Source organism: Neovison vison, chromosome 1 (genome assembly GCF_020171115.1).
Source record: "Neovison vison isolate M4711 chromosome 1, ASM_NN_V1, whole genome shotgun sequence".
Taxonomy (NCBI): domain Eukaryota; kingdom Metazoa; phylum Chordata; class Mammalia; order Carnivora; family Mustelidae; genus Neogale; species Neogale vison.
Window position 1 is genome coordinate 268,475,871 of NC_058091.1, and position 144,179 is coordinate 268,620,049.

The 144,179-nt window shown below is 38.5% G+C and overlaps 3 protein-coding genes, 1 non-coding gene and 1 pseudogene across 6 annotated transcripts; 1 reads left to right on the plus strand and 4 right to left on the minus strand.

Moving 5' to 3' along the window:
• The first annotated feature begins 12,029 nt into the window (after positions 1-12,029).
• CLINT1 (clathrin interactor 1) lies at positions 12,030-71,927 on the plus strand. Of its 2 annotated transcripts, none has more exons than XM_044230478.1 (12): positions 12,030-12,233; positions 44,990-45,094; positions 45,608-45,704; positions 46,987-47,095; positions 48,063-48,227; positions 51,086-51,263; positions 54,678-54,924; positions 55,726-55,795; positions 63,283-63,357; positions 66,899-67,191; positions 69,001-69,205; positions 70,171-71,927. In XM_044230478.1, the coding sequence occupies exons 1-12, from the start codon at positions 12,193-12,195 to the stop codon at positions 70,515-70,517; spliced, it is 1,932 nt and encodes a 643-aa protein (XP_044086413.1). In that variant the 5' UTR covers positions 12,030-12,192; the 3' UTR covers positions 70,518-71,927. The 2 variants fall into 2 exon arrangements, with proteins under 2 accessions (XP_044086413.1, XP_044086421.1); XM_044230486.1 differs by having other exon boundaries at positions 69,055-69,205.
• Positions 28,708-30,740, minus strand: LOC122896605 (annotated as a pseudogene).
• LOC122898232 lies at positions 51,704-51,810 on the minus strand. Its single transcript, XR_006382921.1, has one exon. It is a non-coding gene; the product is annotated as a U6 spliceosomal RNA (small nuclear RNA).
• Positions 71,928-99,000: 27,073 nt separating the features above from the next.
• On the minus strand, positions 99,001-114,291 carry LSM11 (LSM11, U7 small nuclear RNA associated). The gene is made up of 4 exons (XM_044230499.1): positions 113,847-114,291; positions 107,189-107,328; positions 104,676-104,759; positions 99,001-104,221 (listed from the first exon to the last, which is right to left on the minus strand). The coding sequence occupies exons 1-4, from the start codon at positions 114,289-114,291 to the stop codon at positions 103,811-103,813; spliced, it is 1,080 nt and encodes a 359-aa protein (XP_044086434.1). The 3' UTR covers positions 99,001-103,810.
• Positions 114,292-116,351: 2,060 nt separating this feature from the next.
• Positions 116,352-123,366, minus strand: THG1L (tRNA-histidine guanylyltransferase 1 like). Of its 2 annotated transcripts, XM_044230511.1 has the most exons (6): positions 123,162-123,366; positions 122,183-122,359; positions 121,104-121,273; positions 120,229-120,317; positions 118,713-118,820; positions 116,352-117,694 (listed from the first exon to the last, which is right to left on the minus strand). In XM_044230511.1, exons 1-6 carry the CDS (start codon positions 123,350-123,352, stop codon positions 117,533-117,535), a joined length of 897 nt encoding a protein of 298 aa, XP_044086446.1. In that variant the 5' UTR covers positions 123,353-123,366; the 3' UTR covers positions 116,352-117,532. The 2 variants fall into 2 exon arrangements, with proteins under 2 accessions (XP_044086446.1, XP_044086453.1); XM_044230518.1 differs by lacking the exon at positions 123,162-123,366 and having other exon boundaries at positions 121,104-121,178; positions 122,183-122,249.
• Between the last annotated feature and the right edge of the window lie 20,813 nt (positions 123,367-144,179).

Below are 144,179 nucleotides of genomic sequence, written 5' to 3' on the forward strand. Positions count from 1 at the left end.
GTGAATTATATGTCAATTTTTTTTTTAAAGCATAGCTTGTGGCTGCTTATAGTCCTACATTAAAGAAAACAAATCACTTGATTTAGGGCACCTAAGTCCATCATCAGGGAGGCAAAGGAGGAAAGTACAATGCTCTGACAATCACCAGGGAGATCCGATTTGGTGCTATGACTCTTACCATATTCCAGCAGCACTCCATGTCAGACTCTTGGGAAGTGCATTCATATTTTATACCACGACGAGCCCCAGAGTGTAACTGTGGCCTTAGGATCAGGCTGGTTTCATCTGTCACTTAACCTCCATCTTGCCATGTTTTAGGTGTTTCTTCTGCAGTATCAGAAAGAAGGAAGGTCAAGTGTATGACTCCTCCTCAGGTAACTAACCTCAAGTCCATTCAAAACATTTTTTTGAGTATCTAGGAAGTGCCAGATACTTGTTAGCTCCAGGGAATCAGTTATGATCAGGATGGATGATCCCCTCCCTTGATGAAACTTAAATTCTAATGTCAGAAACAGATAATAAAAAAAAATACTTGTTCTTCGTCAATGCCCCAATCCATTCCCAGTCCATTCAGTGGCCTTTTATGAGCTGCTTTGCCTTCTAGAAAGGTGGGGCTGACTTCTGAATTACATTAATCAGGCTGCCTTGTACTGGCAGGAAATCAGAAAGCAGGAAGAAAGAGATCAGGGTAATTCAGCCCTTCTCCCCCTGCCTCAGCCCCACAGTTATGGCAGCAGATTTCAATTACTACATCTCCTGTAGGACAGACCTTCCTCCACAGAGCCAGATCTCATTGGAAACTATTCTTCCCTATCTTTTTGTACTGAAGCATCTGTAGTAGATTATCCTCAAAGATGGCTAATGGGGTGCCTGGGTGGCTCAGTTCTTAAGCATCTAATTCTTGATTTTGGCTCAGGTCATGATCTCAGGGTAGTGAGGGGTACTGCGCTTGGGATTTCTCTCTCTCCCACACTTTCCTTTGCCCCTCCCCCCAGTTGTACACACATGCTCTCCCTCTTTCTCTGTCAAGTAAATAAATAAATCTTTTTTTTTTTTAAGGTGGCTACTAAAGATTCCTCTCAACTCTATATGCACACGATGCTCCTCTGCTTAAAAGGTAATATCTATTTCACCTTCTCTTGAAGCTGGATTTGCCTTATGACTTGCTTTGACTACTGGAATGTGATAAATGGGAGGCTGGTCAATGCTGCAATAAGTCTTTAAAAGGCCCGGCAGCTTCCATTTTGACTTTCTTGGGATCTAGCCACCTATTAACAGCTCAGGCTAGCTTATTAAATGAGAGACCACATGGAAGGAGAGACAACCCCCCCAGTAGCACACCAGACATGTGAGTGAACCCATCCTGGATCCTCATCTAGCACCAGTTGAGCTGCTCTAGAGAACTCCACCAAGTGCAGAATGGGGATAAGCCATTTCCTCCAAGCCCTGCTCAAATTGAAGAATTCTGAGCAAACAAATGGTGGTGTTTTTTTTTTTTTTTCAAGACACTAAGTTGTGGAGCAGTTTTACACAGCAATAAATAATTGAAGCAATAAATGGCTCCTCACCAGAGCTACTTCCAAGTGCTTTGACATCCTTCTTAATACCCTTAACCCTGACCTTGCATCTATAAATAGTCTGTTTGCTTCATTCTCTTCAATCAAACCCTTTTGACTTGAGTTCTGTTTTCTGTTCTAAGTTCTGTGATCCTGTTTAATACAAGTGAGTAAATAAACAGACACAGATTCTTGTTGGTACCTGGATGAAAATATATAGCCTGCTCTGACAAGGGATGACAAAATAAGGAATTCTTCCTATTAGGCTGAAGATTTTTAGCCAAAAAACAAACCAACAAATAATGGGACTAGCTCCCTCTTGGACATGCCTGCCGTCTATCTCCCAATACACTTGAAAGTGCCACTTTGAGGGATGTGAGCCATACTGACCAAGAACAGGACTGAAAAACGGGAGAGATGTTAGAAGAGTCTCTTATACAAGGTATGAAAGCATAGGTTTACTTTAGTTAGAACTACTTTGAGATTAAGGCAACATATTTTTATCAATTCGATTGGCAAAAATTCAAAAGAGCAATAGCATCTAGAGCTAATGAGGACATGACAAAATAAGCTTTTCAATATGTTGCTTAGTGAGAGTGAGAACTGCTGTAATCTCTTTGGTGTACAATCTGCCAATATCCAATTAAATAAAAAACACTTATCCTTTCCTGTTCCCACTTTTGAGATCTAAACACCATATGTAAAGATAGATGTACAAAGATATATTTTACTGTAACATTGTTTACAGTGGTAAAAACAGAAATAGAAACATCCTAACTATTCATCACTAGCCGAATGGTTCAATAAATTATGGCACATTCATATTAAGGAATTATACCAATATTTAAAAGAATGAGTTATATCTATATTTATTGAGCTGGAGGGATATCCATGATGTATTATCAAGCAGGTATTTTATTGTATTTTTTAAAGATTTATTTATTTGAAAGGGAGAGAGAGAGCAGGGAGAGGGGCAGAGGGAGAGAATCTCAAGCAGACTCTCTACTGCTCCACTGAGTACAGAGCCCAGTGTGGGGCTCAAACCCATGACCCCAAGATCATGGCCTGAGCTGAAAGCAGGAGTTGGATGCCTAACCTACTGAGCCACACAGGTGCCCCTCAAACAGGTATTTTAAAAAGCAAGCACTGTGTATAGCATGACCCTAAAGCAAAACCTGCATATGTGCACATGTATTTTTGTTTGTATTTAAAAGCATGGGAAAGAGTGTGAAAAAGTACTATCAAGCTTTTAATAGGCTTAGCATAGTGGGGTGAAAATAAATAGGAAGGGATTTTACTTTCTTTATGCATTTTTGGAATTTTTCAATTGTTGAAATGAGTTTTTATAACTTTTATTTTTAATTCTCCTCTTCCCACCCCTTTCCACCTCAAGCAACAATAGCTCTCATTTATTTCCTTTGATGAACTTTGCCGGTTGTAGAATTTTATATAAATGGAGTCATAACTTTTTGTGTCTGGTTTCTTTCATTTATTATCATGTCTGTGAGATTTGTCCAGGTTGTTGTATATATTCACAGTTCATTCTCTTCTACTGCTAAATCATGTTCCATTCAAATGATGCATTACAACTTGTTTGTCCATATCCTACTGATGGGCACTTGGGTTGTTTCTAGAGTTTGTCTATTGTGAATAAAGCTGCTAAGAACATTCTACATGAGAATTTTAACATAATTTCCATTTCTCTTGGATAATTACCTAGCAGTTGAATTGCTAGGTCAAGGGATAGATACATAAGGATGTATGAACATGTTTTACTTTTGTAATTAAAAAAAAAACTAATAGTGCGCCTGGGTGGCTCAGTGGGTTAAGCCGCCGCCTTCGGCTCAGGTCATGATCTCAGGGTCCTGGGATCGAGTCCCGCATCGGGCTCTCTGCTCAGCAGGGAGCCTGCTTCCTCCTCTCTCTCTGCCTGCCTGTCTGCCTACTTGTGATCTCTCTCTGTCAAATAAATAAAATCTTTAAAAAAAAAAAACTAATCAAAAATTTTGCAGAAAAAAATTAAAAGAAAGAGAATAAATCTGTTTCTTTTTATTTGAAAGTTTATTTATTTATTTGGGAGAGAGAGAGTGAGCAAGAAAAGAGAGCATAAACCGGGGCAGTAACAGTGGGTGGGGGGGGTGCAAGTGAAGGAAGCAGAGGGAGAAGCCGACTCCCTGTTGAGCAGGCTTGATTCCAGGACCCTGAGATCATGACTTGAGCTGAAGGCAGATGCCTAACCAACTGAGTCACCCAGGTGCCCCAATGATTCTGTATCTTAAAACGATCATAATACTTGCTATCTTTTTTCCACTCCTTCCTCTCCCAGTAGGTGTTTGGGTCTGTCCAGATCTTAGACTTCCCAGGCCAGATCAGTGACCTGCCACTCTTCAGGGTGAATCACCAAAGATAGGGAAATTCTAATGTTATATATGCCCAACAGGAACTGTGTTTAGATAGCTCTCACCAGAAACCATAAAAACTGCTAATACACAGGAAATCAGCTTCCACAGTTGGAGACCCCTCATGAGGTTTCTTTTCTTTAACAAGGTGTCAGCAGAATAGGTATTTAGCATTAAAAAGAAGAAAAAAAAATATGTTCTGAAAATAGTCAAATCGACACATCAAGAATGAAAGTAGTAGGGGCGCCTGGGTGGCTCAGAGGGTTAAAGACTCTGCCTTCGGCTTAGGTCATGACCCCAGGATCCTGGGATCGAGCCTCTCATCCGACTCTCTGCTCAGCGGGGAGCCTGCTTCCCTTCCTCTCTCTCTCTCTCTGCCTGCTTCCTGCCTACTTGTGATCTCTGTCAAATAAATCAATAAAATCTTAAAAAAAAAAAAAGAATGAGAGTAGTAGAAGTAACCTTACCACGTGGAAGGGTTTATAAACAAATTATGAACCAGACTGTAGTAACTTCCAGATTTAACCCAAAAGTCCAAGATGTGATAATAATCCACTCCATATCACCAAGACCTATCCTTGGGAAGCTCTGGCTGGAAAATACGTATATTTTTAAATGTTTCAAAAAAAAAAAAAAAAAGTATTGCCATGCTGCCACTGAATGACTTGAGAGGTACTTCCTGAGCCCATGGCCATCACCACCCTTTTTTCTCGGAACTGTCCTTGAGTTGTAACGCACATGACTGTGACAGTATCAGTCTTCCTCCAGGATAACAGCGGTTTAGACCAGGGATGGGCCTCTGATAGGTTTAGAATCCAAATGCCATGAAAAACCATCAAAGAATTTTGTGCAAATAATAACATGGTCCAATTTATGATGTGAAAAGATCTTGGAGGAACAAATGAGGAACTAAATGAACATTTAGTTCATATGAAGATGATTGTGGTTGGCATTGCCAGTGGATAAGAGGAAAGAAGTAAGCTCTAGAGAGCCCCTCAACACCTACAAGCTGCGGAGAGCAACAAAAAATTTCTAATGAGCCTGAAATATAGGAAAGACAAGAAGACTGTGGGATCTTGAAAGCTGAGAGAGCAGGGAGTTTTGAGGAAGAAGAATTGGTGAATTGTGGCTTGAGAAGAAATGAAGAGAGCCTGTTTGGGAAGAAAACAGCCTTCCCGTTAAGAGGAGATGAGAAATGGGTTGTAACTGTAGCGGAACGATGTGACAAGAAAGTAACTACATCATGTTTGTAGCTTCTCACTGCACTTCAAATAAAAATATGAAAGACCAGGTCCTTAACTTGAAATACAGGTCTCCCAGGGACACCTAGAGTGGCCACAGAGGGACTAGGCTACTGCCAGAACCATGCTGCTGAAGCAGGAAGGAGAAGGAAAGAAATATCAGGACTGATCGCTTCAGCATTTTCTGATCCACCCTCACAACACTGGTGGAACCCAACCAGAAGCCAGAAGCCAGGAGATTGTAGGTAACAGAGGCCAAGGGGGTAGGTAGGTCAGGAGGCACACAACAAGGCAGAAGAGGATGGAGAATGGATTGAGCAGGCAAAGAAGCAACATGTCCTGGCTCACCTTCCCCCGCACATCTCTGATCATTCTTCCCATCTCTGTCCAGTCTCACTGGGCCTTCTTTCATGTTCTGGAACATACCAAGCTATATCCTACCTTGGGCCTTGGCACAGACTGTTCTTTCTATCTGGATTCCTCCTCCTCTCTCTACCTCATTAACTCAGAATTATCTTCCCACCTTCACCTTAAATGTTACTTTCCCAGGGAGGACTTTCTTGGGAATGAAAAATGAATGATATACCACTGTCACATTGTCTCATAGCACCCCATTCTTTTCCTCTTGTGGCTTTCATCATAGTTTGAAATGATAGATTTGGGGAAGGTTTATTTGCTCCTCTCTCAGACTGCAAAATTCACAAGAGTAGGAATTGTGTCTGTTTTTCACAGGACAATTCTTGGCAATGGGGCAAGTGTCCAAATACAAGTTTATTGAAAGATTTAATTAACCTGTTCTAACACCCTCTGCCACAACACCCATGATCTGTGGATATAAACAATTTTAAAAAGATAATAGATCTTATTCAATGGGTCCTTGGTACATGTTGAGTAATTTAGTATGTCATCTCATTCATTCCTCACAACAATGCTATGAGTCAGGGCTCTTATCAGTCTCATTTTCCCAATGAGGGAGCCAAAACCTGAGAGGTCAAGTAATTTAGCCAACGTCCCAGAGCTACGTGATATGAACCAAGACCCTGCTAATGCCACAGCCAGTGCTCTGACCTCTACCCACATTACACTGCCTCCTTAAATATCTTGCTGTGGTTTTTATTTGTTTATATGTTTATCTTCCCTATTAGACTAGCAGGTCTATGGGTAACAATAGGTTTTAGTCATCTGTTTAACCCCAATGCACACTGCAGGTGTCAAATAAAGGTTGAATGCTGACTCTTTCTCACCAAGAAAAGGTGCCTTGTTCTAACTGACCCTCCAAGTTTGTAGCCACATTCGTTTTGCTTATTAAAAAGCAGCGGTCAGGGCTCCTGGATGGCTTAATCAGTTGAGCATCTGACCCTTGTTTTCAGCTCAGGTCATGGTCTCAGGGCCCTGGGTTGAACCCCATGTAGGGCTTCACGCTCAGAGTGGAGTTTGCTTGTCCTTCTCCCTCCCATGCGGCCCCTGCCCCTCCCTCTCCTCCTGCTTGTGCTCATATCATGTGGGCTCTCTCTCCCTTACCCAAATAAATAAACAGATAAATAAATGAATGAATAAAATCTTTAAAAAAAAAAAAAAGAACAGTGGTGTGCCCATCAGACTCCTTTGATGTCTACTGCAGTGAGCTCGTTCTCTAGAGCACAATTCTTTTGATGAACTGATAAAGTTCAAGGACTAGCAGAGCCTCTGTGTGAATTCTGGACACCTGTGGGCTTTCCCAAGACACTTGACCTTATTGAGAAAGACCCTGCCTCAGAAACCTGCCAGCACAGTTTTCTGACATCTGCATCATTCACCCCTGAATGAGACTTGACAATGCAGGATCAGTTCCCACAGTCACAAGCGGCCTCATTGCTTCAATGACTGTACCTTGGCTTCCTGTGCATAGAGTTTTCAGAGAACTAGACACTAGGAGCAGAATATCCATTCTGGGTTCACCTCTGGTCAAGAGACAGAGAAGCCCAGGAGGGAGGGAAATGATTCCAGAAGGACTTCTACCTCCATCTCACCTCCTGCCAGTGCCTTCAAGTTCTCACAGAAGGACTGCAAATGTGCTAGCCCTTTGGAGCCCCTACCAGGCTTTCTGAGTAGGCCTACCTGAGCCCTGCTGACAGCCTTGAAAGGAGACAAAATTTCAGCCAAGAAGAGGCCAACTGTCAGCAGAACAAAGAGTTAGCAAGGGTGTGCCTTGCTACCAGCTTACCTGTTGCTGCACAATGCAGGAATCTGCTTAACCCCCTCTTTCTTCATTACTTCTTCCTCCTATTATTGCCCATGGTATTTTTTTTCTCTTTTGTAGTTTCCAAACTCAACTTTGTATAATTTAGACCTTAAAAAAAGAGAGAAAAAGGTGTCAGACAAAGGATGTGGTGTCATCTAACTTGGGGCATCCCAAACCCTGGAAAAATCATTTAAGAGATTAAAAAAAATACAGATTCCTCAGATCAATGGTTATAAATAACTGTTGCTTTTGTCTGCTAAGGCAAGGCTTTCTTGAGATTGTCGTCAGAGCACTCTTTCTTCCCCACTGCATGTGGTTCTCCTAGATCTACCAGTTCTATAATATACTCTCTCTAGAGGATTGGTCCCATAATAGGTATGTGATCCAAACTGGGCCAGAGTCCTTCCCTGTGTTATTAGACTCAGTGGATGAAAAACAAAAGTGTATCTTCCCCCTTGGTAGCCTAATTGAAAAAAAATGGAGCCCATTCTCCACAAAGTAGTAGCCCTATTTCCTGCCAACTAGGAGGAACCTATCCACAATAAAGGAAAATGAGCGTCAGATATAGAGTTCTGGCGGTACTTGCTAAGTTCCTGAGGCAGTTTATCTGAAACTCCCCAATTTCCTGTGTCCTTCTTAAGCTAGTTTGGATTTACTGTCCCTTGGGACCAGAAGTACAGAAAATAATACACCAGTGAATCAGGCACTCATAGGTCAGGATGAAAAAAACCCCAAAACTTTTAAAGATGTCTGAGAATTTCTGATGTTTGGCTAGGTTTAGGATACTCCGCTAGAATAACACTTCAGTTAATAGGGAAAAAAGTTGAGATCCACAGAAGATAAGTGATTTGAGAGCCATAATGAGGTAGAATTTAGTGAGCACTTTCTACATGTAGGATGCAGTGTGCAGCGAGTTATATACATTGTTTCATTTATTTCTCAGCATTTTGCTTTGCGCTTAACTACTTCTACTACATGTATTTGTTGTATACTCTGTTGGTTTTATTTACAACTGTGTATCCACCACCTAGCACAGTGCCTGGAACATAGCAGGATCTTGACCATCGAATACATTTTACTGATTAATACAATTCCTCGTAGGACTAGTAGTAATAATAGTAGTTACAGCAGCACTGCTAACATTTACTGAGTGTTTGTATATGGTACTGTTCTAGAATGTTTTTAAATGTTATCTTTTTTTAATTGTCTGAAAAGCCCATTATGGTAGGTTTCTATTATTCACAATTATGACGAGAAAACTGATTCACAAAGGTGGCAAATAATTTCCCCATGGTCGCACAGCTAGTGAGTAGCTAAAATAAGATTCAAACCCAGGCAATCTGGCTCGAGTCCAGTTCATAATCACTGTGTTATACAGGTGTAATTAACTTATCCAAAACGACCAACCCACTGAAGAGCAGATGGAAAGTTTGAGCCTAGGTTGGTCTGAATCCAGAATCTACTCTTTCTAACCACTACTGTATACTTCCTCTCTGTGGTTAATCATCTGGCATTCAGCGCAGTCCATAGAAACAGTGCCCCTAGGGTTGTGCAATATATAATCTGCATGGCTCTTGCAGCAACTCTTACAATATGATTAGAAACCGAGTATGTCAACTTCTAGAGAGGAACAGTCAGTGTGATCAGAAACAGGAGTCACTGGGCCAAATACTGAAACCAAGGTAGAACTGTTTGCCCGTCTTGTCAATTTAGTTACTGCAAGAAGCAGAACCAAGATGGAATTAAATGTATAAGAGATCAACTGGGGGAAACACCTACAAAGAATAAAGGGAAGAGGGAATAAAAGTAGGTGGGGACAGCCTCAGACTCCAAGGAAGTTCTGACACAGGTTAAGAGAGAGAGAGAGAGAATGAAGGAAGATTGAGTAGGAAGACCCCGATTGCAAGAAAACTCAGAGGAATACTGCGGGAGGCTGATGGAGAGCCCAGGGCAATGCTTGCCCAGTACAGAAGTTTTGCACTGGGGAGAAATGGCCTGGCTCCAATGTGCTCACTCACCGACTGGGAGTAACCCAGTGGGAGCGCAGCCTGGATGTCAGTGTTGTGGTTGATCCCTGAGGAGTGGCTCCTGGAAGCTGTCAGCCATCCACATTCCTTGCAACTGGTTCTCTTAAAGAGAGATTTGGGCGGTGCCTTCCCATGGTTGCCGCACCTGTGTACCAAGAATTAAATCCTCAGAAGGAAACACCAGGGAGCCAACCATGCAAGACATGGAGGCAGCATCTACAACAGCGCCTCACACATCTGAGAACATCCACTTTCAAACCTTGCGTTGATTTGGCCTTACTCAAAGTGTCAGCTCATTTAGTGAAAAATGTGTTTTCCTGAAGAGGGGTGAGTGGGACATTTTCTCATTTATTTTTCTACAATGGACACATTTAAATTGCCACAAAGAAGTTACTATGGAAACTGCTCCCAAACTTGCAAGATAAAAGGTAAAAACAGAACACTTTGTTGACATGCAAATGGTTAGTCTTTGGAGACCACTTTTTAACAGACTCTCTTTGTCTGGTTCTTCTGAGTCCATTAGCGATTCCCTGGAATCAAAGGTAGACAGGCCGGTTTTTTGGCATTACATTCTAGAAGGCCCCAGCATGACAACTCAGGAATAAGTCTAGACACTTTCAAACTTGGTGCTGAAACAAGCAAAGTAGACAGGGACATTGTAATCTCTAGGTAATTCTGGTGATGCTGACTGTGAATTGCTATGAATCTGCAAACAGGCCCAGGGCAAGGAAGGTGGTTATTTTTACACCAGGCCCATTCTGCTGGTGTACCCTGGACCTGCTTGTTTGAAAGTTAACTTGCTGAGCTATTATTTATGCAAGGTAGTTACTCTTTCTTATCTCCTCTGGCCATATTCCATCCTTTGAATCTTGGGCTGGACAGTCCTTTCTACAGGAAACAAACTTCTCATTTGAAAGCCCCGTTTCTCTACCTATCTCTTCTCATCTTTCCCTGCCTCTCCCCACCCACCAATCAAATACATTTCATGTCTGCCCAGGCACTCCTATCTTGACAAAGCTTTGAGATAGCTTTGTCCCAATTTCTGCTTTTTTTTTTTTTTTTTTCCTGTCTGGCAATTCTTTCAACTTGCTTCTTTCAGGCCTCAATCCCAAAGCTGCATTGAAACCCTTTCAAAAATGCTTCCAATAATTATATGGATGCAAGGTGAAGAGGGGACTTGACTGAGCAACTAGGGGGTCAGAAGTTCCGGGTTCTTGATTTAGGATCATTGTTAACAGGCGTCACAACTGGCAACAATCAATCTCACTTCTCCCTTGTGAATCAGTCTTCCTCTGTTCCTTCCACCAGATACTCTTTTCTTGCAGATCTTTTTTATGGCTAGCTCCTTTTCATCATTCAAGTTTTAGCATAAATACAGTGTCCTCAAAGAGGCCCTAAACACTCCCTAACATTATTTTCCTCTAACATCATTCTCTGTAACATTATCTCCTGTTTTCTTCAACCACTATCTATCTGCAATTATCTTAAATGTCTCTTTAATTATTATATTTGCTCTAAAGACCTTTAAGATCCTAGAGAGCCGAGGTTGTATCAGTCTTGTTCCCAGCTGTATTCCTTACTTCTAGCACACTGAAAATTCTCAATAAATATTTATAGAATGAAAAGCACTGTAAAATTTAAGCAGTTTGGATCAAATGAATTTTAAGGTTTCTTGCAGCTTTAACATGAACATTGTTAAAAATGAATAAGTGAAAAACGAAGTGACAGCAGCCACTACAATAAAACACTGAATGCAGTGTGTATATACCTATGCTTAAGAATATAAACCCGCCAAGTTCTTGGTCATGTCCTAGTGATGTCTTTCTAGCTTCCTATAGAGTGTGAACTGAGTTTCTGAGCTTCAAGATGAAGTATCTAAAGAGGATATTAGATAGCTGCCTGAATATAAAACCACTGTATCATAGAATTAGAGGGAAGTAAGTTTTAGAATACAGTCTCTTCAATTTACAGGTGTGGAAATTCAGGCCCTAAGAAGGAGGTATCTTTGGAGCCAAATACAGTGATGCTTCTGTCATTGTGGGAAACATATACATATGGCAACAACATTTCTGTATAATCATTATTAATAACACAGCAATACTTTATATTTCTTAATTTTTTCTGGACTGTTCCCATGTTATTTATTCTGTACTTTCTCAGGTAATATTTTAACAAGACTTATTTCACAAGAAAATCCTTTCATTTTGAAGGCTCAAAATTATAGCACGCTGTGGACTGTTTCTGGGGAGAAGCAATGGTTTACGTTTGAAAAGTTTGTCTGAATGCAGCTAGATCCTATGCTAATGCTTCTGACACTTGAGCACGGAGGATTCGTTAAAACACAGATAACTGGGCCCCATCATCCAGAGTTTCTGGTTCCGGAGATCAGAGGCATGAGGAAGCGTGCGTAGGACTGGGAAAGTCTGACAAATATAGTACCAAACTTACCACACCAACAAGCTCAGCTTAACCGGTCCGCTATGTCCGCAGAGAACTACAAGTCCCGGCGTACCCCGCGAACAGCGGGCGGAAAGTCGGGCACTTCCGCTCCACGCAGCGCCTCTGCCCCCGCGTCTCGACGTGTCACCGGCGGCGCCGTGGCTGTGGCAAGGGAAGGACCTAACTGGGGGAGTTCGAGGCGGCGGGCGGTGGCAGCGACCCCGGCCTGGATCTGCCCCGGCGCGGAAGTGTCCCGGGGTCCGTGGGGAGTAGGGGAGGGAGGCGGCGGCTCGGCCCGCACGGGGCACAATGTTGAACATGTGGAAGGTGCGGGAGCTGGTGGACAAAGCGTGAGTATCGGGGGTCAGTTGTGGCCGAGGCCCACGCAGGGGAGGGGAGGAAGGGGGAAGGGGAGCTGGCCCCGCGCCCGGGGCCTCCCGCGTCACGCCCCCCGGCTCGGCCAGCCCCATCATGGCGGCGGCCGGCTCTTTCCCTGGCCCAGAACTCGTCCAGACCGGCGAGACTGAGAAGGGACCCTTCCTCGTTTCGGAACATCCCGTTAGCCCCTTCCTCTCCTGTGCAGGCTTCCTCATCTTGCCCCTACTTCCATCCCACTAGGCATAGACCATTTGGTCAGGGGAGGGGGCGGGGTTGTCTAGAGCTGGGTCACTGCCCTGAGCGAAGGACCGTCTTTGGCCCCAGGCTTTGGGCTTTGCCTCCAGGGTAGCAGCGAAGGTTTGGGGGTGAGGGACGCAATGCACTGACGCTCTGTGTTCCTTAGGGTGTGGTGCGGAGACCTCGGGCCCGGTCAGATTGTGTACTTTACCTTCTGGGTTTCTTTGAATTCTAACGAACCTGAAGTGTTGGAGTGGGTGATAGGTGTAACAAGTGGCGGTTGTGGTCAGACCGAAGTTACTCAAGAGGAGATTCATCCTTTGCTTTCCTAACGCTAGTGAAAGTAGATCACCATGTAACTTATTGTGATTCTTCTTTCCTCTGTTTCTTTTCCACTACACTTCATTTTTGGAGGGCCAGTTGTTCCATTTGGGGCAATTAACAAGTCATTAAGAAATTTCCCTTAAAGAAAGAAACAGCCCAGGTTTATATCCTGTTGATCTACTGTTAACGTCCCTCACAGGTAAAATGACTAATAATGTGTATGATTTCCTTTACACTTAAGTGATAACTTCAGTGTCTCACTACACTAAGAAAACCGTACTTAACGGACATTAACAATGGTTAAGTAAGTTCTTCTAGGCCAGCAGGAAATAAAGTTTAAGATTTTAACTGGGTCTCTTCCTTTTGGGTTCTAGTGCTTAGGCAATATGTGTGGTGATAAAAAACGTTTGTGGTACCAGCCCAACCTAAAATCAGGAAGTGTAAATGGCAAACTATTGAGTCTTTCTTGACACCGAAAACAACAAAACAAAAGCAAAAAACAAAAAACCACCATTCATAGTGGCGTGGATAATGCATCGGATAGAACTTAGGGTTTGACCACATTTTCAGATTTTCTGAGCTACCAAGGCAATAGAGCACCTAAAAAAACCCCATAGGTTTCAGAATCTGAAGAGCTTTGTAACCTTGGCAAGTTACTTAATCTTTAAGTGCCCTAGTTTTCTTAGGTGCAGTGTGTAAATAATAATAGATACCTACCTTACAGTGTTGTAAGGATTAAGGGCTAAAGGCTTTACATATAAAACCCCTAACACAATATGTTTAGATCGGTATACTTTTGATAACTGTAACAGATGTTCTGCATTGAGAGTGAGATAAACATTAGAAGAGAAGCACCATGTTTGAAGAGTGATTCGCTTTAATAATTTTCCTTTATCAGCTATTCATTTGATGGGTAAGCCCTCAGACATTTATATTGGGCTTATTTTGCTATTTATACAGCCTTTGCTTTCTAAAGATAAAATCATCGTTCTTTTCCAGATCCAGGTTCATTAGTTGTTCTTTAATTTTTTTCCCCTGTGGATGCCATGTATGCTCTACAGGATCATTGGTTGGTTTTTGTTTTGTTTTTTTGGGTTTTTTTTGTTGGTTGTTTTTTTTTTTTTTTGATATATGATACAAGGACTTAGATACCAGCTTAAATCGTTTTTAAAAGTCTAAAAGTCTCTACAAAACTATCTATTTCTAAGTCAGAGAACAGAAGAGGAAACCACTAAGAAACACCTTGTTATCTTGGAGAACTAAGTTTGTGGTACTCAGAAATTTGCAGAGACTATATACATTTTTCAGGGGAAAAAAATCAAGACAATGTTCCTGCTCTTGTACAGTTCATATTGTTTTGTCTTTATCACCTATGTTACTAATCTTCAAGTGTTCAGGTTAAATTTGCCACGGAAGTAGTTACCAAGTTGTAATGGAACAACTGTTCTTAAAAAAGAACTCTGTCTTCCTTTTTACTACCCACTTTAGAATGGAGACTTGAACCAAGTTATTCAAGAACATGTAAGAATGTGGCACCAAGGACTTTTTAAAGCTTTTGTGGGTTGTCTGACACATGATACTAAAATGTGAGGTTATTTTACTGATGAATACTCAGGATTTAATTTTCATCTTTCACTGGCAGAAGAGAAGAAAATCTTCCCTCAAAATATAAGAACCAGTACCTCTGTTACTGTGTTCAGTTAGACTCTTCACCTTAAAATGCCATGGTGGAGGAGAAATGGATCCATAGAATGGCTACTTTGATTATTAGGGGGATAAAGTATTGAGGGAACTTGACATAAAGAAACAACGGAGCGATTAAGGATTACTCAGTGAGTTTGGATTACAGGCACTAGTTGGAGACCTGGGTTCAGATTCTGATACTGCCTTTTAAGCTAGCCATATGTCTAATTTTAGAGAGAATCACATAGATCTCCAGATTATAGATTCCTTATTTGTAAAATGAGGGGACTAGGGTAGAGAAAGACTTTACAACTTCACTGGCTCTTTGGAGACATGAATTTCCATCAGTGGGAAAGAAATGAAAGTAGTATTTCATAATAGCAGATAAATTTTGGAAAGTCATTATCCTCCAGAGATATTTTGGGCTGAAAAGGGAATTTTTTTTAAGTGGTAATCAATATATGTTATATGTAAATGCTTTATGTAGTAAATAAGTGCAACCCGTGACTCAGGAGAACAAGGGCTTTCATTTAGCATATATCCCTAACCAGTGAGGTTTACTTCAGAAAGAAAAATGCACTTTTTCAGAATAAGTTCCCTGGAGCTACAGTTAGATCAAGTATGGTGGCAGTTCTGAAGCATAATGATATATTTCAAATACTGGCTTTTGAGAGCTTGAAGACCTGGAGGGTGAGGAGATACTCTCCACAATTCTTGCACCTCCTGGCAGTATTAAATGGCTTGTCTTGCAGAACACTGAAGAAAAGCAGATAAAGTCATAGGCCAGCCAGAGCTTGGAGGAAAAATTTCATCCCACTTGTACTCAAGTTGCATAAAAGGCAGCGTTGGCAGGAAAGGATAAGTGGCACCACTCTTACTGACTAGGGTTAGCTTGACCACTATTGTGTGACCTGCCTTGTAATGAAATTGGATAACTTTTATATTTCGTCATCTTACATGGTATAGATTGAAAGGTGCTGCAATTCTCTATTTTTTCTCCAAATTTTGGAAATACAGTGAACGTGACATGATAGTAGTAGATCACAACTGCTGCTTATTATTCAGACGCGGCTAATTCTTATCTTTCATCTCCGGGAGTAATATTAATGGTAAATCTATTTCATTAGTGGTCCTTGCTCTTTTTTTTCTTTTTTTAAATATTTTATTTACTTATTTGACAGAGACACAGTGAGAGAGGGATCACAAGCAGGGGAAGTGGGAGAGGGAGAAACAGTCTCTGATCCCAGGACCACGACACAAGCAGAAGGCAGACGCCCAATGACTGAGCCACCCAGGCACTCCAGTGGTTCTTTCTCTTTTTATGATAGTGATTTCCAGGTGTGGGCTAACTCCTATAGAAAGGCAGCTGCTATAGAATGTCCATTTTAAGTTATTTTCCTAAGCATCGCTTGCATTTTCCCCCAAAGGCTGATTTTTGTTGGTGTTACATGCATGTTTAGCTCATGTAATGGAGCGACAGAAACTGCTGTTCTAGTCGAGAACCCGGAGGGAGAACTTTTGGCTTTTATAGAAAATAGTTTCATTCGGTTATTTCAACAGATAATACATTTATTATTTTTTTGGAGTAGTACTGTACTTTCTGAACTTGAAAGGTATAATACCTGCCTTCAAGAAACTTGACATTGGGGCCCCTATGTGGCTCAGTCATTAAGCTTCTGCCTTCTGTTCATGTTCCTGGGAGCAGAGTCCCCCCAATCAGGTTCCTTGCTCAGTGGGAAGCCTGCTTCCTTCTCGCACTCACCCTGCTGTATTCCCCTTTTTGTCTGTGTGTGTCTCTCTCTCTGTCAAATAAATAAATAAAATCTTAAAAAGAAAAAAAAAAAGAAAAAAGAAACTTGACATTACATGATAGGCTACAACCTGAACTTAGTTTTGCCTTTTAGTCCGCACATGGTTTCCCCTTTATTTCCCTATCTTACCAGTAAATCTCTCTTCCGTGTGTGTCTTAGAATTTGAAAGCAAACATGACTGTCAGCTTTTTAGTCTTCCCATATCAAATTTTGGGGAACCAATTACAGATAATTGTTACTGCTGAAATAATTATCCTCCTTTTTCTCTAGTAAGTGCTTATAAGAAGGTATTAAGAATTTAATTCCAAAGAACGAAGGGTTTAATTTATCTTCTGCCAGCATTTCTTTAGTTTAAATTAGCCTATTTAGTACTAGTGTCAAAATGCTTTTAAAAATCACTTAGTTGCCTCTTGTGTTTTTCCTGTGCCATGTGTGTTAGTTTGCAAGTAGTTTTTCATCTGCTTACTGATATAGCCACTAAAAGTACTTGGCTTTTTTTTTTTTTTTTTTTTAATTTTAAATTACACTTACTAGTACTCCTAGTAAGTGAGTACTTACAGTATGACTCCACAGTTGAACCTTTTTTTCTATGCTCTTGTATTATTTTCTTATTTATTTCTAATGTTTACTTATATTTCTTTTAAGAAGAAAGAGTATAGGCAGTTTAACGTTTTAATCTTGAAGAAATTTTACTGTTGTATCTTTTTTTTTTTTTTTTAAAGATTTTATTTATTTATTTGACAGAGATCACAGTAGACAGAGAGGCAGGCAGAGAGAGAGAGAGGGAAGCAGGCTCCCTTCTGAGCAGAGAGCCCGATGCAGGGCTTGATCCCAGGACCCTGAGATCATGACCGGAGCCAAAGGCAGCGGCTTAATCCACTGAGCCACCCAGGCGCCCCTGTTGTATCTTTCATATTAGGATATATTTAGCTTTTAGAAAGTTCTTTTTTTTTTTTTTAGTATTTGTCATAGCTCTCAGATACAATGAGTTAACTCCTTTTAGCCTCAGCTGACATTACTTAACATTCTAGAACAACATATTTAAACATATTTAATTGTTTATTCCTTTATGCTTTTTTAAGGTGTCATTTCATAAGTTTTCCTTGTTCAGTTGACTTACGTGTGTTTGTCCATCCACCTGTTTTTATAGTAATTTGCTAGCAAGACACCTTATCCTACTACACCTCCAGGCAATATGGATCTGTGAAGCAGTTTGATTTAGAGATCAGAACTTGACTAAAATCTGGGTCCCCTACTAAGAAGCAGTGGTCTTGGGCATTGAAACAATATCTCTACATTTTTCTGTCTAGGAAGTGGAGATACTTTTTTTTACAGGGTTCTTGTGAGGATTAAATTCATGTGATACACTTAGGATATTATCTGACAAACTCTTGAAATGCCTATTGTTATTATGTAATACAAGAAGTAATTGTAACATACAAAAAATTCAAAAGAATAAGTGTTTAAAAAATAAAGAAGATATTGTTGTCAGACTACATTATTTACAAGTATGTAAGAACTGTGTTTTAATCCTGAATCATTATTTTCAGGGGCACTCTTTCATAAAGCTCTTCATCTGAATGGACAGCTTAACCTACATAAAGGAAAACTCACTAAGTATCTCTACTACCTGTGCTGTGTATTGTTTTCACCAACTTATAAATACTTTTACTTTAATATTGTAAAGCATATTACAGAAGTAGTTCTTTAAAAAGACATGTTGAGGAATAGAGTCTTTGGGAAGACATATTGCAGTTTCCATCTGCTAATTTTTGTTCAGTTTGTTTTGTATTTTTTTCAGGATTTCAAAGATAGGGCTAATGTAAACTTTCCTCCTAAGATGTAAAAAGATTTATTTTTTGAAGGCAAATTGAAGTTGATGGTTTATTCTTAAAGAAACTGAACAGTATCAAGAAAAAGAAACCTCTGGGGTGCCTAGGTGGCTCAGTGGGCAAAAGCCTCTGCCTTCGGCTCAGGTCATGATCCCAGGGGATCCTGGGAGGAGCCCCACATCGGGCTCTCTGCTTGGCCAGGAGCCTGCTTCCCCTCTCTACCTGGCTGCCTCTCTGCCTACTTGTGATCTCTGTCTGTCAAATAAATAAATCTTTTTAAAAAAAAATCTTAAGGGACGCCTGGGTGGCTCAGTTGGTTGGACAGCTGCCTTCGGCTCAGGTCATGATTCCGGAGTGCCGGGATCGAGTCCCGCATCAGGCTCCCAGCTCCATGGGGAGTCTGCTTCACTCTCTGACCTTCTCCTCGCTCATTCTCTCTCTCAAATAAATAAATAAAATCTTTAAAAAAAAAATCTTAAAAAGAAAAAGAAATCTCTAAGATATATCATATTTGTAACCTCTGACAATAGATGAACAATATATACAAGTAAAGTACATTGCAGAAGGGGCTTTCCAATTATTCAGTCCATTCTCCCAAGTTGGCAAGAAATTTTTTTTGGCTTACCAGAGCTCTTCAGCCTGAAAATTAAATACAGGTAAAAGAACATAATGTACTCCCGTGTTGGAAACAGTTTATAGCTGTTTGTGACTTGTGGATAGATTCAACTAATGAACTGTTAGATACGAATAATTTTGTTTATTTGCAACCATAGGCATGTTTTGTACTTAAGGAAAGTAGTTTGCCGATAAGAATGTCTTTTGACATGTGATTTTGTTAAGTTTCTAAATTCTTAGGGGAGTAGGTTCTATATAATTCAAATGTAAATAATTTTATCTTACACCTGCATTCACCACTACATGGCAGATGTGTATGCATGCTTTTGAAATGTTTCACTCAAAAATTCTCACCTAGGGGTGCTTGGGTGACTCAGTGGGGTTATGCATCTGCCTTCAGTTCAGGTCATGATCCCAGGGTCCTTGTATCAAGCCCTGCATTGGCCTCCCTGCTCAATGGGGCATCTTCTGCTCCCTCTCCCTCTGCCCCCCCGGCTTATGTGTTCTCTCTCTCTCTCTTTCTGTCAAATGGATAAAAATCTTTAAAAAAATTCTCATCTAGATCTAGCCTTAAATTTTTTAGAAAAGAAAAATCACCTGCTTTGAATATTCAATTTCTTGTTTCTTTTGCCATTTGTTTTCATGTATTTTTAGGAAATCATTAAAGAACAGTGCAAATAAATATGCTGAGGGTTTTTTCCTATTGATTTTTCTCATATTCATTCTTCAGCTTAAGGTTGTCTGATTAAAACTGTTTTTATTTGTAATTAACCCTTAATAGTTAAAGAATACCCTTGGTTTAATGTGTTTGGCTTGTATTATAAGTTTGGCATTAAATGGGTTTTTGAAGTGTCGCTTATTTCTCATGAAGCCAAATGAAAATTTTAATTCTATAACCTGCTTTTCACATAGCACTAGTGATTCTTTAAAAATACTGTATCGGATCTGCCTCAGAGCCCTTGTCACTCCTCACTGCCTCTAGCCTGTACTTGATTTGTCTCTCTACTGCCCCCTGTGACCTCATCTACCACTCTGATTCTCTGTTTACTCCCCATATAAAATAGCATGCATTTACCTGCATCACTCCTTTCCCCTCTACTGCCTTTATTTACACGTATTCGTCTGCTGCCTCAGGGATTAAACTCCTTAAAGGGAGGGACTTTGTTTTGTTTACTCCTGTATTACTGACTCTAAGAACAGCATATTACATATAGTAGGTACTCAATGAATATTTTTGAATATCTTAAATTTGATAAGCTGATTTATATTACTGAGGAAATCTTCCAAGTCCATATATTTTTAATAAAAGCTAGTAGTTATTTAACATTTGCCATATGCCAAGAACAATTGTGACAACATTATTATCATCTTCAATGTATTGATGAGGAAATGGGCTGCAGAGATGTCCAGGCACTTGCCCAGAGTAACACATCTAGAAAATAAGAGTCTAGATTTAAATCTAGATGACAGTTGTAAGGACATATATTTAATAGTTTTTGCTAACTTTTACAGGACATTAAACAAAGAATGCCTTATTTTACTATAATAAGGGTGAGTTACTAGTGTATACCTTACACTAATTAAAAATTACTTAGAAAGAAATTTATAATTCTTAAGTTCCTGAACCAAATTCAGTGAGTTTTTTTCCCCCTGTATGTACCTATTATAAAAGAAAAACTTTCTGGACTCTTGCAGAACTTTGAATAATGTCTGTAAGTTGGATGCCCTTTAACAGAAGGAAAGCAAACAGATGTCTGTGTATGTGCAAAAGAAAATCTTAGGTTTTGTAGTGAAGGTGCTCATTACTTAATCTTAGAAAGTATAACAGTTATGAGCTATAGTATGTGCTTCAGAATTAGTAGTCTTGTAGCCAGTTTCCACAACTTTAAACTTTCATATAATCCTTTGATCTTTAGATTGTGGTCTTTGTTGTGCATGTACTACTATGTTGTATGAATCCGTGATTTATGCGCAACTTTTCCCAATTTTTCTTCAGATTGAGAATATATTCCATAGTCCATTATATACTTACCTAAGTACTATGTTTTTGGTATAGGTTATAAATATTTAAATGTTATGCAGTAACTGAAAATCATTACTAATCATGGCCATTCATTATAAAGGTCCTTCACTGAGTATTCAGTAAACATCTTCCATGAGCCCTATGGAGTATTATAAGATGAGAGAGACCTTATGGTTCCAGTAGCAGCATTTGATTCTGTCAAGCAGGTGTACCTGAGAAGCACATGAAAAAGAAATAGAGAATAATACAAGATGGTATGATACCTGAATTTGGGGTATAGGAGTGTAAATACTATTGAAATTCAGAGAATAAAAAGAACAAGATAGCAAAAGCTTCATGAAAGAGATACATCCTGCGATACTTTTTCTTTTTTACGTGTATTTGCCTGAAAGGAAGATGAGGCTGAATAAGGTATCAAACATGAAGTGCAAAATATGAAACCAGTCAAATCAATGTAGAGTCACTGATAAGAACCTGCTCCCAAATGGTTCCAAACATAGGATAACATCAGTGAATACTGTCTGAGATGATGCTCCATCACAAAAGGAAGAGCCTTTCCTACTCCAATCAGATAGTACAAAGTAAATAATTTTGAAGTATAGATATTTGGATTTTTTTAATGGCTTCAGGGGAGCTAAATTATAGAGGCTTAAATTTTGGTGGCAGGGTTCTGGAAGTAATTTCCTGTATGTCAGAAAAGTTGAACCTAGTTTTTAGGATTTGGATATACATTTATATGGATAAATCTGAGTTCAGTCAATCAAGGGTAAAAAATGAAAAACTCAATTTAAATAAAATATCAAATACTCCACTTCAGATAGAGGTAGTTTTACAAACATCACTATTGAAGTAGGTACAGGATTTCTCATTTTAGCTTTGTTGATACGATTTTTAGTTACAGGGGCGCCTGGGTGGCCCAGTTGTTAAGCTTCTGCCTTCTGCTCAGGTCATGATCCCAGGCTTCCTTCTCCGGGGAGGTGTGCTGCTCTCTCTCCCACTCCCCCTGCTTGTGTTCCCACTTGCACTGCATCTCTGTCAAATAAATAAATAAATAATCGATCTTTTTTTTTTAAAGGGGGGAGTGTTTAGTTACATACTTTGGTTAGTGCTTGATATTTATCAGTGTTTCTGAACTTAATCAGGTAGAAGTGAAAATAATCAGTCATGTGATCACACTGTACAATATCGTACAATGTCAGGCATTTGTGTCTACAAAGATGTAATTTTCATGTCCCAGTGCAGAATTTTTCATCAATTTATCATTCTCTTAGAATAGTATAAAGCTATTTTTTTAAGGGTAACTAATTTCAGAACTTCCTTTTAGATTTTTTTCGTGAAGGAATCAGGTAGTACATTTACTAAAATTACCTTAAATAGGGTGCTACATATTCAGAAAGATACTGGTCATGGGTATGCCCAAGCTGAGCAGATTCCTTTGGATTTCAGTTTTATTATTAAATGAGTGGTGGTAGGCCACCTGAGAATGAACCTGGTCTTTGAGCTCTGTGCTCAGCAGGGAATCTGCTTAAGATTCTCTCTTTCTCTCAAATAAAATCTTTAAATGAGCAGTGGAAGGGGTAATTAGAAGGGAGACCTGATAAATTAAGAGATTTTGTCCAATTTTCCTGTATAAAATGGGATAAGTTCTACCTTCCAGGACTGTTAAAAGAATTTATTGAGTTACTATATTATGGAAATGTTATCACTGTGTTCTCAGTGAATTCTTCAGTATTTTTGTTTGGTTTATTTAGTTTCCTCATTGGGAGACAGCTTTAAAAACAATAACCCAGGATTAAAAGAGATGAACAAAGACTGTTATTCCTTAGATTAGTTCTAATTAAAAGAAATTTAAAAGTTGGCAGAAATTTTTAAATAAACTGTTAAACCCCCTTAACAGTAAAATTTTTACTATTAAAATTATTATAGTGGCTATTTTATCCATACCTGTACAAACTAGAATTGGGATCTAGAACACAAAATTAACACTACACTTACTTTTTAATACCTTGGATATTTGATCTGTTTGTGAAGCCATTTTAACACATGATACCTCTTAATAAGAAAAACATCACAGTTTTTTCTTTATAAAAGAAAAATTTGATTTCTTGACGAATCTGTGCAAGAGGCATTAAACAACTGCCATCAGTAGCGAAAGGTTGTCTAAAGCTGCTTTAAGTACAGAGTAGGAGTGGTTTTGGTTGTTGAATAGGAATAATATTCCATACTTTTAAAAAAACAGGACTTGAGAGGGTAGGCTTGTAAAATTTATTACCTTGGGAGCTTAGGGTTCTAAAATTTATTAGAAATTGCACTTGAAGAACTTGAACTTGAATTGATAATGTGTACCACAGGATATACAGTTGAATTTGTAATGACTGGTATTTCCAAAACAACTTTCAAATAAATATCTTATGCTAAATATTTTACTAAAAGTTTTTCTAGCAAGTGGGAATGGGTGTCCTGGTTATTTAGAGTTATAAATATTCTGTCACTGTTGTATCTAAATACAACATTTTGCTAGCTTTTATTGTCATTAAATATGGTAATAGGTTACTGTGTTACATGGAAACTTTAGAACTAGAACGGCCCTAAGAGCTTAATTAAGGGTGTTTTTGGCCTATTTATTAGTTGAGGAAAATGGTTAACCATTAGGATTTTTCAGTTGTGTAAGTATTTAAGACTGCTTGACATGCTAACATGGTTTAGAAAAGGAGATGTGGTGTTTGCTGTACTAAAAGGTTAAAATATGCATACTTTATATTACTAATTGTTCCTTTTACTATAAGTTAAATATAAAATGACATTAATTATAAAATTTAGGTTAGCCTAAATTTCATTATGTTTTAACTCTGATAAACTTTAACATTTAAACTTTTGCATTCTGTATCTGAAAGCATAATGTTCATTCTGCATCTAGATTCTTCAGTGCTTTAATAGAATAATGATTACACTTGAAAAAGCTAGTCATTGCCTAGTTCAGAACTGAAATAAATGTTCTCCAAATTGTAGAATCAAGAAAATGATAGCTCAAAATGAAAAGGTAATAAACCTAACCATTTTCATGGAGTTTGACTTTTGTTGCAAGTTATGTATATTACCAAGAGAGACAAATTAAAAAAAAAAAAACACTGAGGTAAGAATCACATAGCATTAACCATTTTAAAGTGCTGAATTCAGTGGCATTTAATACATTTACAATATTATGCAGTTAGGCAAAGTTTTAAATAATGTTTTATTCTGAAACTAAAGTTCTAGGAATAGTAAAGGAAACATCTGTAATCCTTTATCCTAATTCACCAGTTTTTAAGATTTTTGCCATAGTTGCTTTACATTTTCTTCTTCCTCTTCCACTTCGTCTACACACACACACACACACACACACACACATACATTTCTGATACATTTTTTAAAGTAGGTTACATACCACCTTTGCCTCAGAACTTCAGTGTGCCTTTCCTAAGAACAGAGATTATTATTCTATATAACCATAATACGGGTATCAGATTCAAGAAATTTAACATTGAAAGAATAATTTTCTCTCTCTGTAGCCTATATTCTAGTTGTGTTAAGTCATCTCATTCCAGTGCAGGATTCTGTCCAGGATCATGTATTTGTCATGACTCTTTAGTCTCCTTTAATGAGGAGTTCCTTAACTTTTCTTTGCCTCTCATAACATTGGCATTTTTGAAGATTATAAGCCAGTTATTTTATTTCTGTACTTAAGGTTATTCCTCAATTTAAGGTTAGCTGATGTTGTATGTATTCTGAGCTGGGATAATATATTAATAGCATGTCCTTTTCAGGAGGTACACAAGGTCCGTATGCTCTGTTAATTTTGAGCACTAAGTCAAGGTGTTGTCTGGTTTCTTCACTGTGTAGTTAACTACACAGTGTTCTCATCGTAATAAGAAATAAGTTAACTACACAGTGTTCTCATCGTAATAAGAAATAAGTTAACTACACAGTGTTCTCATCGTAATAAGAAATAAGCAGTCTGTGGGGAGATAGTTTAAGATCTCTTCTCATCAAACTCCCGCGTAGATTTAGCATCTGCTGATGCTTCTTGCTTTAACTAGTCTTCATTATGATGGTTACAGTTGGTGACTCACCCCCTTCTATTACCTTCCCCCACATTCTGTCCTTGTATGTATTTATCAGTGTACCATATAGAAGAGCTTTCATTACTCCCCCTCCTTCCCTACATCCCTCCCTTATCATTTAATTCAGTGGGTTGTAATCCCTTGTCATTTTATTCAATGGGTTGTAATCCATACTGTCTTTATTTATTTCAGCATTCAAGTTGTCACAGTTTTGGCCAGTGGGCGCCTTGTAAAGCAGGCCTTTGTCTTTTTAGTGTGTGTTTTGTTTGGTTTTATTTTCATTTTGTTTTTTTGGGTACTTTCTTACTTTCTGGATAAGATGTTTCAAACTATTCCTGTACTTTTACTACTTCAGCCCTGAAGTCAGTCATTTCTCCAAGGACCCCTGGTCTTGGTTACTTTTGGTGCTGAAGCAGATTTTTTTTTTTTTTAAAGATTTTACTTATTTATTTATTTGACAGACAGAGATCAGAAGTAGGCAGAGAGGCAGGCAGAGAGAGAGGGGGAAACAGGCTCCCTGCTGAGCAGAAAGCCAGATGCAGGGCTGGATCCCAGGACCCTGGGATCATGACCTGAGCCGAAGGCAGAGGCTTAACCCACTGAGCCACCCAGGCACCCACTGAGGCAGATTTATTTTATTTATTTACTTATTTATTTATTTTTTTGAGGCAGATTTTTAAAATACAGATGACAGGGTAGATTATATATAGAGAGATATTTGTCACAATTAAGATGTTAGAATTTTGGGGCGCCTGGGTGGCTCAGTGGGTTAAGCCGCTGCCTTCGGCTCGGGTCATGATCCCAGGGTCCTGGGATCGAGTCCCACATGGGGCTCTCTGCTGAGCGGAGAGTCTGCTTTCCTCTCTCTCTCTCTTTCTGCCTGCTTCTCTGCCTACTTGTGATCTCTCTCTGTCAAATAAATAAATAAAATCTTTAAAAAAAATGTTAGAATTTCTTAGTATGTAGAAACACCTAGAGTAAGTACAAAGAGTTGGCACGTGGAGAAGTAACAGTGGTGATTTTCTTCTGGATAATTAAGGTTTTGTTTTCATATTTTTAAATTTTAAGAGAATAAGCTATGTGAAGCCTGCTCCATTGCTAGTCTCTTCCTGCTTTTTCTACTTCTAGCATTGTAATTTGCTTTCTACAAATCAGTTTAGTATAAAAAAACAATCAAAACACATGCTTTACAAGTATATGTATTGTAGATAATATAATTATGTCAATAAAATGCTTCTATAAAATGTATTCTTCCAGTGGTATTTCCTGTTACAGCCACATACCTATAATTCATATACTTCTGTCATAATATAACTCTTGTTCAGTTTTTGAATTGTTAATGCTAGCAACTGATTACTGAGTAGTTTAAGTATCAATTATGACAGCACTATTCTAATTAGAACGCTGGATGCTGACACTTCATTTAGCAAACAAGTGTAGAAATATCTATGGGACTTTTGTAGAATTAAGTATTGAGGATTAATTTTCTATAGGTAGTCTTTGGATATATATCTTAAGTTTAGATTTATGCTTACTTTATCTGTAAACCAAATATGTAATTCATTTGGAATATGAACTCCTTTTGACTTAAATTGGGAAAAATTGGTTATATGTTGAGAGTGGCATTTTTCCAACAGTTAAAAATCATGTGTGTATATTAAAAAGCAGCGAAATTACACAATTTTAAATAAAACAGGGCACCTGGGTGGCTCAGTAATTAAGTGTCTACCTTCAGTTCAGATTATGGTCCCAAGGTCCTGGGAGCTGAGTCCCACATTGAGCTCCCTGCCCAGCAGGAGCCTGCTTCTCCCTCTCCCACTCCCCCTGTTTGTGTTTCAAACCTCTCTTCGCTGTCCCTCTCTGTCAAATAAATAAACAAAATCTTTTTTAAGGGTTTTTTTTTTTTTTTTAAGATTTATTTATTTATTTATTTGACAGACAGAGATCACAAATAGAGAGGCAGACAGAGAGGAGGAAGTAGGCTCCCTGCTGAGCAGAGCCCAATGTGGGCTCCATGCCAGGACCCTGGGATCATGACCTGAGCCAAAGGCAAAGGCTTTAACCCACTGAGCCACCCAGGCGCCCCAAAATCTTTATTAAATAATCCTTTAAAAAGGTAAAATAAATACAAGTAAGTTGCCCATTAAGAGTAAGAGTTTGAGAAATTTAATGGAGATACAACACCACTGTTTGATTTTAACGCAGATAATATATATCTCTTTGGTCATGTTGGGATTTAAAAGGAGTAATTTGAAAATAACACATTCACATTCCTTTTAGACTGACGACATTTTTCAGAGTTTTTTAGGATATATGATGATAATCTTTTAGTGAATGAATTATAGTATATTCTTAATGTTTATATAATCTCTGATGAGAAAGCAAAAATTGTAGGTATGCTTCTCATGTCAGATACCCATATGACAGAGAATGAGGTATATTATGTTAAGGATTGCAGAAAGCCACAGGATGACCTGGTTTATTCATTTCATTAGTATTTATTTTATCATTTAGAACTGTTTCAGATAACTTGAAGTGTAATTGTAAATAAGTCTTGGTAGGAAGAGATAAATAAAAAACAAGTAAATAAAATTATATTTTTAAGTGTGAAGTGAAGGGGCTAACATAGAGAATGATGAATGGGACTATTTTAAATAGAATAGGAGAAGAAAGCCTTTCTGAGGACGTGGTGTTTATGTTAAGACTTAAAAGATTTTTAACGAGAGTAGAGGAAGGAAGTTCCCAGAGAGAAGATACTAGGGAATAAGCAAAGTGGTGAAAGAGCTGGTGAGAAAGAGAACAGTATGAAAGAACATGGAGGAAGGTAGTCTCAGGGAATGTTTGGCCATTGCATGGAGCTTGGATTTATTGTAAGTGTAATAAGAAGCTGTGAGGAATTTCAATAAGAGAGTGAAATGATTGCATTGGTATAACTACTCTTGCTACTCGGTTGGATAATAGATCACAAGGGGGACAAATAGAAAGGGGCAGTGGTTAAAATTGTGGTTATAACATAAGCAGTTAGGAGCAAAAGCCCTAAACCTTTATCTCTGGATTCAGACTAAGTTGAAATCCTAAGCATACCACTTAATGGTTTTATGCCCATGAGCAAGATATTTAACCTCTTTGTGTCTCAGTTTCCTCATCCATAAAATGGGAATAATAATAGTAATTGCCTCATGAAGTTGATAGATTAGATTGTATGTAAAAGGCTTGGAACATTGCCTGGCCCACAGACTTAAGTAAGTGTTTAAAAAACCATAAATAAGGCCCTCTTATGGAATAAAATGTGAAGTGGGCAATAAAATGTGCTCAGTTCCTTGTACTATTTGCCTTATTTGGGAAAGAATACACAAGAGTTACTGCTGTGCAGAGTCCTTTGCACAGCCTCTTCTGCAGTAATAGTGTAAAGCGAAGGCATAGTACTAGTATGTCCAAGTTTCAGTTAACAAGGTGCCATGCAAAGTGAGAGCTGCTTGTATAAGAATTAAGCCTCTGTAGAGGGGAAACCTTTGATGGCCCCTTAATCCGTAGCTGACAGCAGGAGTAGAAGGTTTAAAGGTTTTGAAGTATTTTTTAACTTTAGATTTTGGTGTTCACAGGTTTCTGTGGACATAGAATTCTTGTGCCAATGTGTGTGTGTGTCTTAACTCTAAGTTTTTGTTAGGGGTCAGTAAGCCAGTTTTAGGGGTTATAGCAAATTAACAAGTCTTTCTGGCCATGCCTTCAAAAGACCTCAGATTGAAACAGGAGAAGCCCCGCTTTTAAAATTATTATTATTTAAGACCTTAATTAATGGGTGCTTGCCATTTGAGTTTTTGAAAAAATCAAGTTGTAAACTTTTATTACAAATTAAAAATGAGGTTCTTAAAAATCTCTGCTTGACCAGATATGAAACAGTTTAAAAACCTTTAAAGGTGTATTGAGAAAAAACAGGCTTTAAAACAAAACAAAACAAAACAAAACACAAAACACTTTTGTCATTATCAAAGAGAGACGTCTTTAGGTAAAAATAATAATAACCCCATTCTGCATAGATAATGCAGATAGCTGTTTATCTGGTCAGTGGGCAAAAAGCAAGCACTTAAGGTCTTCAGCTCCAGTCTTTTGTTCATTTTTTATTGCTGGAGTTCCATCTCATTTCTTCGTGTTGGATGACTGAACCGGATGATGGTAGAGATGATAAGCCAGCATTTACTCAGACCCGCGAGTAAATGGGAGTAAAAAGCGTCCGGAGCAGACGAATTCTCAGATGGTGGATCGGCTGCTTTTGTTTCTTTGCCATCTTGTGGTTTAGGGTTTTCTGGGTATCTGCGTCCGTAATTGAAGTTGCAGCGGTACTGACGTTGAGGTGGCTGCTGACACTGAGTCTCATCTTGATTTTTCTTACCTTCCTCATTGCCATCCTCTCTAGGTTGTCTTTGTCGAGGAAGGAGCCCTGCAGAATCGTCGTCTATAAGCCCAATACATATTCTGTCTCACTGGTCTACCTTGTTCTCCTGCACCCTGGTTGTCAGCACCTTCCATCACTTCTCTCTGCAGGGGAGGGTTGGCATACTGTGGTCGACGCCCATAGGGTCTCTGCATGTAGTAAGGTGGGAACCATCGCCTGTGGTTGCGCCGGTGCTGTTGGGCCTGGCCTTCAGGAGCACTTTCCAATCCCTCCTTCTTTTCTCCACTCTCACTATTCTGGTAATTCTGCGGGTAATTGCGTGGAAGACCCCTGCGACGTGGATCGCGTCTATAATGGTTACGTCTGCTGCATATTTACTGCGTTGCACTGGAACCTCCACCAGGACCTGTCAGCATTTGCTGCCTCCGCACCCTTTTCTCCTTCAACAACATCCAACTGCGCGGTCTCTCCATCTCCTACACTGTGAAGGTACTTCCTGGGGTGGTTATTCTTTATGGCAGTCTGGTTACAAATACATCTTCCCTGGTGTCATTCCTGTTGATGAAACCATATCCGTTTCTTACACTGAACCATTTCACTGTTCCCAAAACCTTCCTTGCCATGACTTTCTTGTCCCTGCTGGCAGGCGCTGCGGACTGCGCTGCTGCCCGTGGTGCTGGACTTGGAGTCTGAGGCGCTGAGGGTGGGGTCAGCAGGCGGCTGCTGGGTCTCGGTCTTGCTGCTCTGGGTTGCGGTGATGGTGAGCTGAGTGGGTTGCGGCTGCTGCGGCTCCTCCTGGGGTGTGATGGTAACTAGGACGGCAGCGGCGGTGGGGCTGCTCAGGGCATCTGGGGTCCTTTTTTTTTTCTTCTCCCTTTTTATTTTAAGTAGGCTCCATGTCCATCTTGGGCCTTGAACTCAAGACTCTTGAGATCAGTGTTCACATGCTCTACTGCCTGAGCTGGCCAGGTTCCCTCCACCCAAAAAAAAAATTTCATGAAGGTAATATTTCTCATGTCATTTTCTGTATATTTGTTGGTTAGAGGATATTTATTTTAGCCCTCTCTATTCATGTCTTAATCTCAGTTTCTTTGTTTTACATTCCCCTCTCTGTTACCAAAAGATTATGGATTCCACTCATGTATTCACTGGTCGGTTATTAAATACCCATTTTATGTGAGGCATTCATGGTTAGATACTGACAGGGAAATAAGAATGCATAATATGTGGTACAGTCATTTCTTCTTGTTTGAGGTGCACAGGTTCTCCAGAGTGCTAACACTGAATTAGCAAATACTGAACCTTTGTTCCCGGGTTAGGTTTCTGTGCACCTCTCTGCACATTTTCATCGTCCCATCAATGCATAGCCATGTTTTGTGTCAATTTCTGTATGAACACATTTATCATATACATTGTTGATTCAGTGACGCTGAGCAGAGGGCCAACAACACTGTACCTCATTCCTGAACAAAGCTTACTGACACAGGCATTTTCTTTGTAAGGCACATTATAGCCTTCTTAACACTTAGAACTCTATAGACAGCACTTTGACACCAGGCTTGAAGGTCATTAAACAGTGAAATCACCAAAAAAACCACAAAGATGTGAAAAATCATGTCACTGCATAGACTGGGAAAAGGGCACTTCTTTACAGTATGAGAACTAAAACAATAAGGCAGAGCATAACCTTTCTGACCTCATCTAGGTATATGTACAACAGATGACTCAAAATTTTCACTGCTCTGCACATCTTCACAAATGACCGTGAAAGTGCTATGAATATTGATTTTAGTGTTACAAAAACATTTTAGTGAGCAAACTCAAGTACAGAATCCTCAAATAAGAGAATCAACTATACTTGTTTCCAAAAAAACTTACAATGTTTCAAGGGGGAATTAAGATTAAGTTCATACATAGCTATTGTACAGGGCACTATAATTCATAAGGGCTATAAATGTAATGTTTATTTCATCATAGAAAAGGGAGGTTATGGGTTAGAAGGAATCATGGAAGCTTCATTTTTGTATCTTTGTTAAAAACTAGGTTTGAATTTAGTTAAAAGATGATTCCAGGAGTGAACAGTTACTGAGGTAAGAAAGGGCCTGTTTAAATTTCAGATGGTAATAAAGTATAATTATCCCATAAAGGAAATCAAACAGAAGTAATGGGAGGAAAGGCTAGACAGGTAGTTTGAGACTAGATCAAGCAGGTCCTGATCACCAGGACTTTTTTAGTCAGAAGAAAGAACCTGTTTAAGCTATTTGTTCAATTACTCAATAAATATTTATTGGATATCTGCTATCACCAAGCCTGTTACAGGCACTGGGGATCTTTAAGTGAGAAAGACAGTTTGTGTCTTCTGAATGTTTTCAGTCCAGAAGGGGAGAAAGACAAGAAAATACACATCTTTTTTAGTACACTAGTTTTAGTTTTAGGTCAAGATAAAGAACAGGGTGCTTTGAAGTGCATATAGGCAGATCTCCAGAGTTAAAGGAAGATTTCTTGGAGGAAATGACATTTAAACTAAAATCCGATAGTAAGGTGAAGTGAGGCCAGGCAGGGATGGACAGGCAGAGGGCTTTCAGACAGAGGGAACAGCTTGTACAAGGTTCTAGAGGTGAGAATGACAGTGATGGGACTAAAAAAGTAAACTGATACCTCATATGAAGGACCTTTTTTTGTCATGTTAAGGAATTTGGACTTCATCTTGAAGTTAGTAAGGAAGACTTTGTAGGATTTAAAATGGGGGCATAGATAGGATTGGTATTTCAGGAAGAGTTTGTTTTGGCCTCAGCATGGTGGGAGATAGAGGAGAAGCAGAGACTTTAGTTACAATATTGTTGGCAGTAATCTGGGTAAGAAATGGTTGGGGCCCCCAGGCTCAGGTAGTGGCAGTGTAGGTAGAGAGAAGTAGATGGATATATTAGTGATACTTACAAACTACAGGAGAAAAGGCCAGGGAATGGGTTTGATGCTGGGTGGGAAGAGGGGAGGGAAGTCATCAGTTATAAGGTTGAAGCCATAACTGTGGATGTTACTGTCCGTTGATACATGAAGAGGAAAATGTTTGGGGAAGGTGGCGATGAATTAGTAATGGACCAACATGACCAACATTAAATGTTGGAAAACTGAATCTGGTCACGGTTTGAAGGATGAATAAATAGAGAATACACCCAAAATGGAGAGATTGTTCAGTGGCTCTTGTATTTATTCGAGAGAGAGAAAGAGCACACACAAAAGCAAGGGGAGGAAAAAGGAGTAGTAAATTCCCCAGCTGAGCAAGGGAGCCCAACATGGGGCTTAGTCCCAGGACCCTGAGAGCAGGACCTGATCTGAAGGCAGACATTGAACTGACTGAGCTATCCAAGCACACCCATCCTGCCCCTGGGTTCCTGCCATTTTTTTTTTTTTTTTTAAAGATTTGATTTGAGAGAGAGAGTGAGAGGAAGAAGCAGACTCCCCACTTAGCAGAGATCCTAATGCAGGGCTCAATCCCAGGACCTTGAGATCAGGAGCCTGAGCAGATGCTTAACCGACTGAGCCACCCTTGCCCCTGGTGTGCCTGTATTTTTAATGCAGCTTGACAGGTCTTGGAGATTAATGGGAAGTAGGCATTGAGAGAAAAGACTCCCAGAGATGACTCCAAACGTCCAAGAATTGCATGCAGTCTACCCAGCTTAATGATGTGCCCTCAGATCATTTTTCAGGTTGAGAAATAATGAAGCTGCCTTCATGTTGGCTCCTTTTCAAATATGTGGAAACTAATATTGTTAAAAAGCAGCTCTAACACATAAGAAGAATAATTTTTTCACCCTTGGGACTTGATAAAGCTAATTTCTTTTTGAGTATCTCATATATGTATTTCATCAATCCTTGTGAAAAATGTTACCCCTGATCAGGGTGCCCATAAAAATAGTAGTCTGTGAGGGTAAGGGCTGTGAGAAGAGGCAATCCCTCTCTTTTCTTGAGCTCTTTGCTCTGTTTCTGTTCGTTCAGCAATGCATTATAAAATACCATAAAAGAAGTCAAACATGCAGGAAGAAAAAGGAAAGATGTTTAAACTTTAATCTTTAGGGTTATTAAAGAAGATTAAGAAGTTAACACTTAAAGCTAAAAATAGAAAACTTTGAAGGGATGGAATAAAGTTTAAAAAGTTTTTAAAACCCAATGGGTAAAAAAGGGCACAAACAGGAAAACTGATGAGACTTAAATAAGATAGGAAACTGGAATCAACAGTAAAGATCAATCAAGAGGTTTGATTAAAAATAAGTGAGATGTAAAGCAAGATAAAAGGCTGAAAGTCAGCCATCAGGCAGGAATTTAAGAACATAAAAATGAAAAGTTAAAGGAAAAGCTATTCATTAAGAAAAAATAAGAACTAACAGATACTAAAAACAAGTGGTAAGAGGAAAGGTATAGGCAGTTTTGGAAGTCTAATATAAAGGGCAGTTTTTAAAAATAGTGAACACCAAAGTGGGTTTTGGGGGACACTTAGAAAATGCTCCATGAAGAAGATGTGTTACACCCAAAGTTTTAGAAATGTTTAGTGTAGTCTGCTCTTGGAGACTCTCAGTGCAGTTTAGATTTATAGTCTCTGAGAAGTGCTATAGTAATAAAATTGCCTTTGTTTTACATAACATCTCCCAAACCTTATCATGTTTTTACCAGATACTAGCGTACTGTTTTAGAAGAAAATAAAAATGGAAATCTTAAAAGTTACAGAGATAGACAGTAAAAAAGACGTCTGCTGCACTTGAGGCTGGATCGGGTTGGGGCCGGCGTTCCTAGGAAATAAGTGTCCGGCCCTGTTCAGCTGGCCTCCAAGATAACACATGACACCCTTCCCTTCTGGTCCTCCGTCCAGAGTTGTCTTCAAAAATGTGTGCAGACAGGGCATTGATAGAAAATATATGCTGCTGAGCCGGAAGAGTGGAAACTGATCCTCAGCAGAATTAAATCAGCTCAGCCATGGGACGCTGCCCTAGCAAATGAAGCGGGAGGTTTTATATAGCTGTTTTTCTTTTCCTTAAGAGGGATTAAGTTTTTCACTGTGTAAAAACAATTTTAAACAAATGTGTTTCTTTGCACACTGTTTTTCGTGTTTTTTTTTCCTTTTAGATTTTGTCTACATGAACATTTGTTTTTATATAGTTGATAGTGGTTAGTGTTCACCAATTTTGGGTACTGAGAGCTCTTTCTCTATGGCAGGGAGAAAAAATATTTTCTAGTATGGCAGCCTCTGCCTGTTTCATTGCAGTATTGTTCCAAGCAAAATTGCTGCCACATTTTGGAAGCAACTTTTTATCCTGCTTTCCTGAACCACTTAACCACTTTTCTTTTGCCGCCAATAGAACATCCCCTCCCCAAAATCTTACTGCCACCAGAGTGCCTCTCCGAAAAGTAACTCTTTAACATCAATGGACTAACTTAGAGAATGGTTGGGACAGCTTTTTTGTAAGCCTGTCATCTGCTGCCAACTCATGGTAGCAGCAGCACCTGTGCTAGAGGGAGAGTAGAAGGGCTTCTACATGTCATCAAGACCCATGAACATCCAGACATTTCCTAGTTTAATGATTTGTGCTCTTGGGCCCTTAAATGCTTTGTTCAACCATCCACCTCGTGGAGTGAATTATATAATTTTATTTTGGCATTTTGAAAGCTCAGAATTCTGCATTTTTTTTATATTCCTGAATTGTAGACATAAACCTCATGCTAGGGGCGCCTGGGTGGCTCAGTGGGTTAAGCCTCTGCCTTCGGCTCAGTTAATGATCCCAGGGTCCTGGGATCAAGCCCTGCATCCGGCTCTCTGCTCAGCAAGGAGCCTGCTCCCTCACCCCCTGCCTGCCTCTCTGCCTACTTGTGATCTCTCTCTCTCTCTCTCTGTCAAATAAGTAAATAAATAAATGCCTCATGCTAGATAATTTCTCTTCTTTCTATAATAGCTTAAAAGTCTTTGTTTTTTGTATGATTTGCCTTGGGATGTTCAGTTCCAGTAGTAGATAAGAATGAGTTTAGTGAATCCCAAAAAAGTTAGAGACTTTATCAGCTGATGTCAGATTACCACTAAAGGAGAAATTACTGCTTTATGTAAAATAAAACCATAGCTCACACTTGGTGGTACCACAAGATTAATAAGTAGAGTGAATTTCAAAATACAAATTCTCTTGAGTGTAAAGTAGCAGTTCTATGCTGGTGCTTGTAGTAATAGGTGCTTGTCCTCTCTCTTAGTAATTCTCATTTCCAGGTCTTTGGCCACTTCTTAATAATAAGATTGCTTTTGCCTTGCTATACACTTATGTCCTTAAAATCTTCATTTCAATGTCTACACTGTGGGCTAGGTAGGCTGCCAGATACTGTGACTGTAAAGTTCTGCAGCAGTGAATGAGATGTGGGTAAGTAATAGACTTATGCTAGTTTACTCTAAGGGGCCACATAAAGAATATCTTCAAACTAAAAATAATACATACTGGCAGAAAAATAACCATGTGTGCTGAATGGTAAGCACACTGACCATTTCATCTCTTACATGTGAGAACTATCTCTGAGATGAGGAACTTTGAGACCCAAAGGGTTGATTTGTCCAGGGACCTGAGACAGAATTCAGGCCTTATTAACTTCTAATAAATTATTGGTCAGTTAATATACATATTATTTTGCTTTTCTACAAAACAGCCATAAAAGATGAAGCAGATTATGAAAGTACATAAATGTGTGTATTTTTCCTTTAGGGTGGCCTTGTGTTTTGGAACAGTTCCTGGAAATGGGGCCCATTTTAATGTTCGAAAATGGGTTGCTATCAAACGACTCATTTTATTTGGTATTGCTAACCACTGAAGTTTTAAGGAAAGGGAAATAGTTTTATAGTTTCTTCCTCCCACAGGTCATAATTTAGTTGTGGACATCAGGATGTTTTTCTTGGCTTATCTCATTCATGTCGTTTTTCTTGCACATCTGTTACATAAATTACTAAACTATTTCCTTGGAAAATTGCCAGTTTAAGTCACACTTAATAGTGATCAAGAGGTCGGTAACTGTTGGAAAAGAGAATTAAATGACAGACTTTGAGGGGCAGAAATCCCAACTACCATCCTGGTTCAAGTATTTTTTGTTTTGGATCAGTTCCTAAATTTTCTATGGCATTGGAATAATTATGTGTGGCTTCTAGTGTTTCCCAAAAGACTTTATAAACAATTAATGACTTTTTAACATAAAAAGGTATTTTAGTCACTGCTTCCATAAGTTTTTAATCTTTGAGTGATCAGTTTATGTATACATTCTAATCTGGTACATAGTTTGCCATGTGAAACTAAATTTGGAAATACTGATTTCTTTAAGTCTTCACTCATTTTGTGTTACCTTTCCTGACCTTGAATTCTACGTAAACCATAAAGTAATGATTTTTTGTGGTGTTTTTTGGGGAAAAGTTCGTTAAGACATTAGTTCTGCTAGTTGCATTTTAGGACAGCTTTACACTTAAGTGAACATACTAATTGTTAGAAATCTCAGAAACTTTAAATGTAAGTTTTGGCTTTTGTAAACTGATACTGAATCATTACTGGAGATTTTTCTGGAGTGTTAAGAATACTTCCTAAGCAAGAGAAGACCAAGTATTTATTTAATGTAAATCTGAAATTGTATGGATTTGGAATGCTAGTTTGTAAGCTTGAAATCTTTAAATAAAGATGTCATTTGGAGTATTGATAATCTGTAATAGGTATGTTTACAGATTAGAAAATATGTCATGAGTCAGTCAATATCAGTTACTGATAAAAGTTCTTGAGGTTTTTTTGCATTATATTTCCTACTGTGTAACTATTCTCCTTTCTGAAGTGTAGATTTTTTTTTCAAGATTTATTTTAGGGAATGAGAGACCATGCGAGAGTGGGGATTCAGGGGAGGGAGAGGAAGGCAGAATCTCTAGCAGACTTAACTGAGCGCAGAGCTGACAGGAGGCTCAGTCCCAGGACCCCAAGACTATGAGCTGAGCTGAAACCAAGAGTCAGATGCCCAATTGACCAAACCACCCAGGCGCCCCTAAAATGTCACAGATTCTTGATTTCTCTGTTGAGTTTTGACTTTTTAAAATAAATTTAAACTTGTTAACAGGAGATAATGTATAGTTTTGTTATGATCCAAATCTGATTTATATCTGTGGTAACAAGTCACTTAGCTAAGCCAGTCACTGGCATCAACAAGGCAGCTTGGTTTAGTTATGCTGCAGCTCTGGGATTGTTGTAACTTAATTTCTTTGTGAAAAACAACTCAAGAAAAGCAGCCTCCAGTACTGGTACTGAAGGTGCAGAGCCTAAGAAAAAGATGATTAACAGACAGAAAATAGTAGTATTACAAAGTGTATTTAGAGGGGAACATATTGGGTTTTATAGTACATTGGATTGATGATAATCAAATGTATACAGAAACAGTAAAAAAATTATAAAGTGTTCTGCCATGCATAAGTTTCTTACCTAAGGAAGAACTCTTGATGAATTTCTTGGTTACTCTGTGTTGGGAAAGTATAATCTGTACAGAATACTTTAAACTTTTGACCAAATCTGGAAGATTGTCTTCTACAAACATTTGTGTTTTCGTAATTGTGATGGTAAACAAAGGTCTTCAGTTAATCGTTCATAAATGTTAGGTTTGTTCTTAGTCTTTTCTATCTGAAGAGTATGTTTAGTATTTAATTTGCTCCTCATTGTCCCCCCCACAAAAAACTGAAAATATATTTTTATAGAATTTATCTTTCTACTTTATGTGTAAATGATACAGAGTCTAAAAATTTGAGTTAACATTATAAGACTATTGAGCTGTATCAATCACCAGTGTTCTGTAACAGGAAAACATCAAGAGTGATTAAATTTTATATTCCCAGTTCCCACCTCCATGATAGTACTGGACTGAACTGTAACTGAAATTGAAGGCCAACATCACTCAGAATGGATCAGAGAATTTGGTAGTAGAATGTTGGAAGAATAGCATTTGGCTTAGAAAAGAGTATGTATAGCCCTTAATTTTCTTACAACTTAAAACAATTAGAATTTCAGTTAGAATTACATCAGCTGGAGGTACTTTTCTGTTGTCGTATCATGTGAGGAAGGAAAAACTAAAATGGTGTTTTGAACATTAATACATTTTTTATGGTTTTCATGTCTTGGGCGGGCAGCTTGAGTTTGGATTTAAGCAGTTTTTCCATTTGTACTATGTTTTTAAAATGTTTTAGGTGTCCAGTTATACTATCTAAATGGATCTTTGAGTATCCAAAATTACTTTAAAAAGAACTTTAGAAAGTTGAAGCTTTTAAAAGAACTGTGGGGACCCCCCCCCCGCCTTAAAACCTGTCAGTAAAGTATTCTTTAATATTTATTTGGTGTTAATTTTTTTTACTGTGATAGCTAAAGGATGAGGTTTAGTATTTCAGTGCAAATTCTTCATGGTTATTTTGAAAAGCAGAGTTTCATGTTTCAGCATTTAGTGTTTTAATGTTCCCTCTTGAAAAGTAAAGAGGAAAGCAGAAGGTGCATAATCCAGCATAGGCCTCTGTGTAAATAGTGAAATCATAAATAATACACATCTGAGCATCCCACATATTTATGACGTAAGTGGATTGGAATGGTGCATATGTTTTTTAAGTAACCAGGTTACTCTCCTGGAATCTTGCTACGGCAGAAGAATGAATAAGAGAGCCTCAGATTTTTGATGTCTTCAATTTCAGTTTTTCCCCATTCAAACTATTTGTTTTACCTTGCTTTTTAGAGTATTTTTGTTTGCATGGGTTTACATTGGTTTCTCCTTTTCAGTTGGATACTTTGTATTTAAGATTTAGTAAAACCAAAGAAAATGTAATTTCCATGACTATCTTTCTTTAAAGATTAATTCAGCATTTAGTTCTTTTAGTAGTACAGTTTGTGATGTCTTTTTTTTAAAGATAAAGGAAGAGGGGCAGAGGGAGAGAGAGAGTATTAAGCAGGTTCCATCCTCAGCACTGAGCCTGATGCAGGGCTCCATCTCACCATCCTGAGATCATGACTTGAGCTGAAATCGAGAGTTGGACGTTTAACCAACTGAGTTACCTGGATGCCTAGAGGTCATCTTAATGTATTAACTGGCAAACTTTTCCTTTTAGGTCATGTGGTATTACTAATTCTCTGATTAATAGGGCATTGAGGCATAATAGAACAGGGCTTTGGAATTAGGAAACCTAGCAGAGTTTGAACATCAGTTGTTTACTAATCATGTGATAGTGAGTTTATTTAACTTCTGTTCCAGGGGGTTGCTATTAAATATATTTTTCCTTCCTGTTCACTCATTTTTTTCTATTTGGTTGAAGGGGCTGCTGCTGGTAATGACAGCATTGCAGCAGTAGAGAGTAACTGGCCAGCATTAGGTTTGTTACATTTTTTTCTTCTGAACTTTCCAGTACTTATTTTACTAGTTTTCTTCTTCTGGTGTGGAGGGAAGCACTGTAGTTTGTTCCTCCTATTAGCACATCAGCTCTTTTATATCTAAAATCCTATATAATCAAATATGATAATAACATTCACTTTAACAACATGAGTTCTTCTACTGAACCATTGCTTATGTTATGACATTTTTCATTGCAGTGTGTTTTATTTTCAGATCAAGAAAAGACTTTTTTTTATGGGTAGCAGATACCCAGCCAAGTAGATGAATCAGTTTTTCCACCTCCTTGCCCCATTTCTATGCAGCCTCAGATTTCTGCTAGCAATGAAAGTTACAGATTTGTTCATTTAGGAGTACTAGACTTCTTGGTTGTTGATTACAAATTTGATTTCTGTTCACAGGACTGGAATAACATGTTACTTGATTTTAAAATATGAGTATTGAACCTATAAAATGTTCAGCTTGCAGATAAGGGCAATGTGGTAAAGGCTCTCTCGTGATGAAAAATGAGTACCACATCGTCTATTATCAAACTTTTAGAGGAAGTATTCTTAAAACTATTGTCCTAATTTTGGGCCAGAAACTTTTAAAAAGAGAAGAAAAACAAAAACAAAAAAACAAGCATTAACAAAGGAACTTGTTACCTGAGAAAACTTTCTCTTTTGGTGTTTGTTTTGTGGGTGTTTTTATAAAATTTTTTAAGTTATTGAAAGATTGAAACTTTACAGAGAGCATAAAATAGTTTAACCTGTATTGTAACAGTATCTTCTGAAATCTTTGTGACATTGAGATGAAGAGGCGACTTTTAAGTGTATGTTTTAATGTTCAGGACATTCTTTCCTAAAAGAATTTCTTAAAAACGTGTTAATTTAAATATTAGGTACTTGAATGGTTCCATATAGTTTTACACAGATAGCACTTGGTATGTGTGTATTACATATACTTGAGTTTCTAGTTTGTTGCATTTACTAGCCTGATAAAACAAGACTTTGGAAGTACAAATAATACTTAACATGGTCTACCATGATGCTAATTTGCCTAAAAAGAGTGAAAGTGTTGCTAATGATGTTGCATGTAATGATGATACAGTACTTTCTATTTTTAATGGCATTTAATACTCTTCCCTTGGTTTCAGTATAATATTCATGGGAGGAAATTCAGAAAATACAGGAAAGTATAATATATGTGCTGCTGAAGTGAGCACAATACAGGAAAGTATAAAGAAAAAAATACTCTTATTTAAGCCATAACTTTGAAAGCTGTGTTTCTGTCTCTTGCTGCCTGTTTTCCTGTTACTTGGACTCTCTGTGTCTGTAAGTGTCAATGTACATATGCATGCGTACAATAAAACAGATTTAAAGGTCTAACAGAAAACACTGCTAAATATTTTCCTGATCTCAGAGTGAATGAAGTCATAAAACAAAAAGAAGAAAACATTGAAAATATAAGTCTATTTTTTAAAAAAGGATGTAAAATTAAGGCAAGCTAGGAAAAATACCTCATCAGTCTGTTTCAGTTTCCTTATTTATTCCTTCGTTACCAGGTGGAACTGAATTATACAAGATTTACCTTTTCTCTTGGTGTATAATTTTGTTTTAACAAAACATTCTTAAACTTTTAAACAGGAAAAAATTATCAGTTAGGACTGTTCATACTTTTTCTTGTCAGTCATTAATGCACTGACCATCTATAAGTAAATGTCCCATTTTAGCTTTTATTTCAACCTTTCTTGCCTCTAAAACCTGGACCCAAACTGTTATTAAATAAAATATCTTGGTGTTTTTTCAGTAGTGAGTGGTGAAATAAACAGGAAATGAGAAATAAGAGAGCCAAAATGAACACTAATAATTTAAAAGGTGTGAATAATCAACCCTTGAATAATTGAACATTCGCTGTGTGGACACAGCCATAGAAGCATGTGTGCAGAATTTGAGGACAGGAACTTTCAGCATTTGGCATTAAAGATCCAGTGAGTGAGTGGTGCTGGGTTGTCCGTTGAAGTACTCTCACTGGGGATTCCCTTAGTCCTGTCCTACCTATTGGGGTGTTGTGAAGAGCAAATGTAAAAAGCATTATAGACGCAATGAAGCCTTACCAGTACAAACAATAATGATTTTAATTGTGGATTTTATCCTTAAAAAAAAAAAAACAGTGGTTCAGTATTGCTTTAAGGTAATATCTTCAGAACAGGAGCAGCTTCTTATATTCTTCACTCTTTGGTTATCTCCTAGTAATTTCCTATAATTTTGTTTGTAGAACGCATCCCAGACCTTTGTCTTGAGTTTTGTGTGTGTTAGGAGGGCCCCCTCTAGTGTCTGAAGTATCCATTTTTAAAACATTTTTGTCACTCCTAGAAGTTTTAGGAATTAAACTAGCTATTTTTCCTTTCACATCTGGACATAATTTCTTTTTTTCTTTTTGTGGGGGAGGAGGAGGTTATTTTCCTTTTTTAAAAAGGTCACTGGAATTATGGGTAGGGTCTGGATTAAGGGCAGCAGAAAACATGGGAAAGGAAGGCTCAAAATGCCATTTCTACCTTTTAAGAAATAGTTATTTTTAAGTGAGCTGGATTTAGGCCAAACTATACAGTGTCATGTTGTTTTGTTTTGTTTTAGTTTACATTTGTTTCTGAATTAGGTGCAGCTTAAAAATACTTTGTTTTGGAATTCTTTATGGCCATCAGATCTCATTTTAGAGTTCTTCGCAGTTTCTGAAAGCAGCAGTTTCAGTAGAAAATGGCTTTCAAGTAGAGCCTGGTTTTCTTCATGGAAGATGTGTTGCTTTGTTACTTTTTGTTACTGTTGCTGTATCTTTTTGTAGGTATACTTTGAAACTATACTATAAATGTTCTAATGCTGTTGTCATTTTACATAATTCCCATTGTTTTTCAACCAAGGAAATAAGGCGATTCTTTTAAATTATTGGCTCTCTGCCACCTCTCCCTGTAAACACACAGCACTCAAACACACAGGCCTTCAGCTAAGAATCTTGTGAAGGGTTAGAGAAACAGGACCTTTCTCATTTGACCCAGCTTGAACAAGGAAAGTAGTGTTCTGAAAGCTACAACATTTATAAAGGTTCTAGTAAAAATATTTCATATGCATGGAGTAAAGATTAACTCCTTTCGTCTTGTTCTCTAGCAAATTAAACAATACAAACAGATTTTTAGTGCATTCTTGGTAATGAAATGCTTGGGTGAATTATAATCCTAATTGCTATTGTTCATTCCCACAGCTGCATGTTGACACTTAAAACTGCCTAAGCCATGCATTCTTCAGCCACTAGGATAAACAGAAGCATTTTGAAATCCATCATTTTATGGCATCTTAAATTACAAATCTGTCATTGGCTGCCTTGTTTTTATTTTGTTTCCATTGTTGAAGAAATTAGGAAAAAATGTTACCCCTTTGTATTTATACACAAAATTATTGTCAATAGAATCATTATTGGGTTTTTGTGAACATTAATAGTCTTAATTTTTAAAGGAGGCGGTGGAATTTATGTTGCAGGGAAACAATTTCTATTTATGTTATCAAACTAGTTGATATTTTAGGAGCCAGCTTTCTCCAAAATTTGAAAGAAAGTAATAGGATTTCACTTTTCCTCCTTAGTAGAACTGTCTTCTGAATGTAAATCTAGAAACTAGATTTATTCTGTGATTTGGCAAGTCCTATTTATATGTGTAATGGTTCCTTTCAGATTTGACCCCAAACCATTTATTAGTCTTTTTCTTTGAAGGTAAAGAAGGAGAACTATTTGCAGTGAATTTAAAATTTATATTTCCTTATATTTGAGAAACAGGTTTGAATACCAATTGTAGCTGAACCTTCCTTACTTGAAAAAAAAAAAAAATAGAACCTTTGGATAACTGAAAAGCTGTATAGCAAGAGTGGGGTATATGGAAGTAATAGTGGACAAATTTTGTTTTTTTTTTGTTTCTGAGGATTAATTTTAAGTGGAAGATTTGAATGACCAAATCCATAGGCATCTATTATAACAAGTGCTAGGTAATAATTGTAGCTTTAGATTTCAGTTGGATACTACTACAAGTCACATTTTCACAGTATTTATTTCTCAGAATGTCTAAATTCTTAAATCCATTTGAGTATGGAAATTCTGTTTTAATAACCAAACTTTTTGCCATCTTGTATCTTAATTTTAAGGTACTCTATTCAAAGTTCATTCTTTCTTACTAAAATATTACTTAATATTTTAAAATTCTCTTAACAGGTAATTATTATCTGTAATAATAATAATAGCAGCTAACCTGTATTGAACGATATCTGTGAGTCAGACACTGTGATAATAGATACATTTGAGGTGCTACCCTTTGAGGTAGTGTTCTTCTTACTTACTCCCATTTTGTGCTTGAGGAACCTGAAATTAAGACAATTGGCATAATTTTGCCAAAAGTCACAGAGTAATTGGAGTCAGATCTTTCTGACTACTAGAACGCAACTTCTTCTTCTTTTTTTTTTAATATTTTATTTATTTGACAGAGATACAGGAAGAGAGGAAACACAAGCAGGGGGAGTGGAAGAGCTAGAAGCAGGCTTCCTGCTGAGCCGGGCCCAATGTGGGGCTCAATCCCAGGATTCTGGGATCATAACCTTAGCCAAAGGCAGACCCTTAACGACTGAGCCACCCAGGTCCCCTAGAACCCATGCTCTTGACACTGCTGAAGTCTTAAGTGAAAGTTAAATATGTTGTCATACAATTTCTTGATGAAATATTATGTAGCCATCAAAAGTGAGGCTTATGGTGACTAGTGACATAGAAAACATACACATGAAAAAAGACCAAGGGATTACAGTTAAATATTCATAGCAATTCTAAATATTTTTAGTGCTATCTTTGGTTTGCCATTGCCTCTTTTTTTAAAATGCAATATAAATAATGTTCTCTTATATAATTTTGCTAATTTACAGAAAATCTGTAAGGAAACAAGAGTGCATGTAAACCAGATCTGGTCAGAAAACTAATAACTTAGTTTTATAATAGACTCGAGTATGTTCAGTTTTCTTTTTAATTTGACCCAAAACCATTTTTTACTGGACTTATGCCAGCTCTAATGTAATCTCTCATCTGTATTCTGGAAGGCTAATGGTATATAAAATTTTCTTAAATACAACTTAAATGTGTTACATAGTGTCCTCGAAGTAGCTTAACGCACAAAAGATGTTTTCTTTCCCACCCTGTAGAGGTATCTCATTAGGACACCCACTAGTGTCATTATTAAGTTTTCATGTGTTTCTCAGTTTTGATGCTAATCTTTGTGTGTATGTGCGTGCTTTTTTTTTTCTCTGCAGCACCAATGTGGTTATGAATTATTCAGAGATTGAGTCTAAGGTTCGAGAAGCAACGAATGACGATCCTTGGGGACCTTCTGGGCAACTCATGGGAGAGATTGCCAAGTAAGTGATAATTTGACTCAGCAGTGCAGAAAGAATCCAACTATCTTTACACAGAAATACAAAATTTGCTTTCAGTTTTAAACAGTTTAGCTGCCAGATATAGAGAAAGTTTTATACAGAATCCATTTCCCTTTAAAAATGAGCTCAAAAAGTAAAAATTTCTCATCAATGAAGTTTAGAAGACTTACCGTGGCTTTTCATAAAATTTTGACAAATGTGTATAAAATAACTTGAAATAAAGTTAGGAAAATTTTTTTGATGAGCATCTTGACCACTATCCTGGTAAGTAAAGGGCTTGTAAAAGATGATATTAATTAGCGGGGTTTTCACGTGTGCTACATATTACATAAACTATGAGAAAAATATTTTAATGAAAGCATATCTAAATTTTTTGAATTAAGCTTACTAAATTTTTTAAGCTCTTTGGGAAGACACAGTAACTTAGAACAAGCCTGCCATCTACTGTTAAAATTAATATATTGCAAAGTCTTGAGGAAAATTATTCTTTTTCAGGGCTACGTTTATGTATGAACAGTTTCCAGAACTTATGAACATGCTTTGGTCACGAATGTTAAAAGATAACAAAAAAAATTGGAGAAGAGTTTACAAGGTATGGACATCAGTTTTTATTATTTGACATGTTGAAAACAAACACTTGAAATTTTAAGGTATATATACATAAGTGATTACGAAGGACATTAAATCCTAGAACAGAATATTCTTAAACACGTAAAAGAAGATTTGCTATGTGTGTTGATTTCTATTAACCATAAACAAGTATTCTGAATGTAAAATGCTTAAAAATAATATTTATAAATACTTTCATTTTATTAATTTTTTCTACTGGAGATAATTTGTGCATATCAAAAGTAATAAATCTATAGATGGATGTGTATTTAGTGGATGAGCGATTAAGATGAAAACCGCAGTCTAATATAAATATGGTTTCTCATCTCTACATAAAAATTTGCCTGATTTACAATATTATAATATTCTACATGAGCAATATGTTAGTTTAAAATGTAATTAGAAATTGTAAAACATTAAAATTCTAGCATTTTAAATTTCCAAATATGTGCTTTTTATCAGATTCTTTTCATGTAGTCCTGATTTCATCCATGTGGAATTCTACAGATTGTCATCTGTTTTCCAAACCCACCATATTTTCTTGCTATTCAGAATAAGTTTTTCTTTGCTTTCAAAATGGCATATAATATGTGTATTTAAAACTTCAAAAGCAGTATGTTGGTTTTCAGGATTGAAGAGCAGTACTTTATTTAGTTCCATGTTTTTGATGTTACTTGTTTCTAAAAACATTCACTGTTGTGCAGCAGTCACTACTAATATCAGAATTTATTTTTATCACCCCAAAATGAAACCTCATAAAATGTTTTTTTCTTTTACTTGTTGGCAGCCAGTTCTTGAAACAAAAGCCACATCATTAACTTCAAAATTTAATTTAATCTGGGGAAAATGCTGTGGGATCATATAATTACCAAATAATTGTTCTCTTTAAATTGATATTTCGAACACCTCACAGTTCTTTATTGCCCAGGTGTAAACTAAAAATTGAGCCACTTTCTAAAAGCTTAGTGTTCATTTGTATCATACATCAGATATTGGAGAGCTATTTTTTTTAAATCTTTTGATGCATGATGTCCAGTGGACAGTGTAATTATTTACTGTGGTTATAAAAGGAATTTCAAATTGGTAATATAAGTTTTAGACTATGTATTTAAAGTCCAGTGTCAGGTAAAGAAACTCTCCCTGCCTCCCACTTACCCCCACAAAGATTATTTATTTCCAGATGTTGAAATTATTTTTTTAACCATTTACCAAAGCTCTATCAGAATTTATTTTGTTAAATCATTTGGTGCTTTGTATTTTTACAGTCATTGCTGCTTCTAGCTTACCTCATAAGGAATGGATCAGAGCGTGTTGTTACAAGTGCCAGAGAACACATTTATGATTTGCGATCCCTGGAAAATTACCACTTTGTAGGTGAGCAATAGAAAAACCTTATAAGCAAATTAAAACAGTAGTTGGAGTTGTCAGTCACCTGAACCAGCTTAGAAGCTTCTCCGCTCTAATTAGAATGTGACTATTGCTGGTTGTGTGACGAGTGCAGAATCCAAGACGTGGGGCCCTAGAGTATTAATTAGTGAAGACAAGAACTTGCAGAAAAGACTGGCTAATAACAACAGAACCAACACAACATGAGTGTTCGGGTTTATATTAAAATATGCACTGGAGACTGGTCCCCTGTGGTGTCCATAAAGGAATAGCTTTAATCATATGGGAAGAAAAGGTTAGAGCTCCAAAACACACACATCTGTTTGAAGCTGGGGTTTTTTTTTCCCCCTCCCACCAAATAATATTTACTGTGCAAAGGCAGCAAGGCCAGAGTGTGTTTTGAATGTGAACGAGGATACAGAATAAACCACATTTCATTTTGTAGTGTACCCCAGTTGAAAGCACTTTAAAAATTCAGTTTTTTAGCCACACTAAATTCTGGTAATTATTATTTCTAAACTTGTATTGGGGAAACCAGAGCATTTGAGTACATTTTAGTCATTAAAATGTTAAAGTGGATCTTTTGTTGTGGTGGTGGTGGTTAAAATACTGTAGGAAAAGAAAACATTTATGGATATAAGTCTTTTTCATATGGCCATCATTAGTAATGCTTTTTAATAGATCTTTCATTGATCTTGTGTAGCACCAGTATCTATAGTCCTTGTAAATACATCTTTACATGCTTTTATGAGCCAGAATTGCTTCTCGAGACTTAGAATTTGCTGATGAGAAAATTACAAAATTCCATAGCACTATTTGCCTCTTTTTGTTAATTTTAAATACTGAAGTTGGTTTTTTTATGTTGAAATTTTCATGTCTGTTTTTTTGTGTTAAAGGGTTTGATACTTATTAATTGAATTCTTAAGGTTTTGTTTCTCCCTTACCATCCTCACAGATGAGCATGGCAAGGATCAAGGTATAAATATTCGCCAGAAGGTGAAAGAATTGGTTGAATTTGCCCAGGATGACGACAGGCTTCGTGAGGAGCGAAAGAAAGCAAAGAAGAACAAAGACAAATATGTTGGGGTTTCCTCAGACAGTGTTGGAGGATTCAGATACAGTAAGTATCAAAGACAAACTGACACCTAAGCATTTGTTTAGCTTCCTTGTATGTATTTTAAGAATCACGGAAATACAAAAGACCAAAATCTGCCCCCCACTCCTCACCCCCACCGCTGAAATAGAATACTAATGTATCTGAAGTACTCATTTTGGCTTCTATTATATGGATATTAGGAATCTTCTTTTCTTTCTTGTCTTGTCTTTTTTTTTTTTTTTTTTTTTTTTTTTTTTTACTTTTGTGGGTTCAAGAATACAATTTTAACCATTAGTTGTTAATCAAATGACTATAAACTTTTTAAATTGACACACAGAGAATAAAACAGATATATACCCTTTCCTCTTGGAATTACCATTTTTTAAAAGAAAAAAGCATTTCTCTTCCTCACCATCTAGAGCATAAAAATACAAAGTTTGAAGAGATTTTGAACAAATCAGCTCTATCTGGGGCCAAAAACAGGTAAGCTTCCTGTAAGTTAGTTTTGCGTCAGTCTCTTTTCCCTTAAGTAAACAGTACTTTAATTTGACATAGAAAAAGGAGACTAACAATACAATCAGTTTTTCACCTAGGCCTATCACTTTATTCCTAACACATTTAAGAGCAGCTAGAACATTGATTGCTCATGTTTATTTTTAATATACTAATACAGTTTCCCCAAAATAGATCACTAGGTACTTGAAACAGGCACAGAAAATAACTCTGTTACAACATGTTGCTTTGGATTCATTCTGTCTTCCTTAAGCTCTGACCATCCCTTTTGTGTATACACAGATAGGCTAGTGCTCTGTATACTTAGCCACAGATTGGGACTTCTCAGTGCCCCCCACCCATATCTCCGTTTTTTAAGTATTTGGATTACACTGGGATCTCAGAACTCCTGCATTGGAACCGTGTAAAAGTTTTCTGTTTCTTATCTTGTGATTATCTACAAAATAATATCTTTGTTCAATGCTTTTTTGCTTCCTTGCTCTCAAAGATAAAAAATTATATTTAATTATTAAAGGATATTTTTAACAGGAAAATTCCTTTTATGACTAAGCATCACAAAAAGTCAGTTCTTTAATTGGGCAACAATATTTCTCTTAAATCATTTGTATGTTTTGGGGTTTTTGTTTGTTTAGTGGAGTAACAAATTTTTGGATTATTCACCTAAGTAGTTATTTTGTTCTTTAGCTTTTTCAAAGTAGTTATAGAGCAATTTAATGTGTTTTTGAGGAGAAATAGCTATTTGCAACTCATTTCCTCATTCTACTTATTTGTAACCCTCTTTTTATCAGCACAATATGTAATTAGATAAAATTTATAAAATTGAATAAGTTCTCAGACTCAGTCACTGTGAACTGATTACAACATCTGCCTTAGAGGGAGAGTTGAACATCTTATGTATTTGTATTGCATCCTTTTAAAATTATTTGTGATGTTATATTTACTGGTCAAAAACTTAATCAACTTTAGCTGTTTTGTATCTTTTCATTTTGACCTTAGATGGTGTCTTGCCAATAATCCAGTATCTTTGACACTCATTTAGTAGGATATCCATTACATTAATCAGTTTTGTTTTCATCTGCTTTCATTTTTCCTATAAATTTGTCTTTTCAAAATCTAGTTTATCACATTTTCATTGAAATGTGTGTTCACATTATTGGAAAATCACTCATTTTTATAAAGCCCTCTGGTTAAAATTTTGTCAAATTCTCTTTAAGTTGGTGGTCACTTTCAGATCTAGTGGACATATTTTAAAATCCTTTTACAAAAATTTTGGCTTTGCAGTTTTAGCAGGCAGTTCTGCAGAATGGTGTTCAATCTCCAGAGTGCTTTTTGGCCACCAGAACTTGGTCACAAAAGTTGCAGCACAAAGGCTCAGCCAGCCACCTTTTAATTATTTTGTTATTTCTCATTGCGTTTTCCCTTTTCTCTCCAGCCTGCCTTAGTTTTCATTGTTTTCTTCTTTTTAACCTCATCTGATTTCTCTGTACCTTCTACTCTTGTCTTTTTGGTTGAGTTTGGATGTGGAAATGGAGAGGTTCTTTTTAGTGCTTAGAATCCCTCTTATTTAGGCCATCAAGGTCAGGGTCTAAAACAAGTTTTGACATTTTGGGGTTTTTGTTTATTGCCATGATCTATTGTTTTCATTCTCAGATTCACACAGGTTTTGCCATCCCAGCATATGTTTAGACTTGGTGTTTTAATAGATCATCACTGTTCTGAACTGCTTGAGCATATTTCATGATTCTAGTCAGTGTAGTTCTGGGTGGTGAGAATATTCTTCTTTTTTTTTTTAATAATAATTAAAAGATGTTTTCCCATGCCGTGAAATCCATTGAATTATTTTTCTAGTTTGACACTTAAAGAATGACAGTTATTTTCAGCATATTTACAGCATACCAGGATGTGTAGCATTCAGAGTGCTGTCACCTATAGTTGGTGTTTTTTTAAGAGACTAATGCTGTCCAGTACTTTCCTAATAATTGAAGAACTATTAAGAGACAAGAATGAAATACAGTTCATTGTGTGACTTATAAAAACAAAAATATTCTCATTTCTCTTTGGCTTATATAGCCTGCGTTGGTTTCTGTGTTTCCCTCTGCTCTTTTAAGAACTTCCTGATACGCTGTGCTGTGCATTAAGGTGGTGTAAGTTTTCATAAACAGAAGCTTTTGAATCTGCACTCCTGCCACTTACTGACTGGCACTACATGGTGTGCCTTGCTGTAATTGTGCTGATCCAGCACTCTGCGAGCGCTCTATTTTCCTTTGAAAACTATTTTATTATGAGGAAAAGCTTCAGAAATAAGGACTATAGACACCTTTTGAATTTAATGTCCTTAGAGTTGCTTTTCTTTTTAATGCTTTATATAGGTGAAAGATACGATCCTGAACCCAAATCAAAATGGGATGAAGAGTGGGATAAAAACAAGAGTGCTTTTCCATTCAGTGATAAATTGGGTGAACTGAGTGATAAAATTGGAAGCACAATTGATGACACCATCAGCAAGTTCCGGAGGAAAGACAGAGAAGACTCTCCAGAAAGATGCAGGTATTAACACTTTGTTTCCTGGGTCTCTTGGAAAGGATGCTACACTCCACATATGAAGCTGGGTTTTTGTTTATCTGAATTTCAGATTTTCTTTTTTTCTTAATAGATTTTCTTTTTTTAGAGCAGTTTTAGGTTCACAGAAAAATTGTACATAAAGTAACAGAGTTGCCATGTTAACCCCCCATCCTGAGTATGGGTTTATGTGTACACACGTATGCATGCACACACACACACAGGGATACATTTCTCCTGTTACTAACATCTTGCATTATTAGTGTGGTACATTTATTAACAGTTGAAAGCCAATATTGATCTACTGTTCTTAACTAAAATCTGTTACTTGCATTAGGGTTCACTGTGTTGTACAGTTGAGAAATGCATAATATCCACCATTATAGAACCATACAGAATAGTTGCTCTGCCCTAAAAATGCCCTGTATAAAAATACAGAATGATTCATGAATTTGCATGTCATTCCTGCACAGGGGCCATGTTAATCTCCTCCGTATTACTCTAGTTTTAATGCATTTGCTGCTGATGTGAACACTCCGCAGCTGTTTTTAAGATGCTAGGTCAAACATTATTTGTAATTAGTATTGATACACTTTCCGTGTTGTCTGTGTCCATATTTTTCTAAAGTTGACTACATTTTCTGTGTTTTTATTCAGACTATTGGGGGGAAAAAAATTTCCCAGTAAGAATTTCCGAGGCTCATTTTGCATTTGGGCATCAGATCAGCCAGCCATCAAGTTATTGCTGAGGAATAATGGAGTTTGTTAACAATAAACTTAAATAAGTTTAAACAAAAGTTAAAAAGTGTTTGAAATTTAACTCTTTCTATGACATTTTATTATGATTTCATGCCAGTGTTACAGGAAAAAAAAAATCCAGATGAATTTTTAAGCTAAAATGTTTTCAAATGTAGATCTATGTTTTCATAAACTGTATTTTCTGGTGTTAAGGCATTTGTATTTCATTTTATGTAGAACAATACTTTGAACTTCTCAGCATTCACTTTTTGTTCTGACCTACCAATATACCTATATAAAAGTTAAAAGGGTAATATATATATAAGGACTTCATTTGCAAAAGCAAGTTTTACAAGTTCTTTGTCATTTGTGCTTCAGAGTATTTCCCTTGGATAGGCTAGATCAAGGATTTACCATTATTTTTTAGAAGTAAAACCTGATGCCTAATCAGGCTGTGTGGAACTTTCCTAAAGTAACAGTTAGTGATGGAGCTGTTTCTTCAGGGGAGTTCTTGTAATAAGTACCATCTCTCTCTCTCTCTCTCTCTCTTTTTTCCCCTTTTAAAAAAAAAAAAAAATCTTAATAGTTCAGATTTAGGGGTCACTAAAAAGAAGTAAAAATAAAAATATAATTTGAAATTTAAAATATTTGTTCAGTGCCCTAGGTATGTTTCTGTATTAAATTTCTCAAATGCCTTTTTCAAAGACTGTTTCTGGAATATAATCTTTGAAGAGCCAGAATTTACTTTTCATACTTTGAATATATCTATTTTACAACTGCATTTTTAGCTCTTCTATACTGAAGAGTATGTATGTTATAATAATGAATGATAACCTTGGGAAACTGTGCCTACTCAAATATACTGTGAATATTCCGTTTTTTCTCTTATTATTGTTCTCATGGCCTATGTGTTTGCGTTTTTAGTTTGGTTTAGAAAACATAGTGGCCATATAATGTGTTGCTATTTCCTGAAGAAATGTGGAAATCAGGTAGGTAGGCTGGTTAGAGATCTATGTGCATTCTTGTGTTGTTGCTTTACCCTACACCCGTCAATTTTTCTTTTTTTTTTCTGTTTCCTGTTTGATTTTTTTTTTTTTTTTAATGTTGCCTCTGCAACAGGTTCTTCTAGTTCCTAAATCTTTTATATGGAGTATTTGGGTTTAAAAGAGTAAAATATAATATAGAGTGTATTATTCATCATAGTAACTGAAGAGCACACCAGGGGACTTTACATCTTCAAGTATTTGTGAAAGAAGAGTAGACTTTTAGACAAAGTTGTGTGTGACCTCTGGCATGTTACCAAAATGTCAGACTTATTATTAGTTCATTATTAGATTCAGGAATTCTTGAACACTGATCAGATACGAAGCTTCCATTTCTTTATGTGCCAGTCAGTTTTATATTCTCATCGTATAAAGAAATTACCTTGCACTGATACTAAATTGGACATCAGAAAGGTAAGAAATTCTAGTTTTACTTACAGGGCTGATGGTGGGAATCTTTAGGTTATCTGTTGCTAAAAAATTGATGTAAGACAAGGGCTTTTGAACACTTAATTGGAACTTGTGGATTCCCTAAAATGCTTATAGATAAGAATACCTTTAACCCTTTTGCTGTATCTGAGAATCTCTTCTTGATCCTTGAATTATAGAGGTTCCAAATTGATTTATCTTTAAGTAGAATGGCTTTAGATTTGTCTGAGATGAATTAGTATAACTTTAAGTGTTTTATTTCAGAATATTTATAAATTAAACCATCTACTCTAAAATTAAGTAATATAGGTAATGGAACATATTTCAGGTAATTTCTGTCTTGCTAGCACCAGAAAAAAGCCGCAATGCTTTATTACTGAAGAACAGATTAGTGCTGATGTTTTAAATTCATGGCATATGAAAAACCCAATTTTTAAAAAATTATTACATATGTTTTTCTTTTGCCCCATTAAAAAAGAGAATTGTTTTGGGTATGCCTAAAGAGGAATTACTTCAAAACATTTTAAATATACTTGTTTCCTATAAAGCAATTTTCATAGTAAGGTAAAAGTTTATTCTTCTTATACTAAGCAAAATAGAGCACTGTTGTTGTAAAGTGCCGTGCTTCATATTTTTTTGCTTTTACAGGTGAACATTTAATCATTTGAATTTAGTTGGGATAGTGTTTAAAATGTGTCCACTGAAATTGTAGTATTTTATTATATGTTTATATAAGTGTATGAATCAGTGACAGAATTGTTACTTAAATGGGACTGAAGTTTGCACACCATCCATTTCAAGAAAATGGTCATCAAATGCAGATGTTTGAGTACACAGGATCTCATCAGTTGATTCTGATATGATATTACTGCCATTTTATTTTTTAATTAAGCTTTAAATCTATAATAAACACTTGAATTACTTCAGACTTTATTTGTACACATTTATGTAAATATGTTTTTGTGGCAGTGTTTTAGACTTACCTAGGGAATTGACCTGGATCCCATTGCCCCTCCCCAACACATACATGTCATTATTCAGATAGCTTGGGTAACATTCTGTTGATCCCTGTCAAATAGGGTATGGAATTTTGGAGCTACTGCTTTTGAAATTCTTTAGACCAAATCACTGAGGGCTCCATTTTAAAATAATCCCTAGTCTTATTATTTTGCTTCATTTTTAATATCTTTTAGCGACAGTGATGAGGAAAAGAAAGCAAGAAGAGGCAGATCTCCCAAAGGTGAATTCAAAGATGAAGAGGAGACTGTGACGACAAAGCATATCCATATCACACAGGCCACAGAGACCACCACAACCAGACACAAGCGCACAGCAAATCCTTCTAAAACCATTGATCTTGGAGCAGCAGCACATTACACAGGGGACAAAGCAAGTCCAGATCAGAATGCTTCCGCTCATACACCTCAGTCTTCACTTAAGGTGGGAAAGGCGTGAGTTTACACACTATATACAGTTTTGTTCTTACAGGTTACTTCTAGAATTATTGCATTAATAGGGTTTGGCATTCCTAGGCAATCATATTAATTATAGATCGTCTGGGCTGTATTACTCAGAGTCAATAATAAGAAATCTCTTTGGGGGAAGAAGCCTCTCCAGTTGCTGCATGATTGTGTATGCACTTCCTATGAAAGTAGAAGTGATACTTTGGGTTTGTTTGGGAAGGGTGGCAAGTCAGAATTTAGTGCATTTGTTTCCTTCTAGACACCATCACTGGTTGCCGAAAACAATCGAGATTCACTAAGGAAAACAGGAGTATTTAGAAGTTGTAAGAAATGACAGAAGAGGACCAACTACATATATAGGGGAAATAGTCTCATTTTATATTCCCTATGAAGGGAGGCTTATTTGCCTCATTACTGATCAGTAGCAACACTGCTTTCTCCTGCCTTCTTCATTTTGTTTTTTTTATTCACCCACGGAAATGAAATCCACCTACTAGATACCTGGCCGCAAGCTAATGTCTTGGCAGTCTCCCCAACTTGTGCTTATCCAGTTTGTGTCTTCGCATCAGAAGTAGCAAGGGGAAAACATTTTTCTTATGTATCCTGCAGATTGTAGTTAACTCTAAAAAGAAAGTTAGTTTTTCAGAAAACTAAATGTACCCGTAGAATGTTACAGTTATTTGTGTCTAAGTTGAGAATCAGAGATGACTAGAGCAGGTTTAGGAAAATAGAAGAAATTTGTTTTCCAAGCTTTATTAAGTTCTGCGTGTGTTTTCAGACTTCAGTGCCTAGCAGCAAGTCATCTGGTGACCTTGTTGATCTATTTGATGGCACCAGCCAATCGACAGGTAAGCTTCCACATTGGCTTTTTTCTTTTCAGTAACCTTTGATTTCAGAGTAGTTTTTCAAAATGCCAAATAAAGGATAGAATGAAAAATAAATTTTTTTGCATTGCATTTATTTTTAATAAATTAATGAGCCTTGACCTTTATTTGGGAAAATGATTTAATTGCCTAAGGTAAAGAGGAGTGCTTAAATATTTGACCAGTAATTCAGTATTATCTCTGTCTCCTTAATTTCTTAATGCTGAATGGGTTCCTTTGCTTTCTCTAGAAGCAAAATGTACTGCTCTGCCCATTTTATTGCCTTTCCTTAAATCTTAATTCTGGCTCTCAGCATTAGCTATAGTAGCATTCATTTAAACTTTTTACTCAATTATTCAACAAGTATTTATTGAACCAAACACTGTTCTGCGTGCTTGAGGTATAGTGCTTAGTGAAACAAAGTTATTGCCATCATGGGAAGGTCAGGTGGAAGAAGTAGTCATTAATTAATGAGTCACATATAGTTACCTAGTTATACACATGATGAGAGCTTTGGAGGAAAGGGGAATTCTATGAAAGTACATAACCACCTGCTTGACATATTTTAAGGAGGCCGTAGCAAAACAGTAGTTTCTTTACCAAGATTTTCTTGGAGATAGGATTAATGATTTCTAAAGTTAGACTTTCAGTAAATGCCAGATTTGATTTGAGTAATTCCCTGTATATTAGGTTTTGTTGTTGTTGTTGTTTTTTTTCCCCCAAGAAAATTGGCATTTTAGGTTGCATTTGATGATTATGGAGTTCTAATAAAGTGCTATGCTACAAGTCAAAACACCTTAAGAAAAACAACTTCAGTTTAAAGATGATCTTTCCCAACCTGTTTAAAGTTTATTTCACATTAAAGTGTAGATGCTATATATAGATTGCTATATAATATGCAAAGTAAATCTGTTGTTCCTCAATGTGTGTAGTGATTTTTCAAGTGAATTGTTTTAAAATTCACAGTAGTGCTTAAATGGAAGTCTGTGATAGAAAGTACTTTCATTGATAGTATAGTACATGTAATTAATAGAAAATCTTCTGGTATTTTCTCCTCCTTGCCCAGTACCATAAAATTCTTGGATTGGGATTGAACTTCATGGGGCATCTGGTTCAACCAAGTTTCTGAGCTGCTTCAGTTCCTGTTCCCTTTTTGCTATAACTCTTAAATGTTCCTAAAATATTTTGTGAACGCCATTGAACTCTCATGCCCTAGATTACGAAAAACTACATCAGTTGTTTAACAGTTTATGTGGTGTCTTTTTGTATGTTTAAAATCCTAACTGTAGGGGTGTTTTCGTGGCCCGTCGGTTAGGTGTCTGCCTTCAGCTCAGGATCCTGGGATTAAGCCCCACACAACGGGCTCCTTGCTCTTCAGGGAGCCTGCTTCTCCCTCTCCCTTTGCCTGCTGCTCCCCCTGGTTGTGCTCTCTCTCTGTCAAATAAATCTTTAAAAAAAAATAAGTAAAAATAAAATCTTAACTGTAGTATTAACAGTGTGTAGTCATATAATAAAACATAGTGTTACAGAATATCAACTATTTTGGACTTCCTGGCATGAAATATTAAGGAGCCCCTTTCATGCATCTGTGGAAAGTTTTAATGGAGCAATCAGAGAAGAATTAACTAGGAAGGTCAGATGAATGATGTAACTTTTTTCCTCAGTGATACCAAGATTACTCTGAACAGACAGAATTATTAAATCCCTGCATGCTTCCTTTGTTTGGCAAGAAACCATTGAGAGCTTTTTCTTCTCCAGTGCAAACAGTAGATTGACTAATTAAATAGAAGTAGCAATTAATATTATTATAATAATTAAGACAGAGTCTGAAATCTTGGAAATTCCTTGCCGTGGCATTTGTTTTATCATAATAATCTCTAAAAACAAACTGAATATAGGTCTACATCAGAATTATTTTTTAAAGTTGTCTTCTGCTTGAAACAGTATGCTTACCCAGTTTGTGTAGAACACTCTTCAATCAGTTCATAAATTTTGTTTCCCAAATCTCTATTTAAATACTTTAGTAATCTATTTTAAATTAACTTGAGCAGTGGAAAAAATATTAGATATTTAATCTTCGCCACCTACACGTGAAAAAGTCGAAGAATCTACCATATTAGCATTGCTACTTGGTATGCCGTATGGGTGTCATTTACCAGATGTGCCTGTACTTACAATATTACCATCATGCAAGTAATATGGGCATGAACTGTAAACCCAAGCAGATACGGCAGCATCTGTACCTCTCACCAGATAAATACCTCCTCTGAGAATATGCTCAAATTTCCTTTCTTTTTTTTTTTTTTTAATGCTACTACATCCTTTTTGTTAACATCTTTAAGACTGTGTGTGGTAAAGTCATTGGAGAATATGTACCAAGTTTTAAAATAAACATGTGAAACCCATTCACCAAGAATCCATCACCACTGAGTGATGTTCTTTTAAAAGCTATACTCTAAGGATATTCTGGTGGCTTTTACATATAGTACATTTCTAAGTGAATATTTTAAAAAATGAATTAACTTCACAGTATTTAGAAAATAAGCCAGTTAAAACTAGAATCCCCAAAACATCCCATTTCATTTTCTACTGTATCTCACTTTTATAAAAGTTCATATCGTCTCCTTTGTCCCTTCCTAATTAAGGAATTTAGGTCTTGATTGACTTACTATTCTTTAAGTTATCTCTAGTACAATAAATGAGGTTGAAGAGAAAATACACCATAGTACAGATAGAGGGCCATTACATGTTTTGAATTCTTTTTTTTTTTTTTAAGTTTAAAATGTTTTAAAGATCAAATATGTCAAATCCAAAATGTTGCTACATTTATATTTGAACCTGTTGTCTTGTACCCAGTAATCACAAAAATTAGTTGAGGATATTTACATAAATATGAGCCACGTGGTTACATATTGAGTACACTGATTTATATGTTAGAATTTCCATGGGGTTTTCTCTAGTTTAAGTCAAGTTTACTAAAAATAAAATGTTTTAACATTTTCTCTTCATTCATTAAAAGTCACACATGCTCATTTTAGAAATTTGTTGGAAAACAAAGTGATTCACTGTGACTTAGATGCATAATTATTGGGGTGAATACTCTTTTTTAAGTACACTTTCTATATATTGAGTCCAATATATTAAGCATTTATTAAATGGCAGATCTTTTTCAGACTTTAGATAAGGCTTTTACTTCACTGTGAACTGCTTTTCACCCACGTTCTTCTGACCATTTCCCTGTAATTGTTGGTATTCTTTACAGACTGGTAATTGCTTTATATCTTAACATTGTATGAGTATGCTGTAATTTATTTAACCAGACAGTCTCTTATTTTTGGGGTATTAGGTTTTGTTTTGTTTTGTTTCCAAATTTTTCTTTTGGAAAAGTAGTGGAGTAGCATCTTTCAAAACCATCCAGTTTGGTAAGGAGAAAGTAGTATTTCATTTTATTTTGTATTTGTTTGATGCCTCAGTTTGCATATTTACCTTGTTCTTTTAGGCCATTTGTTCCTTTGTCCATTTCTTTTAGTGGAGCTATTTATCCTTAGTGTTTTCTATGTAAGCTTCTTACATATATATTAATCTTTGTCATATGTTTATAATTTTTTATTGCATTTTGTCAGTTCTTTTAATTTTAAATTGGTTAGAATTTTTCTTGCACAGTTCTTTATAATGTAATCTAGATTAAATTCTTTGTTGAAGAACTTTTCATTTGAAGCCTAAGCACTGTCTAGTTCAGCTATATTTTTCCTGTTCACAGTATTGCTTTGGAAAATACATGTTCCCAGCTGGTGATTGTAAATAACCTCCTTGCTATCCTGAAAAGGCAGATGGAAATGGTTCATTTATAATGACAGCTCTCATGTGGCAATCTTGAAGGATAGGTCTTGTGAAATTTAGCAGTCTTCTATGTGCAGCAATTTTTGGTACACTCTTACTTAAATTCCCTTAGATAGAAGTTATCTGGGAAAATGCTTCAGTATGTAGAAAATTTCTGTTGAATTTGAGGCACTGGTAGGAATAACGTCACACACATAAGGATAGTCCCTCCTAGGAGAGAGGATTTATTTCCTAAAAGAAATAAAAGATTTTAAATTATTGAGATAGAGATCATTTTCAGATTGAAGATCATATTGTGTAAAACCCAAGGAGAAGCATAATCTGTGCCACTTCAGAAGGTTAGACGAAACTTAAGTCCTTTTCAAGAAAAGGTAGCTTTTATTTGTAAAATACTTTATGTGTGTTTCTATTCTTGCAGTATTCTTTAATTGGTTATGTTGAAATCAAACTTCTATAGTGTGGGGGAGAGGTATAATATTTGCTGTAGATAAATTAGGAATACAATATAATTTCAGTTCAGATGTTAGAAGGTGAAGCAGTGGAATAACAAAATTGGTAATTATCTGAAACACTAAATCAGGATATGACAAAATTAAAATATCTTACCTGGTTTGAAGTTATGATCCTATAGTATTCAAGTGCCTTTTTTTTTTTTTTTAAGATTTTATTTATTTATTTGACAGAGAGAGATCACAAGTAGGCAGAGAGTCAGGCAGAGAGAGAGGAGGAAGCAGGCTCCCTGCTGAGCAGAGAGCCCAATGCGGGGCTCCATCCCAGGATACTGGGATCATGACCTGAGCCGAAGGCAGTGGCTTAATCCACTGAGCCACCCAGGCGCCCTCAAGTGCCTTTTTCTACATAGGCACTTTACCGCAGACTGGATAACATTTGAAAATCTCCTAACTTGTTTAGCGTAATAAATTACATATTGATGTTTATTCACTGCTGGATGAAGCAAATTAAAATAATCCCCAATTTTCAGATCCCTTAATGTTCTAGGATGAAGCAAATTAAAATAATCCCCAATTTTCAGATCCCTTAATGTTCTAGCAAATGATTTAACTGTCATTCTATTACCTAATATTATACTTTGATCAATATTTTTAACATTCAGAAACAATACAGAAGATAAATTTATGAATATAAAGCAGCAGCTCTTTGCAACATTCATTTCCTTGCTTGTTTTTATTAATACATGTGCTTTATTTTTATTAATTAATGTGCTTTATTTTTTATTAATACATGTGCTTTATTTATTAATACATGTACTTGTTTATATAGTTTAAAACTATAGCTTATTGATCTTTTCTGCCTCTCACCACATTTTATCAGATTATGTATATTTAAAGAAGAGATAAACAAATTGCTGTGATATCATCCTTTGGATAACTAGCCAGATGAGCTATAGTGTTGGTAGAAGTTGAGAATCTTGGCCTTGGTGGGAGTTAGGTTAGTTCATGGTGAGTGAGGCTATATGAATATGTGCATCTGTAATGAGGTAAAGAAATGAGAAATTTGTTATGCTTGCTGATAGTTGACTACAGTAAATGTGCATTAAAAAGAAATACCAGGTACACATGTATCAGAAACTGATTTGTTCCTTTTATTACTGCTGGCCATTTATTAAGAAAGGAAGATGGTTCTAGTTTAATTAACCCAGTTGAGTGTAGCAGATGGGGCAGAATGTCTTGCAGCGATAAGACAATTCAGAAATGGCACCAGATGTTGGAATCTATCCCTGGTGGTATTTGAGTGCAGCCCAGATGTTCCAGTCCCACCTGGCTAGTTTCTAAGCACTGCAGGCTAAGCAGCTGTGATGTAACCTATATAATGTTCGCATAACACTAAAAGCACCATAATTGAACTGCTGCTCTAAACTTCTAAGGTTGTGACTCTTAAGAGGTGAAATCTTTAAGGACAAAGAAAAATAAGGACAGCTATTTAAGGGTTTAGATCCTTTGACTACTGCTATTTTGTTGATAACTGAATTGGACAGAAATGGAATATTAAAATTTTGTGTAATATTGTTCAAATTGTAGGTAAAAGTAAATATTCTTATCCACATAGTGTTTACAGATAAAAATTGTAAAATTCACACAGTATGTGAATGTGCTGTTTGTGCACAGAGATTGATTTTGCAACCTTTGGATCTCACCCCTTTAAAAACACCAGTCTAGAAGTAGCAAAAAGCTGCTATTTTTTCATGGATTAAAAGTATTTGCCTGTTCATGGAGTAGATAATAGAAAACAAATAGTCCACCAAAATCATTCCATTCATTTTTTCCTATGTAGATATTAAAACTGATCATTATGCAAATCAGCCTCAAAAATTTTTCTCTTTTTATTTAAAAAAATTTCAAACCTACAGAATATTTGCCACATTTTCTTCATCTCTCTCTCAAGGTCATTTTTTTTTACTATATACCATTTGTTTATTGTGTACCATTTGAGAGAAAATTGGAAATAGCCAGGACATTTTGCCCCCAAAATAACTTAAGCATATATCTTCTTAAAACAGGGACATTCTCCTCTATAATCACAATATAATTATCATACTTGAGAAATTTAACATTTAAACAGTATTGTCTAATATACAGACCATTTTCAGATTTCCTTGATACCTCAATTACGTCATTTCAGGTTAGCACTTTTTAGAAAAATCCAGGATCCAATCAAGGATCATGTATTTCATTTACTTGTCATGTTTCTTTAGGCTCCTTTAATTTGTAGCAGTCCTAGTCTTCTTTGTCCTTTACAATGTTGACATTGGGGGCGCCTGGGTGGCTCAGTGGGTTAAGTCTCTGTCTTTGACTCAGGTCATGATCCTAGGCTCCTGGGATCGAGCCCCACATCGGGCTCCCTGCAGGGAGCCTGCTTCCCCTCTCTGCCTGCCTCTCTGCCTACTTCTGATCTCTCCATCAAAAAATAAACAACAACAACAAAAAACAATGAAAAACAATGTTGACATTGTCTGAAGAGTCTTCAGAGTTGTTCTGCACAATGTCCCTCAATTTTGTTATTTGTCTGATTCATTCCTCATGATTACATTCAGGTTAAATATTTTTGGCTGGAATTCTTAACACGGGTGATGATCTCCTTTCAGTCCCTTGCATTAAAGTGCCCATGAATACTATTTTCTCTGATTATTAGTGGCATTAAATTTGATCAGCTGTTTAGGTCAATATCTATTGAATTTCTCTATTGTAAAAGTAGCTTCATTCCTTTGTATTTATCAAGTAATCTGTGGGGTGATATTTGGTGATTATGTGAATATTGCCTAGCAACATTTTACTCAGGTTTTAGCATCCACCAAAGGTTCTTTGGATTACGCATAAAGAGTGTAATTGATTGGATAAACCACAGGTCCAGGCTGTGTTCAGGCAGTGTAACTGAAGGATAACTAATCACAAATGTAGTGTCAATTACTTAAAAGATAAAGAACGTTAAGAGTTTGTGGTAGCTTAAAAGCATGGTGATGTGAAAGCTTAGATCAGCAAGCTAGCTTCTGTGATAGGTCTGGAGCATCTAATAATAGGTAATTTTTAAGTGTGGTGCTAAAATGGCTTCCTGAAATTGGTATCGGTTATTCTGTGGTTTAACAATTTTAACTTTTCTTCATGCTTAATTTCTAGGAGGATCAGCTGATTTATTTGGAGGATTTGCTGACTTTGGCTCAACTGCTGCATCAGGCAGTTTCCCTTCCCAAGGTATGATACAGTTTGGCCAGAAATTTAGGGGCAGTGAAAAGGTTATCAAGACCAAACAGTTTCCTCCTCCACCAAATAAGCTTCTTTTTGGTGTTTTACTCCTTATAGTATTTATAATTCCTAAATCCTAAAGAATTTATTCACAAAGGTGTTTTATTGGGTCAGTGTCTTAAATGTGCTAAATGAATTAATTTAGTTGTAAACTACTCAGGCAGGCACACCTAAATAAAATTGCCCTCATTTATAAGCAACTCTTATTTAGCTTTTTTTTTTTTTTTTTTTTTTGGTGGGGGAAGGATAGTGTTGTGGGGAGTATGATCTCAATTTAGCAGGAAGAATATTATGGTTTATGTTTAGGTTATATGATAATGATTCCAAGGACATTAGGATTGAACAGATTATCTTAATAAAATTCATTTCTTTGTTATTTAGATATATTAAGAGCACTTCTATAAAACATAACCGAACTACATTTTGACACATCCTTAAATAGAGAGCAGTTGAATCTCAGGCAAAACTTCCCTCCATGTTAGATTAGAAATTTTAAAATGCCTTCAATTTATTCTGGTGATCATTTTGCAGTATATACAGAACCAAATCTTTATGTTGTGTACTTGAAACTAACAATACAGGTTTAAACATCAAGGATTGAGGTGAAGCATTTGTCTTTTTCTCCCCATTATGAATATTTTTACCTTACTGCCTCTGCCATATAGTATAGTAGCTGTTTAACTTTGGAAAAGCTGCTGAGCCTCCAACTTTCTAAAATGAGGAACACCTTTTGACATGGTTCTTTATAAGGATATAAAGTAGTTTCTGTAGAAGTGGATAGAATAGGGACTGTGTTATTAAGTGTGCTTTCTTCTTCAAATTGTAAAGGAGTTGGCTATAGTGGTTTTTTGTATAAAATCTTGTCACTCTTAAGTTTGAGAGAGAATATGACAATTTAGTTATAAATTTTAAACGTGAAGTGAAGCAGGGAGAAAAGGTGTAATTTAGCTGAATTTGTCTTACTCATTTCAAGTAGAGTTAATGCCATTAGATTAATTGAATTAAAACATATATTTAGTAATATATGATGTAGTTTTGTCAGGATTTAGGAAGAAAGATACATAGGCTTTAATCATCTGGGGTTATTTTGGTAGCCTACTTGTATAAATTCCGAGTATTACCCAGAAACCGGAATTGTGCAGTAATTAACTTGATTTTAGAAGTATGGTTTTGGGACGCCTGGGTGGCTCAGTTGGTTAAGCAGCTGCCTTCGGCTCAGGTCATGATCCCAGCGTCCTGGGATCGAGTCCCACATCGGGCTCCTTGCTCTGCAGGGAGCCTGTTTCTCCCTCTGACTCTGCCTTCCACTCTGTCTGCCTGTGCTTGCTCTTCGCTTGCTCTCTCTCTCTCTCTGACAAATAAATAAATAAATAAAATCTTTAAAAAAAAAAAAAGAAGAAGTATGGTTTTGTCTTCGAAGGGTTAATACCTTACTTTAGGCAAATCAAGTGGAAGATAAACATTACCCTAATTTTACAGACTGCCTGTGTAATTCTTAAAGTTTTTATGTATATAAAGTTGCCTACTATGCAAATAATTAGAATATCTTAATGTTGCTAAGTGATACATCTCTTCATCTGTATGCATGTGATTAATATAACCTGATCACCATTACGCAAGGGGCTGAAACTGTTGTGACAATAATTAATCTTTTCTGAACAATATATGCCCCACTAGAAATCTCTTCCTCCTATGATTAATCATTTCAGATAAAGTTTTCAGATGGGGCAACACGTTTTGCCCCAGTTTCCATTTGTACTCTGTTTTATAGATCAAGCATATAGGAAATCAGCATAAAGTTTACCTATATCCAGCAAGTCTTTCTTAAATTACTTTAAATTGTTTAATATATAGAATTAATTGTAAAAATTTTAAATCAGTCTTTTTTGTAAAGAAGATCAAAGACCTATTTTAATAAAACCCTGAGGTGATGAATATTAGCCCAGTTCTTATATTAAATTGTTGGTAGAACATGGGTTTTCTGAGTTATTTTCTTTTGAAGGGGCTTATATTATATATTACCATTATAATATGGTAATAGAGAAATATAATTTTAAAGACTTAATACTATTGTTCTCTTTAGATATTTAGCATAATGAGACACAGTATTGGAGTGGTTGGTTACCTTATAGACTAGACAAAGTGTATTTCCAAGTTGTAAGTGAACATGGAGTACAAAGAGATGGTGTTAATTAACTTGGAAATATATACTATTCTTTTTCAGATGACCGTTTATATGTAGCTCTTTCTTCACCTTTGCTTTTTCAACTTCTGTTAGTTCATATTTATCTATTTATTCCTTTCTTAGATTTATTTACTTAGAGTCATGCATAGCCTATTTAAAGAATTTTTTTCCTTAGTATCAGTTGCCTTTATATTTATTATAATCCAAATAGTATATGTATGCAGAATTTTAGAAGTTTGGCCTATACTGTTTTATGATGTACCTAAAGAAAAGAAAATGTGATGCCTTTGGCCCTTAATTGTGTTTTCACAATTAATCCATAGTAATAATAATAAACCCTAAATGGCACTTAACATATTAAATTCACACACAAAAAACATTAATCTTCACAACTTAGATTTTTAAAAAGTGAGACACAGAGAGGGTTATGTAGTTTTCCCAGGGTCACTCATCTAGTAAGGTACAAAATCTATGCTCTTAAACACTATAGTCCATTAATTAACCTATTACCAATTTTTATATTATTGAATGCATTAAATCTTAAACTTGTTATAATTATCTTTGAATGTAATGATAAGAGTTCCCCCTGAGTTCCCCTCTATACCCTAGTTTTTATTTAAATAACTAAATTGAACAGTCCCGTTTGGAGTAAGCACTGTACTAGGGTTATACCATGGCTCTCTGCAGCTCTTGTGTTGGTTGTGAAAATGTGGCCAAAAGGGTAAGAACTTCTTACAGAAACTTACTAACCCTACTCTTGATTTTACTGAGTTTTTCTTTTCCATGCTTTTCTGTTTTGTTTCTTTATGAGTTTAATATCGTGAATTTGGGATTTTATTTACTTGAGACCATATAAGTCATACTTTAATTTCTCTGAACCTTTCCAAATAATGAATGGGTGAAATGAGTTGAATTCTTTGATTTTATTGAATGTCTCCTCATGTGAAGATTCTCGATCTCCCAACCAAAAGTTTAACCAGTTAAGTTTTCTCACTTTTCAGGGTTTTGGGCTCATCCATAGTTGTTTAGCTGGTAGCATATTTGATGATACGCAAAATTAGGTTGAAGGAAAGTTTTGATTGTAATTTCTGTGTATCACCTCAGACCTGCTAAGAAGTGGATTTTTCTTTCCTTTGCCACCTTGTTAACATTTGTGGAATATTCATGAGAAAAATAATGTCCAGATGGAGATGGTACCTGCAGATGTTAATCTGGATGGACACAGATCAGCTCTAATTTGTTTCAGTTCTGTTGTTTTGCTCTGCGCATTTCAGAAAGTTTCTTACCCTTACTGTTCCCTCTTAGTTACAGCGACAAGTGGGAATGGAGACTTTGGTGACTGGAGTGCCTTCAACCAAGCCCCATCAGGCCCTGGTGCCTCCAGTGGTGATCTCTTTGGCAGTGCCTCACAGCCAGTTGTGGAACTTGTCAGTGGCTCTCAACCAGCTTTAGGCCCACCTCCAGCTGCCTCAAATTCTTCAGACCTTTTTGATCTTATGGGTTCATCCCAGGCAACTATGACATCTTCCCAGAGTATGAATTTCTCTATGATGAGCACTAATACTGTAGGCTTGGGGTTGCCCATGTCAAGATCACAGGTAAGTTGTCTGCCTCCCTTGGAAACTTCGATTTCTAATCTTAAAGATTCTGTGACTAATGTAATGGTAGACTTGCGTGAGACAGGAAAAAAAGCCATACATAGATGGTTTTTGCATATGGCATGTACTTTACACTCTTTCCCCTGGTAGTCATTTGAGTTCTAGAGATCAAGGCTTTCTCACCCATCCTGTAGTCCGTGCAAAGCCAAGCATGATGCCTTGCACAGAGGAGGCAATTGCTAAAAGTTTATTGCATTCATAAACAATTTGGTATTTGGTGTTTAAAAAAAATCTGTTTTTAAGAAGGAATAGAGATCACCCATGGCCTGTGTTCACTTAGTAAAATATCTGTTCCTCAAAGAAATGTCACTTACTGGTTGCAAGCAGTCGTTACCAATATAGAAAATCATTCTCTAAAATGACTAATGCTCTTCCCTATTTTGGGCCTGCTCTACATTATGTAATTTTTATATAGGCTCTTCTTTCAGCTCATTTTCATAAAGAAAAACAACTAAATGGGAGTTTTTTAAGTTCACTTTTTTTTTTAAGTTTTTTTTTTTTTTTGGTAAGATTTTTTTTTTTTAAATTTATTTGACAGAGATCACAAGTAGGCAGAGAGGCAGGCAGAGAGGGAGGGGGAAGCATGCTCCCCACTGAGCAGAGAGCCCATGGGGCTCGATCCCATGACCCTGAGATCATGACCTGAGCCTAAAGCAAAGTTAACCCACTGAGCAACCCAGGCGCCCCTAAGTTCACTTTTTTACAGTTAAATCTAAATTACCTAATACTAACTTGAATTCAGACAAGCAAGCAAGCACAGTGTTAGAGTACATGTGTCTGAGTTGTACCAGAGTGCTGTTTTTGATTCAGGCAATTCTGAGTATTTTTTATGATGCTAATTACTCATTTTAATGTGTAGATTCTCTCCTTTTGGGTGTTAGGATGGAGGAACAGAAGAAAGAAGCAGAAAGGTGACTGTTCTGTATAACAGAAGTTGGACCTGACACTAAAAAAAAGGACATTAAAGGCACACCAGTGCCATTAAATTGAACTATGCACCTCTAAACAGGCCCAAACCAGTTTATTCTTTTTGAGTTTCTTTCATGTGGTCTGTACATAAAGCCAGTTTACTTATTTGCAGTCTTAATTGCGCTATGTTGTAATTCTTCACATTGGTACCTTTTTAATTATTTTTCCTGTTTCTATTCCTTTCTTTTTTTCTGTCCTTTTCATAGTTTTCCTTAGTAACTACGAGGCATCCCTGCTTCTTTCTCCTGAATTTCTCCTATTTCCTGAATTGGTCCACATGTATCAAGTTCCACTAATGTTGCTCACTTTAGGCAATGGAAATGTACATGGAGCATGAAGATGTCAGAATTTGTGCAATATAATTTGTTGGTTTTGTAGTTTTTCTTTTTATAACATGGGAAATCATATCCTGAATTCCATCTTGTGATAATAAATTTCCATTTGTATATTTCCTTAAAGCTGTACTAACCTGAAGTTGGTCATTCCCTGGGATGGTGGCTTCTAGACTTTGGGTGATGGGAGAGTAATTGTTCATGTAAATATGTTGGGTTTGTTTTCTTTTTTTCCTTTAATGCCAAGTATGATTTGGGATTCAGAGGAACTTTGGGGGGAAGCTAGTGATTCAGCTTAAAGATCTTAGCCTAGCACTTCTGTGGTTCTTTCTGGTTTCAGGAGTTTGTTACTAAGTCTTGTATATCTGGAGTTATTGTGATTAAATTGCCATCTGATGACCTTTATAGAGCCCAAGCTTAATTTTTAGAGCATTTTTCTATTTTCCAGCCTTTGCAAAATGTTAGCACAGTGCTGCAGAAGCCTAATCCTCTCTATAATCAGAATACAGATATGGTCCAGAAACCAGTCAGCAAAACCCTGCCCTCTACTTGGTCTGACCCCAGTGTAAACATCAGCCTAGACAACTTACTACCTGGTATGCAGCCTTCCAAACCCCAGCAACCATCACTCAATACAATGATTCAACAGCAGAGTAAGTTACTGCAAGACATCTTGATTCTTTGTGCACTTGTAATCTTTACCCTGATGCCAGGACTGGTTCAAGCCATGAAATAAGAATACATGGCACAGACCATCTGAAGGCAACTGTGTGATTGCTTAGGATTTTTTTCCTGTGATACTTGATAGACATTCCAGCATATTGGATTACTTTGTATTCTGCTTTTGGCGTGATTACATTGACTGTATTTTGGTGAGTTTGGAGAGTCTGATCACTAAAATAAAAGTAATTGGTGTAGAAAACGTTTTATTTTTAGGTAAATATGACCAGAAAACAAAGATCATCATAACTCCATAATCCAGGGATAATCACCATTAATTGATATTTCTTTCTGTCTTTTCTAACCACATTTTTAATACTTGAAATCACTGCTTATATTATTCTATTTCTTGTCGTTGTTATTTTGCATAAAGTTATCATTTTTCCTATATTTAATATTCTTAGGGAAAAATGATTTTTAGGTATTTATAGTTATCATTATATCAGTGTACAATTTCTTTATTGTTGGTTATTTCTGTTGTTTTTAGCTTTTTGCAATTATAAACAACTCCACCGTGATTTTATATAAATCTTTGTACTTGGGATTTTTTTTTCCTTAATGTAATGTTCTAAAAATAAAGTGAGTCAAAGGGTATAAAGTTTTACAAGGCTTTTGATACACAGTAGCTCCTGACAACTTGTTAGGTTGGATTCAACAATAAATTTTGTTGGAATGATTGTGTTTTCCCCCAGCCCACTCTTTGTTTCTACGTCTGTGGGAAACCAGAGTTAACAGCCACAAACTATTTTTCTAGAACAAATAGTGCGAGTTAATTGACTGGCTTTGTAAAATCACTGTAAAGGAATTTTATGAGGGCTTTAAAGTGTTGATGGTCAGGAATATTGTATTATTACTCTGCTAGATCTAATGTAAAGTTTTGTCTTTTTCCTTCTGGTAGATATGCAACAGCCTATGAATGTGATGACCCAAAGCTTTGGAGCTGTGAACCTCAGTTCTCCATCAAACATAATTCCTGTCCGGCCCCAAACTAACCCTTTGATGGGGGGACCCATGCCTATGAGCATGCCCAGTGTGATGACTGGCACCATGGGAATAGCGCCTCTGGGAAACACCCCAATGATGAACCAGAGCATGATGGGCATGAACATGAACATGGGGATGTCAACTGCTGGGATGGGCCTCACAGGCACAATGGGAATGGGCATGCCCAACTTAGCCATGACTTCTGGAACTGTGCAACCCAAGCAAGATGCCTTTGCAAATTTTGCCAACTTTAGCAAATGAGAAATGGTAAAGGAGCAGATTGAATGAAGGATTTTTAGTGGTGAAGATAGGTGATGTTGGGATGGAAAATGCTAATCAACTCCCGTTTCTTTTATTAATTAGTTAAAATAAACCTACATAAAGAACCAAAAAAGGCTGTTTTATAAAAGTGAAATATCTAGTATTTCAGATGACCAGGCAAGGGCACTTCAGATGAGGCAGTCAAAATTATTTTTCCCAGTGAGAATAGACCACTCGTGGGATATTGAGACCTTGAAAGCCTTTATAAATTGAAGAGCCCATTTTAACATCATGATTTGTGGGAAGACTGGAATAGGGCTGAATAAATGTGTTTGAGTCTCTAATTTTATACTTTTCTTTTCCTGAGGAACTTGATTTTTCTGTCCCTGAATCGCCTTGTCATAATTGGGTCTGTTCCTTTTACTACCACTCTTGAGTCCATAAATGAAATCATTAAAGTTGGATGATCAGTTTTTTATAAAAATATATATTTTTGTCCAAAAAAAGGCATACATATGTGATTATGGCTAAATCAAAGGTAACTGGAATGTATATACTTTTGCTAATGTTCCAGCAACTCTGCTATTCCTATTATACTATTCCAAATTTTTATTGTAATGAAACCTCTTCAAGCGACTTGTGATAGCTATGGGACTTTTCCCATATCTTCTGCTATAATTATCCTTTGCAGAACGAGGAAAAAAAAAATTTTTTTTTTTCAGGACTGCTCTATGGTTTCCTTTAAAAGAAAAAAAAAACCCTCCAGTATTTTTGTTTGTTTTTAGCAGTCATTATTTACAATTTGCAGTGGTTAACTTGGCAAGGCTTCTTTCCGTGTTTATCCCTGTAGCCACCACTTCTCAGTCAGGAACAGTCGAAAGAGAAAAATATTTATTTTTATTTTTTTGGTGTCTTTTAAAAAATTGAAAAGGTAAAAATTCATTAAAACCTTAAGTTAAATATAAATGTTAGAACTCAACAATGTTGGCTTTTAGATTTTATACAGTATTCGTTTGGTTTTGGTTTTGAGTGTATATAATACGGCGTTAGCAGTATGGTTCCAATAGAGAGGAGTTAAATATATATTATTAAAGGAGACCTGTAGCAGTCAAAAGATTTTATTGATTTAATGGCAAATAAAGGAGATTAATTAAAATGTTTTCATTTTTCCTGCTGTAATTCTGCATTAAGCTCACATGAAAATCATGATCCTAGAGTTTGGAATGCACAATTAATTGTTTCACCCTCAAGCTGGGAATATTTTTAAAAATAAATATTATAATATAGGTATCAAATTATTACCTCCCCACTTTGTGTTGAAATTCTTTTTTATTAAACTGATAAAACTTTGTTTCCATTGTATTCATAATGTTCTGTTATACATAACATTAAAATGTTCATTAAAATCAATGTTGAACTGCTTTTTCTTTCATTCTGTTAGACATTTGAGACCGTTTGGGGAAAAAATAATTATAATTTGGGCAAAGTAATTTTTATAAATAATTTAAAATTATTTAATGACTTCTCTATTCTTTCCTCTCAGACTCTGCTGTTAGGAATTAAAAATGAAGCAGCAGAGATATCCTGACCCACTCCATTCTTGCTAATGTTCCATCTACAACATTTCTAATTAGGCAGAAATTCATGTACTTCAGCTAAGTGGTAATGAAAAGTGATTCATTTGCTGAATAAGAGATGAGAGGGAGTGTAATTAGCTGACTGTGGTTTTTAATCTTTCAACAATTCAATGTGTTTAAATTAGTTTCAAAGAATAGGAGCTTTCAAGTGTTGTTACTTCAGAACAGTCAACCCAGGCTCCGGTGGCAGCATGGAGAATATCTTCACTGATATTTAAAACCTGTCATCTTAAGTGAATTTTTTCATTAAACTGAGAGTCTAGCATCACCTTTTCAAATACATACGGTTCTTGGAGGAATTAAATATTTTGTTTCTAAACTTTTGTGTTGAAAAGTTCTTTTCTAATAAAATTAAGATTTATCTGTAAAGCATTTCTGTACTATGCCTCCTTCCTGTATTGTGTCTCTGAAGACAGAAGGGAGCCAGCCCTATCTTGGGCACCTCAACGTACAGGTCGGTATCAGTTTTTTTGTTTCAGAGCCCATGAAAGGAAAGAATTGCCTCATTAAGGGGTCCATCCAGTCCAGTGACTTACTTTTGGAAGAGTTACTAAGTGATACTTCAAAGTTACCAAAGAAAGGTCTAAATACCCCCAAATAATTTGGAGTTGGCAAGAAAATACTCTTAAAGAGTCTGCTGGGCTCCCTTCTGCCAATCCTATATCCCTTCACCCTTTTACCAGCTTCTGCCTAATGTTTTGGTTTTTTGTTGTGCTTCTCTGTGTGTGTGTTGCTGGGGGAGAGGGACATGGTTACTGTTCTCAAAATGTACAGGTGACTCTCCACTGCCACACCAGATTTCATTTTTTTCCCTTTTGAGGTTTTTTTTAACCTCTCTGACAAAATCTTCAGGAACCACAGATGTTCTCGAATGGGACTCTGGGTGTTTCCTTTTTTTGTTTATAATAAATTGTCTCAATGATACCCATAATGTTGGGTTTGAGTTGAGGCCTATAGTTACTTTCGCAAATATTTATATGTAGCAAAATAAAGCTAACTGTCCTAAGCACAGAACACACCCAGTAAATAGGTTTATGGAGTAAATTGGCTTTGTGTTTCAACTCTCCTGGGAGACAGCATTGCACTATGGAAAGACCATGGACATGGAAGCAGATCTATGCCCATTTCAGCTATGCACACTATCTGTGTGTCACTGATCAATTTACCTGACTTCTCTGGGCCTTAAGAAATCTTTTCTAAAATGAATGAAATAGGGAAGTGATGGGTAAATAATGATGTGTCAGATCTACTGGCATGGACATAAGTGCGCAAAATATTTCTCTGCCTCCCATTTTTATTTTTTATAAACGCGCTCACCTATCAAGGCTACATGCCATGTAAGTCACTGCTCAAGAATTCACATGCACGCCATTCATGCAACAAACCCAAAAGCTGATATTCCGGTTGTATTCCTAAAAGAAGTATGTAGTTAAGAAAACCTTAGAGGTTTCAGTGGCTCAGTGGGTTAAAGCCTCTGCCTTCGGCTCAGGTCATGATCCCAGGGTTCTGGAATCGAGCACCGCATCAGGCTCTGCTCCTCAGGGAGCCTGCTTCCTCGTCTTTCTCTGCCTGCCTCTCTGTCTACTTGTGATCTCTGTCTGTCAAATAAATAAAATCTTTAAAAAAAAAAAAGAAAGAAAACCTTAGAGACTGATAACGCAGTTGATTTCTGAGGGCTTTCCTATCTGCCTGAGTTTAATTCCAATCTCAGACAAGGAAATTGTAAATGAGCTATTTTGTGAACGTATTGACTCACTTCTACTTAACCACATTAGTGCAGATGTGAGGGAGAAAACTATGAAGGTGGTATGGGATTTGCCGCACAAATAACCCTCATTAGAATGTTCCTAGCTTTTAGGAGGAGGCGAGATCTCAATTTTTCTATTGACTTCTTGCAGTTCTGTTGACTAAGATCTTGCTATTCTTAACATCCAGATAAGCAATCAGATATAAAGACTGCAGAAAAAAGAAATCCATGAAAAGTTTTTTTTTTTTTTTAACTTTTACTCATTATGACCTTAATTCTTGTGTGGGGTGTGTGTGTATGTGTGTGTGTGTGTGTGTGTCTTCTTAGTAATGGCAACCTTGCATTGTTCCTCGCAGACAATAGGTAGCCCCTGGCACCTCTTCACACTGCACTTGCTCAGCCCAGTGGGTGGGGGAATCAGCATCCAACCAATTCAGATGCTTAGCCTCCCAGGGATTTTGGAGGGATTTGAAATTCCTGATGGGCAAACATGGGTTTTATTTGTTACTCTTTAAACGAAAAGTCACTGGGCACCTGGGTGGCTCAGTGGGTTGAGCCTCTGCCTTTGGCGGCTCAGGTCATGATCTCAGGGTCCTAGGATAGCGTGCCGCATCAGGCTCTCTGCTCAGCAGGGAGCCTGCTTCCTCCTCTCTGCCTGCCTCTCTGCCTACTTGTGATTTCCCTGTCAAATAAAATTTTAGAAAATAATAATAAAATAAAATAAATGTCATTACTTGAAATAATTGAGTCCTGGACTGTGAAACCCTGCATTTTTTCTCCATCTGATTTTTCTTAACTATGCACCTTGCAGCTGTGTTCTTTAAGTGCTCCAAGCACGCTCTGCCATTTTATTCTGAGTGCTTAGAGTTAATATATGTAGCAACTTGGTCTCAGAACCCCCTTTACACCTTAAAAATTATTGAGAACCTCAAAGAACTTTCATGTTTATGTGGGTCATATCAATATTTACTGTATTTGAAATAAAACCTGAACAACCTTAAAAATACTGACTTTTACAGTATCCCCATTACCTGTCAAGTTACGATTTTTTTAAGAGCAAGTATAAGCAGGGGTGGTGAGCCAGAGAGGGAGAGAGAATCTTCAGTAGGCTCCCTGTGGCATGCGTATGTAGGGCTGGATCCTGTGACCCGGAGATCATGCCTGAGCTGAAAACAAGAGTCAGATGCTAACCAACTGAGCCACCCAGTGGCCCTGTCAAATTATAATTTCAAATTATAATAAATAAAATTTTTAAACTTCCAAAATAAAAATCTATGAGAAGACTAACATTTTTTTTAACATTTTTGAAAATCTCTTTATTACCTCCCTTAATAGAATACAGCTGAATTAAGTTCTTCTGCATTCAGTCTGCTGTACTATGTTGTTTTGGTGGAAATACATGAAAAAAGTCTGGGCTCAGGGATATGAGGTTGGAAAGGGTGGGAACTTGCTCAGGGCTCCCCAGTGGTCTTGAGGCCACATCGCTGTCTATTGAGAATTAAAAGGTAAGATTATTTCATAGTAACTATCCATTTGCTTGATTTATTATCTATAAGGTAATCTGCTTGAGGTACAAAGAATTTGGTTTTGTTCTTCACTTCAGTCACATTCTTCAGGCAGAATGACTGTCACATGAAATCTCTCCGGATACTGAGTACTAGAACTCTGTGACATTAGTGTTTGCTCAGTTTTTCAGCTTGAAAATATACATAGTGCATATTTCCTAGCTTTTAATGAAGAAGTAAGTTTTTTACCCACGTTGGGTTTTTTAGAAAATCTTAGACTGAGAGACTGAGTGTTGAGTGCTTGGTGTGTTGTAAACCTTTTAAGCCTCCCTTTCTGCCCTTTGAGAAGAGCATAAAATGGGTCAAACCTGAAGACCTCTGACTTGTTTCCGAGGGGCCCTTGCAAGGTTGTATACTGTGTTCTCTGACAAACCCTTCATAGAAGCCTGAGACTATAGAAATCGTGCACCCACAGTGATCGTGTTCCTGGTGAGCCTGGATAAATCTGATCTCCTGAACTGGGGGGATCCAGCAAAGTTTCCATCCATTCATGAAATGGCAGGAGCAAGCTCTGTACTGGGCACCTTCACCTTATAAACATCAACTCCCTTCGTTCTCATAAGCTAGAGAAGAATGTCCTCCCTCTGATAGATACAGAACAGGGATGTCCGGAACTTAGTTAAATGTAACTTTGCGAAGATTGTTATGCAGGGTCCCAGAAAGGGAGACTCTCGATTTTCAGTAACTGATCGGCAAAGTCAGCCCCCAGGTAGTACGTTTGGCAGAGTTTTTGCCACAGAAAGAGAAGGAAATCCTCGGCAGGACTCCCTCTTGGAAATTTTGGAAATCAGTATATAATGAGCACAGAATCAGCTTCTGTTAATGAAGCATTGAAGATGTGATCTTTCATGTCTGGTGATTCATAAACCTGTTTCATTAAACTACTTTGTAAAATGCAGTTAAAATATTAGGTAGTAGACTGGGTCCTAGTATTCCTATTTTTCATGGTATTTTTACTTCACAGTTAATCAAAAAATAAAAGGAACAATAGCAAAACAGTCAATGATAAAAATACAGAACGTCTAAATCCTCCTAGCTAGGAAACAAGACGGTAATATGGCCATGGGCCACTACCTAAATTTTATTCCATGTGTTTATTCCTACTTCTTTTTTAAAATATTGATTGATTGATTTACTTATTTATTTGAGAGAGAGCACGCCTGGGAGCAGGGCGAAGGGCAGAGGGAGAGATGAGAGAGAATCTCAAGCAGGCTCCCTGCTGAGCACAGAGCCAGAAGAGGGGCTGGATCCCACACAATGAGATCAGGACCTGAGCCGAAACCAAGAGTCAGACAATTAACTGACTGAGCCTCCCGGGTGCCCCCACTCCTCCACCTTAGGTGCCTGCTGCCGGCACTACCTCAAGTTCTGTGCAGTGGTGACTGCAACCGAACCTACCCATCAGGTCAGCACGCAGCAGTGTGCGCGTCTGAGTGTTCTGAAGGACACGGTCAAGTGGCTCTTACACAAAGATAGACGGAGAGGCCTAATCTAGGCGGGGGAATTCAGGAAGGCCTCTCGGAGAAGGGACCTTTTATACAGAGATCAGCAGAACTTGAACCAGACATGTGAAGACTCCCAAGTGGGGAAAAAAAAAAAAAAAACCCAAAACCTATCAGAAGCTTAGTGGCTGTGGTGGGAGGTCGATGTAAAAGAAAAACTGAGGAAATAGGCATGGATAGAAAATCGTCGATATTTAGGATGCTGAGGTAAGTAATTACTTCACTCTCCTCCAAAGTTCCTCAGATGGGATTATGCCCATCCAAGATGGTATATTCTGAAGACCTCGAGTGCTGTCCTACCCATGGTTGTCACAGAGCTCACTTTGAAAAACTCGAGGGGAAGATTACATGGCAATAGTTTGATGTTTACTCTCCAACCTGAAATACATCAGTGGTTGATATGCATATAAGGACGGTACAACGGGGCCACTTATAAATACAAACTGACTCTTTTTTTTAAGATTTTATTTATTTATTGGGGCACCTGGGTGGCTCAGTGGGTTAAAGCCTCTGCCTTCAGCTCAGGTCATAGTCTTGGGTCCTGGGATCGAGCCCCCCCTTGGGCTCTCTGCTCAGCAGGGAGCCTGCTTCCCTTCCTCTCTCTCTGCCTGCCTCTCTGCTGACTCGTGATCTCTGTCTGTCAAATAAATAAATAAATAAAATCTTTTAAAAAAAAAAAGATTTTATTTATTTATTTATTTGATAGATAGAGATCACGAGTCGGCAGAGAGGCAGGCAGAGATTTGGGGTAGGGGGTGAAGCAGGCTCCCCACGGAGCAGAGGGCCCGATGTGAAACTCGATCCCAGGACCCTGAGATCATGACCTGAGCGGAAAGCAGAGGCTTAACCCACTGAGCCACCCGGGCGCCCTAAACTCTTTTAAGTAATAATTACATGTATTTGCATATTATAGTTTACAGGGTGGAGTCACCTCATTTCCTCCCTGATCTTCACAGTCACCCTAAGCTAAGCTAAGAAGATAAGACCGTCACTGACCCCTCATTGTGGATGAGGAAACTGGCTCCAGGAAAGCAAAGTAGTTAGTGAAGTCAGATCTCTCAGGACAGGTCTTTGGAATCCAACTCTAGTTCTAGTCCACTATCCCTTAGTTCTCCTCTATTAATATCTCAGACCTCTTAATTTAAAGATTGTACCTGCCATTCAGATCGTCAGGTTTTTCTTCCCATTTCCTTGATCTCTTACCACATTGTCCCAAGTGCCATGTAAAACTCCACAGAGGGTAGACAGCTAGGAAATGGTTGTTAAATAATATGTTTTTAAAGTAAGCACTGAATGTTTATGAAATCTATTTGCATTTTCTAAAGGTCACCAGCAGGAGATGAGCCACAGAGCAAATAAAAACTCATCTCTTCTGAAGAGTAAACCTTTTGTTTGTTTTGTAGAAATGGTGATATAACTTAGCGTAAGACATTAGCCAAATCAGATGCAGAAAATTCCAGCAGGCTTGGAGCAGTACAGCACAAAGGCCCCTCAAGGAATCAGAAGAGATGTTAAGGGCAAACTGCAGGAAAGGTGGATGGCCTTGGATTGCTTGTTTAAGAAATCCATTTCAAAAAGTGCACAGCAATGTTTTTTAAAGATTGTGTGCTCTTGGCAATTTTTTATTTGCTCCTGTGATTCTTGCATTTGAGAAACAGAATTGAGATGCCCAGCTACCAAATAAAACTAGAAATGGGATTTCCAGATCTAAGGTGTTCTTAAGGGAATATTTGAATTGACATCTTTAGAGTAAGTTTTTATTTATTTATTTTTAATATTTTTCTAAATGGCATTTAGAAACACGTGGCTTCTTTTTAAAGGGCATTTAGAAATGTGGCAATTTGAAAACTAGTTTGCCTGCAGATGAATTATTTTTTTATATAGAAAAAATAGTAGCTTTAACAGAAAATATCAAATGAAGTGTATATAAAGTTGAGATGACTGAATGGCTGAAAAACCATTTCTCAAGTCATCTTTTACAGGAAAGTGATAAGATTAAATAAATGTTGAAGTATCTCTAATTTTAGTAAATATACTAGCTTTACCAACGTCTCTTTCGCCTGTAATGAGCCAAGGAAGCGATGCTGTAGCTGAAAATTTTTCAGTCGTTGAGAACTTTCCACATACTTTTTAATCCCTCCAACATGGAAGTGTGTGTATATATGTCTCCACACAGAACAGTATCTGTCTCTCTATACAAATATATAATAAAGGTTGGCTCTTAAATACTGTCTCTTCACCAAATTTTTTAGATGTCCCAAGAGTTCTCAGATTTGAATGATAAAAAGGGTGCCATAAGGTACCGCTTTAGTAATTAACTGGTTCCTTAATAAGTCCTCAATTACTTTGTTTCATGATAAGGAAAAAAAAATGTTCCAAGACAGAGTTACATTCGACATCTGGGAACCTCCTAACAGCTGGCTACCTAATGAATATGCATCTGCTTAAGAGCCTGTAGACCATTAATAAACCAATAGATGTAAAGCAGAAACAATCTTTGTCAGCTTCAAATGAGATTGGATGCAATGTGCTGTGAAGTGTCACTGTCACATTGAATCGAGTTTGGGAGGTTAACAATCAACTGTTAGCTACTCGTGTCTCCGTAGCTCTGCACTTGTGCTAACACTCTTCCCAGACTGATGGCCACGTTTCTGATGTACAACTTCTTGCTCCTGATTGCCTGATTTGAGCCTTACAGTGTCTGTGTTTCAAAAATCCCTTCCATTTTGTTCCACTAAACCACACATTTGCCAAGATGCTTTAAAACAAAGGAGTCATCTCCAGATAAGAAACGCAGGAAATATCAGGATCAAATTGGTATGAGATGGACTTCCAGTGAATTGGAAAATGTTTAGAACTAAACTTCCATGTGTCTGCAGGAAATCTGGGAACTGTTGGGTCCTCCTGAGGGAAACCCTCACCCATCTGCACGTAGCAACTCAGACCCTCATAACTGGTCTCCATGAGATCCCGTCTTACGGTTGTGTGATTAGGACCATCCCTGCCCCATTTATTGGCTGAGATTCCTTGAGGGCCATGTTCTATGAATTTTTTCTATGAATTTGCTTGAGATTATTATGCTGGTTATGTGAAGATTATACCTAGAAGAGCTTGCATGTTCTTAGCTAAATATATACCCACCACTCTAGTCTCTTCCAAGTGCTTGCATATATGTTTTGGGGGAATATTAAGGGCAAGGAGGAAGGCTGGAAGTTTCTTGTAAATTCAAGTAGCATTTCTATTTCATTTTGATGATCTCTTTAAGTTGTGGTAAAACATGCCTATTTTATCTTATGTGTATAATGTAAATTTATGTGTACAAATGTGGTAAGTAACATAAAATTTCCCATTTTAAACATTTTTAAGTGTATAGTTCAGTAGCATTAGGTATCTTCACATTGTTATGCAATTATGACCACCAGCTTTCTCTAGAATTTTCTTCTTCCCCATCAGTAAGCACTAAACCCCCATTCCCGACTCCCCTCAGCCCCTGGCAGCAACAATTCTACCTCTGTCCATGACTTCCATTCCTCTAGAGGTATAGATCCCTCATAAAGTACAATCACACAGTATTTGTCCATTGTGCCTGGCTTTTTCCTGTTAGGATGTTTCAAGGTTCATCCATATCATCAGAATTTCATTCCTTTTAAGGCTGAAAAATATTCCATTGTATGTCCACACCACATTTGGTTTATCCATTCATCTGTCAGATGTCTACATTGTTTCCACCTTTCGGTCATTATGAATAATACTGCTATGAATTCAAATTCCTGCTCTTATTTCTTTGGGGGCATATATCTGGAAGTGGAATTGCTGGATCATGTGGTAATTCTATGTTTAATTTTTGAGGAAGTGTCATTTTGATTATTTTGGATTTTGGTCGTTTCCTTGACATAGCGCCTTCGATCAGATTCCATTTTTTCCTCCCTGGTACCTTTGAGGAAAAAACCGAATACAACATCAGAGTTTATTCTTTTTTTTTTTTTTTTAATTTATTTTTTTTTCTGATTTCATGTCTGGAAAATATCCATCATGGGGAATAAGTGTTTTTAAAAAGGGGTAGGGGGGAATTAAGGCCCAGCGACTCCCTACAACACCACAGACTGATGTTCTATCAAAAGCTGAGAATTGGGATGCCTGCGTGGCTCAGCTGGTTGGGCGGCTGCCTTCGGCTCAGGTCATGATCCCAGCGTCCTGGGGCCCGAGTCCCACATCGGACTCCTTGCTTGGCAGGGAGCCTGCTTCTCCTTCTCTCTCTGCCTGCCTCTCTGTCTGCCTGTGCTCGCTCTCTCTCCCTCTCTCTCTGACAAATAAACAAAATCTTTAAAAAAAAAAAAAGCTGAGAATTATGGTTCTTTTTGAAAACCCCATAGCATTGAATACATATGCAAAACTACGTAATCTCTCAGTTGTGGGGGTGGCTCCTTTATTAAACAAAGCAACACCCTGAATTCCTACTCAGAGATTATCATCTTATTCATGGGGATGTAAGATCCATTTTCCCCCCAAACTATATGAAAATTACCACCACAACTATCACACATCTGATACGCTCATATTACAATTGGAAAGCCAAACACCCAAAACTTCAAATGATGGGTTCAAACAAGAAAGTGGTTTGGTACGGAAGGACAGTTCATATTTTTCACCTAAATATGACAATATTCTCTACCATAATCCAGTAGAAAGTCATATTTGGATCTGTACTAATATTCTCTAACCCCGAGCAGGTGGGGAGACATTTGAAGGAATTCCAGTGCCATACGCAGGCAGAGACAATACTTTATCTTTTTCAGTCCAAATATGACAAAAAATACATTTTTCTTTTTAAGAAAAAAAATTCCCTTAAAAACTCCTGGTACATCCTGTACAGACTTAGACGTGCCTATCTCAGACGTCAGCCAATCAATGGCTTAAACTCAGGAGATGTAAATAATACTATTTATTCACCCCTTGTGAATTATTTGCAAGACAACTTCCTTTTAATATTCGATTCTTCTTCTTTCCCTTTATCCCACCACATTTCAAAGCTATTTGGGGCAGATGATAAGTGCAGTTTCTTTCCATTGGTACTGAGGAGATGGTGTTTTTCCCTGTAGGTTGTATGTTATGTTTTTATTGTTCTGAAACATGTGTAGGTGGGTCCCAGACCCCACACTGGGGATTTTTCCATGGGCTTCCTGTAACAGTTACAGTCTCAGGATTCAGCCCTCAGTGCTGTGGTTCATAAAATCCTTCAATAATGTTAAGTCATTACTTAAATTCCCGTATGTTGTTCAGAATTCCATATTTTATACTTGAAAGGATTTTTTTAAGAAACTTCTTTGTTGAGTGGTAAAAACTTTTAAGAAGATGGAATAAGGGGCACCTGGGAGGCTCAGTGGGTTAAAGCCTCTGCCTTTGGCCTAGGTCATGATCCCAGGGTCCTGAGATCGAGCCCCACATCGGGCTCTCTGCTCGGTGGGGAGCCTGCTTCCTCCTCTCTCTCAGCCTGCCTCTCTGCCTAGTTGTTATCTCTGTCTGTCAAGTAAATAAATAAAAATCTTTAAAAAAAAAGAAGATGGAATAAATAACTCTTTGTAGCAAAAAAGAACAATAAAATATCTGAGATCTGCTCCAAAAATATACACGATTATCATTGCTCTAAAGCAGCTAGTATCTTTTCCATTCCTCAGCCAACACTCTTGGTGAAGCTCAGAATGACTACTCACAAATGTCTTGTAACAGGTTCCTCATTGGTTTCTGTGTTTCTAGCCCCTCTTTCACTTCCAAGAGTCTTGTTCATGTCTCCTCGGCTCGTATATCACCAAGGGCTCCCCATTCCCAATGGAATCAAGCCCAGGCATTCAAGGCCCTCTAATCATGGGCCACACCTTCAGACTTCCATGCCTGGCTCCTCTCCCATGTGCCAACCCAAAGAAACCACTCCTCAGTGCTGGCCCCCTGCGTGCCTGTTTCTCCTTCCCTGACACTGGTCCATCCAGTCCTGGCCCCAGGACTCTGGAGGCCTTCACCCAGACCCAGAGGCTGACAGTGAGCATACCCTTTCTTCTTTGTGAAGAGTGAGCAATGCCGTTTCATCCTCCCCTCCCCGCCTCTGGCCAAGCCCCAGTTTGCTCTTCATCTGTAGAACCAGGCCTACACGGTGGATTACTGTGTCATTTGCTGAGTCCTATAGTTTTGTTGAGAGAACCAAAAGGAAAACTATTCCAGAGAATAGAAAAGTAAATTCTCAAATATTTACTGTCACCAACACCAAATTAGGTAATTTTTCTTTTTCTTAAGATTTATTTATTTATTTATTTATTTGACAGACAGAGATCACAAGTAGGCAGAGAGGCAGGCAGAGAGAAGGGGAAGCAGACTCCCCGCTAAGCTGAGAACTCAGTGCAGGACTCGATCCCAGGACCCTGAGATCACGACCTGAGCCGAAGGCAGAGGCTTAACCCACTGAGCCGCTCGGGCACCCGGTCATTTTTCTTAATACAAAACAGAAATGTGTGATGTGGGGAGTGAACCTCTGGCATTTGACAGAACTGAGAATACTGCTGACTTCTTAGAGATTCCGATCCGTGGATGACTGGTGCGGGGACCGGAGCCCTGCTCTGCACAGGGCGTCCCTCAGAATCGGTGGGAGAGCTAGGCCCCAGCCCTGGGCCCTGGCAGAGAGAGCTATACTCTGTGAATCCTACGGTTCCCAAATGGACAAGGAAAGCACAAGATGGAGCTGAAGGTAGAATTTGTTGCTTGATCACAGGTGTCAGGACAGCCAGCAAAACCACATCAGGAAGATCCAGCAAGTATTAATTTTTAAATAACTTAGGACAATATTTCCAACGTGTGGTGCTTGAGTTTTTTCACTTGTTTGGGTTGGTTCAGTCATACTGGGGAGCATATGGAAGAACTTTTTTTTGTACGGGGAGAACATTTTTTTTTTAAATTTTTTTTTCAATTTATTTATTTTCAGAAAAACAGTATTCATTATTTTTTCACCACACCCAGTGCTCCATGCAAGCCGTGCCCTCTATAATACCCACCACCTGGTACCCCAACCTCCCACCCCCACGCCCCTTCAAACCCCTCAGATTGTTTTTCAGAGTCCATAGTCTCTCATGGTTCACCTCCCCTTCCAATTTACCCAAATTCCCTACTCCTCTCTAACACCCCTTGTCCTCCATGGTATTTGTTATGCTCCACAAGTAAGTGAAACCATATGATAATTGACTCTCTCTGCTTGACTTATTTCACTCAGCATAATCTCTTCCAGTCCCGTCCATATTGCTACAAAAGTTGGATATTCATCCTTTCTGATGGAGGCATAATACTCCATAGTGTATATGGACCACATCTTCCTTATCCATTCATCCGTTGAAGGGCATCTTGGTTCTTTCCATAGTTTGGCAACCGTGGCCATTGCTGCTATAAACACTGGGGTACAGATGGCCCTTCTTTTCACGACATCTGTGTCTTTGGGGTAAATACCCAGGAGTGCAATTGCAGAGTCATAGGGAAGCTCTATTTTTAATTTCTTGAGGAATCTCCACACTGTCGGGGAGAACATTTTTAAAGGCTTTTTAAAAATATTAGTTTTACTGAGGGATATTTGACAAATAAAATTGTAAGGTATTTAGAGTATAAGTTGTGGTGCTTTGATACATTCATATACACTGTGAAAGATCCCCCCAATCCAGTTCTTCAACACATCCAGCCCACACATATTTATCTCTTCTTTCTTCCCCCACCCCTTTTTTTTTTTTTTTTTTGCGAGACCATCTGAGTTCAACTCTCTTGGCAACTTTCCCTTATACAATACAGTGTTACCAACTACCGTCACCGTGTTCTACGGTGGCTCCTCACACCTTATTCATCTTATAGCTGAAGGTTTGTATTCTTTTACCAACCTTTCCCTTTTTCCCTCACCCCCAGCTTCTGGCAGCCACTTTTCTACTCTTTGTTTCTGTGAGTTTAACTTTTTTTAAAAATTCCACATATAGGTGATAGATACCTTGCTGTATTTGTCCTCCTCTGTCTGGCTTATTTCATGTAGCATAATCCTCTCAAGGTCCATCCCTGCTGTCACAAATGGCAGGATTTCCTTCGTTGTCATGGCTGGATAATATTCCTCAGGATATTCGTACACCTCATCTTCGTTATCCATTTGTCCACTGACAGACACGTGGGTTGATTCCATAGCTTGGCTATTGTGAATAATGGTGCAATGAACCTGGGAGCTCAAATATCTTTTCTTTTTTAAAAAAGATTTTATTTATTTATTTGACAGGCGGAGATCATAAGTAGGCAGAGAGGCAGGCAGAGAGAGAGGGGGGGAAGCAGGCTCCCCGTCAAGCAGAGAGCCTGATGCGGGGCTCAATCCCAGGACCCTGGGATCATGACCTGAGCCAAAGGCAGAGGTTTAACCCACGCGCCACCCACGCACCTCTCAGATACCTTTTCAATATGTTCTTTTCACTTCTTTTGGATGTGTACCCACAAGTGGAATTGCGGGATCATTTTTTGAAGAATCTCACACTGTTTTCCACTGTGACTACACCAATTTATATTCCCACTGCCAGTGCCCAAAGTTTCCCTTTATACCAACTCCTCACCAACATTTATCTCTTGTTTTCTGTTTACTTAAAAGAAACTCATTTTTATGTATCCCCTGCAGAGGGACATCCCTTCTGAGTTTGGACAGTGGTGACTGAACGTGAACATCCTCTGGTTTTCCATTTAACATTTTGTTACCTTAGGTAGCTCAGAAGATGAAGGCTTTCTCCGTTACTTTTCTGTGACAATCTCAGATGAAGATCAACATCACCTGGCCTTCCCCTTGTCCACCTCCTCCTCCTCCTAGGGGAGTCATCGTTGCAGTCGCTGTCACCTCAAGACCGCTCAGGCTCATCTCTTGTCTGTCTGATGACAGCCATTCTAACAGGGGTGAAGTGACATGTCATTGTAGTTTTTAAAAAAATATTTCATTTATTTATTTGAGAGAGAGACAGTGAGGAGAGTATGAGCAAGGAGAAGGTCAGAGAGAGAAGCAGACTCCCCGTGGATCTGGGAGCCCGATGCGGGACTCGATCCCGGGACTCTAGGATCATGACCTGAGCTGAAAGCAGTCGCTTAACCAACTGAGCCACCCAGGCACCCTTCTTTTGTAGTTTTTTAAAGTAATTACATGCTTACTTGTTTTATTTCTTTCACTTCATTGCAAGTGAGGTTGGCATTCCATTCATGGTCATGATATAAAGGATATTTTTGAATATAAAAATTTAAGGGCAAATGAGAAAATTTAAAACAAAGTATTTCTAAAATAACGATACCATGGTGTTGATAAGGCAAAAATGTGGTGGTAATATGAGAAGGGCAGAACTTGGGGAAACACTGGTATGTGACATGATGCCACCTCTCTCATTGTTTTCATCAGTGAACCCCCCACCCCAGTGAAGCTCCAGAGAGGGTCAAAAGCAAGAAGCTTTTGTTTAATACATTTTCCATCTGGATTCATATGTGAGAAATGTTCAAAACGCTCTTAAGATGCTTCTAGCAGATCTGTTCCCCATCAACATGGGACATATTTCTGCAAGAAGCCACGTCTATCTCAAGTTACCTCAATGGCTCAGTGTGGTGATCATCAAAGGTAGGTTCACACAGGCCCTGGGAAAATGCCAGAGGATCCCTCATGGCTGACGAGGATGAGATATTTATCTGTATTTATTTTATCTAAAATGTAGAAAAATAAATTTTACTAATGATTAATAGGCACACTGACAGAGCAGACATCTATTTTATAAGTATGTACACTTGGGGGTCGGACAGTAAACACCATTTTATGAATCATATGTTTAGTCAAAATGGTTCAGTTACTACCATATATGAGAAAAAACATACTGTTGGTGGGTTTGCGGTCTGTCGCTCTAGGCACACCTGCTCTCTCTCACTCTGTTCCTGAGGGAAGGCAGAAGACTCTGAAGAATTCACTCCTGAAGAAAAGAAGGGTGTCCAAGAGGTCTCCCTCACATGGGAGGAATCCTATGCTGTCTTTTTACAGCCCTTTGGAAATCTCAAAACCGAACCATCTTATTTGAGTTCCAAATTTAAAAAAAGGAAACACAACCCAGGCCACAGATGGACTATGTTCCCAAATTTTCTCACTATGCATTTATAACTCGGAATTTATTTTCCCGTAAAAATGGTTTATAGTAATTCATTTTCTTAGAAAATACTTATTTAACACTCAGTGTGGTAGAAGTAGTTGCAAAGACAATTTACAGATTATAATGCTGTTACAATGCTAGTGATTTAACTGGAACAAAAATGTATAAGAATAGTTTATGCTGAACCACAGGGAAAGCCACAAGAATGAGAACTGGAGACTCTTGCAAACACTTTGAAAAGGTCCCCTAGTCTGCTTCCAGGACATGAAAGTGACACTGAACTAGCTTTCTCTTGTCCAGGTTCACTGGACAAAACTCACAGCTCTTCTCCTCTTCAATACTGAAGTATCACTAGGATGCTCTTTCCGCTTACACTCATGGGTAGGATCTATTTTGGGTCAGTGAAGAGGGGAAAATCTTCCCCCACCGTAGCAGCTCTTCATTATATAGGGGTCTGCTTATAATAAACCTTTTCTTGTGTCGTTCAAAAAGGAGGTTTTTAACACACCTCTCAGAGATCATTCAGCTTGTGCTGGGAATTGGAGGTATATCGGTCCCTGTGGGGGTAATAAAAAGTCCCAGAGGCCCACTAGGTAAGGGAAGGGCACACCTTGCTGGAATGCTGTTTAGTTCACAGTTGACAGAGACCCAGGAGGAATGATATTTTTCCCCACCAATTTGAGCAGCGCCCACATCAGATTCATTGTTTAGGCTGGGTTGCTCCTTCCCAAAGAACTTAGCATCCATGGGACAATGTGGAAATGTATGAATATTTTAAAGTTCCATCAGCACATCACGAAGGCGCTAGAAGAGACTGGTGGTACATAAACCAGAGCTGTAACCACTTGCGGAACACGACAGTGGCAGGAAGTAGGGATGAGAAACCGCTCTCTCTGTAGGTTTCTGCCTCCGAGCGCACATACGGACAACAAGACCCACGCCAGTTCGCGCTGGAGGCCAACTGCACACGACCGCCTGCCCTTGCAAACGAGTGACCAGGATACCACCGAGGGTGACGGAAGCGCACCACCTCCTGCTTTCCTTCAGTCTCTGCTCCCCGACACGCTCACCTCCACCCTGCCTCCCCCTCCCCAATGGCCTTCCCCCTCTACCCCCCACTAGCTTGCAAGGGACACTAAGCAGAAAACAACTGGAAACATTGCAGGAAGAACACACTCTGAAGTTGTTCCAGACCCTCCCGTCCACTTGCAAATGTTGCTTTCCTCCAAGAGAACTTCCCTGACCCTCAGTCACCCTCTGTCACAACCTCTGCTCTCCTGCTCGATTCTCTCTAGGCACTGTGAGTCTTCTGAAGTCGTTTCTACCTTGTCTCCTGGAGATGTATGGCTTTTGTCTCACTTCCCTGATAGAATGTAAACACCATAAGAGCGGGAAACTTGTCTGTCCCTCTCATTCCAGTATCTCCAGGGTCTAGAACAGTGCCTGGCCCCAGAAGGTGCTCAGGAAATAAATGTCCACTAAACAAATTCCCTGAAATACCCAGCAAGATGATACAGACGTTCAGTACATGTTAGTCAGTAGACAGAAAGCACTTAGTAAATGGTGGTTATTATGTTTTTATGATTAAGTTGTTGGTAGCCAGAAAAAAAAAATTACCTGGCCTCTAGGATTTGACAATATTCTTTCCCAGCCCATCAAAATGATTTGGTTTCTCTTGCTTCTCCCTGACCCTTAAAATAAAATTCTACTTGAGCCTGAGAATTGCACCCCCAGCCATAGTCCCAACACATCTGTGAATTAGCAATGCAGGCTTAGTGCTACGATGTACGGTCTCCTTTGAGAATATGGGGTGAAAAATCCCCACAGGCTTGGCCTCAGCTTTCTTTGTTCACGTTGTTTGCTTTGAAGACCTTAACACGATGCTGAGAAATCAATACGCAGAAATGCTGCCGACCCTGTATATGTCTCCTTCTGATTCTCCTCTGGGAGGCTTGGCTCACTCCAATGCACTGATAAGTCATGAAGTGCCCAGCTCTGTCTGCAAATTAAGGCTTTGTAAGTAATCAAGGAACACCAAGTTTAGCGTGCCGTGGATTTTCCATCCTGAGCGTCATTAGATGAAAGGAAAGTACACATTACAGGTTTGCGTAATGAACAAGCCTCAAGTTAGGTTTGCCGTGATAGGGTTATCAGTCATTGCACAAATTAATTATTTAGGAAAGCACTTTTTACAGTGGGTTTTCATTTAAGTTTTGCCCCTTGATATATGTGTATGAGAATGACTAATCCATCGGACACTGCTACTGTACTTGTGCATCTATCACTATCGGGCCTTTTTTCGTAATTGGTTTATTAATTATAGCATCTTAATGATCTGTTTAAAATAAATAAACCATTTGCACCATTTCAAAGGTATTTTGTGAGGCTCAGCTGATATTAAAATAGCACCAGCCTTATGTGCTTTTTCAGCAAGTGACCTAATTAGTTAATAAAGTAATTGAATATTAAAAAGGATGTTGCAAGTGATTAAAATTTAAGAGCCTTCAGAATGTTATTAAAGCTATAAATCATACATCACTGTTTTAATTTGCATAGCTACAGAATTACTAATGGTCCCACGTGCACACGGGGCTTGGCAATTAGTCCTTTAACAAAATGTTGGTGATGTTGAGGTACCAAATTCTTTCAAGCTCTTTTGATAGCTACATAGAAACCTGCTTTTTCCAGATTAAATATCTAAGTGTTTGAAATTGCTGCTAGCTCCCTTCGACAAGTACAGACATCCATTCACTCAACAAATATTTATGATACCCACTGCGTCCAAGAACTGTGTTGTAAGTGTTGAGTATAACAGTAAGCCAAACAGACACAGTCCTAATGGAATTTAGGGACTGGAGATATCAGTCATGCACTTCCCTAAATTCATGTGTATTACAAAAGGTGATAACAAGCTACAAAGGAAAAGTACAGGATGTTCCAAAAGGATTTTGCTGGCGAAATCTGAACTCCTCTGCTAAATTAGGGACCAAACACTTACTTCCAGGTGAACAGACAGGGACTTCATCCAGCAGGTTGGGAAGTTTTATTCAAGCAAGAAATGTTTCATGAATCTACCAGTGGTGTGTAGGAAGGACTGGCTGAAACTGTTGGTTGTTTACTCAAGAGCCTCTGTTCTTTCCTGGCTATCAGAATCCCATTCTCTTTGCTACAGCACTAGTACTATGCTTAGGGAACGTAGGCCCAGGGATAAATGATGAAAATTCTAAACCTATTATTGTAATTCCATTGCCCTTTGCCTGTGGATTGGTTTATGGTGGATGTGTTCTGATGAACTCTAAGAGGATTTCTGGAAGGATCTTCCTTACTGATAAAAAGAGACACACAAGAACACACTTTCCCTCCATGCTTTTTATATCATCATCAGTGAAGGTAATACTTGGTGCTATAGCAGCCATATTGAGACCATGAGAGGGGAAGGCAAAACAACAAAACAGTATACACGCACATCTGCCCATGTGTATGTACACACACACACACACACACACATGCTAAACCTGAGAGCTCTGATAATGTTGAGTAGGCTGAACCAACTCTGGAAACTTTGGATATCCTACTACATGAAAGAATAAGTTTCAGTTGGATAGTCTGTTACTTGCCCCCTAACGCATCTTAACTAAATCAGATGGGTCAAAAATGAAGACACTGAAAGCTAAAAGACAAATTAAGAGGCTAATATAATTGTCCATTTGAGCAGTGATACAACACTAAGCTATGGTGGGATGGAACAGGAGGAATGGAAAGTGAGGTCAAGAACAGAGCAGAGGCCTTGTGGGCAAGATTCAGCAGACTCTGTCAACGTACTAGTTGTCCACGGTGCCAGGTACTAGTGATCGCCCTCAACTGAGGACTTCCCATGTTCCAGGCACTGTTCTAAGCACTTCACAGGCAGTGTGCGTGGAATCATTTCAACAGTTCTAGAAAATCCCATGAATTGTCACCATGGTTGAATTCTGTTTCAGTCAGCCTTGGTTTGCCAAGTTGAAGTCCAGTAGCCTCTGCCACCACTAGTAGGTGAAAGCAGATGAGTTGTTTCTGACCCCTTGAGAGAGCTGCCGGCTATACGGCTGTCGCCAACATTTTTTTTTTACTTCCTGACACACAGAGAAAATGACACTATTTTAAGGCACGCTGAAGGGAACTTAGGCCATCTGTATGGGGCTTGGCAAAAGCCTTTATGATTCTTTTTCTTTATATTATATAGTTATAAGAAAATAAAATTCAGAATTTAGGGAAGATATTAAATACTGAATTTGTATAAGCTTTCCAAAAAATAATGTCTTTAATTTTTAATGAGAAATTAGCATTTTCTTTTTATGACTATAGCTTTTCACAACAGATTTTGTGCTTCAAATAGCAATTCCTGAAGAAGACTTTTGTAATCCAGTCAAGATTCTTTAATCACAGTTTCTCCAAATTCTTGATAGTCACCATGAACAAAAAACTTTGTTCACACAAGTTAGTAATGCCAACAAAGTAAAACATTTTTTGAAGCCATTTCAAATTTTACAATATTTGAGTCATATTTAAAGAATCTATCTGTTCTTTTTCTTTCACTGACAATTGCCCTATTGGAATTCCTTGAGATTGTGTGACTGCATTTCAAATCTTTGGGAACTTTTTCAAACCAAATTATTTCAAAATAATAAAAATGCTTTAATTCATAGATCACTCATGCATAGTTAGAGTAGTTACTAAGCACAGCCAACTTGGACACCTCTGAAAGGGCACGTCAGTCACAGTGGGAAGAATCCAATACGTGTGAAGACAGACTCGGCGCTGTGCCTGCCAAGAACCTCTGTGCCCCCTCCCTGTCCCTGTTGAACTTGCAACCGGCTACACTTTGGTCTGCTGCTGTGTGTCTTGCGGGGCCAGCTCCCTGGATCTGCAACCTGGACCGCTATACAGGGTCCTGTATAGGACCGAAGGACCTATACGGGACCGAAGGACCCCATTCTTGGTTTCTGGCTTTGTTGTTGGCATCTTCAAATGATTTTTTGAAAAAGTAGCCCTGCATTTTCGTTTTTCACTGGGCCCTGCAAGTCATGTAGCTGGTGTTGGCTTCTGGGGCACCTGGAACACACACTCCTCCAGTAGCAGCCACCATGTGCCTTTGCCCACGATGGGCAGTGGCATGTGTTACCGCTGCCTTTTGAGTCATGAAGCAACTTCTTAGGTTCTGTGTTCAGCTCCTTGACAGGGGGCGTAACGATCTGGATATCATCAGGCTCACCAGGCTCAATGTTGACATGACCATGGGCTACATCTTCCTACCTTGTTCCACTCAGCCACCCTCGAGGGACCTTGATGAAGCTGTTGGTGCTTCTGGCTGGAGGTGACTGGTCCAGAGTTTCCAGGTGCTACAAGAACGGAGTCATCTATTATATCACTCTAGATGCCATGGCTTACTGTTTGGGCAGTCCTATGCGGGGTGTGTTCCTCGGCATATTAAATTCTGCCAAGAAGATCTCTGTGACCTGAAGGAGGTCTACCAGATCCTTGCCAATAGTTTTCAATATGAAGAGTTTGTATTAAATTTTGAATACCCACTCAAAGAGAACGTAGATTTGAGGTATGATCACTGAGGGTTAGATCTAGGAAGGACCAAAGTGGAAAGCAGAGCTGGAAGGGAACATTCTGACTCCTTCCAGACTCTTCCTCTGTCATGTGAGTGTTTAGAGCAGTTTCTCCCAAACGATTTGGAATCTGTATTACTTTTGGTTTGATGTCATACATAATGTTGATCTCTCTATTAAAATGACACATATATATTAATATATAAGGATATATAGATGTGCTTCTATCTCTATCTATCTATCTATCTATCTATCTATCTATTTAAATAAAATAAGCAAAAACAGTTCCAAGACTGTGAGGACAGATGACTCCCAACAGAGGTGAGGAAAGTTTCTGCCTTTTCATGGAGCAACAGATGTGCTCAGATGACTCTGGGGACCAGGGAGAAGGAGGGGTAAGAGGACTCAGCTGAGGCATAATTGGACCTGGCAAGGGTAGGGAAGAGGCTGTACACAGGTCTAAGATTTCTCACACAGACTACCAAATGAACTAATTGCTTTCTGCCCTCAGAGGCAAAGATCACAAGTATGCATCAATCTTAGAATGAGGTCATACAAACAGAATCCCAACAGATATTCCTAAGTAAATACTATTTTATACTATTTTACATAAATACATACACAACATTCCCCATTACACAGTCTTACTGTTTCAGCAAGAATCGTGCACTGAGAACTCTATAGATGTTAACGGCATGGAGTCATTTCCTTGCTCTGTACGGTGTGTGGGTGTGTGTGCACAAGTGCACGAGTGTGCAGTCATTAAGTGGTTCTTGTGGTTAAAGTACTCATCAGGTCTACATGCAGTGGGAGAAAACTATAACTGCATTCCTGCTTCTTAATATTCTGATTTTCTGATCTAAGTAAGTCTTCTGGCATTTATAAAATGGTCTGGCCCTCTTGCTACCCAATCAATGGCTTTCCAAGGATCATGAGAAACCTATAAAAGTATACCAGTAAAAAAGTATAAAAGTAATAAAAGTAACCAGTATAAAAGTAAACCCAGGCAGCACCAAAGTAACAGGAGTGGCCTTTTGCAAGAGTCCATAAGGTAATGGAGGAGACAGAAGGAAATACACTCTCTGTTCCTACATTGCTAAAATGTTATGCTCTGCCTTATGGTATATTTGAACCCAGATCCCTTTATAAGTCCCTTTTTCTGGTGAATCTCATTTCTGGACATGGGGGCAGGAAGGGAGGACCTTCTGGACTTCACATTCATGAAGACCTCACGTACAGACTTGGGGCTCTATTTCTTTCTTTCTTTTTAAGATTTCATTTATTTGACAGAGAGAGAGATCACAAGTAGGTAGAGAGGCAGGCGGAAAGGAGGAAGAAGGCTCCCTGCTGAGCAGAGAGCCCAATATGGGCTACACCCTAGGACACTCAGCTGAAGGCAGAGGCTTAACCCACTGAGCCACCCAGGCACCCCTTGGGACTCTATTTCTAAATGAGGCTACACACCTACTCACAGGCACACAAAGAGGATGGAATGCTATCTTTCAACTTGAATTTTTAAAATATACTGCAAAGTTTGCAACTTGGCTTTGACCTTTCTTCATTTTTTTTTAGTATATTGGGAATCTCCAATAATGGAAGTGGCTGGGCCCTCTCTCAACCTTGAAGGGATGTGTGTGTGTGTGTGTGTGTGTGCGCGCGCATCTTTTTATGTGTATTTTTCCTCCAGTGCACATTTTCATAACTGGATTGGATGTAACATGCTCAATTAATTAGGGAATACATTTTTATTACCAACACCACTGCTGGTTATAATTCGATCTCTATAAGGAACTGGCCAACCAGGCAGATTAGCATGAACTGGCTCATGACTGGAGGGGAACAAAGATGTGTGGCCAACACATCTGCTTTGCATGTTTGTGCTTTGTTTATCATAAAACAGGTGATAATGATAAGGACGTGTAAGAAGCACAGCGTTAATGATAGCGCCAGTAGACAGTGCGAACAAAAGCCATGACTTTTGAGCAAAAGCTAGATGTAAATTAAACTCTGGATTTGTTCAGAGTTGAGGTTTTATAGCTATACATTTACGGCATTTAGAAAGACCTTTGGTGTTGAAATTCCTGCAAGAATAATTTCATCACTTCAAGTGTGAAACTCCCCAGTCACTGAACCCAACTCTTCCCACTGAAGCAACAGCTTCATAATATTGTCTTGGCTAATGTGACCATTTTATTACAGACACTGTGTGTATTATAAAACACACGAAGCTTATATAATGCAGCATTTACTAACACACAGGTACACGGATCACTTGTGGCACGGGAGAGGTCTGCAGATAAAATGTATGAAGAGAAACATTTTAATTTCAATAGTTGTATATTTCTTTTAATGTGTACTTTCAATTTAGGGCAAATTTTCGCACTTGCCATTGGTGGTAGTGATGCACAGCTTCTTTTTAAGTGTAAGCTAAAAAGTGAGTCAATTTATGGAAAAATACTGAATAATTAAGCAGTAGTCTCTTTAGGATAAAGCAAAAATGGTGAAAGAGCTCTGCAATTAACCCCTGTTTTGGAAAAAACGAACTATGTAATAAAAAGAAAGAAGATGTGGGCTTTGGGTTGAGTTTCTGATGGTGATGATGGCCACACTGAGCCATCCTGGAGACCAGTGCCACACACATGTAAGGCTGCTGCCTGATGCCCCAGGAGCGTGCTTTTCCACGTGACACTAATTGGCCCACACAGGAGTGAAACCATGACCCTTCCCTCATTAGCCACATGCTCAGACCAGCTGAGCTAGCTCACTCTGGGTCACTGGGGTCCCATGTAGGAAATTACCATTCCAGTGCCCTGTGGTCCTCTCGTAACCCCAACTAATGAATGTCCCATGGAGCCTAATGTCATTCCTGGGGGAGCACACTGCTCTCCCAGAAGTGGAGAAGTTGATGATATTCCGATGTTTTAAGCCAGGGAAAGCTAAGTAAGAAAGCACGGAGAACTCAAGAAGCCTGAGAACAATCTTTCGAACACCTGTGTGCTAGAAAAAAGGACGCCAACAGCATTCCGCTCTGTCCGTCGTTTGCCAGGCCGGGTCTCAGGACACAGAGTGCAGGCACAGGGAAGTTAGGAATGCTAAGCATCTCACAGCAAGCTCGTCACCGTGTAAATGACATTAAGTGATTGCTGTCTGGACCAACCACTGTCCTTCACCAACCCCATGAGGTACGTTTGATATAGGTTAATCCCTATTTTAGAGATCAGGAAGTTGAGGCTTGGAAGTAACTCGTGCAGGAGCCTACAATCGTGAACTCCTCTCAGGATTGCTGTATTCTGGGAATTCACACATTATCAAGTTGAAGGGAAATTCTACAAGATGGACAGACAGCTTGCCAAACCTTTCTGCTTGTGTCCCCTTTCAGGTCTCAGAAGAAAGACTGGAAGCCTTCAAGTACTCTTTATTTTTCTTTGCTTTAGCACTTCCATAGTTCAGCCCTGACAAGAGTTTAGGAAGATGAATTACTATTAAAAAAAAAAAAAGATGAATTTATAGTCAAGGCCAAAAGAATGCATTTTTTTCCCAAATGTTGGAAAACATTGGAAGGAAAGAGACAGCAGACTTTCTAATGCATATTGAAGAGCTGGGTAAGACCCCTGCGTTACCCCAGCTGCTTTTTAACAAGGCTATTGGATCGATACCCCTTCTAGGGCCAAACTTACTGATGGATGAAATACCTCCTGGTGCTCACTTGGCAGCCACTAGTCCCACAGTCACAGTGGGCCTGTTGCCCTGGGGGTGCCCACTACCCTTATACTCTTTGGAAGCCACGAAGCCCTGTGTGCATGTTCACTTCCAGCTAAAGAACAGTATGAATCAGAAGGGACTAGAGACACTTGAAGCAGATCCCCAAATCATATTTTAACACAGCCCTCTGGTTTCTGATTAATCGGAGGGGATGACTCAGCTTTGTCTGTTTCCTGGTCAGTGCCTAAGAAATTTAATATTTTAAAGTTACAGCTGGCTAATAATAAACTCAATAGTCAGACCTAGATAGTATCCCAAATTTGCCAATGATTAGCAAAGAGGTGTCGGCAATTTACTTTCTATTTTTTGTGGGTTTTTAAAAAGATTTTATTTATTTGAGAGCGAGAGCGAGAGAGAGCGAGCACGCGCACGCACAAGCAAGGGAAGGGGCAGAGGGAGAGAGTGAAGCAGACTCCCCGCTGAGCAGGGACGCCCAAAGCAGGGTGATCCCAGGACCTCGATATCATGACCTGAGCCGAAGGCAGATGCTTAATTAACCGACTGAGCCACCCAGGTGTCCTGAGTTACTCTCTGTTTTATTTGCCTCACCTATGTAGGAGAGACAAAAATCTTTCTCTTATGGCGGTTGTATTCGAATAAGGTAATGCCTATAATATGCTTGGCTGAGATGCTAAAAAATGACAGTATTTCTTATTGCCTGATCTGTCCACTGCCCCTTCACATAGCATGATTGAGTGAAATGTGGTGCAAGTTACTATAGTCCAAAAAGGCACAAGATAAATTTTTTAATTATAATCTTATCTTTAATTATTCATTTGGAGGCCTTACCTATTTATTATTTGATATTTGGTAATCCTCTTTATTATATGCTTCTGAGAAATTATTTCTTGAGATAGAGGGGACTGGGTCTTTTGAAGGCCTTGACGTGAAGTGCCAGGAGACTCACTACCACTGACCACTCACCCTTTATACCCCCCGAGTCCAGCCTAAAACAACAGACTTTTCTGTGTCCATTATAAGTTTTCCTTTGATTCAGGAGCATATTTGCTTGGTCTCAGAGTGGAGACCCAAGTCTGGTCATGGACCCATAAGACAGACGCAACCTTTCTCATAAGCGGGCTCTTGGGCATCAACACTGGGTGGAACTGAATTGTTTCCAAAAGTGAGACAACTGCTGATAAATGGGAGCATCGAGACGGTTTCCCTGGGGTACTCCTTAGCCAGCAGCTGGGAAGAGGCTGGGTGGAGCTGACCAGATGCATGAGACCATGATGTGAGACCAGTGACAGCCACTCTGAAACAGGGGATGCTGAGCAAGCTCGCTGTTCACCACTCTTCTCCAAGCACATTCAGGGGCTGATTGCCATCAGTCAGCTTTCCTAGGCTTCAAATTAGGCAAATCCAATATTGGGAAGAAACGTTTATATTGCCACTTGGGTTGATTATAGCTAGTTTCTCCTCCATCATCTAGGTTCAGACTGGTGAGCTTTTAACAATGACTGGTAGCGGTAGCCGTGTGGGAGACTCGCGTCCTTCTGGGGACTCCAGTTTCGCCATTCTCTTGAACCCACTGCCACCTAGCGGCGGCTGAGCAGACTGAGAAGTGCTTCTCTTCCGTTCTAGAAAGAATGTGGTGGGGCAATCAACTTCTTGTCCTTGCCATTCAAATCCAGGAAGCTTAGGGAAAGATAATAGATATCTCTCCTTCCACTGGCTTCCAGGGGCTTCCGACCCCCTGCCCATATTTAACTGTCACCGTACATTTTAAATGTCAAGCTAGCTGACTCTTCTGCCTTTATTTTGATTAATGAGGACATTCTCATTTAATCAGAAGTCTTTGAGATACAAAACAAGCAAGGGGAAGAATTGGAGTATGTGGGTCTCGCCTCTCGTCCCTCCACTGTATTGGTTAGAAAATTCTTGTATGTCGGCTAAGCCCAGCTCATTATATTCTTTGAAAGCGGAGAATTGGGTCTTGATGGTTAACTTGAGGTTTCCCTAAGCATCAGTGTGATTTTTGTCTACCTTACCCCGGTGACTCAGTTCTGGAAGCACACAGAGGAGATCAAGTAGTCCATGTGGCAAATCTTGGGGCAGTTCAAATTCCGGTACATGCACAGAAAGAAGCTGGTGACAAATTCAAGTATTTTTGGAACCATGTGAGGGTCAATTAGTCAAATGTGGTCAAACCCTTAGAGGGAGCAGAGTGAAGGGTGACCTTAGCATGAAGAGAGGGGGTTAATGCCAGTGAGCTACTAGGGAGAATAAATTCACAGGGCAATTACCACTGCTTGGAGCTTGGAAGAGATAATTCATGATGTGGGCCTAGCTCCTTTTCTAAGAAGGAGTTTCTGATAAACATGGAAGAACAAAGTCACCCCAAGGAGAGTTGATGTAGTTGTGTGTGCTTTGGTAAAGAAAAGGCACAAGGTTACAACAATGAGATGGCAGAAGGCTTGAAACGCATTAACTTTCAAGGGGTGTCTTCACTTGGTAATAAACTCCCCTGCCTCCTCCCCTCCACTACCCCTCAAAATCAGCAGAGACAAAGCAGTCAGTACATTAATACAATCATATTTATTACAGTTTCCAGACTCCCATATGACACATACCTAAAGCAGAACACTGCGAACTGACGTTATTAGCAGCAATCCTCCCTAAACATGAAGAATTTAGGTGAACTTCACAACTGGGAGTAATTTCAAGACAAGATTATAAGTTATGGTTTTTCTTTTAGCAGCTGGTATATGAATACTGAAACTATAAATACAGAGAGTCATCCAGGTTAGCCTTGTCTAAAAAAACATTAATAAGTCACGGAGCAGAGGGGTATCCCCAGGGCTGCCAAACAGAAGGCTAATGTCTTTAGATGTCAATATGAAATAAGCAAATCACTTTTCAAGACATCGCTCACTATCTGTGTTACTGTCAGGACAACAGAAAAAGAACTGGACAGCTGCCCTAGAACCTAGATTACACATAATGCAGCCAGATAATCATTTAAATAATACCTCCCAAGATTGTTTAGACTTTTTTTTCCCCCACAGCTCTAAAAACATAACATCAGACATAACATCAAACATTTACTCCAAAGGATTAAAAATCAAAAGCAATTGCAATGTATTGGGAATAGCTTTTATAGCTTTCCTGAGGGACAGTTGCCATCTTTTCAGAGAGTGTTTTTAAAGCAGCACTAACTCTGGTAGCTTATCAAACTACTTTTCATTCTAAATAAATAAAAGACCAACTGAAGGTCTCAGGTGTACTTATTTCTTTTTCCCTAGATCTCTGAGCCATCCAAAGCCATTCCTTGACAGATAGCTTTCATTTTTATTAGAGGAGTGCAAGAGAAGTTACAAACACTTGAAAAATACTCAAAACACTGAGAGTAAAAGAGGCGCAAACCTTCCTCAGAGCCCAGGAACCTGTGACGGGAACCCCAAAGACTTATCTAAAATCCACCAACTCAATTTGCAAGTAATGACAGACCACCCACCTTTGCAACATAGGCACAGATAAGATTTTCTTGCTTTATAATCCCTCAGAAAAGCATCTGGGAGTTACTGCCCAGGAAAACATAGGTTGATGCATAGAAGCTACTGAAAAGGGGTTGATTGAAGTTAGTATCTGGCACAGGAAGAGAAAAATTAAAACACTTGCTAAACCATTATATCTCTACCATGATACTCGAAGGTGAACCCTGGCCTTCCCATAGCAACCACTTCGTTCACAAAAAATACATAAAAATGGGAAAGCTTTGAGGCAGCACCAGTGACAGCCAGCTGTCTTCGAATAACTTTAATTTTTCCTAAAAGCAAAAATTAAGAGAAAATTTACAGAATCGATTCTATTTCATGATTTTGCCCATGTCAGTGGCTTTGGGGATATTGCAAATAGAAATATAAAACCCCTCAGCATCAACTTAGGGTTCTATTTTTCTCTCAAGGGGTAAGTGTATTCCCAGACTTCTGTACACAGCTTCTGAGGATTAAAGACAGCTCATGGTTCATGCTTTGACAATCTCTAAAGGTACGCCTGGACAGTTTTATCACAAGGAGAGATGAAGACCCTCCTAACCCACCAACTCAGAGCAAGGATTCTCATGCACCTAGACTTTAATGCGAATGGTTTCTAGGCTTTCTGACTTGATAGACACCATGCACAGAGAGCAAGAAACTGACTGGTGTAAAGCCATCTGCCTACACACGGCTAACGCTGGCTACCCATCTCACAAATGGCCCGCCATCATAAGATGGTCTCTGAAAGAGCATAAATGCTTCCCAAGTTCTAGAACAAACAACCTAAAGCAGAAGTTCTCCTGATGGTAGAGGCACAGGATCACCTCTGTGCACAAAGAATGGCACATGAAATCACTCTGGGTGTGTAACCACATCTCCCGTGGCTCAGTGTTCCTGAGAAGACCTCAAGAAGTGCACAGGTACGCCCCATGAACTGTCTCGGAAATGAATGCCCATGTCTAGAGATTACTTTGAAGAACCCATGTTGGATGTTCAAAAATAAGTACTATTCCTACTGAATGTCCTAAGCCCAAACCCCTGGAGAACACCTGAAACCAGTTTTGTTGCATTTCAGCTGTGTAGGGGACCCCTTCAAGTGAGCTTGTGGGGGCCTCCAGAACTCTACCATTCTGGCTATTACTTTCCCTTTTTCTTTCCTTCTCCTGAGAAGACTTCAGTTATTTTCATAGCAACTTATTAAAATGTTCTAGGTGATGACATATTTTGAGCAGCATATAAGTTAATAGAACCAATTTTTTCTTCCTTTTGAAAGATTTCTACAATAATAAAGAAAAGGCAATACTTTTAAAAATTGACTTTCCTAAAAAAAGAACTGTCATACTTTATACAAAACACCACATGTACTATTTAAATAGTTTTCATCCTAGAATCACTAAGAGGGGCATATGGGCACATCAGACTGATCATACGAATTTAAAATAATTTTCAGAGCCACAATTATTAGATTAGACAGAAAAGTAGTAAACCAATCGTTATCTGGACATATGAATATTATATACAAACATGAAAATGCAGCATGTGTTTAAAATAAATCACATTAGATTTAGTCAGGCACTAAAATGAATGGAAACGGATATATTCCTTTTGATACCAAACTTATATTTTATTGGGAAAACCTGGTATCTACTGCAGCTTCTAGCCGAGGGACAGAACGGCAGACACAGGAAGACATCTAACAGGAAAGACTGGTAAAGAGGTAGAGGCAGGGGTGCCTGATGACTAAACAAGATAACTATTAACTGAGTAACTGAGATTTTAGACATACCACTTAGAAGAGAATTTAGATGAGCAGATTCCAAAGGTAACTGCTTGACTTTGTAACACGAAACCTCTCTAAATGTTTCTGATATGGCTCTAAAGAAAAATATTTACAATGCATTTTAAAATAAAAGCAAGTAAACGAAACAAAACAAAACATCTTCCACAATTCCCCTTTGGGGATGTGTCATTTTTAGATGTGCATTGTCCCTTTGGTACTACCATATAAATCCCTTGAAAAGTTCAGGGGAATTCTTTCTGACGATAATCAGAAAAGGGTTGGGGCTGGGATGTAGGGGAAGCAGCAAAGAAACACTACTCTTCTTTTATTGAGGATATTTTTCTAAGAACTTCCATTTGCCTTTAGGAGAAAGAAATGGATTATGGAAAACAGTTCCTGAAGATATCACTGCCTTCTGAGGACAAGTTCATAATTATGACACCTACAGAGATGACTTTCGTATGTAGCACCTACCCTGCTCTTAAGACATAGAACTCTTACCAAGCTATGAAATATAGTTAGTAAAAGTTACTCGTGGCACTTAAATATGTTTAGAGACTTTAAAATGCCTTCCTAAAATTCTCTGTCTCAGTGCCCCTGTGAGGTAGGTGTCTGAGGGGAAAAACTGAGGCACAGAGGGGTTAAGTCTGCTTTCCCTTTACTGCATGATGAGCCTATGGCCCTGCTAGCAGAAGGACCAGGTGGCCTAACTCCCTCGACGTTATTCACCCTGCTTCTCAGAAGGCTTACCTAAGTTACATAAAAAAACACAGAAGGGGAATTTTTTTTTCAAGCATTTTAACTAGTTATCTATTTCTTATTCTCACTTTGAACATGTTATTCTAAAATAAAACCAAATACAAACAAAATGAAAAATCAATATTGCCTAACAGTCTGTGTCTAGATGTAGCCTGTTCTGTACTAGTGATTGAAAAAGCATATATTATGATTCAAGTAGAAGTACCAGAGGGTGCTACAGTGTTCCCAATACTCAAGCCAGGCTTTGAGTAAAGTGTCCCTTATAGATGCCACCCACTGTACTTTGTAAGAATCTCTTCGGCGTGACACGAGGGAATAAAACTAGCACTCCTGTTTCATGGAAATACCATTCTGAAAGTTACTCTACACAGTCCAGCCCTAACTGGAAAGGGAACTCTCAACCATGTGATGCATACGTACTACGGAGTTCATGCAGAACTCTTTGAAGCCATATATGAAGATCACAGTCACCTGCCATAAAGCTCACAGAACAGTTCATACTACATACGGAAGGGCAATACATGGGTACATGCACTAGCACCATGCCACAGAAGTGTAGGAAAAGGACAAGAAGCCACCTCATGAGAATCTTCTAGTCCCACCTGGCATGCCAGTCTCAGAAGCTACCTCTGGTAAGTGGGGAAGACTCCCGAAGTCCCGTATCCCTTTAAATAATAAGGAGAGGGGTAAAAACAGAATCTTCGTTGTTGGCTGCTTTGAGCATACCAGCTACCTGAATTTTACTCTTTCAAAAGTTAGCAGTTTTCAAAGGTAATAAATTACGTATCTTGATGAAGGGAGAATGGTGTAGAGCAAAATTCAAAGGTCAGTTACAAGTTGTGGATACAAGACTACCGGGAAATTTATACTGCTACTCTTAGAATCAAATTCATGAGTACTTAGGGCACTAGCTTTTAGAAATGAAATAACTTTTTTTGAGGTGTTTTTTTTCCCCTTCCATCCTTATAGTATCTGTGGGGTGAATTTAATTCATACCAGACCCCTAATTCAAATGAAGATTTGATACTTGGTTTGAATGTCTAAAGTTGACCATGACATCAAATAAGATGCAGGTTGTTTCCTCTGTACAGCTTCTGACTTGATATTAATGCAAATACCCACCCTCCTAAGGCCTGTGTCCCTGGAGGGAGCTCCTCTTCCAGAGGGCCTGAGCCTGGCTCTATGCTCTGTACATGCATGACCAGAGGAAATTATTCCAACTCAGAGTTTCACTGGGGTACTAGGATACAGCATAGCAGCAATTCATGCATTTTATTTCTAAAAACCAAAGCTCCCATGAGGCCGAGCTGGTCACTGTGCAAGATGAACCAGCAGGACATTCTCGCCTCGAATGAAAATCTGATTTATGTGTCGAGTGAATACCTGCTGGTAATCCACTTTGGGCTTTCGCTTTTTCTTACGGGGCTGGCCCCTGGAAAGGGTGGTGGCCCTGGAAAAGGTACCTCCCACACTTGACCCTTCTGTCCGTGTAGTCCTCCCTGACATCTCTGACCTGGACTCCTCCCTTGCAGATGCCTGCAGGGAAGAAGGAACAGAGCGGGAACGCCTGCGTGAGCCCCGGTCAGTATCTCCTCTTCCCCACACTGAAGCCACCTTCCAAGTAGACGTCTGGGAATATCTGGACAGAGTGGAGTCTTCAACTGCAGACTTAGAATCTCCTTCTTTTTTGGAAGAATCTTGAAGTTTTAGGCGATCAAACAGCTATAAGGAAAGCAATGATAAGTATCAGCCTTCTCTTTAGCCTCCGACATCCCTATTTGAATATATAGAAAAAACCCACCAGATTGCTTAATTAGGTTTTATAGGCTCCCTGTTGTGCATTTTTAAAAAATGTTAGTAATGAATCTTCTGTGTGTAGCCATAATACAGATAAATCAATAACGTCAAGAGAAAAGGTACCTTCTTTTTCCTGTGGTATAAAATGGAAAGATTTCAAGAGGTAACCTGTTGTTTAAATACTATGCAGATCAAAAGCAGACTCATTTACGATTAACTGAAAGCATGAGAAGTGAGACTAACAAAGATCTTCGTTCAGGCATACATAGTGGACAGCAACTGAGCTCTCCCACTAGGAAATCTGGTTGCCACACTCAGTGATCCATTTCTAAGCTTGAAAGCACACTGGGTACTCAGGAAGTCAGGGGAAACAGCCTACCCTAGTTAGAGTCAATGAAGAATCCCGCTCATATGCTTTGCCTAGAACAGGTTTTCGGTAGGTCTCATCCACATCAGTAAGTGCCTAGAAAAACACCCAAAGGAGAAAAAATTTCAGAAAATTAAAAATATTATTGTTATAGCTTCCAGGAAAAATTTTAAAAAGCAGAATAAACATCTCATTTAGAGGAACTAAACTTACCAAGTGACTCTGCTCTTAGACAGAAAAAAATGGTAATACCCGGTACCCTCTGTGTAAGATTTCCAAGTTGCTATCATCATAATAATATTGGTTTTGTCAATGGTAAGGGGCCTTTCCAAAGGCATGGTAGAGGTTCTTAAATTTCAGTATGCATAAACATCTAGGAAGCTTGTTAAAATATCAATCCAAGGCTACTTCCTAGATAATGCTGATTTAGTAGATTTGGGATAAAGCCCAGGAACTTTCTGCTTTAACCAGAAACTCTACAATTGTGATGTAGGATGCCCCAAGGCCGCACTTTGAGAAACACTATTCTACTGCTTCTTTTCCTTCCTCAGTTTATAGGTCTTATGACAGCAATGAACAGGTATGAACCAGAGTTTCATATAGAATTGCTGGTGAATTTTTGTCCCTGAGAGATCAGTCTCAGAGGACAGCTATTTAGGATTCAGTGAGATCATGTATGAGAAATCAATTTGAAAAGTGTAACTCACCCCACAAATATGAGCTGTCAGGATTATTATTATGGGATTATTATTATTATTATTATATCAAAGAGGTTCTCTTAAATACTTTTCCTTCAAAGGTAAAATTGTAACAGTAAAGTACTTTCCCCTACATTTTAGATATAAGAAAAGTGGGCCTCAGAGAAATTACCTTCCCAGAGTAACACAACTACCAAGTGGTAAAGCTAAACATGGTCTTAGGAGTCAGAAACACCTGGGATTAAGTTCTAGAACTTCCACTTACTGACAGGATAATCTGGGCCAATCATTCAATACTTCTAGCCTCAATTTCTTCATTTGTAAAATAGAGCAGTAGTAAACTTTGTTCATTGAGATAAACCCTTAGTATACTATCCAGCAAATGCTAAGTGCTTAATAAATGCCAGCAACTACTATAGTCATCTAGGAGAATGCATGGATGAAGACAAAATGCAGGAAAAAGAAAAGTTGGAGATGGAAGACCATGTGAAAAAGAAGTACCAGAAAGCCTGGTGTTCCTCTTTTAACTGCCTCATATTGAAGTTGTGCTATAATGTATCTCTTCATTCCCACAAATGTCTAGTAAGCAGACAGCCTCTAGGAGACTGGGGGCACACTTCCTTCCTAAGGAAATACCATACAACGTGTCAGGCTTATTAGGATGCCTGCTTCTCCTCTATCTTCATCTATCTTCCTAAAACTGTAGAGTAAAAATTCCTTTCTGAAATTTCTGTACCTAGCTCTGTGGTAAAATACTAGTCAAAGTGTAAAATCAATAAATATTTTGAAATGAATGAAAAATGGTCAGTAGGAAATTGATACAAATTTCCTAAACAGCTGGAATAGGTAACTATTCCTCAAGGCTGGGTTTCTTAACCATAGCACTTGACATTCTTTTTTAGGTTATGCAATTTTTTTTTCCATTTTCTTTTCTTTTCTTTTCAGTGTTCCAAAATTCATTGTTTATGCACCACACTCAGTGCTCCATGCAATACGTGCCCTCCTCAATACCCACCACCAGGCTCACCCAACCCCCCACCCCTCTTTTCTCCAAAACCCTCAGTTTTTTTCTCGGAGTCCACAGTCTCTCATGGTTTGTCTCCCCCTCTGATTTCCCCCATCTCACTCCTTCTCTCCATCTCCCAAAGTTTTCTGTGTTATTCCTTATGCTCCACAAGTAAGTGAAACCATATGATACTTGACTCTCTCTGCTTGACTTATTTCACTCAGCATAATCTCCTCCAGTCCCGTCCATGTTGATACAAAAGTTGGGTATTCATCCTTTCTGATGGAGGCACAATACTCCATTGTGTATATGGACCATATCTTCTTTATCCATTCGTCTTTTGAAGGGCATCTTAGTTCTGCTATTGCTGAATGAACATTGGGGTACAGATGGCCCTTCTTTTCACTACATCTGTAACTTTGGGGTAAATACCCAGTAAGCACTTGACATTGTGCACCAGATACTTCTTTGCTGTTGGTGGGCTATCCTGTGTGCTGTACGATGTGCAGCAGCCCCTCTGGCCTCGACCCAGTAGATGCCAATAATACCCTATGCCACCGCGATGACTATTTAAAAAATGTTCCCAGACACTGGCAAATGTCCCTAGGAGGGAGAGAAGAGTAAAACTATTCTGATTGAAAGCCAATGCCTTAAAGAAAAGAAATCAACAGAAAGTACTCTTTTGTTGTCAGCCAAGAATGCAAAAATCCTAGTTCTTCTGGGAAGTTATTCTATAGGTTTTCCTAAATAAGGTTACTTTAGACAGACAAAAGATGTAATCACTAAGAAGTTCTCCAACCTCTTAAGAAAGGCTTAATTACCATATTCCAGAACTTGTCAAAGGCGACGAGGAAGCCTGTACAGACGCCCCGAAGACCCTTGAAAGTGCGGATGTGAACATTCACCTTCACTCCCTCCCGGATACAACGATGGAGCTCACCCAGAGGGCTGCCTTCATGCACTGAAACAAGACAAGAACAGTGAGCATAGCATGAACATCTGCTCTCGTTCCCAGAATTAACAACCAAGACCACCTAACCATTTCTAGCAACATTAGGCAACATAGTGCAGTGGAAACCTCACTATCGAAACAGGAAGGCCCAATGGGCAATATAACTAGTACAGGCAACATACACTGAAATAAGGCAAGTTTCCACCAGACGGAGATAAAGCATACATTTGTTTATCATCCAAGTGTTTCACTACTCATACATCCTGTGTTCTATGATGTCATTGATTCTAAGATGCACCATTATTTAAAAATGTTTTTTGGGGAAAAACCCCATATTAAATGTATACATCAGCAGCAAAATTCTTCTAAGTTCTATACCTGGGTAAGAAAACTTTTTTTAAAAAAGATTATTTATTTATTTATTTGACACAGAGAGAGAGAGAGCGAGCGAGCGAGCACACAAGCAGGGGGAGCAGCAGGCAGAGGGAGAAGCAGGGTCCCCACTGAGCAAGGAGCCTGATGTGGGGCTCAATTCCAAGACCCTGGAGATCCTGAACTAAGCTGAAGGCAGACGCTTAACTGACTGAGCCACCCAGGTGCCCCAGGACAACATTTTTAAGGATAATTCTCATGAACCACATATTCAGCTTGACTCTTTACCAAAAAACCCAAAACCAAACAACATGTTCATATGTTTAAAGGAAACAAACCACGCAAAACATCTGCCCTTCACCATGTGCAGTGCTCTAAGAGAGAAGGGACTTTGGCCACCCATCTGAAGACACTCCATGCCTAAGCTCTCTGAAGCCGCTAGATTCCAGTGCACATCGTCTTTACACTAGGAGGAAGAGACGTGATTGCATTTCAAGCCTGGCTGATACAGAGGCACCTGCTAGGCATTAGGCTCCTATGATACTGCTGATAAGTATCACATAAAAAGAGTATGACGACTCATGGGAAGAATGCTGGGACTATAAATTGCAGCCTTTACTCTGATGGATTCTTTTTTTCAGAGCTTGGGAACGGAGATGAATTTTATTTTTATTACTTCACATTAACTTAGCCTTCACAATATGAAGGCTATACTATATAAAACCTTCCAAAAGAAAACCACATGTGCACACACACACTCTTACACGCACACTCACGCATACACAGTCTCAGTCTTTCCTCCCAGATTTGCAAGGGAAAATCCCCTGGAGACTGATTACTTCCATCAACTGCAAATACACAAAAATTTCTGTTTTGTTTCTAGTGGCATGAAAGAGAACAGCAGTTCTGCACTTCAGTTTGTAAAACTAAGCAGGTTACTCTTGACCCTCTTATCCCTCACTCATATCCCTCACTATCCCCCCTTACCCCTCCCTATCCCTCACTCCTAGATCAGCTTATAAATGATGGCAGTGATAATTTAATAAAAGAAAATACTCTTTGAAGAAAGTAACTTAGCAGATGAGAAGTAGGAGTTTGTGTCAGATTGAAAAATCAGCAAGAAGGCACAGTTGAAGGCAGTGTGGCAGATACAGAGGCCTTGGAAAGGAACATGAGCACCTTGGTCTGACCTTCATCATCTACCTTTGCTATGGCAATAGCAGTATTTTGAAATTATTTGAATGCTTGAGTGACTTTTTCTCCACAAGTCTGAGTTTCCTTATTCATAAAATGAAGTTAGGCTAGTTATCTTCTAGATTCATCTCAGAAATAAGTCTCTATAATTCAATTTCTTAGAAACTGATCATACTGCCTGGATCAGTCTCTTTGCATATACACGTTCCCTGTTTCCCCCCACCCCCGTATGTGTTTCTTCCAACAGTGGGAAGACCATTCTTTTTCTAACTTGTAAATAAACAGAAGTACTACTTTGCCCCCTGAGCCCCCAAACCAGAGAGAAAACACAAACACACATCTTAACAACAGTTTCTTATTCTGGTTAAACAAATGATAAACTCAGGTCTTTCAACTCTCCTATCTGTACTTTTCTCTTGACTTTTTTCTTCCAAAGATTTAATACGGTGTAATTCCAGGGACCACTTCACTCCTTGTTTATCATCAAAAATATAACACTAGCACCACCTATCACAGCAAACTGCCAAGGCACCAATGAGCTCCACATTCTGCCTTGGAATGCACACTCTGATCTCTTTCCAGCAGTCTCTATAACAAACTCCAAATGGATATGTATAAGCCAGTCTTCTAAAATTCAATACAACAACAAAACTATATGCCTTATCTTTGAAGACAGTTATTCTTCCAGATCTCCTTCTCCATTGTCATTATTCTTAGGCCCCAACCTTCTAAAGCCAAGTCATTCCTTTTTTTTTTTTTTTTTAAATTTAAAGATTTTATTTATTTAGTTGACAGAGAGAGATCACAAGTAGGCAGAAAGGTGGGGGTGGGGGGTAGGGGAGGCAAGCAGACTTCTGCAGAGCAGAAAATCTGACGCAGGGCTCAATCCCAGGACCCTGAGATCGTGACCTGAGCCAGAGACAGAGGCTTAATCCACTGAGCCACCCAGGCGCCCCAAGCCAGGTCATTCTTAACTCCATTCATCTCCTTACTTGTGGCCACACTAAGCTCAGACAATAGATTCTCAATAACTAAGACATAACCTTTCCTTTCTCCTTCCCCAACCAATAATACAGTCCAGAGCCTTATCAGATGATTGGTTTACTACAACAGTCTCCCAGTTCCCCTCAGATCATCTCTGACACCATCAATTATCACCAATTACTGAGCACTCCGTATAAACTTGGGGTAAGTTTAACTCTATGCATGTTATTTGATTTAATCCTCACAACTTTAACACATAGGTACTATTATTTTGTCCCACTTTATAGATGAGGAAAATGAGGCTCAGAAATGTTTATGTAAATAATTTCTCAGGGCACCTTGGTGGCTCAGTGACTTAAAGCCTCTGCCTTTGGCTCCGGTCACGATCCCAGGGTCCTGGGATCGAGCCCCACATCGGACTCTCTGCTCAGCAGGGAGCCTGCTTCCTCCTCTCTCTCTCTCTCTGCCTGCTTCTCTGCCTAGTTGTGATCTGTGTCAAATCAATCAATCAATCTATCTATCTATCTATCTTTTAAATAAATAAATAAATTCTCAAGGTTACCTACCTAGTGAACAGCTGAGCCAACACCCAATACAGGCAGGGTATATATACATCCTGACCTGGAGCTTTTAATTATGACAGTCTAAAACAATAACCACAACAATAACCTGTAACAATCACAATGACATTTAACATTTACTGAGAATTTCCCTACGTGTAAAGTTTTGAATGGGTTAACTAACTTAAACCTAACAACTATAAGTAGATACTATTACTCTTCTCACTTTACAGATGAGGAAACTGAGGCCCCAAAGAGTTTAAGTGACTTACCTACTGAAAACAGCTAGAAAGTGGAGGAGTCAGTGTTCAAAACTAAAAAAGTCAGCAGTCAAACCCTTGAGTTTGTGGTCTAAACCTCCATAAATACATTTTACTACTAGAAAGTAAGTTATTAGAAACATTGCCCTAAAAGTGCTTTCACTTAAGAATACACATGATGGTTCCCACTGTCTATCAAAACAAAGCCAAAGAGAAACTCTTTGGTCTTTAAAGTATTTTAATAAATCCTTCTCTGGACCCAAATTCAGTTCTCATTACCCTAGACAAACACCCCTCTGCCTCACTTATGTGGCACCCTCCACCCACCAAAAGAAACAAACAAAGAAAAATGAGAATGTACTCCCCTCTTCCTTTACTTCAGATTAGCATAAAGGCCCAGACACACAGGCCCTGGACTTGGACAAACTCAGCATTAAGTCTCACATGCAAACTAACTAGCTATGTGATCCTGGGCAAGTAGTTAAGCACAACAAACTTCATTTATAAAATAGTATCTAGGGATAAAATAAGATAAAAGACATCTAAAGGGCTTAGCAAAGTGCACAGCAGTTACCAGCTAAATAACAGTAGCTATAATTAGCAACAATGAAATTGTCTCTTGACTTAAAAAAGGACATGAGGGAACTTTCTGGGATGATGATTTGTTCTGTATCTTGATTGCGGTGGTAATTTCACAACTGCACATTCGTCAAAACTCACTCAAAATGCTTGTCATCTGGCAAGCATTTCTGACATCTGCCACTGAACACAGTGACCTAGTTAGCCATTCAAAGCTATTTTGTTATGTGTAAATTATACCTCAATAGCTTAATTTTTAAATAATTACTGTTATCTTCAACCATGTCCCTCCTTAAATTAACTTTAAGATCTGAAGCCTAAAATCTTCCAGGAATTCTTTCTGAATAAATTTAATCCTCACCCTTGCTTCTGTACTTTTTTTACTTTCTTCCTTTTTGATTTTTGAAGATTCATTTATTTATTTTAGAGAGAAAGTGTGTGCATGAGCAGGGGGAGGGGCAGAGGGAGGGAGAGGGAGAGAAGCAGACTCTCTGCTGAGTGGGGAGTCCCAGGCAGGGCCCAGGACAGATCTCACAACCCTGAGATCATGACTTGAGCTTAAATCGAGTCAGACATTTGACTGAGACATCCAGACACACCTGCATTTTTCTTGCTTCCTGAAGCTCACCAGTTCTCAGTGATGTCTACCCATCTCTATCATGTATACTCATGTATACTCATATATACTCTATTATGTATACTATCATGTATACGAGAAAGAGCTGTTTCTAGTGATGTGATTAAAATTTTCAGTGCTGTGGTGCCTGGGTAGCTCAGTCAGTTAAGCATCAGCCTTCAGCTTAGGTCATGATCCCAGGGTCCTGGGATCAAGCCTGGCATCAGGTTCCCTGCTCGGCAAGGAGCCTGCTTCTCCCTTTCCCTCTGCCTGCTGCTCCCCCTGCTTGTTATCTCTCTCTCTGACTGAAATAAATAAATAAATAAATAAAATCTTTAAAAATAAAATAAAATTTTCAGTGTCTATAGCACATTCTGAGATATTGATTCCAGGCATATATTTAACCATGGAAAATCAACAAAGGTGTTTTCATGCTCTGTCATACCAATATACCACAGTGCTCTATAGGTCAAGCTAAAACCACTTGCCATATAGAAATAAGTCTTTCCCTTGCCAGTCTCAGTAGCAAAGCAACAACTGGCAAAATGGAAATAAATGTTACAGTCTGAGGCTTGGAGTGCATTTCCAAGATCTGATAGTGGCAAAAAGTCTAGGCAAAATAAGGTCCCCCAAACTGCTCTTATTTTAGGAACATGCATACTTTATCTTTGTGTTACTGTTGGGCAAGCAAGCTGGGGTTCACCCTAGCTTTGGCAAGAATGCTCTGGCACTATCTGTCACAGTAAATGATCTGACAAAGATACATCTAACTGCACACAGCTTTTCAGGATGTTTCTTTCTTAATAAACACTTCTAGGAATGAAACAAAATATTCCCTTGCTTAGCACAACCCTCTAAAGGCAGTGATTTAATAATGTTACAATTTAGCTATCAGGATACAGATGCTTTCTTTGAATGGCTAACTAGGTCATGGCGTTCAGTGGCAGATGTCAGAAATGCTTGCCAGATGACAAAAGACATAACCCTTGGCTGTTTTTATTCCATGTGCATAAGACCTAACTCACACATTAGCAACCTCCCCTGTTTACAGCTTTACTCTAAGGATCTATTAGGAAGGTCCAAGAGATTCCCTTGTGTCATTTACACCTTCAGAACTTAAAATAACCTGCGCATATGGCAATATGAGTCTGACAGACACACTCCTGCGCCCATCCTGGCAGAATGGCTGTGAAGCAGTGTCTGGGTTTAAGTGGCATGTGTGCCTGCTGCATTCCAGCACTTGTGATTTGGTAATGCAAACATGTGTATCAATACCCCATAGCCCTTCTCCTATAAGCACCCTGGAAAGAGCTGTCAATGTGCAGGAGTTATGAGATTATGTCCCCTGGTCTAACTGAACAGACAGGTCTCCCCACACTCCATCCCACCATCCTCAATCCCACTAACCACTCTCCTTTCCTTAATACTGGTTGTGCCCTCCCCTCTGGCCGTGGTCCCTAAGGTTTCTCATCACCTCTGCAGATCCTCCTTGTGATGTCCCGTTTCCGGGCCCCACCACCTCTTCAGATCCCCATCACACCCGCAGACCCTCGCTGCAGGCCCCTCACCCCTGCAGCCACTTGTACGGACCCCGTTACCTCCGCTGACTTACACCCTTACCCGCCAGACCCTTCCCATGGCTCCTTATTACCTCTACAGCCTTAGCACTCTTCCCCCGCTCCCCGCTCCTGCTGATCTCTCCTGACTCCAGAAGACCCTCCCCACACCCCCATTAGCCATTTGACTCATGGAGAACTTCCTTAAGGTGGCGGATTATCTCTGCAGCCTTCACCAAGACCCTCCCCCTAATGCGTACGGACCTCCTCCAAGTCCCTAGAGCCCTGCAAACGCCCCCTGGGCCACCAGCTTCCGGGCAGCCCGCGGGGCCCTCGTCCCCACCCCCCCCACCGCCCCGCCCCACCCCACCCCGCCCGCGCCCGCGCCCGCGCCCGCCGGACTCACAGGGCATTCGCGTGAGCACGTTGCGCGGCGCCTTCCTGCTCCGACCCGGACCCCGCCGGCGCGCCCCGGCGGCCCCGTCCCCTTCCTCCTTGGCCACCATGAGGCGACGGAGGCGCTGGATGCGCTCGGGGTCTGGAGCGGGGGCGTCCTGGCGGCGGCGGGTTCTGGCCGAGGGCCCAGCAGCGGCGGCGGGGACCCCCGAGCCCGCGGCCGCGCTCCGCGCCCGCCCGCGCCCGCCGCCTCGGACCCCGGTCCGGAGGAAGCTCTCGTACTCCGCCAGGTTGTTGAAGCAGGGCGCGTTGGGGTAGGGGATGGGCGGCAGGCGGGGCGCGTACAGGGCCAGCAGAGGGTCGAAGCTGTCAGAGCTGACATCCAGCCGCGGGCTCGGCGGGCGCGCGGGGCTGCCGGCGCGAGCCGACCTCGCCCCCCGCTCCCGCTCCTCCATGTTTGAAAGGCCCGCAAGCCGAGGCCGATGGGAAGAAGGAGCGGAGCCGCCAGAGGGCGGCACTGCGCAGCCGCGGACTGGGGTTGCACTGCGCCGACGTGGCCGCCGGAGGGCAGCATCTATCCGCGCTCAGGCCCGCCGGGCCCTTTACACCGGTTGGATAACAGGTTAATCTGTTTGAACGCGTGTTTCCCCAATTATATCATTATCACTTAGGGTGTTTCTTAATACTCCAGATTCCCCGGGGGTGGATCTTGGAATCGGCATTTAACGAGCTTCCCTAGGCGTTTCCCTGCTGTCAAACTGCAGTATACTCCCAGCTTGAGCTGGTGGGAAGAGGCTGGAAGAGGGCAGAGTCCCAGTACGCTTTCATGCTGAGCCTCACTGGGGGCGAGCCTACCTGGGCTCAAGTTATTTCGCTTCTTTGGGTCTTTACATTCTCACCTGAAATATGATAGAAATAGTACCTAACCCACCAAATTCTCCTAAGAAATGAAGACATACGGAGAGCATATAAACACTCTATGTTAGCTAGTTAGGATTAGACAATGAAGCTATGAAGCAAGGATGGACCCCAGGCCTCCATTTCCTGCACCCTATGCAAAAAGTAAATTGCACTAATACCAGAGCGACCTTAGTATTAAAGAAAACTCACTGGATTACTGATTTCCTAAAGCACTGCTTAGGCAAGTGGAGGAAACTAGGATCGAGCTCTTGGAAGCCAGGATGATGGAAGATTTAGAAGACCTGGTTGTACCACTTGATTATTTTTTAGCTTCTGTTCAGCAAAACATTTTTGCTTTTTGGTATTAAAGTAAGAGTCTGTACGGAAGGCCAGGTATTACTGCCTCATCCAGCACAGCTAAGATGTTTCCAGTTACCTACAAGCCACACAAATCACCTTCCTGCCACCACTCTCCTTAACTATGTAGTGTTAATTGTATACTAGCCGTTTGTGTTTTAACATTTCTTTAAGCTTTGGAAAGCCCAAGAGAATGCTGTTCTCTACCTTAGAAAGCAAGATGAAAGTTAATAAACAACTGTGAAATCCTGGAAAGAATACATGATGCAACAAAGAAAAGCCATCAAAGGGTGTTCCGGAGAGCACTATGGGTTATGGCAGGGCTATTAAATGTCTATCCGTTTGCTCAAAACTTCCTGCCCAAACATAAAACAAAGCTGCAAACTGCTGCTAGTTCAATGATTAAGTGCTCACACCCCTATCTTAGGACAAAATTGGGCCTCTGTAGTATCACATAGCACCCACAGAAAGCACATTTCTTCAGGTGATTTTGTCCTGAAAGTCTGTAATTTAATGCCCATATTTAAATTCATCTATATAGTCGATACCTATGTAGATAAAATTTATGTAAGTTTTGACCTAAAATGCTATCCATTCACTTACCATTAAGTTACATTGGACAGTCAAGAGCTACATTACCTTATTGCCTCATTTGGCCTATCACAGTATACTGAGGGCCACGTTGCCCCAAGTGTCATGTATCATCTACCATGGGCATCACAAGCCTCTTTGGTTAAAAACTGAACTAGCAAACTTTCTATCTTCATAGAGGGAGAGGTGGAGGCTGGAATAGCACTTAAAACAAGCATTCCAGGTAAATTTTTGTATGCTGAAGTCTGTGAACCACTGCTGTGATGAAGGTACATTTACCCTGGCTTATGTAGAAGACACATATATACAGAAGTTGGATCCATATGAGAAAAGTAAATGAAAAACGAGGCCAATGGAGTTGAAACCTTTTTCTTTTTAAAAGAGATTTTATTAATTACCTAACATGCACCAAATCTCTTCCTATATAATGAGAACAGGAAGGGAAAAAATGATTCGGATAGATGAGGTATCAGCTAGTGAAGACCACCAGCTGTTGCCTTCAAAAATACATTTTCTTCGTGACTGTAAAATGTAGGCTGCCGCTTAATTCCTTTTTGAAAGATTTTATTTATTTGACAGAGCAACAGACAGCACAAGCAGGAGGAGCAGCAGAGGGAGAGGGAGAAGCAGACTCCCCACTGAGCAGGGAGCTTTACGTGGGGATTGATCCCAGAACTCTGAGATCATGACCTGAGCCGAAGGCAGATGCTTAACCAACTGAGCCACTCAGGTGTCCCTTAATTAATTCCTGATGGAGCCAAATAATCTTCCTCTGAAATATGAAACGAGGACAATGGGCAATGTGAGTGCTCCCACCACCTATCCTCACTTCAGAGGGGGACCCCTCGCTTCAGAGGCTAGCAGCGTGGCAACAGGCAATTACTGCTGCTCCTTCCCCACCTACAAGGGCCCATCAGGAGCTGGGACCATTAGGTGTTGTTTGACACCTGCCACTTATGACCCAGTGTTGACCACTCTACTGTCTTAACTCAAATGTCAGTGTTCTGATTACATAGAGGCGACCTGAGAATCATTTTCAGATGTCCAGCAGGAAGGTAAATTTTAGAACTGAAGTATTTACAGGACATGGAGTCAGTGTTTTCTCTTCCTTTTTCATTCATTTTCACATTTTTCCTCATATATACACATAATTCTTTCTTCTTAGAAAGAGGTTAGTGGCCTTGGAGATACCCCTGGTGAGACAATGATCATGCTGACAACTCCACAAATCAATCTATGGAATGTTTACACAAGGACATCCAAACTACTACTCATTTGTTCAGCCAAAGCTGCCAACTTGGGAACTGCACAAAACCTGAATTCTCCCTGGAATTCTGAACGCAGAGGCATCATGCAGCCACCAACCCATTATTTACCTCCAGGTCAGTGTTCATGGGTAGGAAAGGTGAGATTTTCAAGGTTAGTGGAGTCTGTAGTTAAGAACAGGTGGTTAAGAGTAAAGTTTGGATTCATATTCTATCATAGGTAGAAAAGGCTTGACAAGTTTTTATAAGACTTATGCCACAATCTAAAAATGATTCATTCTGCAAAGCATAAAATAGTTCTTGCTTTATAAAAATAGCACCACGATTTAAAAAAAAAAAAAAAAAGCACTTCTACAGAAGGAACCAAGTTCCAACATTGTAAAAAAATGTTCTACTTAAAGCAGAACAAGATAACCACCCCATCCATCCCTTCTTTCCTGTTCCCTCTCAGAGCAGTCATGTGTCACTCCTGGCACACTGTTCTTAGTAGTAGGGATCCTATGGCACCTAAGGCCAGGAGACTTGGGGGGTGGGAAACAGCAGGTCTTGCATGGTTATGCACGCCAGGGCTAAAAGCAAAGCATCAGCTGTCTTCGTCTAGGATCTCTGGATGTTCCTTCCAAAAAGCATCCCCAATTATATCACAATATAGAGGCACTGGCTTTGTCCTGGTCCGGGTCACCGCCATCTTTTTTCCTTCCATTTCTGCTGGCAGTTTAACTTCTTTTGTTGTGACTTCACCAACCTACAGGGAAAGGTTAAAATACTGACATCGTTAACTGGGTTTGGGAGAGAAGAGGGGATATGAGGGAAGTTTAGTTTTTTACTTTTTATATTTCTGAGTGATATATATTTATCAAGTAGATATACAGATACACATATCTCAACATTTATGAATTTGCTTATAGTTAAAAACTTTTTAAAAAAGTTATGTTGCTATATTTCCAAACAAGATCTTAGGAACAAAGGAGTGATTCCATGTTCCTTATCGGCAGTAACTACAGAATTAAAGGTAATTCTGCTCTCTCATCTGCATTAAGAAGTATCCAAGCCTGTGCTAAAGAGCAAATGTGCTGTAAAAGTACTAATAAGCTAAAGCTGCCAATGGGATGACAAACTCTTAAGGCACCACTTAACACCTGGAAACACTCATTAAAAAGAAAAACTACTTTACATGGAAGGAGATAAATTTAGAGAAATCATGCTCAGAAGCTGCTATGGAGGGAAAATATTGAAAATTAAGAATTTAGGTAAATGTACAGACTTATTACAGAATATTAAGGTAAGTATGAATATCTGGGGAATCTCCAGAGTATTCTGCAAGTGACAGAACCCTCATATACAACACCTACTGCCTCATATTATAGTTGTCCTGGGATGGATGGACTATTTAATGGTATTATCCAGTGTGGAAGAAATGTTCTATGAATGCAAAAATCCTTCTATCTGCAGTGTACCCTTTATAGAGTTTTATTTGATTTGGAGAGCTTAGGACACAGAAAAATAAGTGTACTAATTCTAAAATTGGTGATGCCACTTAGAGAAGAAATTCTAAACCATAAAGAACACTAACTAGCAAAATTAGCACTGACAAAAAAAAAAGCATCCAAAATAATATACAGCATTCCATTTTTTAAAAGATCTAATTCATGTTAGTGACTAGAATCACATCTGCATACATGTAGTAGGCAAGACAAAGCTTGGGATGAGCACAGGCTTTTGTCTTTCTGACCTCCATTTTTCTTTGGACACAACAGCATTACCTTCTCCCATATCAACACAGTCCCTTTCCTATACATCAGTGGCTCATTATTGTAGTTGATGTTGAATTCGGAAAACAAAATCTCATTCTTGTCTGCTGCAAGAGTTCCCTGAGAAAAATAAAAAGATAAAAACAGACTTTTATGTCTGCTCTCTGCCATAATCGTACCTACCCACTCCGCCCTCTATCTAAATTTCCACAAATCAAAAAGTGGAAGGGTTATATCAAACCTCTGATAGATATTAATGAATGTGCATTGTGAGAGCAGCTTAAATCTTATTTAGATGTATAAATTCAAAGAACTGTCTTCTATAACAAACAACTGGCTTCAGAAGTCACAACTGTGATAGGCTGACAGGAACTAGCAGTAAGAGGACCTGTTCTGTACTACATACATCATTAACGCTATCTTATTTGCTCCTTATTACCGTTTCCACTTGAGAGAACATAACTCTGAAGCTTAGAAAGATTATATAAGTTGCCTAAAGCTAAAGATTGCTTTTATTCTTCCAAGAAAAATCAAAATCTAAACTTGGCTCTTCCAAGCTCTGGATAAATCTACCAGTATTCCTACTACTGGTATCTGCAAATCCTCATTATCGTTATGACAACCATTTATCATGTAATTACAATGTATCAGGCACTGTGTTAGGAGCCGTTACGATAAGTCACCTCATTGCAGAGTTAGTCATCCTACAAGTAGCGCTGTCATTTAATGATGAAAGCCAGTGTTTTATTAAGTACTTACAATGTGCTTTGTACTATGCTATGTGTTTTACATGCACCATGCCACTTAATTATCACCATAAACCTACGAGGTGGGAACTATTATTTCCTATGTTTCACTTATAAAGAACTAAGGCAGGGTAGCACCTCGGTGGCTCAGTTGGTTAAGTGTCTGACTCTCGATTTTGTCCAGGTCATGATCTCAGGGTCCTGGGACTGAGCTTCACATCAGGCTCCTTGCTCATCAGGGAGTCTGCTCAAGATTCTGTCTGCCCTCACCCTGTTTGCTCACACTTTCACTCTTTCACAAATAAATGTATCTTTTTAAAAAAAGAATAATTAAAAAAAAATAAAGAACTAAGGTAGAGAAGATAAAATTAAACAGAAGTCCCTGAGTACAATTATTTGACTCCCAGAGCCTATACTCTTACCAATACACACACCCAGCAGGGAATGGCCATGATGAAGAGGCCAAGTGGGACCGATGAAAAAGAAGAGTACATGCCCTGTCTAAAGAAGGCAACCAATATGTAGCACCAGACAAGCATTACCATGTGGGAAGGTAGAGCCAGTGTCACTAATTCCATTTTCCAGCTGAGGACACTAAGTCCCAGGGAAAAGTAGTAACTCACTCAGTCACAGAGCAAGCAAGCAGCAGAGCTGCTACTAGTATGATTTTTATATCCTCTCAAAACAAAGCAGTAAAGAGAGCTTTAAAAGAATGCAAAATGCCATGGAAGAGTATAGAAAACAGCCCCAAGGTTAAGTATTAATGCAGTAAGATCTTACACCTGTAATCTCTCTTGGGCTTGTACTGGTGTTAGTCCAGACTGTTGTACAAGTGCCCAGAAAACTGTATTATACAGATTATTGATGTGACCTGTAAGAGAAGAGTCGTACTGTTTATACATAATCTTCATTCAATATTCACAGCTCAAAGAATACTAGAACTTCACCTCTCTCTTCCAAAGTAGAGAGATCTCAGAGACATTTAGTGATATGCCCAGAACCATACACTGGGAACACAGTGGGGAAGTGGTCAAGTATAAACAAACTTATTTCCTAAAAAGTTCTATTCTGTCATTTCAGTTATGCATTATATGAACTGGTTAACTTGAAAACTACACTTAAGAATACTTTCAAAGTTATTTGATTTAGATTATTCCTTGCTCTTTTCCAGTTCTTCTGGCAAAATTGAGATATACAAAATGAGTTAAGTCTCACAAACATGTCACCACAGTCATGTAAGGCAGGGGTCACAACTCAAATCACCCACTGAGGCCACCTTAAATATAAAAGCACAAAGCAGAATAGGTGACCCCTGGGGGAATAAGAGAGAATGGTAGAGACTATGGCACCTTGCGCACACGTGTGTCTGTGTGTTAAGACAGCAGTCACTGCCCTGTACAGGTTATGTCCAATACTAAGTTGGAATGATGTCCTAGTATTGCCAGGTCTTCTGATTTTCCCCAAAAGACTTGGAAAAAAGGAATTATTTACATAAATTTCCCAATAGTTTGATTGTTTTCAACTAATTAAAAAAAACAAAAACTGAAATACTGCCATTCTGACCAAAATATACATGCACCAAAACTGGACCAAATCACCACCTCTAATGTTTGGAATTGGTGGTTTTAACTACATCCGTTTATTTGGTTTTACTTACAATCTGCTTGCCGCCAACTGAGGTAGTCCTTTAAGGTCTGGTTGCTAGGATACACTATGACTCTTCCATCAAAGCCTGGGGGATACAGAAGGGGCTGATCCTCAAAGTAATCTCGCCAATAAAACACATAGCTGGAGGCGAACTGGGAAGCCACGTGAGTCATGAACTTACTTGCAAAAGTAAGGCACATTGGGTGGAGCAAGAAGAGAGAAAATACAAGATATTAATTCAAAACCATGATAAGGGCCTGTGGGTGCAATAGAGTGATTACACAAACTACTCAGCACGCCACAACACAAAATGTGTTGAGCCAAGAAAAACTAAGCAGCCCACCTCTCTCCAGTCCTATCAGTAACTTCCTAATACCAAATGTTTCTCTGTAGAATGTGATGTAAATTTATGGTTCAAGAGATTTTTTGTTTCAGTCTTGGAAGGAAGGGAACCATTGTTTTAAAAACATGCCAATTCGCTATATGCTCTGTTTTTGGTGAAAGTTTCAATATATCTGCCAAATGAAATATCTAATTTGTCTATTTTGAGACCCTCCTTAACTAAAACTTTGCGCAATACTGTAAGGCACATATACGCTGTCACTAGCTAGAGCAAACCTATGAATTATTAAAATTATAATCTTCTAATGGCCTCTGTTTCTAGTCTTAATAGAAACTAGATCTATCTAGAAGCTACGGTGATGAAGAATGGAGGGGAATCAGATTGAGAGGCATATGTATGTTCAAATACCAGACGAAAGTACAATAGTCTAAACAGAAAACAGACATTCTGCCGTTGCAAATACCGCAGACTCTATCTGTAGTCCGTAAATCAGCAATAAAAAAGCTCAACGGGTTAAGCCACTGTCTTCGGCTCAGGTCATGATCTCAGAGTCCTGGGATCGAGCCCCGCATCGGGGTCTCTGCTCAGCAGGGAGCCTGCTTCCTCCTCTCTCTAGGCCTGCCTCTCTGCCTGCGTGTGATCTCTCTCTGTCATGTAAATAAATGAAATCTTTTTTTTTTTTTAAAAAAAAAGCAAAACCAAACGCTGGTAAGAAATATTCTGAAGGAGCTAGGCCGCGGAATTACCTGGCTCTTCTTTTAAACCAATTGCTTTTGCGCTTGAACACAAAGCTGTACTCATCGCTCTGTCCATATGCAATCACGATATCCTCCAGTTCTTTCATTACAGTCTGGGCACATTTGGTCATTAGGTGGAGAGCGCGGCTGTCATTGGGTTTTGCAAAGTTGTGCTTCTCAGCAAACCTTCATAGAGGAAAGAGAAGAGAGAAAAGGGCATGAGCGGAAGAGAGCCTGTCATTAACACCAGATATCAAAAAGACTGCACAGAGAGGGAGATGCGCACTAGTTCTACTAGCTACAACCTGGCTCATTCATTCCTTTAAGAACTCTAGACTTTTCCTGCCCTGGGAAAAAGGGGCCTAACTTCTAAGTCTCCATTCCCTTTTCTGTGAAATGGAGATAAAGCTTGCTTACTTCATAGGGCTGTTCTGAAGAGTAGAGAGAGATAAAAGTGTAACTATGCCTGGCTCCTTGGAAGTGCTCCACAAATGTTAGTTACAATAACCATTATTAAAATAACACTTTCAAGAATTAAATTTCCGTATTTCTGTGACATGTCCAGTCACTAATAATAATGAAACAAAAACATACTGTCAAGTGTTGTCCACAGCAAGACCTTAACAGGCCTCTAAACGGCCCTCAAAACCCGCTAACGACATAGCCAGGCACTCGGCTGAAGAGCTCAAATACTGCACCAGGGAGTGACTTTTCCCATCAAGACTTTGCTAACAGGCCTCTGCCCACGGGCACCACAGGCCAGCGGCTCACGGTGAGCGCACTCGGCCTCAGTCTAACTACTCAAACCAGCTCGCGTTCGGACACGTCGCAGCCAGCACGTCGGGCGATGCTCAATGCCGCGCGATGCTCAATGCCGCGCGCTCATTGGCTGTCGCGTCTCCCGGTAACCAGGCGCCGCAGAGAAGAGCTGCGTTTGAGTCCCAGGAAGCCCGGGCGCACCATGTGGCCGCGAGCTGAAATCGCTCACCGGTGGAAATTCCTGCCGTCCAGCCGCACCACCACCCAGCAGTGGGCCAGGCAGGTGTCGTCAGCCTCGAAGTTCCGCACGTACTCGAATTTGCTCTTTGCCATGGTGGCCCCCAACTTCAAACACCGTCTCAGAGGGACGGAAGTCGCGGCCCAGCAATTGCAAACTTTCACGTTGCAAGACGCCCACATTCGCCCCGCGGAAGGTGAAGGACCAATGGGGCCCCGCCCCGGAAGTTCCGATGTCTCTTAGTGGCCGCTCTAGCCGTGGTGGAGGCCGGCATCTCTCGACTCTCCTTGTAGTCCTTAATTCACTTCCGAGCTTGGAAGGAGGGTTCCATTCTGTCCTTCGCTCTACGCACGCTTTTTCGTTTTTCTCCTCCCGTCGTGTCAGTCTACGAAGCTGTAAAAAAATAACTTTCTGACCAAGTTTGAAGATTTGTTTTTGTTTTTTTTTCTTCCGAAATAACATTTATTAACTTGTATTAAATGTGTACTACAACGAAAAATATAAGAAAATACTTCTATCACCCCTCTCCCTTCCAACCATTGTGGATGGTTCCCTCCCGTCTCTTTTCTATTTGTATATCTCTAGTTCACACGGGGAACACATTAAATTGTACTCCTACATATATGTAGTTTGTATATTTTTCCACTTCACCACTTTCCAATGTTATTAAATATTTCAAAGGGTGATTTTTAAAAGAAAAATAGACTCTTATTCGAACGCATGGACGTACTAAATTAATTTACTCGACTTTTTCCAAAGACCCAATTTTTTATTTTTGTTGGTAGATAATAGTAACATTAAACCTTTCTTATTTTAATGATGCTTTATGATTTATAAAGCTCTTTTGTATTCGGTACCTACTTACATTATTCTTGCTACCCTCACGAAAATTATTCAAATAATATAAAAGAATGGTAAAAAGTCTCTCACTGACTCCTAACTCAGTACTTCAGACAACTGCTGTTACTAGTTACTTGTATATCCATCCAGATAGAGACAAACATGGATCTACATCTACGTCTGTATCTCTCAAACTACCTCGAAGCAACAGGAAGGAAGGATGGAATGTCGTAGATTTACGCCCTGGCTCTGCCACTTATTATGTGACCTAACATAAGTTACTTTTCTCTCAGATCCCTTTGCTAAGTGGAGAAACCAATTCCTCTCTTGCTTCCCTCTAAAGTTATTGTGAGCATCGAAGGACTTCATAGCTGCCATTTGTGGTATGGATACACACACACACACACACACACACACACACTGATAAAATAATATTCCAAGGTGACGTCAAAAGGCTAAAACACACCAAAAGGAAATAACCACACAAATTCATAATGTGGAATCTTCTATATAATTACTGACCTGACTTCTTAAAAAGATAAATTTCATGAAGTATAAAAAAAAGTGAAATAAAAAAAGGATGGGAAAAGGTAGACACTGTTCCAGAATAAAAGGTACTTTAAGAAACATAAAAACCAAATACAAGGTGAAAATCTGGAATGCATACTGGCCCCCAAAATATTAAAAATGGCTCTAAATTCACCGGGAAAACCTGCAATTACAAACAGCTCTAAATTTCAGTGGCTTACCCAACAAATATTTATTCCTTGCTCAAGTCATTCACAGGCTCCTAGCTGGCTACTGCCATGCTCCAGGTAGATGTTCTGGTCTATGTGTCTTTTCATTCCAAACCTACAAAGATTATAGGACAGAGATGTACTATCTTCCCACAGGGAAGGGGAAAGTGAGTAATTTTGAACAATAATGCAATCTACTGCAACTGTCTATTAGTTGATAATAGGGAATTGTTGTTAATTTGGCACAATAGCAGTGTGGTTAGGAAGAAGAATAACTTCAATCTTGGCGGAATACGAAGAAAAAGTGGCAAAATACTAACAATTACTGAATCTAGTGAGGGCCATATAGGTATTTATTATTTTTCCAATTTTTCTATATGTTATGTGTTGTCACCCATAAAGATATGTTTAAAAATATGGGCATTTATTATTTTTCCAATTTTTTTATATGTTATGTGTTGTCACCCCAAAAGATATGTTTAACCCAAGGTATAGTGAATGTAACTTTATTTGGAAATAGGGTCTTTGCAGATGTAATCAATAAAGATGAAGCTATTAGTATGGGCCTTACTCTAATATGACTAGTGTCTATGTGAATAGAGAAAACAAACACTCAGAGGAAGAGCACCATGTGGAGAAAGAGAGAGATTTGAGAGATGCATCTACAAGCCAGGAAAGGCCAAGGATTATCAGGCATCACCAGAAGCTAGGAGAGCAGCATGGAAATAGGTATTATCACTATTACCACTTTACAAATGTGGAGATTGAGTAGAGAGAAGTTAAGTGACTTGCCTAAGGTCATAGAAACAACAGGTGATGATTCAAGAATTCCAAACCAGGCATTTTAACTACAGAGCTTATGCTCTTAGCTACTCCTCACTACTGTTTCCTCTTCTCTCTGTCTCTGTTTTTATTCACCAGATATTCAATAGTTTCTGTCTATGCCAATTATTGATTACTTCTCTGAATCCTCAAATCATAAAGGTACATGGGTCATCCAATCCCTTAATTCTCAAACATAATTTATTCTTACATGGCCTTTGTGAATTTTGTCATTTGACTATGCTGCCTAATTTTAAAACTATTTTTCTTTATGTCAGCTCTCTTCTTTTTAAATCTTTTTATTGGAAAAAATAAATATTTTATTGAAAATGAGCATATACATGGAAAAGTACACAAAACACCATGTAACCAGTACCCACTCAAGAAAGATAACATTCTCAGTTCCCAGGAGTCTATTTCAATTACTACTCTCTCTCCTTTCTAGGGGTAATCCCTTCTTAATATCTATAAATTAGTTATGTTCATTTTTTTAAAGTAATCTCTACACCCAATTGGGGCTTGACCTCATGACCCCAGAATGAAGAGTTGCACGCTCTACCACCTGAGCCAGGCAGGCACCCCAGTTATGTTCGTTTTTAACCTTTATATAAATGAAATCTTGCAGTACATATTCTTCAGCATTTGGTCTCTTTGGATCAACATTATGTTTGGGAGATTCAACCAAATTGGAGAGTAACTGTAGTTCATTTTTTCTCATTCTTCTGTAGTATCCCATTGTATAACCATACCAGTTTATCCACTGTATCGTTGAAGAGACATTTGCGTTGCTTCCATTTTGGGGGTGATAATGAAAAATGCTACTTTGAACATTCTTGTACTTGTCTTTTTGTGTACATGTGCCTGAATTGGATATATACTTAAGGCTAGAATTTCTGTATCATGGAGAATCCATCTGTTCATTTTTTATCTATAATGTTATACTTTTTCCCAAAGTGTTTTTACAAATTTACATTCCTCAAAACAATATGTGAGATTCTCCATATTCTCACTAACACTTGATGTTGTTAGTTTTTTTAAAAAATTATGCTGCATCACTCTGACTTGTATATAGTAAATCTTTTGTGTATTACTTTTTCATGATGATTAACAATGTTTAACATCTTTTATATTTATTGGCCACTTGGACACCCTTTATTGTGAAGTATGTGTTCAAGTCTCTCGCACATTTTTTCACTCACTATTTAATACTTTGGTGAATTTATTTGAAAGAGAAACTATGTCATTGTCATAAATGGAGAATGAGTATCACATGCCAGTAATAGAGGGCGATAGTACATTAAGATAAATGCAGTTCCAGTATAATGCTCATGCTTTGTGGTAATAATTTGTTTTCTTTTTCATTCTGCCAACAAGGAAAAGGAAATACTGAACATTACCAGGTATCCTCAAAGTCATTCAAAAAGTCAGTTGCAGAACCTGATCTGGCTCAGAGCTCCCTTCCCCTTCCAATGACATAAAAACCTGGAAGAGAAGGGGCAGGTCAAAAGCCATAACAACTTTCCCAAGATCTTCCCCAGGTTTATCTGTTAATACCAGGGACCATTCATAAAGTACTAGCAACTTTACATTGTACTGTACTAGCAATATTACATTGATTATCTCATTTATTCTTTTTTTTTTTTAAAGATTTTATTTGTTTATTTGACAGACAGAGATTACAAGTAGACAGAGAGGCAGGCAGAGAGAGAGAGAGGGAAGCAGGCTCCCTGCTGAGCAGAGAGCCCAATGCGGGACTCGATCCCAGGACCCTGGGATCATGACCTGAGCCAAAGGCAGCGGCTTAACCCACTGAGCCACCCAGGCGCCCCTGATTATCTCATTTATTCTGCACAGTTGCCCATTGAGGTTGGGTTTTCCAATGTTGGTGTGGGTATACTATCCTTGATAGCTGGAGTTATCAAGCCACTGAATTATCTGTTTCAGAAAAGAAGAAGAAAGGGGAAGAGAGCAAAGCTCACACCTCCAAACCAAATCATCTCTCTTTATCAGGTTTTTGCTGAAGTTGCACAACTTTTACAGAAGTATTTTAAGCCTGCCTTCTTCCTTAACTGCAAGGAAGCCTGGGAAATGTAGTTTTTTAGCTGGGCACTTGGCCATTCCAATAAAATAGAATATTTCCTCCCTCCTCCCTCATTTCCCTCCCTCCCTCCTTCCCTACCATCCTTCCTTCCTTCCAAAAGAAGGGAGGGTACCTGCGTGACTCAGTCAGATAAACATCCAACTCTTGATTTCAGCTCAGGTCATGATCTCAGGGTCCAGACCAAGCCCTGTGTCAGGCTCCCCATTCCAGGGTGTGGGCTTCAGGATTCTCTCCCTCTTCTCCTGCCCCTCCCCTCACTTGAGATTTGCATGTTAATGCTCTATCAATTAATCAATCAATCAATCTTAGAAAAGAAAGAAAAAGAAAGAAAGAAGAAAGAAAGAAAGAAAGAAAGAAAGAAAGCTATTGCATGGGTAACTGGAAGTTTCTGCCACAAAAGAAAATAAGAGTTATAAAGGGCAGCCTAACAGGCCCTGTACCCTGAACTCTAACACCCAGCCTGCTCTTCCCACCACCTTCAGTCAGTCTATAAAAAAAGAAGTCAGAGAAGAAAAAGAAGAGATAGAGGTTTGATTGGAAATTCCAGGGGAAGATGTTACTTTCTTCCCTCCCCATACTGCCCACTACCACCGGCCTTGGGTTCCCCCACTTCCCACCCCCAGAACAGGTAGTACCAGGATGGGGGAGGCTTCAAAGGCAGGCAAGTAGGGAGGACTACTTCCTTACTTACCAGCTGGGGACCTGCAGAGTTTTTCTGGTGCTGTCACTGAAGCAGGGAACCAGAAGAGTCACTGGGAGATCCTGATAGGTATTAACCTCTTCTGCTCCCCTTGAGTTTGGGGGTGTATGTAAATGTAGAGACCATTGACTGCATGATACTTGGAGGTTTCTGGAGCAGCCTAGACCAGTAGATGAGAAGGATCAGTAATGTGGTATGCCTGAATAAACTATGGGGATATCTCACTGCATTCCCCCTTGGCCTTTGGGGCCTGAAAAAGATATCATCATCACTTGTTCCTTAAGAAGCTCAGAGGCTAGGGCGGGGGTGAGGTGGGCAGGAGCTGGGAGTTGTCTCTGAGACCACTGGGTGAGTAAAAGTCATCTCTCCTGCAGAGGATTTGGAGACAGAGCGAGCTGGAAGGGCCAAAGGCAGCTATGGTGTTTCTTTCTAAGGGATCCTTGGAGATCAGGCTGGTGCTAAAAATGGTCTCGGGATAACCATGCACCATGCCAATGCAGGAAGAGAGAAGATCTTCCCAGCACCAAGTGGAAGGACAATGACACAAAAAGGCCTCTGCTTTGCCTACACTTCAACCCAGCCCTCAATAGGATTAAGTCTTGAAAAGAGGAGGGTGATGGAGAAGATCTCAGAACCAGACTATGGCTTCCACCTCCATTTCAGATTGTTGGAGTGGAGCAGAGTGAAAGAGCAGACCCAGGGTCTCCTACTTTAAGTTCCTTCAGTAATAGGTCTGGCCAGTGCCGGGGCTGCAGTGAGAGGCACTTGCCAAAAAAGACAAATACGGTATGATTTGCAGTCCAGTTCATAGAGACAGAAAGTAGAATGATGGTTGCTAGGGAATAAAGGGAGTGGGGGAAGGGGAGTTATTGTTTAATGGATATAGAATTTCAATTTTGTAAGATGAAAAGAATTTGGAGATTGGCTGCACAACAGTGTAAATGATGCACACTATTGAGCTGTACACTTAAAAATGGTTAAGGTGGTAGATTTTATGTTATGTGTATTTTACAACAATTAAAAATAACTAAAATCCTGCATACAACAGATATTTATGACTTAACTGGACCATGACCTCTATTTCTAAAAATTTCTTTCTTTTTCCTAAAAATTTCTATTACTTAGAAAATCACTTATCACAGTGACTGACAGAAAAAAAAAATTGCCTTTGGTGTGGAAGTCATATTTCAGGTTGTCTTCCCTGATGCTGACTCATTTTATTTGTACTAAGAGCTGCATTATGTAAATGAAATTCAGGGTGGAGGGGGGGTGAGAAGAAGGAATAATTTGTCTCTAAAGTCTCCTTCCTGCTCTGAACCACTCTAATCAAATTTCTGGCTGGGAGCAATGTATGTACTTCCAGGAATGGACTGCCTAGCTCTGTCTTGGTTCTGAAGCAGATAAAAACAACGGCATATATGAGGATATGCATGGGTATAAAATTTAGAACTATTATTCTAGAATAAATTAATGATTACAGGGCCTTGAAATTGTTATAACACATCTGTTCTTTACTTTGGGATGTAGCTTGCATAGGTCAGAGTGGATGGATTTTATTTCTAAATAGTCATCAGTTGCGTCCTAAAATGGGCATATTTTGTTAACTACCCAATCTTTCTAAATACTTAGTAGAAGTTTCAGAAGTCATGAGGATATGGTCATTTAGAGGGCCTGGAAAAAGACATTAGAAGAACAGAAAGGGGGTTTTAGATGAATTTCCTAATCCATGTGACCTTGTTACCACTTAATTCTGCAATTTTACTCATTCATTGAGCAGGTATTTAATTTCCTACTATGTACTATACTCGATGGGATGCAAACAATACAATATATGGAGTTCATGGCCCGCTGAGGAAGATGGACATTAAACAAAGGGTTTCACAAGTAACTCTTGGACTAGAATTGTGTTCAGTGTTGTGAAACAGGTTGGAGGCTCTGCCCTAATTGGGCAGATGGGGATGGTCCATGAAGTTTTCCCTGAGGAAGCAGTATTTAAATTATGACCTGAATAATGAGGTGAAAAGATGGTTTGCTTTGTATGTTTCTGTAATTGTTAACTTTCATGTTGAATAAACGTTTTGCCAAAACATTTTTCTTGTATAGAATTTTGGAAAACAACCCTAAATAATGTGAATTTCCATACCGTTGATCAGCCAACTAACAAACAACTATCGTGCACCTTCAATGTATAAAGACAAGATACTGACCGAGAGGATACAGTAAATAAAAATAATTATTATAATTATAATTATTTATTATTTTAAAAACACTTTCCAAGTGTTAGAAGCTTAAAGTTTCCAAACAATACTGTCATATATTATCCCATTTTCCCCTTTCCACGAGTGTGTAGAGGGGCCAGAATAATAATAATAATATTATATAATAATAATAATAATAATAATAATAATTCTCTCCATTTAAAAAGAAACAAACTTTGTGGGAACTGCCCAGTGTCTCAGGTGTCCAGAACTAAGATTAGAACCGAGTCCATCTGATGACTAGTCTAAGTATCTCCACTCTATCACTTTGCCTTGCTATGTTTTTAAGAAAAAAGATGGATAGCCATTCTTTTTGTTTTCCTAGTATCCCAGCATCCCTCCTTCTGTCTTATGGCAATGGCACCCCCAATTGTCCTTCCCCTGCCAGACCATTTGGTTTATTTGGAGAATACCTCATCTGACCTTTGCTCCAAAGTAAGTACATGACCAAGACCACTGTGATGTTTTAGTGTGAACTAGAAAAAGGCCCCTCTTTGCCCCACTTCAGGCAAGTCTTGGTAAATATGACCATACCGGATTTCAGGCCCTGCTTTCCCCCTTTGCAATGGCCAACCTGCACAAATATGATAGCCCCACTCACAACTGAGACCTGGACAGTGAGGTTCAGAGATGTGCACTTGACCTAAGTCAGGTCAATAAGAGAGTCTGACATGCTGCCAGAATGACTAGGAAAAACAGATTCTCTTCCTATTAGAAATGCTACACTGGTGACCACATTGCCTTCAAGAGGGAAGAGACTGTCCATGAATTAGGTCTATACAAAAGGCAAAAATCTAGGAGATAGAGAATATGATTTTTGAGGACATTGAATTGAGCATTGGTTCTGGGATCAGTGCTGCTCCTAGACTCTTATAAGTTTCAGGAGGGCAGGGGCCCTGTTTAATATTTTTCAAAGCTCTATTCTCTGTGCCTAGAATAGTGCCTGGCACATGGGAAGCAATCAATAAATAAGTGTTGAAAGATATAGCCAGTAAGTTCCATTTTTGTATATGGAATTGGGTTTTTAGAAGTCTCAATTCATTGGGGTATAAATAAATTAACTTCATTTCCCCCAATAACTGCTCTCTCATGTTCTCTTTTATTGATGGTTAGAAATTTCCTTAAAGAATCTTGTCCAGGGGTGCCTGAGTGGCTCAGTTGGTTAAGCATCTGCCTTTGGCTTAGGTCATGATCTCAGGGTCCTGGGATCAAGCCCTGTATTGGGTTCCCTGCTCAGTGGGGAGACTGCTTTCCCTCTGCCTGCTGCTCCCCCTGCTTGTGCTCTCTCCCTCTTTCTCTCTCTCTGTCAAATAAATAAATAAATAAATAAATAAAACAAAATAAAGAATCTTGGCCAGATCCCATAACTTCCCTGTAGGTGAAACATGTTAGTGTTGGTATTCAAATGTTTGTCAAGACCACTGTGCTCCTCCAAATGCAAACAACTCTTTCCCTCTCAGTCCTATTCTTCTATCAACTCAGGGTGGAGAGGTGGTTGATATAGCAAGTCTGATTCTGGTTTTTTTCAGCAGACCCTTCATGGAGCCCTTAGTAGGGGCTCCTGGAACTCTGAATGGATTACTTCACACTTTATGTTCTAGGCTTTGGGGCTTTGTTATAATTTAAGAACAAAAGGAAAAATCCCACTCAACATCTTGTTTATTGGTTTGAGTTAGATCAAAGGCAATTCATATAGAAAAGATGAACTTGAAAGAAAATAGGATGACACTTTTGGATAAATTCAGGAGTATGAGTAATGTATGCAAGGTAGATTGAGGTATATGAGGAGACCCAAAAAGAGACAGAAAGTAGGGGGTGGCTCAGTTGGTTGGGCATCTGACTCTTGATTTCTGCTCAGGTCATGATCTCAAGGTCCTAGGATCAAGCCCCACGTTGGGGTCTGTGCTCAGCACAGAGTCTGCTTGTCACTCTTGCTCTGGTCCTCCTCCAGCTCACACTCTCTCTCTCTCTCAAATAAATAAAATCTCTCTCTTTTTTTTTTTTAAAAAAAAAAGAGATATGAAAAGTAAGCAGTGTGGAAGAAAAAACTTCCAAGAGACAAAATCAGACTTGAGGATATCAAGTACAAGGTAAGGACTTTGACCTTGATCTAATGGTGTTTTAGGAAAATTAATCTGGCTATGGCATGAAGGGTAAATGAGAGTGAAAAAGCCTGGAGGCAGCTAAGCCAACTAAGAATCTATTTTAATATGCTAGATATGCCGTCCTGAACAAAAAAAAGAAATGGGTAAGAAAAAAAAAAAAAAAGAATTTGGCATCCATTAAGTATTTGAGGTCCCAAATCATAAAGATCTTTAATTCTTTTTAGAAAATCCAAGACATTAAGATATATTGAAATAATTACAGATATTTTTATTGATAGAGTCATGTTCATGGAAGTATAAATTCTACCATATAACTAGGAGTTATTTATAGGGCTGCATATTGAATGCCCCATAATGATTTGGACATGAATGGGCCATAAGTTGGTAGTGAGTTGATACAGACAGATATATTTCAATTTAATCTTTTCCAGTGGCTGGGCTGCTTTATTGAGGAAAAGAATTTGAAATCTTCATGCCTATCTAAAAGTGGTCTGCAATGTGATCTGACTTTCTCTTTAGCTTACACTATTGCTCATTCCTAAATTATGGAAATTAAAAGTAAAAGAAAATCCAGTTAGTAATTTTTGAGTAATGTGCTTGGGAAGAATTATTTCCTAAGTTCAATGAGATCTTCTTTTTCATTTTAACAATGAAAAAAAAAAAACAACAACAACAATCCTGCATAACAAACTACCATGCTTGATTTTTATTATTGGTTCTGGGTAACTGGGGAACAGATGTGGTTCCTTGAACATTAATCCCCAGAATTTCACCTCTAAATATTTTTTACATAGCTTCTTCTGTTTATTCTTCTGTTTATCTTAATCTTTCACACTTATTTATTGATTGAAAAGTAAAATTAGGAAAAAAATTCAAAGGATTTCAGAGACTGAACCACACTGCATCACTGACACTGCATGCATTTATGCCATTTAAGGAAATATTTTCTCTCTGACATTTTTGTTTATGAAGATTAGTACTCAGAGAGGGAGACAAACCATGAGAGACTCCAGACTCCAGGAAACAAACTGAGGGTTACAGAAGGAAGGGGGGGATGGGGTAAGTGGGTGATGGGCATTAAGGAGGGCACATGTTGTGATGAGCCCTGGGTGTTATACACAACTAATAAATCATTGAACACTACATTAAAACCTAAAAAAATTTTAAAAATACAAATATCTCAATAAAATGTGGGTAAAAGTAAAAAAAAAAAAAAAAGAACATGTTCTTAGGCAAACCTTCACAAATTACTACCCCATTCTGATTCATGGTTGATGCAGTCTGGGAGTTACCTCCTCTTTAAATTATTACATTTAAAAGTAAAATTCTGTAAATACATAATTTCATGATGAGTAACTGAAATATAAAGGACAGAAAGTAGATCAGTAGTTTCCAGGGGCTGGGGAAAGGGAAAATGGGGGGTAACTATTAACGGTTTTGAGGTTTCCTTTTGGGATAATGAAAATATTCTGGAATCAAATAGTGGCAACTATATATATATATAACTATATAAATACAACTAAAGTATCTTCATTCTTGAACTATATTTAGGCTTTGTTTTATACATGTTTGAAGATGAACATCATCTTTTCCATTTCCATACTGAATTTTGGCCAGATTTTTCTTCATTTTCCTAGTCAACAGGCTTGAAAGTTTGGAATCATTATTGGATATTCTCTAATTTCCTCTAATAATGGCTAACATGCTTATTAGGTGCCAAATATTTTATTGCGCCCTTTACATAGAACATTTAATATACTCCTAACAGTTCTTTTAGGTATATACTGTTGTTATCTGCATTTTTAGCACATAGAGATAAAATTATTTGTCCAAGGTCACATAACTAGTAAACAGTATAGCCAGGATGGGAAGCCAGAAGTGTAATGCCAGAGCTTATGCTCTTAACCAGTTTTTCTATACTGCGTCCTAATAACACCATAACATTGGTTTATGGATTTATCCATTCAATTAGTTATTAATTTATCTATTCATGGAACAAACACATCATTTATTTATTTATAAGAGCAAGCCGGGGGAGAGGGGCAGAGAGGAGATGGAGAGAGAGAATTTTAAGCAGGTTCCACACTCAATGTAGATCCTGACCCAGAGCAAAATCTCATGACCCTGAGATCATGACCTGAGCAGAAACCAAAAGTCAGATGATTAGCTGACTGAGCCACTTAGGCACTGCTGCTTAAACAGTTCTTAATTGCCATTCTAAATTGGAAACTGTAGAAGGTGCTGGGAATTTAGTCAAGGTCCCTACACCAACAATTTAGGGAGAAAACATGTTAGCAAAAAAATAAAGTATATTACAAATATATAACATTTGTAATGTTATTTTTATTCCTTTTCTATTACTTTGGATGCTTCTGGTTACAAATAACTAGGAGCCTAAGAGAAGCTTCAACAATATGGGTATTTACTTATATCACATAGAGAAGCTGAGTTTGGCAGTTCCAGGGCTCATTCAGTAGCTCAATGATGCCATTAAGGATTCCAACACTTTAAACACTTCTGCTTCACTGTCCATACTGTATCAGAGAGATCTCTTCTCGTGTTCACATAATGGCTGCTATAGTAACAGACGTCATGTCCTCATACTATAATTTCTAAAGCAGAAAGGAGATGAACAGAAAAGAGCTTTCTTTGTATATTTGCTCTTTCTTCTATTAGGGAAAATGGTTCCTTCAGAACCATCCATTAGACTGTTCCTTATGTCTCAGTGGATAGAACCAGGGTCACATGTTCACCTCTAGACTAATCTCAGATTAAGGGAACAGTATTTGGCACAGTATCTTCAAAAAAAAAAAAAAGGCAGGATTTTGTTAGTAAGTAAAAGGGGAGAATGGTTAAAAGGAAAGCAACCAATATTGACTACCACACCCCTCTTCCAAAATAGAGGTATACAGAAAGTTCTGGGAAAGAATAGATTTAAAAAGTGTTTTGCTCCACCTGTGAGAACTAGAGAAGGCTTTTAAAAGAATGGTACATTTAAGCTGACTATTGAAGGATAGATAGAAGTATGTATACCAGACAACAGTCCAATATCTCAGAATATCAGAGATAACAGACCTTAAAGAATATTAGAAAAAATTACATTCATCGACATGTGTACATCTCCTTCACAGTATTTCCCAAATCTGCTTCATTCTTTTTTATGACCTTTGTCTCTAGCTAAGTCAAAGCCAACAGTGTTTGGGCCTCTTTGCTTCAGTCAATAGTGATTTTATGTGGCAGGAGGTCCAAGATAATATAAATGCAAGAACCACATTTTTACCAGCTGACCAAATGCCCTTTTGACCAAATAAGATAATAAAGGACATGGTACACACACTGTAAGGGACCTCAGATATTTGCTCCCTTTCTCTATCTTCCCCCCTTTTTAATTATCTTGCAGTCTTATTTTAGGGAATGCCAAAATAGAAAAGCTAGAACTTTGATTATTCTGACAGTAATGTAATAAAAACTGTAGGATACCATGTGATAGAGACCAAAGAACTCATTTGCTCTTTATTCAGGATTAAAACTATATTAGTCATCCTTGCTGTGTAACAAATTATCCCAAAGTTTAGTGGCTTAAAACACAATGAGTACATATTGTCTCACATAGTTTCTGTAAATCTGGAATTCAGGAGTAGCCTAGCAGGGTGGTTTGGGCTCAGGATCTTTTATGAAGTTGTAATTAAGATGCCAGTTGGGTTTGTAGTCATCTGAAGGCTTGAATGAGGCTAGAAGATTTACTTCCAATAATTCACTTACATGACTGTTGGCTGGAAGCTGCAGGCCTCTCCCTGTGACCTCTTCATAGGGCTACTCAGTATATGGAGGCAGAAAATACAGTAGCAGAGATTGTTAGATGCTGTTAGGATAACTAGATATGAAATGAACTTGGATCCTTATTTTACATCATATATAAAGGAAAATCTCATAGAATAAAGACCTAAACATAAAAGGTAAAATTATAAACTAATGGAAGAAAATATAAAAGAATTCTTTTGAGATACCTGGGGTGGGAAACTGTTTCTTAAACAAGACTCTAAAAGCATAAATTATAAGATAAAACAATGATGGCTGTAACTGTATTAAATTAAGGATTCTATTCAACAGAGGATATCAATGATCAGATGGGTCACAGAAAAGAAGATGTTTACAATGTCTGAGTATCTATAATAAACAAGGGACTCCTTGGCTCCACATGGAAAAAGCAAGAAACAATAATATTATAAATGATTTGAATATGCATAATTACTAACTGGGAAGGCTGAAAGACTAGTAAGCTTAAGATGAGATGGTCAATCTTTCTAATGATCAGAGAAGTGAAAATTAAAACAACAGTCAGATACTTGTGGTCTCCAATAAGATTGGCAAAATTTGTTGAATAAAACCAAGTGTTGGTGTGATGCCTAGGTGGCTTAGTCAGTTAAGCCGCTGCCTTCGGCTCAGGCCATGATCCCAGGGTCCTGGGACTGAGTCCCGCATTGGGCTCCTTGCCCCACAGGGAGCGTGCTTCTCTCTCTGCCTCCATTCTGCCTGCTTATGTGTGCTCTTTCTCTCTCTCTCTCTCTCTGACAAATAAATAAATAAATAAACCTTTAAAAAAAGTGTTGGTAAAATAGTGGAAAACAGGAAATCCTCGTGCACTGCCATTATGAGTCTGAAGCAGAATATTTACCTGAGAGAGCAATTGTTAGTAAAGTGTTCCAGGTACACACCTAGAACCTAGCAATCCCACTCTTAGGTATATCTGCAGAGAAACTGCTGTACAGGTTTATGGGGGGTATGTCCCTAATAACACTGCTTGTGGTAGGAACTTGCTGGAGGTACCCCAGGAGACCATGATTAGAGCAATGGAGAAGAAAGAGTGCTTGACAGAAAACAGAATTCAGGAGCTCAGAGGCAGATGTACCTTTATGACATGGACAGATTTTTCTATAGATCTTCTGCTTCACAAGGACAGAAAGTAGATCAGTAGTTTCCAGGGGCTGGGGAAAGGGAAAATGGGGGGTAACTATTAATGGTTTTGAGGTTTCCTTTTGGGATAACGAAAATATTCTGGAATCAAGTAGTGGCAATTATTGTGCAATGTTGTGACTATACTAAAACTCACTAAACTGTACACTTTAAAAATAAGCTAAAAAAAACCCTAACAGTTAACACATCCACTGGAGAAAATACAAATAACCAAAAAGAAATTTAAAAAATTACCTTGGGCAAAAAAATGAAACAAATTGAATCTGTATCTAAGATGATACATGTAAACTAAAAAAACAAATACATGTGGGGCACCTGGGGGGCTCAGTTGGTTACGTGTCTGACACTTGCTTCCAGACCAACTAAGATCATGATCTCAGGATCATCGTATCCAGCCCCACATTAGGCTCCATGTTCAGTACAGAGTCTGCTTGTCCCTCTCCCTCTGCTCCTCCCCTGACTTACATTCTCTCTCTCTCTCTCTCTCTCAAAAAAAAATCTTGATAAAAAACACAAAACCAAATCCATGTATTCACCAAACACTGTACGTATCATTCAATGATACTTACATAAACAAAGACACACTAAATACATTAAACTGGGTGCCTGGGAATGGGAGTGAGGGAAAGTAGAATTGGAATGGGAATAGAAAATGGTGAATATAGAAGTGTCATAAAATAATAAAATAAAAGAGGAACAGGGACTGCAGCAGATAGACTAATGCTCCCCCAAAGATATCCATGTACAAATCCTAGCAACATGTGAATACATTATCTTACATGGCAAAAGGGACTTTGCAGATATGATTAAGTTAAAGATTTAAAAATAGGGATATTATCATAGATTATCTGGGTGATCCCAGTGCAGTCATAAGGATATTTAAAAGATGGCAAAGGGAGATAAATGAGCCAGAGAAGATGATGTAATGATGGAAGCAGGGGGTCCTAGAAGGTCAGAGTGATCATTTGTTGACTTTGAAGATGGACGACATCTGTGAGCCAAAAAATGTGAGTAGCTTCTCAACAGTGGGAAAATCAAGAAACAGATTCTTCCGTAGAGCCTCCAGAAGGAAAGCACCCTTACTGATATCTTAGTTTTAGTTCTGTGTGACCTATTTCAGATTTCTGACTTCTAGAATTATAAGGTAATAAATTTGTGTTGTTTTAAATCATTAAATTTATGGCTACAACAGCAATAGAAAATTTATATTGGGACTTGCCCAGAGTAAAGCTACTACTCTGCGGAACTGTAGAGAATAATAAACTCAATCATCTGTACTGAGAGTCCAAAAAGAAAAAAAAAGTCCATCTTCTCCCATAAACAATTAGTATTTGGTTCATTCTGTGTTTGTTCTAAAAATTAGCAAGTGGTGGCAATTATATCTAAACCTTCTAAAATGTAAGTTTTATCAAATCAATTTCACAATTTTAGAAGGATAAAAAGTATCCCTTTCTCACCAATTACCATAGATATTTGGTTCTTGTTTGTATTAACTGCTTGGGCTGCCATAACAAAAACACATCTATTTTCTTACAGTTCTGGAAGAACAGTTCTTACATCTATTTTCTTACAGTTCTGGAGGCTAGAAGCCCTGGATCAAGATCGGACAGGGTTCATTCTCGGTAAGAGCTCCTTTCTAGCTTATAGATGACTACATTCTTGCTATGCCCTCATATAGCCTTTCCTAGGTGTATTCTCAAAGAGGGTGGGGAAGAGGAGATAACTCTCTGGTGTCTTTTCTCAAGAAGACACTAATCCTACTGGATCAAGGCCCCACCCTTATGGCTCCACTTAAGCTTATTTACTTTTGTAGAGACCCTATCTCCAAATACACCTATACTGGGAGTTAGTATATGAAGTTGATAGGGGGCATGCTGTCACAAACATACAATCTATAATACTGTTTTAGTGGATTCATTTTAAGTGGCCTCCTTAAGGGACATTTTTGTGACCTTAGACAGTTTAGTTATTAATTTAGAATTTCCGTTAAAAAGGTAAGCTGCGTAAGGGAAGAGAAATGGTTTGTTTTACCTCCTGTTATATTCCTAGCACCTAGCATAGAGCTTAACACATTTTAGAGGTTCATTAAATATTTGCTGAATGAATAAATTAATTAACCAGTGAATGGAAGCTCTCCTCCAGGCTTTCAGTCAATCATAGTAGCAGCCACAGAAAATAACCAATCCCAGAATTTTCTGTTGCACATTCTATATTAAGAGAAGAGAGAGAAGAATAAGGAATACATTAGTTTTTTTTTAAGATTTTATTTATTTATTTGACAGAGAGAAATCACAAGTAGATGGAGAGGCCGGTAGAGGGGGGGGGAAGCAGGCTCCCTGCTGAGCAGAGAGCCCGATGCGGGGCTCGATCCCAGGACCCTGAGATCATGACCTGAGCCGAAGGCAGTGGCTTAACCCACTGAGCCACCCAGGCACCCCAGGAATACATTAGTTTTTAAGGTGGCTGTAACAAAGTACCACAAATTGCGTAGCTTAAAACAAAGAAACTCATTCTCTCATGTTCTGGAAAATAGCACTTTGAAATAAAGGTGGAGGCAGATTGATTCCTTCTGAAGGCTCTGAGGAAAAATCAGTTCAATGCCTCTTCCTAGCTTCTGGTGCCTCCCAGGAATCCTTGACATCCCTTGACTTATAAGAGAAATCCTGTCAATCTCTGCCTCCAGCTTTTCATAATCTCCCTCTGCCTCTGTGTCCTCTCCTATTCTTCTAAGGACACTAGTCATTGATTTAAGGTTCATCCAAATCCAGCATGATTTAATCTCAATCCTTAAGAAATTACATCTCCAAAAAAACTTGTTTCCAAATAAGGTCACATTCTGAGGTTCTGGACACAGATTTTTGCATATACTACTTAACCTACAACAAGGATCTGATGTAAAGAGTCACTGCCAATAGATTTCTATCATTAAGTAAATAAATAATACCTCCTACTATGCCTTACATAAATTGTCAAAAAAAAAAACCTTATGGAAGTCCATATATTATTTGACAATTACTGATACCCTTTCATGAAAGATGAGAGATGAGAGCAAAAATCTATCAGACCCATAAGCAAATTGAAAGATAGCTTTCTGTGAATAGAAATTTACTGGGGGGGGGGTCCAGATGTTGGATTCACAGACAAAAACTTCAAAGAAAGTACTATAAATATGTTCAAAGAATTATATATACAATAATAACTAACAAATTGGAAATCTTAATAAGTAAAAGTCATTAAAAATTGAAGTCTGAGGGGCACATGGGTGGCTCAATGGGTTAAAGCCTCTGCCTTCAGCTCAGGTCATGATCCCAGGGTCCTGGGATCGAGCCCCGCATTGGGCTCTCTGCTCAGTGGGGAGCCTGCTTCTCTCTCTTCTCTCTCTGACTGCCTCTCTGCCTACTTGTGATCTCTGTCTGTTAAATAAATAAAATCTTAAAAAAAAATTGAAGTCTGAGAATTGAAAAGTACAATTGAAATGAAAATTTTACTAGATAAGATTAACAATAGAATTGAGACAACAATAATCAACATTAGAATCAGTAAGCTTGAAGACAGATCAATAGAAATGATTCAATCTAAGGACTAAATAGAGATAAGAAGGAAGAAGAAAAATGAACAAAGTATCAGAGACTTGCAGGATTATAGTAAGGATTCCAACATGTGTTAATGGGAGCCCCTGAAGGAAAAGAGAAAGAAAACGAGTAGGAAAAATATTTGAAGAAATAATGGCTGAAACAATCCCAAATTTTATTTAAGAGGAACAAAACAAAACTTATAAATAGAAAATCGCAACAAACCCCAAATAAAATAAGCATAAGGGGAACCACACCCAAATTCCTGAAAGCCGAAAACAAGGAACAAATTATGAAAACTTCAAAAAAAAATGACTAAGTATGTAAGGGGGAAATAAAAATCTAACTACTGGCTTGCTTCTCAGAAACAAAAGAGGATAGTGGAATGACAGATTGACGGTGCTGAGAGAAAAAAAACAAAAAGAGATCAAGTATGAATTCTATATCCAATGAAACTAGTCTTCAAAGATGAAGGTAAAATAAAAATATTTACAAAGAAACAAAAGCAGAGAGAAGTTGTTGCTAGCAGACCTGTCTTCCAAGAAATACTAAAGGAAATGATGTTTGACAATAACTTGATCTGCAAGAAAGAAAGAGGGACAGTGGGAAATAGTAAATATGTGGGTAAATATAAAAGACCATGTAATTTTTCTCTCCTTTCTTAATTTCTTTGAAAAACACGTTTGTTCAGTGCAATAATTATAATATTGTATTATTCATTTTACAACATATATGATAATAATAGTATAAAGCAAAGAGGAGGAAATGGAGTTCTCCTGGTGAAATATATTTTACCAGAATTAAGGCAGTATTAACCTATCTTTGGGAAACATATTTTTTTAAAGATTTTATTTATTTATATGACAGAGAGACATAGTGAGAGAGAGAACACAAGGAAGCAGAGTGGGAGAGGGAGAAGCAGGCTTCCCGCCAAGCAGAGAGCCAGATGGAGGGCTCAATTCCAGGACCCTGGGATCATGACCTGATCCAAAGGAAGACACTTAATGACTGAGCCATTCAGAAGCCCTGGAAATATATTAACCATGCTACACCTAAAGTAACTAGAACAAGAACAATAAAAAATCTAAAACCAGCAGAAGTAAGGAGATAATAAAGATTAGAGCAGAAATAAATAATACAGAAACTAAACAAATAGAAGAGATCAATGAAGCTAGGAGCTGGTTTTTTGACAAGAGCAACAAAACCTCTAGCCAGACTCAAAGAGAGAAAGAGAGAGAGAGAGAGAACTCAAAATCATAAATGAAAGAGAAGAAATAAAAACTAACAACACAGAAATGTAAATAGTTGTAAAAGAATATTATTAAAAACTTTATGCCAACAAATTGGGCAACCTGGAAAAAAATGGACAAATTCTTAGAAACATATAACCTACCAAAACCAAAGCAGGAAGAAATAGAAAATCTGAACAGACCAATTACAAGCAAGAAGATTGAATCAGTAATCAAAAAACTCCCACCAAACAGAAGTCCAGGACTACATGGCTTCACAGGTGAACTCTACCAAACATTTAAAGAAGAGTTAATACCTATTCTTCTCAAACTGCTCCAAAAAATACAAGTGGAGGGAAAACTTCCAAATTCATTCTATGAGGCCAGCATTACCCTGCTACCAAAGCCAGATAAAGACACCACAAAAAGAGAGAGAGAGAGAGAGAGAGAACAGGAGGTCAATATCTGTGATCAACATAGATGCAAAAATCCTCAACAAATAATAGCAAATCAAATCAAATAATACATTAAAAAAATCATTCACCACAATCAAATGGGATTTATTCTCAGGATGCCAGGGTGTTTTGCAAATCAATCAACATAATACATCACATCAATAAAAGGATAAAAATCCCATGATCGAGGGCACGGCTTGCATGGAGCACTGGGTGTGGTGAAAAAATAATGAATACTGTTTTTCTGAAAATAAGTAAATTGGAAAAAAAAATCCCATGATCATTTCAATAGATGCAGAAAAAGCATTTGACAAACTCCAATATCTAGTCATGATAAAAGACTTCAACAAAGTAGGTTTAGAGGTAACATAATAAAGCCCATATATGAAAAACCCACAGTGTACATCATACTCATTGGGGAAAAACTGAGAACTTTTCACTTCAGGACAGGAACAAGACAAGGATATCCACTCTCACTACCTTTATTCAACATAGTACTGCAAGTCCTAGCCACAACAATCAGACAACAAGAAGAAATAAAAGGCATCCAAATCAGGAAGGAAGAAGCAAAACTTTCACTATTTGCAGATGACATGATACTATATAAAGAAAACACAAAGAACTCCATCAAAAAACTACTAGAATTGATAAATGAGTTCAGCAAATTTGTAAGATTAAAAAATATCAATGTGTAGAAATCTGTTGCATTTCTATATACCAACTATGAAGTAGCAGAAAGAGAAATTTAGAAAACAATCCCATTTACAACTACACCAAAAATAGTAAGACACCTAAACCTAACCAAAGAGGTGAAAGACCCATACTCTGAAGACTATAAAACACTGATGAAAGAAACTGAAGAGGACACAAAAAAATGGAAAGACATGCCATGTGCATGGACCAGAAGACAAATATTGTTAAAATGTCTATACTACCCAAAGTAATCTATACATTCAATGCAATCTCTACCAAATACCAACAGCATTTTTCATGGAACTAGAGCAAAGAATTCTAAAAGTTGTATGGAAATACCAAAGACCCTGAATAGCCAGAGCAATCTTGAAAAGTAAAACTGGAGGCATCACAATTCTGGACATCAAATTACATTACAAAGCCATGGTAGTCAAAACAGTATAGTACTGGCACAAAAATAGACACACATATCAATAGAACAGAATAGAAAACCCAGAAATAAACCCACAATTATATGGTCAAT

Bases quoted from the DNA above. Each gene is read 5' to 3' on its own strand.
- CLINT1 (XM_044230478.1), top strand. From the start codon at position 12,193: ATGTTGAACATGTGGAAGGTGCGGGAGCTGGTGGACAAAGC. The intron at 47,096-48,062 runs GTGAGCAATAGA...CCATCCTCACAG, and splicing joins GGAAAATTACCACTTTGTAG to ATGAGCATGGCAAGGATCAA. The intron at 67,192-69,000 runs GTAAGTTGTCTG...TCTATTTTCCAG, and splicing joins TGCCCATGTCAAGATCACAG to CCTTTGCAAAATGTTAGCAC.
- LSM11 (XM_044230499.1), bottom strand. From the start codon at position 114,291: ATGGAGGAGCGGGAGCGGGGGGCGAGGTCGGCTCGCGCCGGCAGCCCC. The intron at 107,329-113,846 runs GTGAGTCCGGCG...GTCTTGTTTCAG, and splicing joins CGTGCTCACGCGAATGCCCT to TGCATGAAGGCAGCCCTCTG. The intron at 104,222-104,675 runs GTAGGCTGTTTC...CTTTCCTTATAG, and splicing joins CTTCATTGACTCTAACTAGG to CTGTTTGATCGCCTAAAACT.
- THG1L (XM_044230511.1), bottom strand. From the start codon at position 123,352: ATGTGGGCGTCTTGCAACGTGAAAGTTTGCAATTGCTGGGCCGCGACT. The intron at 121,274-122,182 runs GTAATTCCGCGG...TACTTTTGCAAG, and splicing joins TGGTTTAAAAGAAGAGCCAG to TAAGTTCATGACTCACGTGG. The intron at 117,695-118,712 runs GTAATGCTGTTG...CTTTCCCTGTAG, and splicing joins CTGTGTTGATATGGGAGAAG to GTTGGTGAAGTCACAACAAA.